This window comes from Mesoplodon mirus, assembly GCF_964341445.2.
Source record: "Mesoplodon mirus genome assembly, chromosome: 5".
Taxonomy (NCBI): Eukaryota; Metazoa; Chordata; class Mammalia; order Artiodactyla; family Ziphiidae; genus Mesoplodon; species Mesoplodon mirus.
The window spans coordinates 175,673,875-175,817,722 of record NC_138980.1 but is presented as its reverse complement, the minus strand read 5'-3'; the positions used below and the strand labels follow the sequence as shown (position 1 = coordinate 175,817,722).

The window sequence follows — 143,848 nt, the reverse complement described above, 5'->3', positions numbered from 1 at the left end:
TCTAATAAGACCGGTGCCCTTACGAAAAGGGGAAATCTAGACACAGACACACACATGGGGAGAATGTCATGTGAACGTGAAGACAGATATTGGGGCGAAGTGTCTACAAGCCAAGGAACACCAAAATGGCCAGCAAACCTCCAGAAGCCAGGAGAGAGACATGGACCAGATTCTCCCTCACAGCCTCAGAAGGCACCAGCCCTGCCCACTGCTGGATCTTGGACTTCTGTCTCCAGACCTGGAAGATGATACATTTCTGTTGTTCAAGTCATCCGATCTCTGGTGTTTTGTTACAGCAGCACGAGTTAACTAACACACCCCACAAGGAAACAGGTCTTGATAACTAAGATGTCACAAGGAGTTTTCTAAGTCTGAGATATGTTTGCTCATTTCTTCACCTTCATCGAAGAACAGTCATTGGGCCCTTTGTGCAAGTCGGGCACCTTGCTGAGACCTTGAGGAAACTGATCACGGCTTCCCTGCCCCCAGAAGTCCTTATTCTTGGGGAGAGAAAGAGCCCCCAGACCCGATGTGCCCTTAAGGCTGCTCCATGCTGATTGTTGGGTGATTGGAGAAGTGTGTGTGTGTGTGTGTGTGTGTGTGTCTATGCGTATACATGTGCAAGTGTGTATGGGGGAGCAGATGAGTATATGCAGGTGTATAAGTGTGTCCGTTTGTATGTGTGTGTGCACATATGTGTGACTGTGTGTGAGCAGTGGGAATGGTGTGTGAGTGTGTGAATATGTGTGTTAGCATGCGTGTGTGTGAGAGCATGAGAGTGTCACGTGTGCGAATACGTGTGCCCGTGGGAATGTGTATGTGTGTGTGTGGGGGAATGTGTGCCAGTGAGTCGAGTGGCGGCTCTCACACGGAATCTGTCGCAGGTTTTGACCCTGTCACTCCAGAAATAGAGGCTGAATTCACCATTGAAGAAAAAGAAACTCGCCGAAGGGTCTCTGGGCTACGCTCAGCCGGGGCTGGGGTCTTGTTCTCTCTGGAGAAGGTCTGGGTCTGCAGAGGCGTGGAGTGTTTCTGAGGCCTCTGCAGCCTGACCCCAGGGGCCTGCCGACGAGGGTGGTCCTTGGGGACAGACCCCCCAGGACTTGCACCGTGAAGGAAGGAGAGAGGCTGGTTAATGCATTTCTGTAAGAAAAACATCGAAAATGACCTCATTGTTCCACAATTGGGGATAATTTAATTAACTGCTGTATGTCCATATAACGGAATATTATGCAGCAACCGGAAGTTCCATTCTGAAGAATTTTTTTTTCTTTTTTTTTTTGCGGTACGTGGACCTCTCACTGTTGTGGCCTCTCCCGTTGCGGAGCACAGGCTCCGGACACGCAGGCTCAGCAGCCATGGCTCACGGGCCCGGCCGCTCCACGGCATGTGGGATCTTCCCGGACCGGGGCACGAACCCGCGTCCCCTGCATCAGCAGGCGGACTCTCAACCACTGCGCCACCAGGGAAGCCCATTCTGAGGAATTTTTAATGCCTGGGGAAGCTGCCTGTGACGGGTGGGAGACACCAGGGTGCAAAAAGTGGCTGTGGTGTCGTGAGGCTTGGCCGCCTTCTTGGGGTTAAATTCAGGCTCGCTATTTGCTGGCTGTACGACCTTTGCAGGCACCTCGGTTTCTTCCTCTGTAACATGGGAACAGCAGATCACCAACCCCACCGGCAGTGGCGTGAGGTTAAGGGGCTCTTGATACAAGGAGCCCTGATCTGTGGCATGTGCTGATTCCCGTGGAGGTAAATACTTCTGTGATGACCAATTTCAAGCTCCCGTCAGTTTAATAACTGACACAAAATTCCTGAGAACTTAACGATCACCCTCACGAGCCAGTTGGTGTGACAGGGTGCTGGTCGAACATACCATGGCCGGGGTTACCATGGGGATTACATGAATATGTGCACGAAACACTTGGAGCAATGCCCAACACAAAAGACAAACGTTAGCAATCATTGTCATGCTGTTATATTTTGAGACACATGGCAAAAATAAAGTAGCAAAACCAATGCATGATGATGATGTGTGATGAACCAAGGGTGATGATTAACTCAGATCTGTACATTCAAGGCCCCCAAAATAATCTTTTTATTTTTAATTTTTATATTTTATTGAAGTATAGTTGATTTATAATGTCCTGTTAATTTCTGTTGTACAGCAAAGTGATTCAGTTATACATATATATATTTTTTAATTTATTTATTTTATTTATTTATTTTTGGCTGCATTGGGTCTTCATTGCTGCGTACAGGCTTTCTCTAGCTGTGGCGAGCGGGGGTTACTCTTTCTTGTGGTGCACGGGCTTCTCATTGCAGTGGCTTCTCTTGTTGTGGAGCATGGGCTCTAGGTGCACAGGCTTCAGTAGTTGTGGCTCACGGGCTCAGTAGTTGCGGCGCACGGGCTCAGTAGCTGTGGAGCGCGGGCTCTAGAGCACAGGCTCTGTCCATAGTTGTGGCGCACGGGCTTAGTTGCTCCACGGCATGTGGGATCTTCCCAAACCAGGGCTCGAACCCATGTGCCCTGCATTGGCAGGCAGATTCCCAACCACTGCACTGCCAGGGAAGCCCCCATATATATATTCTTTTTCGTGTTCTTTTCCATTATGGCTCATCCCAGGATACTGAATATAGTTCCCTGTGCTCTACAGTAGGACCCTGTCATTTATCCATTCTATGTATACGAGTTTGCATCTGCCAATCCCAAACTCCCACTCCTTCCCTCCCCTCCCCCCCTTGGCAGCCACAAGTCTGTCTTCTATGTCTGTGAGTCTGTTTCTGTTTTGTAGATAGGTTCATTTCCGTCGTACCAAAAAATAATTTAAAAATATGTATGTGGCTAAAATGGAGCTCACCAAAATGCTGAGTGGTGGCTGTGTGTGGAGGTTTGAGAATTTCTGCAAGCTTTGCCCAATGAGCACATAGAATGATGTAATCATTTCACTTAATTTAAAGGTGGGAGGAGTTCTGAAGATGCGGATGCCATCTCTTGGGAGGGGGGACAGGGAATAGAGCCCTGAGGGTGTTGGGGAGGCCCAGTCAGAGGAGGGAGGGCTGCCCAAGGTGAGGGACCTTGGCGGCTGGAGCGTCCGGCCCCTGACACTGGCCTTAGGCGGCTCAGCTTTCGTGACACCTCCATCTCCTCGGATCTCAAGGGGAGACTTTCTCTGGGCACATCCTGCCTCTGGGACACATCCTGAAAAAGGAAAACAGCCACCTTTCTGTCTGGGGCTGTGGGTGTTCTGTTAGGTGTATGGAGTTGAATAATGTCCTCCCTACCCGAATTCATGTCCACTTGGAACCTCAGAATGTTACCTTATTTGGAAATAGAGTCTTTGCAGATGTAATTAGGTTGAGATAGTAGGAGGTCATGCTGAATTAGGGAGGGCCCCTCACCCAATATGACCAGTGTCTTTGTAAGAAGATGGCCATGTGAAGACAGAGCCACACAGAAGAGAAGTCCATGTGATGATGGAGGCCGAGATCGGGGTGATGCAGCTGCAAGCCCGGGAACCCCAAGGATTGCCGGCAGCCACCAGAGGCCAGGAAAGAGTCAGGGAACAGGCTCTCCCTCAGAGCCTCCGAAGGGAATCAGCCCTGCCGACATCTTCATCTTGGGCTTCTGGCCTCCAGAACTATGAGAATTCACTTCTGTTCTTTTAAGCCACCCGGTTTGTGGCACTTTGTTACAGCGCTCGGGAAACGAATACACTGGGCCAAGGCCGAGGAAGCTCCCATGTGGGTGCTGGTCCTGGCCTGGCCACCAGGGTGGCGCTAGAGAGCAGCGGCCCTACTGAAGCAGCCCTGTGAGTGCACCCGAGGCCTGGGCAGGGGTGGACCACAGCTTTCTGAGAACACTGTCACTTTCTTCAGAAGCCTTCTGATTTGCATGGAAAATGAATCCTTCGTGACCAACGCGCGATGCCCTGCCTGCTTGATCCTAGGTGATCTGCCAGCGATGCAGAAGAGAGAAAGATGCCTCAGGAAGGAAAGAAAGGAAGGAAAGATGCCTCAGCGTGAGGACCACGATGCTGACTCAGCAGGTCTTTCCCTGGCACAGTGAGGGGCTGGGGCGCAGGGTATGCTGGAGCCCGGGCTGGTGGCTGGCCCAGGTCACCCCCTTCGGCTGCGCCTTTCCGGCTCCCATGGGCTCCTCAGAGGCTGGGTGGCTCCTCCCTAAGCCCCGCCCATACCCCACGCCTTCCCTTCCTCCCCCTGCTCATCAGGGATGATCGTCCTAGCACAGCAGCTTCATAGTCACTTCAGAACTAGACCGGTGGAAGATTAAGGGTTGCTAAGTTGGAACCAGGGACTGATGTTCTATAAAAAGCAGAGGCTTTGGGATCTGTTTAGTTTTTTTAAAGTAAGCCATTTTAGAAACTCTTCCTACACAAAAATGATGAAGTCAGTGGAATTTGTCCCTTTCCACACCCGCTTCTTCTTCTGTGCACCCGCCTCTTTCCAGCTTCTCCAACCCCTTTACATCCCCCCTAGGCCCCTGCCCTCCACACACACCCAGGGCCCTCCAAACAGGGTCAGCGCCTTTAAAGAGATGTGCCACATCCTTCCAGGAGTCTAGGGTCAGAGAGGAAGAGATGGGAGGAGGGAACCCCCGACCGTGCTGGGGTAGGGGGACAGTTGACAGAGGGGATGACTGTCCCAAGGGCGGTGTGACTCATGAAGGCCCTGCCAGGAGTGGCTGCATTTCAGAAAAGTGCTGCAGGGAGAGGAACCCTGGGGAAAGAGTTGCTCCTGTTGAGCCCAGATGAACCGTGCGGGGAAGGGGCGGCCTTCCCTGACCCCCTGGATTAGATGTAGGTCCTGGGAAATCGCCCTGAGTACTCAGGGCTGGCACGAGTCATATCTGTCTCCATCCTGATGCCGGGGTGAGCGGGGACAGGGATCCATCACAGCCTCTCGTCTCTCTGCCTGCCACCCGAATCTAAAGACGAGGCGGCTCTGTGTTGCAAAAATGAAGAATGTTGAGGCTAGCTAGGAAAAGGAACTTGACTTACTTTTTTATCTCTATGCATTAGAGAGCAACTGGGCAAGCAAAGTAACTGCAAAGCAGCTGTGTGAACACACACACACACCCTGAACAGAAAATTTCTGGTTTTCTCAGCTCCACAGTGAGCAAGTTATATAGAATCTGGGAGTCTTGAGTGAACCAATTTCAGCTCCACTCTAGGGGCAGAAAATATGTAGTTCTTTTTTTTTTTTTTGGCTGCGCTGTGTGACATACAGGATCTTAGTGGATCTTAGTTCCCCAGAGAAGGATCGACCCCACGCCCCGTGCAGTGGAAGCTCGGAGTCTTAACCACTGGACTACCAGGGAAGACCGGCTTTCTTTTTCTTTTCTTTTTTTTTTTTTTGCGGTACGCAGGCCTCTCACTGTTGTGGCCTCTCCCGTTGAGGAGCACAGGATCCGGACGCGCAGGCTCAGCAGCCATGGCTCACGGGCCCAGCCGCTCCGCGGCATGTGGGATCTTCCCGGACCGGGGCACGAACCCGTGTCCCCTGCATCGGCAGGCGGACTCTCAACCACTGCGCCTCCAGGGAGGCCCCGGCTTTTTATTTTTGAGATTCACCCCCAGCTTGTTTTTCTGCCCCATCATAAGCCTTTTAATGCATCAGCCAAGCCGGTCCTCCCTGGAAAGCTCACTCACTGCCAGGAGGCCTCCACTTTCTCCGTGGTAAATTCCAGGACTTTCGTTTGGGGGCATACCATCTGCTGTGTAGCTGCTGAGTAAAATTATGATGTTATGAAAAGCCCCTAGGGCAGGAGGAAACAGTGACAGGGCGAGGGAGGCGGAGGCACAGAATCGCCCACAGGTCTGGCAATGATGAGCCGACCACATCGTAATTAGGAGCTGGGACCCCTGGGCTGGGGGAGCGTCTTTGCCTGAAGATCTCCTTGTGGAGGAAACGCAGCCTCGGGACAGCCCTGCCCCTGCTCAGCGGAGACTTGAGGCCGCTCTGTCCTCTCAGACACAGGCCGGGGAGGGTCCCCAGCCAGGGGAGAACAGGAGGGGACGGAACCAGATGGACACCTTGGCCAGGGAGACACTGGAGGGTATGGTTTTATTCCAACTGGGGGGCGGGTCAAGTTGTCCAGAGGCAAGTCCAGGGCTAACGCAGATCGTGTGGGTGGGTAGACGGGCAGCCGCTCCACCTTGAGCGACCCTCCCTCCGCTTCTGATGTTTTCTTTTTCTAAGGCAGTTCGTTGAAGTGTAAAGCCATTTCTCCTTTACAGAATATAATTTATAGAATTATATAATATTATAATTGTTTTGTCTATGCTGTCATAATTATCTAGTATAATTTATAAATACATAATACATATCTATATATAGTACTTTACAGAGTAAAATGTAATTTATAATATTAGGTCATTTATACAACATACTGGTCAATGATTTTTGACGAACGTGTAAAATTATGTGATGACCGTCACAGTTAAGATACAGCACAGACCCCTCACTCCCTGCATAATGATGCCCCTTTGGAGGGTGGCCTTCCCTGACCCTCAGGACCTCACAACCCCCATCTGTCTTCTTCCCCACCCTGACGTCCTCCCAAGCCTGGCTTCCCTCGGAGCCATTGTTGCAGGCACTGAGTCACTGGAAGTCCGTGTGCAGGTTTCTCAGGGATCCTATCACCCCCCTCCACTGTTGGTTTTTGAAGCTTAAATATATTATTTATACCCAAACCAGACTTTATTTTAATTTTGCTTTCCAGACTTTAAGGGAAGCAAATGCAGCCATAATATTTGAAAATATACTTCTTAACTTATCTCGTTTTCGTCTGGGAGAATTGCCATGTTTGAAACCCAGTCAAGACCTAGTGATGATCTTGAATCGTTTTTAGTTCACTTCAGCTTTCTGAAATGTGCTTTGCCGGACCTCGCTGTGGCTGGCATGGTTAAAAGCAAACACAAAATAAATGAATAAATACAACATAAAACAAAACAAAACAAAAATATCCACGTCCACTTCCAAATTTAGACCCGATCACCCTAAGCAAAATTCCTGCAGTGTCTATTGTCTTTTCATCCTACAGCTGGCCTGGAACCAGCACTATTACTGAATGGCTCACCTCCCCGGAGAAGGGCCCGCGGGCCCCTCAGCCACATGGCCGATGCTCGGAGTCTGAAAGGAATGAGGCTCTCATTACTGCTAATTAAAGATTTCACATGTTCCACCGAACTGTAGCCGGAAAGCCTGGCGCATCCATCCCTGCCGGTGCCTCTCTCCTTGACTTTTTTAAGCAAACGCTTACATAACACAGCGCTGGCTCTGTGCCCGCTCTGCGCACACACAGCCCCCATCAGAGGAGCCGGGTGACGGCTCCCTGGGGCTCCATGAGTGACAGAGGAAGGCAAACATCTCTGGAAGGATGCCTGGCCACCAGCCACTGCGGTCCCCTACAACGGTCCCAGCAGGAAGTTCTCCTTTTAGTCCAGTGGAATTCTCCTCCTGGGCACCCCGCTTCCCGCTGCCCCCAGGCCTGGGGGAGTTAACAGTTTTAGGGTGAAGCCAAGTCTCTCCCCTTAAGGAGACCCCAGCCCGGGCTATATTTGCAGGGGTGCTGGAGCCAGCAGGGTGCAGAGGGGTTCCTGGGGGACCCCGGTCTCCGGCTCTGTGCTGCTGCTCTAGGTGAGGACAGCCGCCTCCTGGGGACTGTCCCTGAGCCCCTCCCACAGCGCCACCCCCATCCCTCCTAGAGGTCCTACTGTCCTTCCCAGTGAAACACGTGCAAAGCTGGGCTCAGCTTCCTCTGCCGCCTCGGCGCCCGCCCTGGGCGGTGTGGTCTGGGCTCAGAGGAGGGTGGGCTTTGGGGCAGCCAAGCCTAGAAGGAGAAAAGTCAAGGTGAGAGGAAGGACACACACCGGGGCGGGAAGAAGAGAGACACGAGGCGTTCAGATGCTTGTGACTCAGGAAGCTTGGCTGCCGCAGCATCAGCATCGTGAGAAGGAAGTGGGGGCGAGGGAGTGAGGGGAGAGGTGGGGAGAGGAGGGAGGGAGGGGGAGGGGAGGGGAGGGGAGAGAGGGGAGGGGTGAATGGGGAGGGGAGGGGAGAGAGGGGAGGGGTGGGAGGGGAGAGGTGGGAGGGAGGGGGAGGGGAGGGGTGAATGGGGAGGGGGAGGGGGAGGGGCGGCAGGCCTGGTAGCTGGGCCAGGTTAGAGGAGGTCTGAGGCCCAGCTGAGGCGCTGGTGGGGGTGACCCCGTGTGTCCCCGCCTCCCGTCCCTTCCTTGCAACCTGGCCGCCTGAGGACTAGATGAAGATTTCAGGAGGGGGAGGGGGAGGGGTGGAGGGAGTACGGACTCGCAGCCCCGCCCGCGAGGAAGCGCTGGTTCTAAGACGGGCATAAAGTACTTTCTCGAAGAACGCGCTGTGCGAGTGGAAAGGAGCAAACCGGCGCTCCCACGCGGCCGCCCGCGCCCCGGGGCTGCTGGCAGCGAAAGGGGCTGAGGCCGCGCCGGGGCCGAGCCCAAGCCCGGCTGGGGAAGGCGGTCCCGCACGGCCCTGCATGCTCTTCATCAATGTGGCTGCTTATTACTGTTTGCGTCGTGCTGGTTCCAAGGAGTCTCTGTAAACATTAGCTTCAGGATTGCTTGTGTGCCCCGCCCCCCCCTTAACACACACAAACATGCCAAGCGGCTCCTTTAAAAACAGACTGAGAAAATCCGGTCTGGAGGAGCACGAGGCTGACAGCTTAGGTGGATTGTATAAAAGCAGGTTCTGGTGAAATAGGTTGAACCCAGGCTAACTCTGCACGGGGAGGGTGAGGGGGCATGGTGCCCAGAGTGGAGGCGTTCGTGGGCAGGGCCTCCTCCTGGACCGCCGTGCTGGTTGCCCCTGACCCTTCCAACTTCTATGGATGAGTCTGAAACCTTCCTGGTTTCAGCTGCAAATTAGGCCAGGCTGTTTCCAGGTCTTTGGATGACGTGTAAGCCCGGCCGCTGGGCAGCCCCCAGCGCTGTCTTGGGGAACTTGCCCACCTCCCAAGCCCTGCTGGCCGCCTTCTGGGCCTCAGCTGAGTTGGCCAAGGATGAGTGGGCAAGAGGAATCCCTACGGTAGCCTGCAAAAGGGGAGCCCTGGGCCCATCAGCTTCCTGGTTTCTGGAATCCATCGGGCAGGAGCTAAAGGTCAAGCTGAAGGCATCATGGGCTGGTGGAGCAGGGGCCACGGTGGTCCCAGGCCCATCAGAGTGCTGTGAGTGGGGCGATGGGATGAGCAGAGAAGGATGTGGGTGCAGGGTAAGGAAGCCAGCACTGCGGACAGCGATGGGGAGACGGGGCAGAGGTGGCCTGACCTGTGGCAGACAGCCCCCAAGTCCAGTTCCAGTGAAGCCAAGGCCCAGCCCAGCACAGGTCCTGGCCTTGGACTTTCAGAAGATCCTATTGACATAGAACCTCTATGACAATAAACTCCAACCCCTGACATGAGGAGCCTGAGAGAGCCTCCACCCCTTGGGGAAAGAAAATAAGTAAAACCCATGTACCTAAATCAGCCTCTTCCAAGTAGGTTGTTTAAATGCAGAATGGAACGGGGTCAGTCAAGATCAGAGCCCCGGCACCTGGCCACTCCCGTGCGAGCGTATTCACCGGCCAAGCCGATCTCAGCTCCTGCAGCTCTTACCCTCACATGCCTACCAGCACCCCCTGAGTGGTTTTTCTTAACTCTCAGTGAAACGCAATTCTATTCCAAGCCTTGGAAGATTCATCAAGCGCCTACTGTGTGCAGGGCCCTGGGCGGGGCCTGTGGGGGCTGCACGGGTGATGGAGCTCTGGTGCTAACCTTGCATCGGGAGAAGCGCAGGAAGGAGGCTGCAGGGGACGCAGGCAGCCGGGGGTTCCTGAAGGCTGTGTTCGCGATCACGGCACGTTATCGCTGACAGTCCTCTATCTCTGGAAGCAGAACCTCTGAATAAGAACCCTGTGGTGCAGAGTGGAAAGGGGGATGGGGAAGAGTAACATTGCAGCAGAAAAACTTGACAGAGGCTTCCTTGGCCAAACAAACAACCAAGGTCCACATCAACAGGGATAAATCATGTTGAGAGTGTGGACCTTTGGATGTAATGAAAATGGAATTTACCTCTACGGCCTTCTTCCACAAACCCATCCTCCCTGTCTAATCATGAGGAAAACATCAGGCAAATGCTGATAGGAGAGCATCCTCCAGTGTGCCTGATGAATTCCTCAAAACTGTCAAGGTCAACAAGGTCAACAACAAGGAAAGTCTGAGAAACTGTCAGACCCAAGAGGAGCCTGAGGAGACGTGACAACTCAATGCAATGTGGGATCCTGGATGGGATTTTTCATTTTTTTTTCAGGTAGTTTTTATTTTTAAATTTTATTTATTTTTTGGCTGCATTGGGTCTTCCTTGCTGTGCGCGGGCTTTCTCTAGTTGCAGCAAGCCGGAGCTACTCTTTGTTGCGGTGGGCGGGCTTCTCATCGTGATGGCTTCTCTTGTGGAGCACGGGCTCTAGTCGCACGGGCTTCAGCAGTTGCAACACGTGGACTCAGTAGTTGTGGCGCATGGGCTTAGTTGCTCCACGGCATGTGGGACCTTCCTGGACCAGGGATCGAACCCGTGTCCCCTACATTGGCAGGTGGATTCTTAATCACTGTGCCAACAGAAAGTGAATATTAGGTAAAAACTTCAGAAATCTGAATAATCTACAGTCATCAGTTAATAATAAGGTATCAATATCGGTTCATTATTTGTAACAAATGTACCACATTAATGTTAGATTTTATTAATAGGGGAAATGGTGCAGGGCTTATTGGAACTCTATACTTTCTGCTCAGCATTTCTATAGATATAAAACTGTTCTAAAAAATAAAGTCTAGGGCTTCCCTGGTGGCGCAGTGGTTGAGAGTCCGCCTGCCGATGCAGGGGACTTGGGTTCGTGCCCCGGTCCAGGAAGATCCCACATGCCGCGGAGTGGCTGGGCCCATGAGCCGTGGCCACTGAGCCTGCGCGTCTGGATCCTGTGCTCCGCAATGGGAGGGGCCACAACAGTGAGAGGCCCGCGTACCGCAAAAAAAAAAAAAAAAAAAAAGAAAGAAAAAAAGAAAAAGAAATAAAGTCTATTAAAAAGAACCCTGCAGGAATGAGGTTTGGGATGGCCAGTTTGTGAACCAGGATCTCTGCTGTCCAGGCATTTTGGTGAGCTATTCAGTATCTTTTAATAAAGCCCTTTTCTGCTTAAACTAGCTGCAGTGGGAGTTTGGTTGTTTGCAACCAACAGCCTAGAATAATACACATGTTTACCTACTTATGGCATTTAAGAAAAGAGCTGCAGGAGATTTGGTGTCATTTTCCATTTTGAGTTTGACAGTCATTTTACAAAGGCAGGTTAATGTGCATAAAGTGTCTGGGGATAGAATCGGGACTGAGATCATATTTGCAAGATGCTTTGAGCTCCCTGGAGCTACTGAAAGGCAAGGTACAGGCATTATCATCATGAGAAAAAAACAAGCTTTGAGAACTTTGGCAGGGAGGCGGCTATAAGTGGAAATCAGTTCAATTACTCTCTCCTTTTAAAATAGACAAGTTTTATAAAAGTTAAAGATAAGTGATTTTTTTTTTTTTTTGTAAATCAAATTCCTCCTGACTTCTTCAGTCAAACACTGCTGCCTGTTCTCTGATCTTTCAATTATCTTTGGTTCTGGGCTCCCTCTGACAATATATGCAAGCAGCTTGAGTTTCTCTGCTTCTAGATTCTCTAGCAGAATATTTTCAAACTTCAAAACCTAGCTCTGTTTTGAGGGGAAAAAATCATATGCTTTCCTTTAATGTTATTGGAAATTTCAAGACAAATAACATGCTAAAAAAAAACCAACCAATACCAATGGTAATAGTAGAAGAAAATGATATATTTTTTAAAAATTTATTTTTATTTGTTTATTTTTGGCTGCATTGGGTCTTTGTTGCTGTGCGTAGGGTTTCTCTAGTTGTGGCGAGTGGTGGCTTCTCTTGTTGCAGAGCACGGGCTGTAGGCACGTGGGCTTCAGTAATTGTGGCACGCAGGCTCATTAGTTGTGGCGAGTGGGCTCTAGAGCGCAGGCTCAGTAGTTGTGGCGCACGGGCTTAGTTGCTCCGTGGCATGTGGGATCTTCCCAGACCAGGGCTCGAACCCGTGTCCCCTGCATTGGCAGGCAGATTCTTAACCACTGCGTCCCCAGGGAAGCCGAAAATGATATTTTTGTCTCTAAAGATACATTTTAAAAATTGTCGGCTCTTATAAACATTGCAGTTTTTGTGCCTCGTACAAAGGAGGAGCCCAGGGCTCAGCATGGCCCTTTCGACATCAGGTCTGTTCTGTTGTTTTGTTTTTAAAGTCCATAGTAAGAAAAAAAATCAGATACATGTGGGTAAAAAATGAGATCTCAATAGGAATGTTTTCTCCCTTTTTTTTTTTTTTTCAGTACGCGGGCCTCTCCCTGTTGTGGCCTCTCCCGTTGCGGAGCACAGGCTCCAGACACGCAGGCTCAGTGGCCATGGCTCACGGGCCCAGCCGCTCCGCAGCATGTGGTATCCTTTCAGACCGGGGCACTAACCCGTGTCCCCTGCATCGGCAGGCGGACTCTCAACCACTGCACCATGAGGGAAGCCCTCTCCCTTTTTTTAAGGAGAGGTATTTTACCTCCAAATGTTCAAAGTCATCATGTCAGTGAAGACTGTCATGATTAACAGGGATTACTGGCTCTCATTCCTCCTCCGCCGCCTTCAACCCAAGCTGTGTTTCTTGTTTTTGTTTTTCCTTTTAAAACCTTACAGGAGGCTACGAAGATTGGCCAACACATTCCAGAACATTCCCTACCAAGTTCCCTGATACTATCTTGGTGGACACGTGGCCTGTTTCCCAAGATGTAAATGAAGACAGTTTAACCATTTTGCAAACATGTAGCAAGAGCTGCTAGTTTCAAAACTGGGCAAGAGACCGCTGCACCCTTCTCCAGGCAGGTTTGGTGTCTTAGGGTTTCTTGATTTGCCACGCCTGCCTCCTGGCACGAGATTCAGATTTAGCAAAGATTCCTTATGTGACAAGTAATTAGAAATCCAACTCAAGCGACAAAGGGGATGCTGTGGCTCCCATACTGGAAGTCCGGAGGTGGACAGATTTCCCTGAAGGTTGATGTGGTGACTCAGATATGTGATGTGGGAACCCCAGCTGTCTTCCTCTCGTAGAGACAGTTTTATGCTGAGGCCTGTCCCCCTTGTGGACCTGTAGAAGTCAAAGCCAGCTACTTTCTCCTTCATGTCCAGTAGGAGACAGGGTGGGTCTGTCTGCAAACCCCCAAGAAGTCAGAGGGTCACGTGATCGGACAGTTTCCATTATGTGATCATTGATGGACCCATGATGTGACCAGGATGCTGTGCTGTGCTGATGGGCAGAAGTCCACCACAGCCCAAGCCCTGGAACTAGAAATGGTACCCACACCCCACTCCCCAACACTGGGTTTCCCCAGGGCAGAGGGCGTGCACCCGAATGAAATCTGTTGCCCTTAGAAAGGAGGAAAGGTCAACGGCTGCTCTCAGCAGGCCCCCTGCAAGGACCTCTGTTGTGATTTTTCTGGAAATTACCTTTGGCAAAAGCCGGAACTTCAAAATTTCTTCTTGGAGATGTTGTCCAGCACAGATGGTATATTAGGGGAAAAGGGAGTTTCTTGATAAGCTCTGAAATGAGATTTTTCAGCCATGACATCTAGAAAGCAGATCCTGAATTCCGCATACATACTAGATACACATTTAGTTTTTTCATGGAATACTTTTCAATAACCTTGTCTTTGAAAGTTTTAGGTTGAAAAAGTATAAAAAGACAGTTTTAGCAATGATTCTCAACATCCATGACTTGGTTTGGGCGCTAAGTGTTTTCGTAAGGGGAAGTTTATATTCAAACGTTCAAGTATAATTGTCAAATAGGACAAGATTTGCTGAAAGATAATCATTTTAAGAAGTTTACAGCTATATGTTTTTACCCTAGTATTCCACAAATACGACACCTCCCCCTCCAGCACGTAAAAGTGTTTATTTCCCTTTGCCAATCATCAAACCCCAGTGGAGAACTTTCTGACTGACATTCAGATCTTCATACAGAGCAAAGTGAATCATCTGAGGCAACCCTCAGATGCATAGCTTTTCATGTAGTTGATTACCGTTGGTTGAGGTTTTCTTATCAATTCCTGGGCAGAATTTTGAAAGGTGACACTGATGATGCATGATACAGCACATTCCAGAAATGAGTGTTTTCCTTTGATTTTTGCTTGGTATCTGCAAATCCCAGCATTTCAGGAGCACCACCGGGGCAGAACACCATTAATGTTTTTGTTCTATTTGACTAATTTACTTTGAAGAGTTTTCACATGGCTTCAAAACTGTCAGCAGCTTTCATGACTACCTGTAAGACCTGAGAAAACCACATTTCTTTTCCAACAGTATCTTGAGCCATTGTGCCTCATGAAATTATCAAGCTCAATTTCCTCTATTGGTTTATTAAGCACACATAGGGAAAATAGGGCATTCAATCAGTCTTTTGCAAAACTTGAAGTTTGATGTCCTAAGCTGCTTCAGTTAATGATTACTTGATTGAAAAATTGGACTGGCTTGAACGGCAATCTGAATTTTTTTCTTAGATTCTTCTCCGAAGGAACCTTGAGCAGCTGTCAGGATGCACATTTTCACGTGAGTTTCTCCACTATGAAAGGCTGGCGTTTGTGGTTATTGTTGCTTTAATCTTAGTAATGGAAAAAGCGGAACCATACAAAACCTTCTGCACTTTGTTGATGCCTGATATTATGTTCTAGTTCCATCCAATCCTATGTGCAGCCGAAAATTCTCCTTCTCAGGAAAAGCAAATGTATAAACATAAATGTCCTCTTAAAATGTTTTGGCTGAAATACCATTTAAATCAATAATTTCTGTCAGGGACTTTCCTGGTGGCACAGTGGTTAAGAATCTGCCTGCCAATGCAGGGGACACGGGTTCGAGCCCTGGTCTGAGAAGATTCCACATGCCGCGGAACAACTAAATCTGTGCGCCACAACTACTGAGCCTGTGCCCTAGAGCCCGTGAGCCACAACTACTGAAGCCCACGTGCCTAGAGCCCGTGCTCTGCAACAATAGAAGCCACAGCAATAAGCCCGCGCACCGCAACGAAGAGTAGCCTCCGCTCGCCACAACTAGAGAAAGCCCACGTGCAGCAACGAAGACCCAATGCAGCCAAAAATAAATAAATTAAATAAATAAAATTTAAAAAATATTAAATGTGTTGGCATCTCTTTAAAAAAAAAAGGAATTTCTGTCATAGTTACACAACAATTCTGGAACTCCAACATACTGGAAAAAAAGTACTCCATCCTGCGTGAATCCATATATGACAATAAACATTGCCACAAATTGTTGATGCCATCTTCAGCCACCCAAAGAAAAAAGAAGAGTAAGCAAAAATGAAAGGTTTGATGGAAATATCTGGTCCCATACTTGTAGAATGATGAGGGGTGTCCAGTGGTGGCCAGTCCAGACACCCAGGCATGTCTGAAGTTTGGAATGCCGAGACCACTTTCAGGTTCCAAGACTGTGTCCTTGGTCTAAGCCCGCCACATTTAATGGTTCCATGGCAAGATTTAAGTAATCTTTCTGGACAGTCGTCTAACTTTGCCAACTCAAGTTCACAGATAAGCGCTAACTTATACAAACAAAAGACAGTCCCAGAATCTACTTTTATACTTTATTACAGTATCTATAAAATCCAATGTTATTTTAAACATATATGCATACTTATATTTAAACAGCAAGCTCACATACTGTGCAGTAGGAAACAGCAGAAAAAATTGGATTTTATAATCCAGGTGAATAGGACACATTGTGTTAACACGTGAGCTTTCTCTAAAGCCTTTCTTGCTTTATTTTCTGCCTATATGCACCATTCAGGGGACTTATTTGTTCTCTGTAGTTTGTATTATAAAATAAATATATATTTTTAATTTTCCAAGTATAACATTAAAATGCTTAATATGTTTCCCCAAATTTCCCATACCTGCCAGCCATATTCTGCCGGACCCCACTCCTACTAAATACTTCCAAAGAAAGAGTGCTTGGGAATTCCCCGGCCATCCAGTGGTTAGGACTCTGTGCCTCCATTGCCAGGGGCCGGGTTCGATCCCTAGTCGGGGAGCTAAGATCCCATGAGCCTTATGGCGAAGCTGAAAAAAAGAGTGCTTAACATGGAATGACGCAACAATGAATCCCAGAGAAGCAAGAGTTATTTTGTGAGTCTCAACTACTCTGATTTTTTTATATGGACATAAAACCAAATTTTAAAGTAGGCAGCCCTCAGGTTAGGAACAGAGATGTGTATTAAAATGCTATTTGTCAGGCTTTTTTTTTGGCATGGAGAATTATGTCTCCATTAAACAAAATGTTATAAAGGGTGCCTCACCAGTCCTATATCCATGTGAAATGAATTATAATAATCAAGGACTTAGGACATATATGGACTCAGGTGGATTGAAAGCGGGCCCTCCACAGGTTTGGATGCTGAGAGCAAGGAGATTTAATGAGGTGTAGGAAAACATCGTCTACCAAGAGTACAACTTTCCAGGTTGTCTGATTCTAGTCTTTCATTGTCTTTGAGCTGTTTTCTGTCTCAGTAAGTCATAGGTACCTGTGTTAGTTTCTTAGGGCTATCGTAACAAAGTGCCGCCAGCTAAGTGGTTTAAAACAGAAATGGATTGTTTCACAGCTCTGGAGCCTAAAGTCTGAAGTCAAGGTGTCAGCAGGTCCATTCTCTCTCTGAAGGCTCTGGGGGATCCCTCCCCACCTCTTCCAACTTCTCATTCCCACCGCTAGCCACGCTTGGGCTTCTTGGTTCATAGACGCATCACTACAATCTCCACTCTTGTCTTCATATGATGTTCTCCCCGTGCGTGTGTCTGTGTCCAAACTTCCACCTTCTTCTAAGGACATCAGTCGTATTGGATTTGGGGCTCACCCTCATCCAGGATGACCTCATCTTAACTTGATTACATTGCAAAGACCGTATTTCCAAACAAGGTCCCATTCACAGGTTCTCGGATGGATGTGAATTTTCGGTGGGCGTTATTCAACCAGGTACGGTAACTAATAGCAATGCAAAGGATTCATGTTTACAGACATGCACAGTCTGTCCTGTTCAGGAGAGGGGTAATTGCCTTCTCTCTCTCCCGGCACCTGGAACAACCAGTGTTTCCTTCATCTGCTCGTTCATTTAAATATTCCTGATCTGTAAGTGGGTCTGCTGCTTGGAGTCTCTTTTAAACAGACTGGCATGTGTGCCTGGTTCCTTCATTTGTTGAATAAAATCTTTAACAAGCATTTATTTTTATATGTATGTGAGAGTCATGATTTTACCTTTTTTAAAAAACTACTTTTTTTTTTTTGGTACGTGGGCCTCTCACTGCTGTGGCCTCTCCCGTCGCGGAGCACAGGCTCCGGACGCACAGGCTCAGTGGCCATGGCTCACGGGCCCAGCCGCTCCGTGGCACGTGGGATCCTCCCGGACCGGGGCATGAACCCGTGTCCGCTGCATCGGCAGGTGGACTCTCAACCACTGCGCCACCAGGGAAGCCCTAAAAAACTACTTTTTAACAGTGAAAAGAGGAGGAAAAAGAAAGCACAAGGGAATTCCCTTCCCCTTCCATGGACCCTACTCTAGCCCTGAGCCAAACGCTGAAGTAGGTCAAGGCTGCCTTGAACCCCCTCTATCTTCCACTCAGCACCTGCTCCAGCCTCCCAGAGACGTCTCCTCAAGTTCTCTGTCCTGCATCCCAAGTGGGTGGAGCCCTCACCTGGAGCCCTGAGCGCCTGATACCAATGCTTCCTCCTGAATCCAACCCACCTTGCCCCATTCAAAGGCCCTGTCCTCAGCGGTTCCCTTGTGAATTGCAACTGGGAGAAGCTGACCCCCTTTCCCCACTGAACTCCCACCTTTTAAAAAGACAGTGCTTGTTGACCCATTTTCACCAATATTCAGCCTGATTTCAAAGAATGTAATTGAGATTCTGATCCTACTTTTCCCAGTTTCTTCTTCTTTTGCCTCTGAATTCACAAAACGTCTAAATCTGCTGCTTTTTAAAATTTTCAATTGCGTCCTATGGCATAGCAATGAGTAGATAGCTAGCAAATTGGCTGTTATAAATTGAGGAAGTTTTCAGATACGTTTATTTTTATTTTTAAATTGTTATTTTGGGGGAAACGGGCAGTTTGTTTAGAATTGTTTTTAGTTATACATTTTTCTGTTTACCTCTTTGGGAGGTGATTTGGTCTAAATATATTTATGGTTGGAGCCAGAGAGATGGATTTGGGGTCTGGAAGGTTACAAAGATGTAAATACTCACTAGAGACTGGGGAATATCTGTGGTTGTACCTTGGGTGGCTTTTCCATCTTCAGGGTTGAGGAGCAGCCCCTCTGGTGGGAAAGATGAGGTCTGCCCCAGGAAGGGATTGGCGGGGGTGTGGAGGAAGGTTCTAGGAGACCAACGTGCCCCACTAAAAGCCAAGAGTAAGAATTCAGTGGGCCTTCTGGGTTTCACGGTTGAAGGGAGCTGGTAACTCCGGATCAGGCCTGCGGTTGCAGAAGTCTGTCAGGTTCTGGAAGCTTCTCCACGTTATTTCTGTGCTCCTGCCCTGGGCCACAAGGAGAGACGGCAGGCAGACTGGAGGTGACTGTGTCCCACTGCACAGCTGTGGAAGGGCAGCTAGGGTCGTGTTAAAGAGGGAACTGCTTGAAGAAGGTGACGCTGCTGCCACCGGTGCTCGGATGCTGGGTGGTGGCCACGGGCTCCCTGGAGATGTAAGAGGGAAGAACCTTTGGATTTGGGGGTTTTCTTGGCTGCTCCACGCAGCTTGTGGGATCTTAGTTCCCCAACCGAGGATTGAACCCATGCCTTCGGCAGTGAAAGCACAGAGTCCTAACCGCTGGACCACCGGGGAATTCCTGGGAAGAACCTTTGTATTCTATTACAAGGTAATCACTACAGGGATATTACCTGTAAGCTTAAGTTATACATAACGGCCTATCTCTGGGAACCCTGCCTCCCAGGTAATGAGTGTTAAGCTAAAATACCTTTGTTTAGCTCACAGGAAACCACATGACCAGGCCCACCTGTGAATGACTGCAGGAAGGAAGAAATGAACACATCCCCGCTGGAGGCTGACCAGAACCAGGAAATGTTTGACTTTGTTCCCTCCCCTTTTAGTATAAAAGAAGCCTGAACTCTTTTATACTAACTCAGGGAAGATGGTTCTTTAGGACATAAGTCCACCATCTTCTTGGTTTCCTAGCTTTCCTAATAAAGTCACTATGCCTTGCCCCAATGACTGGTTTACTGGCCTGTTGTGCAGCAAGCAGTACAAGCTTGGACTCAGTAACAGAGATGGCCCAAGGTGGGTCCACCTCGATTTTGTGGCCCCTGATGGCACTGGAGGCTTGGAGAGTATGACAATGACATCCCTGCCTAATCTGTTTACCATCTTTCACTGCTTCCATTTTCAATCTCCCCTAATTATACCTGGGTCTCAGGTGGCTGGTACCCTCGGTGAGCTCCACTCTGCTTCTCCAATTCCTTCTTCTGGAATCTGGTATAACTGGAGGTATTTGGAGCAGAGGAAGACCCCAGCTCTCCCTTCAGGACCGTTAAACTGGACGAACCATGTGCTTGTGTTCTAAAGAACAACAACAGTGATCCGAGTCCTAACATATGTAAAGCTTATTATGTGCCAGGTACTGTTTTAAGCATTTTACATACATTAGCTCATTTACTCCTCATCAACAAAACTAGGAGGAGGGTGCTGTTACTATTCCCATCTTTACAGACAGAGAAACTGAAGCATAAAGAGGTTAAACAGTAGCTGAAAGACTATCCTAGTTGCCAAGGGAAGCTCATTGCCGCCTTAGGTCAGGTGTTAATAATATCCCCCTAACAAGGCTGATCTTGAAGAACAGTGTTTGTTTCTAGTGGGCTTGTTGGGGATTGGTACCTACTGGGCACATTCTTCATCCTCAGTGTTAGTTTGGGGTTAAAACGAGCAGCAGTAGGTCCAAGGGACACACAGAGTGAGCGTCCCCTCATCGCTGATCTGGCCGTGGGGAGTTGGGGGTAAACAATGATATGAGTAATGGTTAAGCTTCCAAGCCAAAGAGAAATGCCTGAACCATGAGTAGTACTAGAAACAGTCCTAAATTCCAGATCCCCAGAAGATCTGGAGCTGGGAGAGCCCCTCCTCACACCACAGAGTGGGGTGGAAGCCGGAATTCCATTCTCAGCGGGGGGCTAGAGGAGGGTGGGCTCTACCCCAGAGGGTTCCTAGGAGGCCTTCTGTAGGGACACAGCCTCCAGCTACAGGGATAAAAGGATTTTCTGGGGTGGGGAGAGGGCTGGGGCTCTGGGTTTATCCTTCTTTTCACAAACCTTTACTGAGTGCTAATAATAAGAATATTAGCTAATATTAATGCAGTGCTCATTCAATTGAACTTTCCATGTTAAACCTTTCCCATGTATTGCTTTTCTCAACCTCCTCTTACAACTTTGTAAGGGAGGTGTTACTACCTGTACGTAGGGATATTTAGCCCTACAGCGTTTAAATAACTTGCCCAAGCCAAAAAGAGCTGAGCTTTTAGAAAATTTATTGAGGTATAGCACTTAGGAAAAACCCTAAGTGTATAGATTGATGAATTATCTCAAAGTGAACCCATCTGTTCAGCCACCTCTCAGGATCACAAATAAGACATGACATTCCAAGGGCCCCAAACACCTCTCTGTACCTTTCCCAGCCACTACCCCTCCTCCTCCCCAAAGGTAAACACTATCCACATTTCATACAACAGAGATTAGTTTTGCCTGATTTTAAGCTTTCTATAAATGGAATCATATGGCATGTGCTCTTTTTTTGTGTTTGCCTTCTTTTGGCCAACATCATGTCGGTGATATTCACCCACGTTGCTGAGAGCAGCAGAGTTCATCCATGTTCACTGCAGTATAGTGTTCCATTGTATGAATACACCACAACAAGTGTATCCAGTCTCCTGGTGGTGAACATTTGTTTTCTTCTAATTCTTCTTGTTCTGTTTCTTGCCTCCTTCTCCTCCTTCCTCCTCTTTCCCATGATGAAGGAAGCTACCTTGAAGAGCCCAGTCCTTGTCTTATTGGAAATATGTACACATTTGTGCTGGGTACGTAACCAGGAGTGGAATTACTGAGTCACAGGGTTGATGCTAAGTAGGATTTTGAACACTGATGTGCCAAATCTCAAAGTAACAACCATGCCATATGCCCGCATGTGCAATGGACAGTACCAGGCTGGGGATATGGACCTAAAACCCCAGACAGGCGTCCTGAGGAGACATCTGATGTGGCAGGGGACACAGAGAGAGGGGTGGGGAGCACAAGCAACGCTAGGAGAGGTCTGGAAGTCAGGAGGAGGATTGAGGCTCTGGCTTGGGTTTCTGGGCAGGTGGTGGTGTCATTAAACATAAGAATGTCAGAAGGAGAGCCAATTTGTGGGAGAAGTGTGAGTTCAGTCTGGCCCAGGAAGAGCCCTAAGGCACCTAAGGGACCTCCAGGAGGTGGTACCCAGAGTACATCAGGCTCTGTGTGTTCATAAAGCCTACCTCAGGAGCCCTGTGTATGGGGGAAAGCCAGGGAGAAGGTGCGATTGTCCGGGGAAGATGGGCATGGAGTGAAGAGCTTTGTGGACCACTGATGCTGGAGAGTCAGGGTGCCTGGTAAGACCAAGCCGGGGAGAAAGTGGTGAGTGTCTAGAGTGGCAAGAACCAAGAATGCACACAGAACTGTTGAGGGGCTCGAAGACTGGCCCCCACTCAGTGTGCAGACCACACCCACGTTGTCAGGACCCCTGATGGGTGCGGTACTCAACAGCCTCGGTGATGTTCCAGCAGGGGGGTGGTAGGCATGACCCCAGGGAAGGGGTTCTCTTGTTGTGGGTGGTGGAAGGTCAAGGGTAAGTTCTGGAGGCAGAGTCTGATAGGAGAAGAATTGAGGTGAGACCTTGTAGAATTAACCTGCAACAGGGAAAGAAGAAAGAGCAGGAATGAGGGTGTGGTGCTGAGTGATCGAAGAAGTGGTTGGAGGGTTCTGGGATGTGGCAAGGCCTAGCAACAAGGTCAAGTGAGGCACCAAGAGTGGGGTTAGGGGCGGGGTGGGAAGTGAGGCTGCCAGAGGGTCCACAGCTAGAACAAAACAGAGGCAGTCTCTCCCAGATTCGCAGAAAATGAATTCCGCTCAATGTGTAGAGTTCTACCATCTCATTGTCAAGGGTCTTTTACACAACATTTTAACTCTGCTCTCCAGTGTCTGCTTCTGCTGAGGGGCAAGTGTTCACAGATGACCCCACGGCAGAACCCGTGGAAGTAAATGTTACTAGAAGTGTTTGCAAGGGGGCGATCCCGCTTCATCTGAGAGCTCTGAGACCCGAGCACACGTTGGCTGCAGCGAGGGACACGTTCTGATTTTCTGTTGTGTGGGTACAGCCCGATTTCCTGCTGCCAAGAGGGATCCCAGGTCATGTGCTGGGATTCAGTGGATGCTTCATCAACAGTGTCCCAGTGAGCACACCTGAAGTCTGGAGAGTCAGAGACATAAAGACAGGAGGTAGGGCAGGGGCACCGAGAGGATGCCCAGAGCAAAGAGCCCGAGGGGGGCTGGTGTGGGGCAAACAGAAACAAAGTTCAGTTTGAGAAATTTGGGAGAGTTTAGGGAAAACATTTTTTTTTTTCGGTACGCGGGCCTCTCCCGTTGCGGAGAACAGGCTCCGGACGCGCAGGCTCAGCGGCCATGGCTCACGGGCCCAGCCGCTCCGCGTCATGTGGGATCTTCCCAGACCGGGGCATGAACCCGTGTCCCCTGCATCGGCAGGCGGACTTTCAACCACTGCGCCACCAGGGAAGCCCCAGGGAAAACATTTTTAAAAATAGACTGGGTACTTCCCTGGTGATCCTGTGGTTAGGACTCCGCGCTTTCACTGCAGGGGGCATGGGTTCAATCTCTGGTTGGGGAACTAAGATCCCACAAGCTGCACGGTGCAGCCAAAACTAAAACTAAAAATAAATTAAAAAATAGACTGATATAGTTCAGACATCTTCAAAGGCTAGAATATCTGAGATTCTCCAGATGGAGAGCAATTTGGTTTCATTCCTCTGACAATCTAGTGAAGGGCAATCTGGGTCCAAGAACTGGGGCTCAAAGAGAGAGCGGAGATTGACATGTTGAGCGGTGACAAATCATCCACAACAGAGAGCAAGAGAAGCATGAAGTCAAAACCGCTGTGATCTGTCCTTTACGGTGCGTGTGTTACCGCCAGTTCAGCGCCAAAGCTCTTCTGGTTGAGACTGGAGGGTTTGGGGCAGGGAGTGCGGGGACAACCGGAGCCCGTCAGCCTACAAGACAAAAAGGAGCCAGGTTCCCTTTAGCGCACACAGCACCCAGACACACACACACTAAGGCTCTACTGAGGTTGAAGTGAGATGACGTATTGACTTTTTTACATTATTCCGGGTCTAATGCCTGCACATTCAACCAACTGGCAAGGCAGCCACTGTCTGTCTACTCTGCCTCTGGTTGGGGTCACAAAGACTCTGGTCGGGCTGCTCCCCTCAAGACAAGCATCCACTGGGCTCCACTATCAGAATCCAAGATGGTCTGCGGGAGATTTGCCATGGTGTCCTTCTTCAGTAGTGCTTGGAGCATCTGGCCCTCCTCCCCAACCCCAGCCGTCCCCTCAGAGCCAGATCTCCACCACCTGCTCCCCGGGCCCTCAGAGCCCCCAGGCCTTGCTGCCACCTCCAGGACACCTGCACCCCCCCGGCAAAGCCAGCAGGACTCCGGGCAGCCATCAACCTCCAGATCAACCTGGAGCTCTGTGCCTCGACCTATCTGTGCCTTGACGACCTTGACCCGATGATGTTGCTTTGAAGAACTTTGCAAAGTCTTTTTTTCACTGATCTCGTGAGGAGAGTGTGAAACTGATGAAGTTGCAGAACCAACGAGGTGGCTGAATCTTCCTTGAGGAGATCAAGTAACCGGACTGTGACACCTGGGAGAACAGGCTGAATCTGCCAGAGTGTGCATTTTACTTGGAAAAAAACATGAATCTGTTATTACCAGAACTGCACAAACTGGCCACTGACAAAATGACCCCCATTTGGGTGACTTCATTGAGACTCATGACCTGAATGAGCAGGTGAAATCCCTCAAAGAACTGGGCGACCACATAACCAACTTGTGCAAGATGGGAGTCCCAACTCTGGCCGGCAGACTGCCACTTTGACAAGCGCATCCTGGGAGACAGTGACGACAAGAGCTAAGCCTCAGGCTGGCTTCTATAGCCACGGGGGTGATGTCCTGGTCACCAAGGAAGTGCATGCATGTTGGGGTTACCTTTACCTTTTCTAGAAGTTGCACCAAAACAATCTTCTTAAGTTCCTTTCTTATACCATTCCTTCAAATAAAGTACTTTGGTACCTCCCCCTGCCAAAAAAATAAAAATAAATTCGAGAACTTTATTAAGGTCCTGCTCTCTTCGTGACATTGTTCAGCCCTTCCAATCTAAGTCATCTACAGCCCCAGCGGTTGGTAGCTGTCAGGGGACCCTAGCTGCATATGTCGTGAGCACACGGGCAGGTACAGACATCTCACTGTCCGGAGCAATTACAAGCTTGCAGAGCAGGACCGTGCTGAGATGTTTTCTGTTCCACCCATTCCATCAATGCTAACTTAAGAAATTCTGTCAAGGAGAATGTTTGTGAGGGGTGGGAGGGGAAGAGAGAGGTCTGTGCTAACAGAGAAGAAACCAGAAACCAGGTCTCAAAGGGGAGCTGATCCCTAAAGCATCCTTGCAGTCTGGTAAGGGGGACTCAGAAGCCAACTGCTCCTGCTGGGAATGTGGGCGTGAGTCACCAGCAGGGAGGATTCTGTGGAGGAATCTGTGGTCCAATGTGCAAATTGAGATGTGGATTGTGCATCTGCTTCCTCCAGGAAACCAGGTGACTGAATAACTGCAGATTAGGAGAGGGAAGAACAGAATTTGGGGATTTTTATCATCGTAAACTGGGGATATTTCTGGTCCAAGAATAAAATGCCAAAATGTTCTGGTGAATTCTTGAGACAATCTATACCATGGGACCAGAGGCAATCGTAGTCAAGTGTAAAAATGTGCCAAAAAAAAAGTCATAACTGTCGGCTCCACCACAGTTAATGTTGTAAGGGGTGGGTGTAGCTCTCACAATCTTTGTACCCGGGTTGTTTGTCTTTGGAATTGATGAGCTAATGTCTTCCGGGTTGGGTAGGATACTGCAGGTTGGGCAGGGTGAGTGAGTTGCTCTAGGTTTAGGATCTCGAGAAAGCTGGGATTGCTCAGCCATCTCTTTTATTTATTCAGTCAGGAACGTTTCCTGAGCATTGTCTGGGCCACGTGCTGCTTTAGGATACAGCTGGACTGGTCTCTGTCCTTGAAATTCACAATCTGGTTCACACCCCTTGAGCCTTGCCCCTCTGCAGTCCCACATGGGCAAAACTCCCACCTCCTTCCCATTCCTGGAGCCTCAGGAAGGACAGGGGTTTTGGAATATGGTGCAGGGGAGGCTTCTCACTTTCCAGCTTTGGACTGGAGAGCTGGGTGACTACCGTGCGAGCAGCCAGAGTGCGTCCAAGCGACGGCGTCTGTGTCTGCTGTAGATGGTCACTGTTCAGGCAGAGTATGGGGCTCGTGCTGATGTCAGATTTGGGTGAGGCTGGGAATGTCCATTGAATTTAAAAGAAAAGAAGCCCTTGCAGGACCCTTGGAAAAGGAGAGGAGGGGGAGAAGCACATGACAGTGATTCAAATAGTAACAGAGACGGGAGACATTGTCTTCACTTTATACACCCAGAGTGTTGGGTCTGGAGGCGTGGAGTGTTTCCAGAAAGCACATACTACTTTTGCAATTTGCAAAGAAACATATATATATATATATATATTAATGAGTAAATAAAAGATGGAAAGTGGAGCTTGTTGAAGGAGATCTTTCTTGCAGAAGATTTGGCTGGGACGGTGAGGCAGGTGAGACTGAGGGGGGTGGAGAAGGGTTGGGGGAAGAAGCAGAGTCTGGTTTAAGATGCAGAGCTGAGCGGGGTTGTGGATTGCAGAGGACAGTTGCCACAGGATGACATGAGGACCGTCGGGGGTGGGTGGTGGTAGTATCCAGAATCCCCAGGGAGGAAGGCTCCAGGTTTAGCCGTAGGGGAGAGGTCTTTTCCACTGGAAACTGAGAAGTGACCAAGGTCAGGGATGCAGATAAATCTCAGCTGGGAGAGGGGGGGTCTGGGGCGCTCCGTCTGGAAGAGATTGCTCCCGTTTCTCTGTAGAGCAGGAGGTGAAAGATTTGGAGGAGGGTCGTGGCTTAGGCTTGGGGGAAGTCGGGGAAGATCTGAGGCCACCGTGGGGACTGAAGGAAGGATAGGATGGCGGGTCCAGCACCCTGGGGAGCCCGAATTGCTGGAGCCAGGATTCGGGCGGGGAGAGGACGAGGCTCGAAGCCCCTGGAGCAGGTAGGACAGGGATTACAGGGCCCTCCCCGAGGAGAAGGACATGCAGACAGGAGACAGGGATGCATGGGGACCCCACCACCTGCATGGCTCACTCCCCCACTTCCTTTAAGTCTTAGTTCCAAAGCCCCTTCCTCAGCGGGACCTTCTCTAGCCCCCTCAACTAAAACTCTAACCTCAGGATCCTTCCCATTCTCTTTCCCTGCTTTATCTTTGTTTCTTGGCATGTAATACTATTTCACATGCAGTGCATTTCATGTTATTTGTATCCCCAATAGAATGGAAGCCCTCCAAGAGCAGGGGTTATGGATTGAAATGTGTACCCCTAAAATTCATATGTTGAAGTCCTAATCCCCCAGAACCTCAGAATGTGACCTTACTTAAAAATATTGTTGTGGCAGATGTAATTAGTTAAGATGAGGTCATTAGGGTGGGCCCTAATCCAGTATGACTGCTGTCCTAAAAAAAAGAGGAGATTTGGATACAGAGACACACACAGATGGAGGTAGAGATGGGGTGATGCTTCTACAAGCCAAAGAAAGCCAAAGATGTCCAGCAACTCAACAGAAGACAGGGGACCAGAATCTTTCTCACAGCCCCAAAAGAAACTAACCCTGCTGACACCTTGATCTCAGACCTGTAGCCTCCTGAATTGTGAGAGTACACATTCCTAGTGTTTAAGCCACCCACTTTGTGATGTTTTGTTACAACAGTACTAGTAAACTAATATGGCAGGGAATTAATTTTTACTTCATTTTTAAAATATTTGCCCAGTGATTCTCTCCTCATGCATGGCATGTTCAGCCCAAATTCTCTCTGCCCTTAGCTTTGACCCCCTGAGAACATTTTGGCATGAAATCCAGCCAAGAGAATTAGGCCAAGAATAGGTGTAAGCCAAACTGAATGATTCATCATAGTAATTTTAAAATTCTGATTTAGACTTTGCTTTGATTACTGAATTTATGCTCAGTTAGGGAGAGTGAGGGGGCCTGAAGGCCTGCCCTAAGGACACGTGGGTCCAGGCTCAGAGCCGTGTGTGTCGCCCCATCCGTCCTGTTTCACAAGATGCCCCTCTAGAAGCAGGACCACCAGCACGGGGTGAGACTCGAGTCTTCTTAGTGTGTGCCCCCAGCTGTCTGATTGGTGGTTACACATGGCAAGATATTAATCCGGCTTTATAGGGAACCGTTGATGGTCAGAAGCTGGTACAGAATGCAGACATCCCCAGGGTCCTACGTCTTCCTACCTTTGATAATGTGGGTTTTTTTTTCTTTTCTTTTGTTTGTTTTTAATTCCTGAAGATCCAAAGACTTAGACGTGCAAGTGGCTAAAGAAAATTCAGTTTCCTGATCTGTGCTTGATCTTGTCAAAACTCAGAAGGTCCTGACAGACAGCTGGGGCCTGGTTTAGGATGCCATATCTTCTCTTTCATTTAATAGGGATCTACTGAGCATCAATCAAAATGGTGAGACACCCTCTTAGATGCTGGAGATTAAATAAACTAATAATAAAGAACAAGGTCCTACTGTATAGCACAGGGAGCTATATTCAATATCCTGTGATAAATCATAATGGAAAATAATATGAAAAATAATGTATATATATATATGTATAACTGAATCACTTTGTAGTACAGTAGAAATTAACACGACACTGCAAATCAACTATATCTCAATTAAAAAAAAAAAAAACCAAAACCCAATAAGACCTGGTCCTTGAATTTAGTGAATTCTCAGTTTATGAGAAGGAAAATAGTTTTGCAAAAATTTGTTGGAAAACAGGGTAATAGGAACTATTATAGGTGCATGAACAAAGGGGCGGTGATGGGGAAAAAGAGTGTTTGCCCTGTACCAGGGTGGGAGGCCAGGGTGGGTTGTGGAGAAGCCTTCTGTTCAGTAGGTCCTTTAATAGCTTTTCACATCACATATGACTTCCTAAATTGACCTTAAAAATCCAACCACTTTTATTCAGATGAGGATCCAAGGCCTTTTGTCCTTGGAGTAAACATGGCTTCCCTAGTGATACTCTTTTATCGCTAGTTCCCATCAAGAGCAGGAAAAAGGCAGAAGAACTGGCAGTTAGGTGCACACATGCATATACTTCTTCCAAATATTTAACCACAAAGGCAGAAATCCTCCCTAAAAGAAAATGAAGTTCTTAAATGGTTACTCCAATCCAGATTACAATGGAAGGGATCTCGTAGCTGTCCACTGAATCGAGTTAGCACCAAAGGGCAGCTAATCTCTTTAACAAGGAGACCCAGAAATACACAGGAGAATTTTTCTTGTATTTCTAAGTAGGTCAGAAGGGTAATCTGGCCCAGCCATTCTGCAGATGGACTTCAGGACGCTCTTAATTTACTTCTCTTTTCTACAAAAAACTCAAGGAAATTTGCAAAAATTCCCAACCAAAAAAGTTTGGTTTGCTTAAATTGTTTTTTTAAAAAAGAGTGACTAAGAAAAGTCCCATCCCCCAGGCACTTCTACTTCTCACGTGGGCAGGGGGAGAGCTGGAGGAGCCTGCTGCCAACTTCAGGAGGTGATGAGCTTCTCTGAAGTCCATCCTTGAAGATGATTTATGAGAGGAAGGTGAGAGCAAGAAAGTAGAGTGTCTCAGCCTTCAAGCTTAGGGTCTCACCAAGACCCCATCTTCTTCCTTGACACCAACCCCAGGCACTGAGCTAGTTTTCTTTGCTTTTAACTGCAGCCGTCACTCAGTCCAGACCCCAAGCCTGCCTGGGGTGCCCTCGTCCACAGCCACTGAAACCGAGCAGGACCCTGTGGGGTTCCTGCGTACGGAAGTCTTTCTGTCCCGTTTCTCGTTTATAGGAAACGGACCCCAACCTCCGTGACCTTCCGTGAGTTCCAAAGGGCAGACTCAACAGGTGCTAATCAAGGGAAGAGCAGCCAAGAAACCCACTGAGGCTACATTAAAAGAACCAGAGAAGCTCATCAAGAAGATTACCTGAGACCAGGTAATTAGAGGAGTGCAGGCCCTGCACACACCTTAACCTTATCAGCAACCCCACCCTTGAACCTTTGCTATAAAACTCCTCATCAAATCCTTCTGGGTTGGGACACATAGCTTTTTCGGGGCAGGAGCCTGCTGTGTCCTCCTTTGCCCGGCAAAGCTATTCTTTTCTACTTCACCCAAAATTCTGTCTCTGAGATTTGATTCGGCACCGCTGCACAGAGGCCCAGCTTTCAGCATCACCACCCAAAGCAAGAAACAGCCTTTTTCATTTTGGCAAGCTATATTGCCACTCACCAGAGGACAACGGGGTTAACAGAATGGATAGATATGCCCAGTGCTTTCTTCTTGATTTGCAGGCAATCTCCCTATAGTCCAGCCATCAACCACTTGTAACAGGTGGCACAATGAATGTTTTTCCTACAGTTAATTTTTTGCCCCATTTGGCGTGTTTTGTTGTTTTATTTTTATTTTTTTAAATTGAAGTACAGTTGATTTACAGTATTGTGTTCGTTTCAGGTGTACAGCAAAGTGATTCAGTTATACATACATATATATCTATTCTTTTTCAGATTCTTTTCCCTCATAGGTTATTACAAAATATTGAGCAGAGTTCCCTGTGCTATACAGTAGGTCCTTGTTGGTTATCTACTTTATATATAGTAGTGTGTATATGTCAGTCCCAAACTCCTCGTTTATCTCTCGCCCCTGTTTTTGTTTCTAAATAGGCTTTATTAATTTATTTTTGCAGAATTAAAGTGCTTTTAGTTGTTGTTATGGAAACCAGCTCTGGAAGCTTAAACAACAACAAAGGAAATTATTAGATGTGTATTATCTCATGAGATCTGCTTTAATTTTGTTGTGTCTGAACCACCCCCAGCCCATGAATTTCCACTGGAATTTGGTCATTTCTAGAACAGTAGGAGACAAGCAGGTCCTGAAACCAAGCAGGACCCTGTGAGGCTCCCAGGCACAAATCCTTTTCTGTGTCCCCCATTTCTTGTTTGTAGGAAATAGGCTTCATTCAGCCTCCCTGACCTTCCCTGAGTCCCAAAGGGCGGGTTCGGACAGTTGCTAATTAGGGAAGGGAGGGGATGCAGAGACAAGGGGGAGCCGTCAAGAAACAACAGTGCAGCTTTGGAGCAGGGTCCTAGGAACTCCTCAAGGAATGTATGTAACAACACCTCTGAGTTCTTCTGCAGAACAAGGCCCTCACCCAGGCGCAGGATGGCAACTTCAGACTGAGCGCAAGATTCCTGGATAACTGCTCTGTTAGCTCATCACCAGCTGATCAGAGAAAGTCACATACCCTTCAGCCCTCACCCCAAGTTTTGCCTATAAAAACTTTTCCTCCAAAACCATCAGGCAGTTCAGGTTTTTGGAGCACGTGCCACCCATTCTCCTTGCTTGGCCCTGCCATAAACCTCTCTCTGCTCCAAAGTCTGACATTTCGGTGTACTTGGCCCCACTCTGTGCTGGGCACACGAACTTTGTTCAGTAACAATTTTCTTTTCATTCAAGATTTCCCATCTAAGATCATGGTATGGCTCTCCCTTGAGTCATGTCTCTTTCCTTGAGAACAGTTTTTATACATTTCTTGAATTTTTTCCCCAGTAGTCTAGACTTTGGGTTACCATTTTGAAAACAGCAGTTAAGAAAATATTGAAGTTTAAGATGTTCAAGCCACCTGATGTGGGAGGTTCTCTCAAGAAAATACCAGGTAAGGATGCATTTGGATGTGTTGACTGAAATAAAAACACACAACATAAAAGTTGCAAGTGAAGTTTTATTCGGGGACCTTACTGAGGACTACAGTCTGGGAAACAGCCTCTTAGATAGCTCCAAGGTACTGCTTTGAAAGAGGTAAGGGGGGAGCCTGAATATATACGAATTTTTCGCTGGAAAAAGAAATGGAGTTGAACATCAAAAGATCACTGCTAATCACAAAGAACGCCTCCTAAAATTAATGATTTTAGTGCTTTTCCCTGTATGGGAAGGTGCAAGAATCTGGGATCATTGAAAAATTTCCTTAGATGTGTATTTTAACTATCTAGGGGCAGGTATCCAAAGCACAGAATGCTTCCTCTTTTTTTCCCCCCCATCCTGAATTTCCCTGTCAGTGGGTGACTGCAGTGGCTTATGACTTGATTTTTGTAGAACTGGAATGGCAAGCAACATTTTTTTTTCTTTACAGATACAGTAAGAAAATGCTGGGAACGTCCTAAATATCAAGACTAGGAGATTGGTCAAATACACACTGGTATACCCAGTAATAGTCAAAATTTAGAACTATTATGGTTGCAACTCAGCAGTGGAGGAGACGGAATTGGAAGACAGTTCTGTCTGATATCACAATCTGCTCTTTATCCCCAGCTACACTGCCTTCCAAAAGAAAAAATAAAAAGCATTACTCATTCACCTCACGTGAGCTACTTCTCTGGCAAACAGGGCAACACATTTGGAGAAGCAGCTCCTGCAGAGCAGTTTATATGATAAGTCGGATGGATACTTTAAATTTAATAATAATGAAAATTAACAGTCATTTTTGTGCTAAATTCCAGACAATGTGAAGTGTTTAAAATCACTCTGCCATTGGATCTGGGGGTGGGGTGTTATTTGGTGAGCAGTGGGGAGGGTTTGAGTTTGCTCCACCGTTAGGTCCCCCATCCTGCCCCCCAGCACTTTGCCTTCTAAACATAGTTGCGGGAGGAGGCCATTACAGGTGCATTTGGTTTTCAAGCTTTAAATACACTGCTTGTAATTTTGAAAGATCTTCCTGGTGTTACAGGTGTTACAGTTAGGTGGCCTCTTTGAGAACGATAACTAAAGTAGTGAATCTTTTTTTTAATGGCTCAAAGACAAATTATTCAACTAAATTAATAAGTTGCTTAATTGCCATACATATACAACACTTAAAAATCATAAATTAAAATAGTTCATTGAAATTGAACAGGTCTGGATAAAATACCGTTTTGCACAATGTTACTCATTTAAGAGTTATTCCAAAAATAAAAAGTTATCCTGAGTGTGTTGGCAGTTTTGATAAGCTACTTTCACCTTCTTATATAGATTTTGTACATATAATATGCAACATTGACTTTACAAAAAAATCTAAATGCCTAATTTTATGTTCTTTTACAACACTGAGAATCTCTTGTCTTTGTGGTAAAAGGGGTGCATTTTTAAAAATTGTATTTATTTATTTATTTTTGGCTGCATTGTGTCTTCGTTGCTGCGCACGGGCTTTCTCTAGTTGCGGCGAGCGGGGGCTTCTCTTTGTTGTGGTGAGCGGGCTTCTCATTGCGGTGGCTTCTCATTGTGGCGCACACGCGGGCTTCAGTAGTTGTGGCTCACAGGTTCTAGAGTGCAGGCTCAGTAGCTGTGGCACAAGGGCTTAGTTGCTCCTCGGCTTGTGGGATCTTCCCGGACCAGGGATGAACCCGTGTCCTCTGCATTGGTAGGCGGATTCTCAACCACTGCGCCACCAGGGAAGCCCCAAGGGGTGCATTTTTGAAAGAGAAAATAATCAGTTTAGATTTGGAGTCCGATCACTCACAAATGACGAGTCCTTGTTTGGAGCAGGCTGTTTCAGAAGTTTACCTTTAAAGGCTAAACCATTTAGTGCTATTTGCACCCAAATTTCTGAGGAAGGAAAGGAGGAAGTGGTGAACTCTAAAGATAGAGCTTGAATTTTGTTGCTAAGTGACCAGGGATGAGGACCTAGGGGGTGCCCACTCCAGAAGAGGGTGCCCGGTCCTCCACTCCAGGACTGCAGCCAGGAAGGCCACTGCCTCAACTCCACCAGGACCCTGTCACAGGCCACTGGGGTTCCTTCTTTAATACCACATGGTACCCTGCACTGGCTGGGGGGAGAGGAGGGCCAGCAAACCCAACCCGCCTTGGGGGTGAGGGGGTGTTGGTCACTTCAATTTGTAAATCCCCTGACTTCATTTAACAGGCCTCTGGAAACACCAAAACAGCCATCAACTTTGAAAGGGGGAAATTCCGAGTGGGAATGTACGTAAATACGGCTAGTTACAGAAAAAGGTAAAAAGCAAACAACGATCTGGGGTATTTTGGGCTTCGGAGAGAAAGCCCCGGACTACAGAAGGAGGCCAGTGCACGCAAGTTCACTTCTGGCTCAGGGCTCGCTCAGGCGTCCAACTGTCTTCACCAGAAGTCGCTGTCCTCCGGCCGCGGCCCTCCCTGCCTCAGGAAGCCACGTTAGCCGGCCCCGAGGACACCGGAGGCCGGCGTGATCACCACCGCAGTTCTGGCCCAGCGCAGGGTAACACCAGGGGCTCAAGATCAAGCGGCCTTCGACGGGCAGTTCAAACCTCACTCTGGCCTCCACCGCCCATCCCGGGGATTTCTGACCGCGTTCCCCACTGTGGCCCTCAGCTTGCCCGCCCGGGGCCTGGGGTCTTCTAGTTTGTGCCCAGTGAGTGCCTGCGGCGGCCCGGTTTGGTTCACCTTTGCACCCCGAGGGCCTCTCACGCGCTGGCACCTGGCAGGCACGCTGTCAAGAGCGGTGAAAAGAAAAGAAGGAAGGGAGGGAGAGGGGACAGAGAGAAAGAGGTGGTGTTCGCCTTGTGGTCTCCGCATCCGCCCCTGGATCTGCGATGCTTTCTGTCAAAGATGCAACACCTTCAACCCAGGCTCGGCGCGCCCTTACACCGCGCCTCCACGCAAAGCCTTTTCCACAAGGATTTGGCCCACGGTGCATCCTCCTCCAGGAGGTCAGGGGCTCCGCGCAGCTAATCCTCAACCCCTGCACCGGGACCGACGGGGAGAGGCCAAGCGCCGGCCAGGGAGAGTCCGGGGATGGGATCACGGCCGTCGCCTGCGGGCCTGCTCTCTGGGTTTGGCGGCCAGCCGCGGAGTCAGCACCCCGTCTCGGCTTCACGCAGTTAATCCGTCTCGACTCCGCAGATCCAGGGCACGGTGACATTGGCCAGGGGTGAAGGAGGAGGGAACCCTTCTGGCCTGGAGCCGCCCTTTCGCACCCAGATGTTACCCCCTGAGGATCCTGGACACCTGCCCAGGGACGCTCTTTTAGGAGTAACCTGAAAGCCACAGCTGGTCCGGGTTCTGAGTGACCTGGGGACTCCGCGAATCCTCCCCCCGCGCCTCACGCCCCGCCCCGGGTTGGGACAACCCCGTGGCAGCACGGAGCTCCCAGTTCAGAGGGGCACCAGGGTGGACACCACCTCCCACGCATCCACTTGTCCTCCGTGCCCAGTGCGCCCCGGGGATGCCCGGGTCTGAAGCCGGGAGTGAAGTTGGCCCCGGAGCCCAGACTCCTGGGAAGATGCAAAAACGGGCTCCATGCCTCGGACGCTGAGAAACTTCCCCCACCCCAGCCCGGAGGCCTGACGCCCTGGGCGGCTCCGGGCCTCGGGGATCTGGGCGTTCCCGACGTCAGAGCAGGCTCAGCCCGCGGCGTCCTCCGACTCCTACCTTCGCCCTCATCCCCGGGGCCGCCGGAGTGGAGGGGCGGGGCCGCCCGCCACAAGGGCGTTCGGGTTCTGTAGTTATTGCTTCTGGTGCTCCCGCGCGTGCATTTCTCCGCTCCCCGTCAAAGCAGCCGGGTGCGCTGTCCCCGCGGGGCCGAGAAGCCGCTGCTTCGCTCTTAACTTTTGCCAGGATCGGGCCTGCGGGCGCGGGACACGGGGCGCGCGCCTCCCCCGCCGGGGCCGCCCCGCCCGCCCCCCGCCGGGTCCCCGCCCCTCCGCACCCCCCCGCCAGCCGGCCGCGCTCAGAAAGCCCCCGCGGCTCCGCCCACCCTCTAGGGGTTTTCTCCAGCCTCCAGCGACTGGAGTCCTGGAGCGCAGCCGCCGGGCGCGCGTTTCCGCCGAGCTGGGGCGCGCAGAGCCTTGCTTTTCTGGGGCCGCAAGAGACAAGAGGCGGTGACCTCGGTGCGCGCCCCGCGTCCCCGGCCCCCGGCCAGCTCCCCGGCCCCCGGCCCGCGCCCCGGCCGCCAGCATGGTGCTGCTGGCCGGGCCCGGGCCGGAGGGCGGTGGGGCGCGCCGCGTGTCCCCGCAGTCGCCGTCCCCACCCCGGGACGCGCAGGCCGGGGAGGACCCAGCTGACTTCGAGGAGTACGAGGACTTCTCGAGTCTGCCCGACACCCGCAGCATCGCCTCGGACGACTCCTTCTACCCTTTTGGAGGCGAGGAGGAGTACAGCTCCGTGAGCGCGGAGAGCGTCCCGGAGGCCGTCCCGGAGGCGGCGACCCTCCTGCGCGCCGCCTGCGCCAACGATGTGGGGCTGCTGAGGGCGCTGGTGCGGCGGGGGCCCAGCGCCGAGGAGGTGCAGGAGACCGACCGCAACGGCCGGGTAAGCGGGCGTCCCCGCAGGTTTCGGGTGCCCTCCGCGTTCCTCCTATTGGCCCTCGCCACCCGGATCCTGACTCTGTTCAGCGCCCGCGGTGAACCCTTTTCCTCGCTCTCTGGGCGTGGGGCACGTGTGGAGCCCTGGGTGGCCTGCCCATCCCGGGCTGGGGTGGGGCGGCACGATTGATCTGCCCGAGGTCACAGCGCCGCGGGGGCCGCCGCTAGTCCCGCGTGCTCGCCGCAGCCCCCTCGTTTCCCGCCCCCGGAGTCCTCTTACTCCCGCCTGGGTCCCGCGCCGGGATCCGGGTTGGAAGCCCCTCGCCGGTTCCCTTCACCCTCGGTCCCCTCTGACCGTCACCCTTGCTCGCCTGCCGGGGAGAGCTCTTCTGCCCAGAGCCCCACTTGCCTCCAGTCCTCGGCCCGCGCGCTGCCCCCTGCACTTTCCCTTCCACGCCCGAGCGCGGATCGGCTTGTTCCCGCCCCCCGGGTTCGGAGTTTCCTCTGGGACCCCCTGCTTACCCTCCCCCCTCCCCCCTCCCACGCCCGGCCGCTCCTGGTGACCTGCCAGCGTGATGTCCGACTTGGCTGTCTGCACGGTCACCGCGGAGAGCCAGGCCCCGGGGAGAGCCGCGGAGGGGCGCACGCCCAGCAGGTAAGGCAGGCGGGCGTGGAGGTCGGGAGAGGCACGGGGTACGCATCAGTCAGGGCGAGACCCAGAGACGATGAGAAACACTTAGAAAAAGTTGGCTTGAGAGGAACTGGCTCTCAGAACACAACCCACCAAAGCAGCTGGAGGGAAAAACCGCAGGGTGACCACGGTGACCAAGTACCCGTGGTCTGTGCTGTGTGCATAGTGGCAGAGATCTCACCTGATTGTCACATTCCCCGGTCCCCGGGGGTTCCGCAGCCTCAGCCTGGCACACAAATCGGGAGGGAAAGTGCTTTTGCTCGGGAGCCCACGCCTGATAAGAAAGAGGTGCATTTCCTTGGGAACTGGTGGGACCCTGTACCTTTGGTTTATCTCAGGGGGCCGGCTGGTTCGCCCCTGACTGTGGTCTGGGCCCGGCTTAGGCAGACAGGAGCCCGGGGGAGGGTCATTTTCTGCTGCTACACGTATGGCCTAACTTGACACAGCATTTGAACTTGGGGAAGGTTCTACACTTGGTGTAATGTGTCAGGTGGTGCCGGCCCTGAGGCCCCTAGGGCTGGGGGAGCTAACCTGGGGTCCTCGTGGGCAGATCACCCTGGTGGCGCTGGGACACCCGGCAATGACTGCATCTCAGCCCTCCCTCTGGTGGCCAGGCAATGGGTGCTGTTTCTGCAGGCTCTGCTTTCACTTTTACTAAGGTGACTTTGCACAAACAGATGCTTATGTGAGACCTCACTTTCCTGAAGCAGGTAGCCAGGGCTGCTTTAAAGGAAGCCCGATAAGCATCAGGAAAAACACAGGTAGGGTAGGTCTCTCCCGGGTTTCGGGCAGCCTGGGTTCTCCAGTGGGCAGGGGTGGGCCTGGCTCACCAGCCCCCACTCTGAGGCTCCACTGGGCTGGGCTTTGTTGTTTCCTTTGGGGCCAAAAAATAAAAATTGGAAAACAGCTTCATTGGAGACCACTGAGAACAGCGTAAACCGTCCCCAAGGGGCTTGGGTCTGACGGACTGAGTTTCTGGGCCATTTTCAAAGCCCCTCCCTCAGTGCAGAGTCAGAGGAGGCTGGCTCCATCCTCTGAGCACCCCTCTGCCCCAGTTTACCCGTTGTGATGTAGGGCTGACAGCAGCTCCAACCACCCGGGGTTGTGAGCATGAGACGCCCTAACACACAGCACTCTGACATGTCCGTGTTTACTGTCTTGTCCTGTTTTTCACTCACCTACCTTCTCCTTGCTCGGAAGAGCCGTCCTCCAGCTTTTTATCTTTTTTCCTTCGGCCAGGCAAAGCTCTTTTTCTCTTTGCTTTTGCCCTTGATTAAAGAGCCTCCCTTTGTTTTTCTGCTTTGAGTCTCCTCTCTGCTCCCCACCAAATCAGGATGGAGAAATGGCACTCGGCCTACCAACAGCAAGACCCCCGGTTCTTTTATCTTCTGATCAGAAGGAGAGCGTCCTGGGTTCTGGGCTTTGAAGGGGTGAGGCGAGAGCTTCTGTTCTTCCCAGTGTCTTCTTGATGCTATTATCAAACAGCCTCTGTCTATTCTGAAACACTTCGAAAGAATAAAGTGTCTCAAGGTCCAAAACATGACCCTGTAGCGAATGGGAAAATGAGTCACCGTTGAGTGGTTATTGCAGACCTACTGTGTACAAAGCACGGTTTGGCACTGCAGGAGACTCCAAGGTGAATCAAACAGTCTCTGCCTTTTAGTTGAGGAAGAACTCAGAGTAATAGTACCCAGTGCTTAGAGAGTAATAGTACTCAGTGCTTCTAGCCAAAGGCAGGATGTGAAAGGGGCCCTATAAAAATGCAGAGCAAATGTCTTGGAAGCAGGGAGCTGAGGACAATTCTGGAAGCCCAGCAAGGGGAGCCTTTTGGAGATGGTGGTGGGAAGACATTCTAGCCAGACAGATGGAACGAAGCGGGTGGTGGCAAGTGCCGTGTGGTTGGTCGCAGTGCGGGATGATGTGGGTGCTAAAGCCGGAGAGGCCTCCCAGGGCTAGCTGATGAGAGGCTGGCCTGGAGCAGCCGGCTAAGAAACAGGAAATCGGGAAACAATGTGGTTTCAGCGTGCCAGGGTCCGGCCTTAGGGCTGTGGTGTGCCTCCCCAGATGGCCATTCAACTCATTCACTCACTGCCTTCAGGTTCTGGTCTTAAGGGCATCTCCTCAGGGAGACCTTTCCTCCCATGCCTAGCTAAGCCAGTGGAGTGGCATTGGGAGCTGGGGAGGGCAATCCAGGTGTTCAGAGACTAAGGGCTGAAATTGTATATAGGTAGGGTGGTCATCTGAGAGGACATGTGACATTCAAGTAAAGATGTAGAGAAGATAACTCGGGAAGAGCACTCCAGACAGAGGGCACAGCATGTGCAAAGGCCCTGAGGCAGGAGCCCTTTGGGACTGGTCTATGATTAGTAGCAGTAAAAAAGCTTACAGAGAGCCCAAGAGCTTTTGCTGGAGGAGCGGGCTAATTGCATTAACTATAGAATTACAGGTGCTGCCTGCAGCAGCTTCGCAAAAGAAAAATGTCTCTAAAGGTTTTTTTTGGGGGGGTTGTTTTTGTTGAGCTGTTGATCTCTGGTCAGTTAAGAAGAGAGTTTTCCTGAGCTGACAGAGGTTTCATTTGGTTGGAGTAACTAAGGATCATGTTTGTTTTAAGGTATGTTCTTTCCTGGCTCCTGAGGTTCATAGAATTTCGGGTGTGGCTCAGCACAGTCTTCTAAAATAGTTATTGCTCTAAAAGGATGGTGTAATTGAATATGCAACCTATAAATATCTGTCAAACAATTATTCAGCAACATTCAAAGTGTGCTCTGCTGTCCCGTACACTTATGCGTGTTTTGTTCCCACTGACGCTGGGACAATGGAAGCTACCACACTTCTCCTTCTTAATTCTTCACTTCCCTCTCAAGGTTCAGCCTTACAGCCCTGAGAGCCCTGCAGACAGTACTGGAACCAAAGGAAGTGTTTGTGCTGTGTTCACTGTTACAGAGCGGCAGTTTGAATGTCAGACAGCTCTTGAACCAAATTAGGCCCAATTATGCTAAATTTAAAATATTGTACTCCTTTCTTTTACTTTTTATTTATTTTTATTTATTTGTTTTTGGCCATGCCCCGCAGCTTGCAGGATTTTAGTTTCCCCGACCAGGGATTGAACCTTGGCCCCCGGCAGTGGAAGCACGGAGTCCTAACCACTGGACCGCCAGGGAATTCCCACTCCTTTCTTGATATAATTCTTCTCATGCATGTTTAAATTCCAGGGCCTCTTGCTGAAGTTTTTCGAAGGCCTCTCCAGCCATTTGCTCTCATTTGCTCAGGAAGATCCACACTGCAGACCCAGTATGGGGGTGTCTCCCTTTGCTCCTGGGGGGCTTAAATGTTTCATAGATTTGTAACAGTGATTGGGACCTTTATCTTGACATATACATGAGAAATGTTTTGTTTCTGTTTTTGTTGGGTTTTTGAATACCATAGTAAGATTTATAAACTTTGGAATCACCTTTCTCTAAAATGAGAATCAAGTTTGAACTCACACCCCCTTCTGCATTTACCAGGCCTCAGTATTCATGGGCCTGCATGCGCTTAGAACTGGCTGGTTGGTACTGAAAGTGAATTCTGGCCTCAGGCCTCCACATGTCTGTCGAGGGTCATCCAGCAGAGCAGGAGCCTGGCTTTGCTGTTTGGGGATGTATCAATATGTTAGTGTGTTATGTGCACATTTTGAAGTGTGGGAAAGGGGGTGAGGAGGGAGAAGGAGCAGATTAGACTGGGAGCCCAGGGGGCCAGACCAGAGAAGCTGAAGTGAGCCTGGGAAAGCCTGGGCTTGGGACAGGCAGGCTGACAGGTGTTGGCCTCTTCCTTTCTCCACTGACCAAGATGGGGGCCGCTCTGGGCCCAGAAGCAGTTGAGAGGCTCATTTGTTTTGTTTTTTTCATTTTTTTTAAAAAAAGGACACAGTTTTTTAAAGAGCAGTTTTAGGTTCACAGCAAAATTGAGGGGAGGGCACAGAGGTTTCCCATATACCCCCTACCCAACCCCCCAGGCACATTCTGCCCCGTGCCCCCATTGTCAACATCCCCCATCAGAGTGGTACATTTGTTATAACTGATGAACCTACACTGACACATCCTAATCAGCCAAAGTCCACAGTTTACATTAGGGTTCACCTTTGGTGTTGGACATTCTGTGGGTTTGGACCAATGCGTAATGATGCTTATGCATCACTGTAGTATCATATATTGCCCCATTGTGTTCTTCATGTAAGTGTATCAGTTACCTATGGCCACAGCAATGCTGCATAACAAATAACTGTGAAACCTCATGGGTGTATACACCAGTCACATTTTGCTAAGGGTGGCCCAGCTCAGCCAGTCTCAGCTGGATTTGCTTTTAGCTGGGGTTGGCTGCAGATGGCAGGACTGGGAAGGTCTTGGCTGGGGTGGCTGGTCTCTGCTCCATGTGATTTCTTGTTCTCCAGCAGGCTGGCCCAGGCTTGTTCTTCATGGCAGGGCCAGGGCTCCCAGGAAGCAAGCAGAGCGAATAAGGTTCAGCTTCAGTTCTGCTGAAGGAAGTTAACAAAGCCAAGCCCAGATTTACCCTCTAAGTGTGAATTTGCTCTTGTTTGTAATGAATGCTAGTCACTAACCCTAAGCATTTCTGTTTATCTAAAATTTATTTTTATTGAAAGACATTTCAGATAGGTGCCCAAGAAGAGGGTATCAAGACCCTCCCATGTCCTAATCATTCAGCATCAACAAGTGTCAGCCCCTGAAGGCCAGTTTTAATTTTGATGGAAAGGATTATAGGATTTAATGCCACTTTTGGGGTGTTTGTGTGTGTAGGAAGATTTCAGAAACCTAGGAGGACCATTGTCAGGGGGTTTTGAAGCTGGAATGGATTTTAGAGGCTAGTGGTCCCCATCATTTTGTAGTAGAAGAAAGTGGGGCTCAGAGAAGAGGGCAGCTAGATGTATCAGGAGAGCTGGGTTCTAGAATGACCCGGAAGCTCTTCATGATCCTCCTTTTGACCCCCGCCATGGGCCTTTCCAAGGGGCTTCTGAACCTCCCCCCCTTTGCCTCCTGGCTGCCCATGAAGAATGGGCTACCTAGAAATTCTGTGGGGTGGTTTGGGTGACTTTGAACATTTGATTTCTTTTCCACCCTATGCTTGTAAAGGAAGACTAATGCAGGTATTATAAAAATCTAAAACAATAAGAGAGCTTAGGGACTCTTTTGGAATCTCATTTATTCATTTAACATTCATATCAATATAATATGTGAGCTGTTATTCAAAGCTATTTTGAATGACAACTTCTAGTAGATATGGCTACAGTATAGGAAAAGCTTTAAATGTTATTTAGTTCATTGTAACTTACTAAAATTCAATTCCTCCAATCAGACCTTTAGGTCAGTAACTAATGGTTATAGGATTGTTCAGATTTTCTCTTTCTTCCTGAATCCACTATGGTAACCTCTATTTTTCTAGGAAACTGTTCCATTTTTTTCCCCTAAGTTTTAAAGGTTAATAGTATGAAGTTTTTACAGAGTTCTCTTTTTAATCTCTGCTATAACATTATTATATCCTGTTTTTCTACATTTTTGAATTTATGCTGTTTCTCTTTTGTGACATATTATCAAAAATATTTTATTAGTCTTTTCAGAGAATCAACTTTTGTTCTGGATCTGTTTCCTCCCTCACTATTTCATCAATTTCTGCTTTTCTTTTTATTCCTTCCTTCAGGTTTCTTCTGCATTATAACTTTCAAAGTGTCACTTTTGTTTTTTTCCCCACAAGTTTTGATATGTAATATTTTATTATTGTTGTGTTCTCATTTATGTTATGATTTCCTCTTTTTCTGACCTAGAAGTTATTTAGAATGGTGTTTAAAGTTTTTAAATACATATTGTTAAGCTTTATTAAAATATTTATTTACTTTGGCTGTGTTGGGTCTTTGTTGCTGCGCACGAGCTTTCTTTAGTTGTGGCAAGCGGGAGCTACTCTTTGTTGTGGTGCGCGGGCTTCTCATCGTGGTGGCTTCTCTTGTTGTGGAGCACGGGCTCTAGGCATGCTGGCTTCAGTAGTTGTGGCACACAAGCTCAGTAGTTGTGGCTCACAGGCTCTAGAGCGCAGGTTCAGTAGCTGTGGCGCACGGGCTTAGTTGCTCCGTGGCATGTGGGATCTTCCTGGACCAGGGATCGAACCCGTGTCGCCTGCAATGGCAGACAGATTCTTAACCACTGCGCCACCAGGGAGGTCCCTAAAATAATTTTAAAAACCTGATTCAGAGACTATGGTCTGCATGATATTTTGAAATTTCTTGAGACTGGCTTTACAGCCTATTGGGCCAGTAATTCTAAATCATAACCATGTGACATTTTATGATTTCTCCAAATTAACTCAAAACAGTTCCATATGTAAAACAATATGTAATTCCCTTTAATTAAAGGAAATAAGAAGGATGTAGAGAAGTTGTTAAAATATGTGAACAAAGGAAATATGCTTCATTCCAGATGGTTGGGAAGTAATTCTTTTAGACAGCTGGTCGAATGAAGGTGTATATATGGCTCTGTGTGTGTGTGTGTGTGTGTGTGTGTGTGTGTGTGTTCTTATGAGGTCAGATTTTATGATGAAGTAGGAAGTTAAGAATCCTTGCTGTCACTCAGTGTCTGTGTACAAAAAGAATAGAGACTGTTTTCAATGGTGTTCCTGAATTTGAAAGACAGTTGAAGGTGGCATTTACTTATTTATTTCTTCTAAGTCAGAGACACAGAAATTCAGGTAGACGTGAAATCCCGAGTGACAGTTGGCTTGGTGGCAAAATTGGATTGGAGTGGTGGGATTTGAGAGCAATTTCAAAGTAACGGAAAAGCAACGTATGCTTACAAAGGCACATCTACGTCAGCTCCCAGGAAGTTCACATCCAAAGTAGGCATGTGATACGGCGGAGAGCCAAGCATTTCCCTCTGGCTTCTGTTTCTGAAATTTAACTGACTCTTGGGTTAGAGGCCACCCCTGGTGAGGGACATCCAGCGGAGCGGGGTGTGGAGATGAGGCTGCCGAAGAGGCACGAGCCCTGCTCAGGGGCAGTGCCTGCCCAGTAAAGGGTGTTAAATTCACAGTAGCACATTTTCCGGAATAAGGGAAGACACATGAAGTCAGTTTAAAAGTAAAGGAAGATGGAGAAATTAGGCTGAGTGAAAAAAAGTCCATCTCTAAGGATTATATGCTGTAGGGTTCCATTTATGTAACCTTCGCAACGTAATGCAGTTGGAGGAATGGAGAACGGATGAGAGGTTGCTGAGGTAAAGCTTTGGGGAGAGGAGTGGGTGCTACTCTAACTGGGACAGGCCTGCTTCTAGATTGTGTTGGTGGTGGTTATGGGGAGCTTCACGAGGGTTAAAATGGCAGAGAACCGCCCCCCCAACACACACACACGTGACTGGGGACACCTGAACAAGCTCTGTGGATTGCAGCCACGGCCATTTCATGATGTTCTTGTACTGCAGTTATGCAAGATGTAGGTATTGGGGAAGAATGCCCAAGGGGGCAACTTCCTGCCTGTCTATCACTATTTCAAAATCAAAAGTTTAGTAAAAATGAAGGAGGGCATGCATTACCTTTAATCTGCAGTCCTATCGTATGAATAGACTGGATTTTGGAAACTAAAGTAGGATCAGAGCTGGTTAGTACAGAGGAAGTAGGACCGACTGGGAATATTGGGTGTTTGAACCACTGCTACTCGAGTGTGGTAAAATAAGTTAGCAGCATGGCTTCCTCTGGGCGTTTTTCCCAAATGCAGGATCCCAGGCCCTCCCTAGACTTACAGAACCAGAATCGACACTCACTTTAAGCTGGTCTTGGTGATGGGTATGTACGCTTGTTGGAAGAGCTCTAGAACTTTATTCTGAGAGTAGAAAACAAGTGTGGTGGCCAAAGATAGCAGGCTTAGGTTGGTCACATGATCCTGGACAAGTCACATGATCTTTCTATCCTCAGTTTCCTCTAGATCCCCATCTAGAAAACGGGGATGCTTTTTATGAGGCTGACAACACCTCACAGAGGTTCTAGGGCCTAAAAAAGTGACTTACACGTACAGTGGGTACCACATCATAGGCGCCTAGTGAGTGCGGCTGTTGTTTCTATGGGTGAGTTAACCTCAAGATGGGTTTCCAGTCCTGCTGTTTCAATTTCAGCCAAGGGAAGAGATGGGAGCAAATTAAACGTCTAACCAAAGAGGAGTGGTCGAGAAAATGGTGTGTCCGCTGGGTAAGGACCCTTTTGTAAATGTAGGCATTAGTTAAGAGGGTCGATCTCCTGTTACGTGTTCATACCGCAAGGAAAGTGGCAGTTGGAGCCATGGGTGCAGGTGAAGAGGGTGGTGGGAGGAGGAGGGGCAGGGCAGGGGCTGGGGCCACATCTGGGCACATCTGGGGAGCACCTTTGATTACGGGTGGGTGGAGGCAGAGGCTTGGAGGAGAATGAGCGGGCTCCAGACTGATGACCAATGAGGAAGGAGAACACCCCAAGGACGGCAGAGATAACCATTGTGCCAGGGACGGTCACGAGCCCTTTTCCTTTCTTCAGCATTTCCCGTGAGTTCAAGTTAGGGCAGAGCCCCTGATGGGAGCCCTTGTGCATCCCGGGACTTGCAGGGCCTGATTCCGTCGTGATGTCCTGCCGTGAGCAAGCAGCTGCTGTGGGTCCCCAAAGTGTCCTTCCATTTCTGCTTCTCCTCCACTTTGTCAAGCCAGGCATCCCCAAGGGGCTGGCCCTGCCCACTCCGATCAGGAGGCCCAGGCTGCATCGCTGCCTTCTAGACCTTCCAGCTCTTGTATTTGGAAACACAGTAGTCGTGCGCTAAAAATAGCAGTGGTGACACAGCTGCCGGGAAGGTTTTGCGGAGCTGTGAGTCAGGCCTTCTTTCCTTGGTCATAGGAAATGGGTGGGTTTCTAGGAAATGAATTCCATGTACAGTGGCGCCGGAATGGCCCGATGGCCAGCTGGGGGTGAGGAGTCCTTGTGTCACCTGGCGACGCTTCTCCCTGCTGACCGTCATGCTTCAGATGCTCCAGTTCTTTGGGGATCCAGTTCATCCGCAGTGAAAAGGGACACAGGAGACACTGCGAAGCAGGGGAGAGAGTGACTCAGGTGTGTCTTGTCACCTACAGGACCTCCTCTTTTGAGGCCCGCAGGCTCACCCTCCATGTGCTGTGGCTGGTGGGAGGCATCCACTGGCCCTACAGAGGGATCAACTTGCTCTGATCAACTTGCCCAGGATTTTCTCATGTTGGCACAGAAAGTCCCACATCCTGGGAAACCCCTGTGCCCCTGGCTAGCTGGGGTGGTTGGTCACCCTACCTAGGAAAGCCACTCCCGTGTTGGGGCCACACACAGTGTCACCTCAGAGAAGCTGAAAGGCCCACCGACTGCAGAATTCCTCCTTTAGCGGAATCTGCAAACCCTACTTTGGAGGAAAGCTGCTGCATTAAGTTATGGTATCTGGGGCACGCCCACTGGGAGGGAAGCTTTTGCCTAAATGCAGTCGCTTAGACTGGGTTCTTTGATCACAGGCCAGAGCTGTCTCCCAACGGGGACATTATCTTGGGAGGCTTTTGGGAGACAGCACAACCCTTGATCGGGGGGGCCCATGGCGGGGGCGGCCCATGGCGGGGGGGGCCATGGCGGGGGGGCCCATGGCGGGAGGGCCCATGGTGGGGGGGCCCATGGCGGGAGGGCCCATGGCGGGGGGGCCCATGGCGGGGGGGCCCATGACGGGAGGGCCTGGAGCGGGGTTAAGTCTCCACTGCCATACATGAAAAGTAGAATAAATACATTTTCCTAAGAAATTCAGCTACTTAAAATGCACCAGGGAATCTCTGGTGAATTTGTTTTTAATAGAAATAATTATTTTAAAATGTTTGGTGTAGGGCTTCCCTGGTGGCGCAGTGGTTGAGAGTCCGCCTGCCGATGCAGGGGACACGGGTTCGTGCCCCAGTCCGGGAATATCCCACATGCCGTGGAGCGGCTGGGCCTGTGAGCCATGGCCACTGAGCCTGTGCGTCCGGAGCCTGTGCTCCGCAACGGGAGAGGCCACAACGGTGAGAGGCCCGCGTACCGCAAAAAAAAAAAAAAATAAAAAATAAATAAAAAGTTTGGTGTAAGTAAATCTAAATCCTTTGGGTTTGTTTAGAATGAGGTACAAGTGTATGGAGTTAACTCATTTCATTTGTGAAAGGCAGTGACTTACAGTGATTCTGCTAATAATACCATTGGGTCCAAGAATACTTAAGATACTGTTACATTGTTTTTTTTAAATAACCTAAGGTTAATTTGGTTGAGGGGCCCTTGAAAATAACTGAAAACTCATCAACATTCTGTTTGCATCTGGCAAGTTCCATCTATCAATCTGCAAATGGCTTGATTTCAGCATAATGCGTGGAGCAAATGCGTGGAGTCTGTCTTTCCTTATCAATAGCATGCATACTTTAGAAAAAAGTCAAAGTAAGAAGAAAAAAGACTTGTTTTTGAAAAAAGACTTGTTTTTCAAAGAAGTGGATATTCCTGAATGTTGAGTATTAAAACAGGTTTTAGTCCATTTGGGCTGCTGTGACAGAATACCACAGACAAGGGGGCTTATGAAAATCAGACATTTATTTCTCACAGTTCTGGAGGCCGAAGTCAAAGATCAGGGCCCTGCGGATTCAGTGTCTGGTGAGGGCCCGATTCCTGGTTCGTAGATGGCCATCTTCTCTCTGTGTCCTCACCGGACAGAGCAGGGGAAGGAGGTCTGTGGGGTCTCTGGAGGGACAGTCATCCACCCTCATGACCTAATCACCTCCCAAAGGCCCCATCTCCTAGGACCATCACACCTGGGGGTTAGGATTTCAGCATATGAATTTTGGGGGGACACAAACATTCAGTCGATAGCAAAACACATCAAATACTGAAGGAATCAGTAAAAAAAAAAAAAGCATTTATAGTGTCTTTCCACTTGCAGAAGAGGTACATAATTTTTCAAAATTTGCTATGTGTATGACTTTTGTTCAGAAAATTCCAGACTCTCTATGTGGAAAATTGGATGGCTTTACATATAGAGAATCTCCATATCTAAAAATAGGGAATCCTGCTATTCTGTGATTTAAAACAAGAGTTCAGATGAATAAAATGAAATCATTGAAAATTAAGTAGTCACAAGATGCTTAGAAATAGAAAAAAAAATTCTCAAAGAAGACAGAGCCTTTGAAATTCTAAGTGATGGGAAATCCCCAAAATGCAAAATAAAAGGAAGTAATCTAAAAAGGAAAGTGAAGAAAATGGATTGTTTTTTAAAAAAGCAGTATTGATATATAATTCACATACTATACAATTCACCCATTTAAAACCGTACAATTCAGTGATTTTTTTAGTATATTCACAGATACGGGCAGGTATCACTGCAGTCCATTTTAGGACATTTTCATCACTTCAAAAAGAAACCTTGTACCCTTCGGCAGTCACTCCTCTATTCCAAATTCCCTGCAGCCCTAAGCAACCACTAGCTCCTTTCTTTGTTTACATTACTTATAAAAGGGTTTTTATGAAAGATGAACTATATGCCAACGTATCTTGACAGTTTTCTCAGCAAAGGAATACAACGCACTTCACCACAAGAGGTGCCTGCCAGACAGGGTGATGTGTGTGGGTTCTGCTTTCAGGGTCTTAACTGTAAGTTTCCTATAAATTACAGTGTATGATAAAAAATTACGTTTTTTACAAAGTATGCAAAGCCGCAAACTTGAACCATTTCACGGTGAGCCTTGGGCCGAGCTGTCCTTTTGTTCACCTCTACTTGGGCTTGCTGACCTGTCGCTGAGGTCCTCAGTGTGGCCTCCGTTCAGTAGTGTCGGTAGCAGCTGGGGCCTCGTGACTCAGGAACTGGGGTGGCGTCAGCACTCTGTTCAGCAACCTCCCAGGGGATTCTGATGTGCACTTTGGGTACCACTGGTCGACTGCGTTACCATCTTCTGTTTAATGTGTCTGCCAGCGCTGCCTAGGAGGCTCTCTCTCCACCTGGGCACGGCCTGGCTGTCTATCTAGTTTGAGGAGAGGATGGAGGGCCAGCCTGGCTTTGCCCTTGATGGGGTTTCCGGGGCAGGGGACTTGGGAAGTGCCCAGTGAAGGCCGTGGATGGACTGTCACCGCCATCCCTGCCCCTCTGTGTCCAAACCCCTCCCCCAGTGGGCTTGGTCCCCACTTGCCCCTGATCCGGCCACTGTTCACCGCCGCCTCTCATGGCCTCTTCCATCTCTTTCCCTTCTTACATCTTCGGATCTCTTGTGTCATAAAAAAGAACACACACGCACAAACTCCACATCAAACAAGCCCAAGCCTCACTTGCCTGCAGGCTCCTGAAGTCCTGTGCTTCCCAAGGCCAAGGGTGTGCGGGGCTGGCGGGTGCCTGCCCGGTGCCCAGCCTGGACCCGGGGGCTGGGGGGGCTCTCCTGCCCCAGCTTGCTCTGTTCCGACACCTCCTCTGGCAGCCCCTGCAGCTCAGTCTTCAGCTTCATTGTTGGGTGTTGTGCAAGCGTCCCTTCCTGGGTCCCAGCCTCACCCTCTTGAGCTCTGATTTCTTCCCTCCCAACCCACCCCCTGGAACTGCTCATGGCCATGGCAGGGCTGCCTGCCTCCTCTGCCCCCCAGCATTTTGGGCACTGTTGTCTGCATGATCTTGACCGTGGCCTGACTGGGGGTGAAAGCATCCGTTCCCCGCAGCTGGGATCACGCCTCCAGAAGCCACTTGCTGGGACTCCTTAGGTCTTCCACACATTGCCCACTTCCGGTTTCCCCTGGGCCTTCTGGTTGCCACTTCTTTGCCCTGAGGCTCTCTTAACCCGCTTCTCTCTTTACTCCCTGTGGTGGTTATTTTTAAGTGTCAGCTTGGTTAAGCTATAACACCTAGTTATTCAACCAGACTAGTGCCATGAAAGTATTCTGTGCATGTGGTTAACAGCCATGATCAGTTGACTTGAACTTAAGATGACCACAGACAGTCTGGGTGGGCCTCATCCAATCAGTTGAAGGCCTTAAGAGCAAAAGCAGGTTTCTTGGGAAGAAGGAATTCTGCCTCCAGACAGCGGCGTCAGCTCCTGCCTGAGTTTCCAGCCTGCCAACCCCACCATCGTGTGAGCCAGTTCCTTAAGTGTCTGTATCCGCTGTTGGCTCTGTGTCTGCAGAACGCTGACTTGCATATTCCTTGGGAATCTCACCTGCTTGGCAGAGCCCCCCGGGCTTGTACAGCTGATGCCAGCTCTCAGCCCTCGACTGCTCTCCCAAGAGCCACACTTGCATTCAAGATCAACTGCAGGGTTTCTCCCGCCAACCTCCCAGCATCTTGTACTTTTCTGTGAACTCATCCCAACGCCCCAGCCCCAACTTATAGGCACCATTTCTGTTGCCAAGACTTTGTGGGGATGTAACCTGTGCAGCTCCAGCGCTCTGTGTTTGAGAGGGCCTGTGTTTGGTGTGCTGATCTGCTGTTGCTGTCTTGAAATTCTTCATGATTTTGAACCTGGGGTCCCTTGTTTTCACTTTGCACTGGGGCTACAAATTACGTAGCTGACTCTGCCCCATGCTGCTGGCTGCTCCTATTTGCAACCCTGGAGGTGACCCAGCCTTGCCCTGCTCCCATTTCCAGTCGTGTTCTAAGCACTGCACAGTTTCCAGTGATGGTCCCCACTTTTCACTGGAGTCTCACCACCTCTCTAACTTGAGGCTTTGAGACATCTCACTTTAACAAATGTGGGACTTCCTCTCCAGTCTCCCCACTGCATCTCACCACTTTCTGGTCTGTTCTGCGACTACTGGTTTTACTTTCATTTGTATGGCTCGTGGTACAACAGCATCCTCTTCAGAAGCCCTTCCTTGAAGGCCCCTGACAATAGTGTTTCAAATGCCTGCCTGATTTTCCACGGTTTCCTTTTGTGTCACAGAAGCGGGTGACTTTCTGTCCCCACAGCCATGGTAGATCCTTATTCTCCCTGGGACACACATCGTTCCCTTCTCTCTACTGCAAGGCAGTGTCACCTTCCCCGTGAACTCCCGTGCCCCTTGCTGGATGGTTTCTCTCTGACTTTGGAATCTCATCACAATTTGCAATTTGTTTATGAAACTCCTTTCTTTCTGCTTTGTTTTATAACTGTTTGTTGATAATTGCTGTCTCTGAGCTTGATGAACTCCATGAGGGAAAGTCCTCAGCATCATTCATTCAGCTTGTGTTCTCTTCAGTCAAACAGAGTTTGTTGCACATAGTAGGTGATTTGTATCTGCTTATTGGATAAAATTGGGCTACTGTGTCTTGCTGCCAGTTATATAACCTTGATTTGAAAATACTTAAAAAGATAGTTTCAGGTCTTACATTTAAGCCATTAATCATTTTGAGTCGATTTTTTTGGTTGGTGTAAGATAAGGGTCCAATTTCATTCTTTTGCAAATGGATACAGTTTTTCCAACACCATTTACTGAAGAGATTATCCTTTTTCCATTGTGTGTTCTTGGTGCCTTTGTCTAAAATTAGTTGACCATACATGGTTGGGTTTATTTCTGGGCTCTGTCTTCTGTTCCATTCATCTATGTGTCTGTTTTTGTGCCAATACTATACTGTTTTGATTACTATAGCTTTGTAATATAATTTGAAATCAGGAAGTGTGATGCTTTCAACTTTGTTCTTCTTTCTCAAGATTGCTTTGGCTAGTTGGGGTCTTTTGTGGTTCCATATGGATTTTAGGATTCTTTTTCCTATTTCTGTGAAAAATGCCATTAGAATTTTGATGGGGATTGTGTTGAATCTGTATACCTCTTTGGATAGCATGGACATTTTAATAATATTAATTCTTCTATATCTTTCCATTTATTTGTGTCTTCTTCAATTTCTTTCACCAATGTTTTATAGTTTTCAGTGTAAAGATCTTCACCCCCTTGGTTAAATTTATTCCTAGGTATTCTTTTTGATGCCATTGTAAATGGGGTTGTTTTCTTGATGTCCTTTTTTGGATAGATCTTGGTTGGTGTAAAGAAATGCAATTGATTTTTGCGTGTAGATTTTGTATCCTGCAACTTTACTGGACTTGTTTATTCTAACAGTTTTTTTTTGGTGGTGTCTTTAGGGTTTTCTCTATATAGCATCATACCATTTGCAAACAGGTAATTTAACTTCTTCCTTTCTTATTTGGATGCCTTTTATTTCTTTTTCTTGTCTGATAGCTCTGGCTAGTACTTCCAGTACTGTGTTGAATAGATGTGAGAGTGGTCATCCTTGCCTTGTATCAGAAGTTAGAGGAAAGACTTTCAGTTTTACCCCATTGATTATGATGTTAGCGGTGGGCTTGCTATAACTGGCCTTTATTGTGTTGAGACTTCTCAACCTTGGCACTGCTGACATTTGGGGCTGAATAATTCTTTGTTGTGGGAGCTGTCCCATGCATTGTAGGATGTTGAGCAGCTGCCCTGGCCTCCACCCACTACATGCCAGTAGCACACCTGCCCTGCCCCAGTGTGACAACCAAAAATGTCCCCAGACATTGCCAAATGTCCCTGAGTGGGTGGGGGGAGCAAAACCACTCCCTGCTTGAAAATTACTGAAATAGAGAATAAAGGCAGCAAAACTGTTTGAGTTGTGGACAAGAGTGCCTTTTACATGGAGAAATTCCCGAGTTTGTAGAAGGATCTAGAGTATTTGTCAAGCCTGGTTGCTCTCTCCTCCCTCTTCTCAGTGAAAGTTTGGTCAGGTGTTGTTTAAAGTGAAAGAATTTACATGGCTTTAGCAGAAGAATTATATCCACCAGCTCCTCCGAGTCCACAAAATGAGAGAAACCTATGATTAGAATTACCAGCACTTGTAAACACTCCTCAGTTTCTTATTTGGAGTATTTCTGGTTAGAATCTTAACATTTGACCGTTTTTTCCTTTTGAAAAATACTCATAATTGGACAAGTTGTGCTTTTAAAAATGTAATACGAGGAGATTAGCCCCAGGAGGCATGACACATCCACTCCAAATTTCATTGAGTCCGCCTTTCACGATGATCACTCCATCTTTATCCAGACCCAGGAGGACCTTGGAGGCGGCCACCACATGCTCAGTGGACATTTAATTGATAATGAAGCTTATGAGGAGCCAGAGATGACCATTTCATGCCTAGCAAGATGGTGTGCGGTGCATTCTACCAGGAAAACTATCAAACACTGTGCAGCAGTTCCTCCTTTAAAAAGAAATATCACAAAAAAGTGTGTACCCTGCACCAGGTACTGTTCTAGGGAAGAGAGCTCTGAGCAAAGGGGGAAATTCCCATTCAAATGGGACTCACATGCTTTTGGGGAGGAGGAGAGGTAGACCAGGCAGGGCACGGGTTATGCAGTGTTGGGTGGATGCTGAAATTCTCCCTGAGGAGAGAACCTTCGAGTAAAGACACTGTGGAGGGGAGAGTCTCCCTGCATGGTTGTAGAGGAAGATTGGTCCAGGCAGATGGAGCAGCAAGAACAAAGGTTGTGAGGTGGAATGTTCTGGAGCAGCCAGGAGGCCAGAGGGACTAGTGTAGAATGAAGTGGGGGAGCCGGCAGGAGCAGTGGTCTAGTGATACCACTCAGAGGCAGACTTGGGCAACTAGTTAGAGCAGAAGAAAAAAGACCACTTCCACTCAGACGTGAACGTTTTAGTAATGTCTCACTGAGATTTGGTGCTCTTTCAGGAGGACAGAGTGTTCCAGGCCAGAGGTTTTTTAGGACTGTGTGGTGAGCTTGCCTGTTGCCTCATAGCTAACTGGACTGATGCCTTTTCAATATTCATGTAATTAGATCATCAACTATTTCACGGATGCACATGGCATTTGAAACTGAGCTCCCCAAACACTGTCCTTAGATGGACAGATCTGTTTTTGGGCTTGTCATCCGGTGTCCTTAAGCTTTGCTCTTTATTATTTGTTTGTTTGTTTATTTACTTATATTTTTTGGCCGTGCTGCGCAGCATGCAGGATCTTAGTTCCCAGAACAGAGATTGAACCTGTGTTCCTTACAGTGGAAGTGCAGTGTCTTAACCACTGGACTGCCAGCAAAGTCCCAAGCTTTGGCTTTTTAGATCTGACTTCAAGTCTGGGGGATCATTTCTTTCTTTCTTTTTTTTTTTTTTCGGTATGCTGGACCTCTCACTGTTGTGGCCTCTCCCGTTGCGTAGACTGGGGCACGAACCCGTGTCCCCTGCATCGGCAGGCGGACTCTCAACCACTGCGCCACCAGGGAAGCCCTGGGGGATCATTTCTTGAACAGGAAATGTAAGAATGTGATTATGTGAGTCTGTGGAGCACGAGGCTTCCCTCTTACGAAAGGAAACCCTGAGAAAAACCCCTAAAACTAAAAAACACTTCCTGGGGGCTTGTGGCTTCCCCTGTTGGTCTCTGGCCTGGCTTCCCAGAGGCCTGTCTGTCTGAGAGGTGTGCTGGGTGCCCAGTCGGAAGAGGAGGTGTTGGGCCGTGAGGTTTGTCGGGTTTCCACCCCGGTTTGAGAACACCACATGGGGCATGCATCAAACAGAGAGATGCGAGGTTCTGGGGTCAGAGATTCAGGACGGCACCTCTGAATGATCACACCACCCTCTGACCCTTGCTCCTTTACTCTGATATTTAACAGTAATATTTATTAGATATTTCTTTCTGCTTCCAATAGAAATATTTAGGTGTGGAAAATGGAAAAAAAAAAAGTACAAAGGAGAAAATAAAAACAAGTGACCAGTACCTGGAAATAATGCAGTTAACATTTGATATGATCTGCTCATCTGCTAGGCCCCTCCCACCTCCTTCCTCACCTGCATGGAGGCACCCATCCATCCTCCACCCTTTCCAGGTCTTCCCTGATGCCTTCTCAGTGCCCAGGGATGATGCCTTCTGCATGCCAGGCCCTGGGCAGGAGCCTGGAGGCCCAGAGAGCTACAAGTCCTGGGGCCCCGTCCGCAAGGAGCCGACAAACGGCAACATGGTCTTGAGAGTTTCTCCATGAGCTCAGTGCCACGCTGAGTAGTACAGCTGACCGTTGAACAATGGGGGATTAGCGGCTCCACCCTCCTGTGCAGTGGAAAACCCACACAACTGCCATCTCTGCCTGAAAAACAAAGGAATTGATAAGTGACTCACCCAGGGGCAGGAAGTGGAAACAGTTTGGGCAGTCTGGACTCAAACCCTAGTTGTTTTGCTTTCATATGTTGTGATCTCTAATCGGACAGAAACTTTCCCTCACACTTAGTTGATTTCAAGATCTGTAAAATGAAAATACATACTATATTTATTGAAAAAAGTACATGTGTAAGTGGACCTGTACAGTTCAGACCCATCGTGTTAGAGGGTCGGCTGTATTTCTTTTTTCCATTATGTGATAATAGGAAATCATGCAACTCTACAGGAAGGAGAAAGAGCCAGAGGGTCTTTACCTGGGTGGAAGCCATTGTTTGAATCTGATACACTGTGAAAACACCATGTATATGGGTTCCTGTAATTCACTGTGTTTGTGTGTGTGTGTGTTTACATAGGTGTATAATGTTTTCTTATCTCTATTTTCCATCTAGTGCATTACAACATTAGACCAACAGAATGGTTCTTGTCTGGTCTTTTCATGCTTAATTTTTTGGTGTGCTCTCTTTTGTGTGCGTGTGTGTCTGTGCTCTCTTAATGCGTAATTGAGGAAATCACTGTTGGTCTCCTGTAGTCAGAGCTGATTCAAACGGAAAAAGATTTTTCAAGTGCAAATGTGAGCCTTTTCCACTACATTTACATTTCTCTGGTCATTATCATGTGTTTTCTGGCTCTCAACAGCAGTATGTGCTTGGCTAAGAGGTTGGGAGACTCTTTTGCTTGCTGAATTTCAAGGGGCAATGAAGTTGGGGTACATGAAGGTTTCATTGGGCAGACATTTCTGATGTTAGTGATTTGTGAAACTCTTCTGGTTAGAGCTTGATTTTTTGCTGTGAATGAATGATCACACCACCCTCTGATCCTTGCTCCTTTACTCTGACATTTAACAATAATATTTATTAGATATTTCTGCTTCCAATAGAAATATTTAGGTATGGAAAATGGAAAAAAAAAAAGTACAAAGGAGACAATAAAAACAAGTGACCAGTACCTGGAGGTAATGAAGTTAACATTTGATATGATCTGTTCATCTCTTTATCTGTCTCTAAAGTTTATCTTATAAATATAATTTTGGATCCTGCTTTTTTCACTTATAAGCATACTCTGAGCTCATTTCTATATTAAAAGTGCTTTAGAATCTTGATTTTTTCAAAACCCATTTCTGTACACATCATAGTTTAGTTAATCATTTTTGGGCATTTTGGTTGCTTCTGAGATTTTGCTCTGTGAATAATGCTCTGATGAATGGCTGTCTTAGTATATCTTTTGCTGGCACTTGGAGCATTCCTTTTCAGATCAATTCTTAGAACGTATATTATTAGCTTTACGAGTATGAGCCTTTTAAAGGCCATTTTACTTTCTAGGAAGATTGTACTAATTTCTCCTTCCACCAGCAGGCAATAAAACTGCCTGTTTTGCTGTATCCTCATCATGTAGCACATTAATTATTAAAAATGTTGAAATGGCTTATTGGTCTTTGCAACATTAAAGTTCATACGTGCTTATTTTAAATATTCAGATAACATAGATAGGTAAAATGCCAAATATGAAAATCACTGATCTAGAGATAATTAAATTTTTTCGATAAAAGTTGAGTCATTTCTTATGCTACATGTGATCTACTTTTTTTCTTAGCAACTTATTGAGGCAATGTTTCCATTTCTGCACATACACATCATTATTTTTAATTACTGCAATACATTCTGCATTTTGGATATTTTCATTTTTTAAACTTTTGACTTCCTGATGGACACTGAGGTTATTTCGAGTTTGTCATTTATGAGCACTACAGCAATTTGCATATACCTTTGCACATTGATCTAATTATTTTTAAGGAATTGTTGGGTCTTGAGTGTGGATCCATGTGGTGGGTCCTATTATTTTCACAAAGACTTCTGCCTCTCCCTGGAGCAGTAGACTTCTCTCTCTGTAGCGTCATGTTTGGCTGGGCCTCTTGCTCTGGCAGATTCAGTATGAGAAGTGACTTGAGTAACTTTGCTTATGATTTTTAAGACCCAGCATATGATCTGCCATACCCTCTTTTCCCTCAGTGATGAAACTCGTGATATTCCAGGTAGAGGGAAAATAGCATGGGAAAGAGCTGCAGCCCACTTATAGTGGACATGTCATGTGGGAAAGTAGACTTTTGTCATAAGCCATTGAAATTTGGGGGTTGCTTGTTACTGCCACATGACCTGCTTATCCTGACTGACTATAATACATGGTAACAAATTGCCCTTTAGAAAGAGTGAACCTGCTTGTGCTCACCACCAGCAAGATAAGAGAGTGCCTTTCCTTCCACTTTGCCAAAGCTAATTATTTTAACTCTTTTTAATCTTTTCTAACTCATGGTCAAAAAATGATAACTCACTTTAACATGTGTGTCTTTGATGACTAGTGAGGTTAAAACATGTTTCCTATAACATGTTTACTAGCCGTTTAGCTTTCTTCTTTCTTTGATTTACTTCTTCATATCCCTTGCTCTCTTTATATGGGGGGGTTAATCTGTCTTCCTGAGTTCTAAGAACTTAAAAAAATATGCTTAAGATATTATTCTTTGTCTAGCACATATTCCACATTGTTTTTCCAGTTGGCATGTATTTTTTAAATCTTATTTGGGGTTTGGAGAATTTCTTGAATTTTTGGCTTGATATCTTTTGTCAGTTTGGGAAGATTCTTTGCTATAATGTTGTCAAATATTGTTTTGTCTCATTCTTTCCGCCCCCCCCCCATTCTATGACACCACATTCCCATACATTAGACCTTTCTAACCATGCTCCATGTATCTCTTACAGGTTTTTTTTCCCCCTGTCTTTTCCATCCTTTTTTTCCCTGTCTGGGCATTTTTGGTTAACTCATCTTTCAGTTTACTAATTCTCTCTTTAGTTTAATCTGCTTCTTAATTCCTTTTAAAATTCTTAGTTTTAGTTATTATATACTTTATTTCTAAAACTTTTATTTGATTCTTCTTTAGATTTCAGTTCTCTGCTAAAATTCTCCTTTTGTCATTACATGTGAATTATAGTCTCATACCTTCAGTATCTGTGTCTCTTGGAGATGTTTTCTATTGTCTGTCTGTTTTTCTCTTGGTCTTTTCTCCTGATATCTCTGATAATTTGTTTTTCTTTTTAATGATAGACACTGTATATGAAAAATTGAAGTAGTTCTAGATAGTATTATCTTTCGCCAGAGAAGATTTAATTTGCTTTTGGCAGCCAGAGTGGGGCAGATGATAGTAGATAGACTACATAGGTCTTTGTAAGGTCTGTCCTGTCTCTGGCTTGCCTTACTTGTGGGCCTAGCCCTTTGGGCTTCCCACAGAAAACGTGGGGTGTTCAACAGGCCTGTCATCCTTGGCAGGGCATGAACTCCCATGCTGTCTCCTTAACCCTTGAGACTGTGATAGACTCTGCCTGAGGCCTCTGATCATTGCTGCTGCTCTCTGCTTGGTTTCTCAGTCTCAGCCTTTATGAATCAGCAAATACCATGATGGGAAAAGAGATGAGAGTGGAAGCTTATCTCAGGGCGTTCACCTTCTTTCTTGGACATTGGGCCCTCAAGTTCTGGTTGTCTGGGAAGTCTGATGCCTCCAAATAGTTTTAAAAACAAATGGTTCAGTCTTACTCACTGTTCTCAGTGGGAGAATGGATCAATCAAAGCTGGTTTTTCATGGCTGAACGTGGAAGTTCCTATCATTTCCCATTTTACTCTCTTTATACTATTTTGCTGAGAAGGAATAGATTTTTGTTTAGTCAGATTTATCTGTCTTTTTCTTTATGGTTTCTGGCTTTGCCATCATGCTTCGAAATGCTTTTTTAAAGCAAATTTAATAGTTATTTAAATTTTCTTGCAGCATTTTTATGGTTGTATGTTATTTAATTATTCATTTTGGCATAACACGTGAGGTAAAGATCCAACCTTATTGTTTCCCAAATGGCTAGAGCATTTGTCCAACACCGTTAACTGAGTAATCCATCTTCTGTGAATATCTGAAATACAATCTTTTTTGTTAAGTATGTGGTGTCTCATTACTATTTTAATTTGTTTACTAGTGATTTTTCTGTTATTTATCCATTTAAAATATTGTACTTTTAGTATATTTATGCTGATATTTAATATATTTCTGTGATTACTTAAATGATCCTGTATATGTCATTAATTTTGGTTGCTGCTTTTAAATTTCCTTTTAATTTTTCTTATGATTTTTTATATAAATGGAAATTATGTTTTCATGTACAGTGAAATTTTTATTTGTTATTTTATTCATTGTTATTACACTATTGAAACCCTTCCTTGTCTCATGATCAGTTAACTGTTTTAGGATGTAAATATGTATGTATATATTTATTTTTGCTCTTAATTTTCTTTGATCTGTATTTTGATACATGGAATGTGTGTGTGTGTGTATTTTTCCTGCATAATTGTCAACTTTTCAACAAGGTTGGTTAAGTAACCCATCCGTTTTCCAGATTCTTCCTTAAACACACCTTGACCTTTAATGACAAGGGTCTTATTTTGGGCCATTTGCTTAATTTTTTCCCATTTAATATACTTTTTTATCCTTCTTAGTATTTTGCTCTCCTCTTCCCATTTTTAAAAAACTGAGGTATAATTGACATATTTTATTAGTTTCAGGTGTACAAGATAATGATTAAATATTTGTATATACAGTCACCCTTCTGTATCCACGGGTTCAGCACCTGCAGATCTGCATCCATAGATCAAAAATATTTGGAAAAAAAAATTCCGGAAAGTTCCCAAAGCAAAACTTGAACTTGTTGCCAGCTGGCAACTATTTCCATAGCATTTACACTGTATTTATAGCTATTTCCATAGCATTTACATTGTATTTATAGCTATTAACATAGCATTTATGTTGTATTAGATATTATAAGGAATCTAGAGATGATTTAAAGTATATAGGACAACGTGTGTGGGCTATGTGCAAATACCATGCCATTTTATATAAGGGACTTGAGAGTCTGCTGATTTTAGTATCCGTGGGTGTCTTGGAACCGATTCCCTGGGGATACCAAGGGCCGACTGTCTTGTGAAATGACCACCACAACAAGTCCAGTTAACATCCATCACCACACATTAGCACATTTTTTTCCTTCCGATGATAATGTTTAAGATCTTCTCTCTTAGCAACTTTCAAATATAAAATACAGTATTGTTAACTATAGTAACCGTGCTGTACATTACATCCTCGCAGCTCATTTATTTCATAACCGGACGTTTGTACCTTTGAACATCTTCCTCCTTTTCAGTTAAAGTCACGCACATACATGGTAGAAAAGAGGCTCTTACAGATGGGCTCGTATGAACAGCCGCAGCTACTCACCCCAGACCGTTCCCTCTCCTGTGTGCTTCCCAGAACTGATAACCATCCCCACTTCCATTTCTTTTGGCAGCCACTCCCTGCTGATGTACAGCTTGCTCATAATGGGCATATTGACTTATCCATTTGGGAGAATACCACTGACTCCCTGCAGTGACAGATGGAGTTTTTGCTGAACTGCACTCCTACCTCCCCCTCTCTCTAATCAGACACACCCACCCAGAATTCTTCATATTTATGGTTCTAATGCCTTGTTGTTTTGTGTGTTCTCAGCCTATTGACAGTGTTGCTGTAGGCTAGGCCCGCCTGGGGCACTCGCCTGGGCCCACTCTACCTGTGGCATCCTCCACAGACATTTCCCCACCAGAGCTAGGGTCATGCCTGGACCAGCCCTTGTGGTTCTTAATAGGACTGCAAGACACACACGTCAGCCACAACCAGCAGCAAACTTGGAAAGAACAAGTTTTATTACTTCCAGGACCTATAGGGCACATGGCATGCTTGGGACCACACAGTAGAGGGGGTGAGGGTCTTCCGGGGGGCAGAGAGAGAGAGAGGGAAAACGAACACCTGGGGTTCTGCCTGGTGAGGGCCTAGGGTTCACTCTTTATGGGTGAATTTAAAACAAAAGAGTGGGAGTTAAAGGGCAGGAAGGGAAGCTGTCTGTCCACAGCTATCTAGATCACCTGGAGGTTTCTAAAAAGAGGAACATTATGTGCGGGGCCACCTGCCTCTTTGTAGTCTAATAGCTGGCGATGTGTTTGTTCGAGATGGGTGTCTTTTTTTTTTTTTTAAGAGGTAGATTGGAGTCGCCTTTATTTTATTTATTATTTTTTTACAACTTTATTGGAGTATAATTGCTTCACAATGGTGTGTTAGTTTCTGCTTTATGACAAAGTGAATCAGTTATACATATACATCTGTTCCCATATCCCTTCCCTCTTGCGTCTCCCTCCCTCCAACTCTCCCTATCCCACCCCTCTAGGTGGTCACAAAGCACCGATCTGATCTCCCTGTGCTATGTGGCTGCTTCCCGCTGTGATAAAGCGAGAGAGAGGCATGGACGTATGTACACTACCAAACGTAAGGTAGATAGCTAGTGGAGATGGGTGCCTGTGAAGTGGATGCCTCAGCAATCAAAAGCTTAATGTCAGGCACTTACATTACACATCACAAAAGCTAATCGGCAGGCACCTACACATGTATTTTATTTCACCCTTGATTTCCTTTCCATCAGCTCTAGTCAGTATTTCTGGATTTCTCCTTTAGGGAAGGACATTCCTGGCCTTTCCCTACCTCCTCTGTTCCCATCACCTCTTGTTGTGCCCTCCTTATCTTTCTACTGACGAGATTAATAACATTTTTTTCCTTTAATCTGTAATTAAGCTATGTACACCTCGATTTTATCTGTTGATTGATTCTAACAGTTGGAAACAAGTAACTTTTATATTACTATTATAACAATGAAACTCGTGTTAATTGAAGAATTGAGTGTGCTCAGACCACCTTTCCTTGTCTATGCAATCACCCATTTTAAACTACGGCATGTATTTACTCTATATTTCTTTTTCATTTATTTTTTTGTAAAGCTTTAGTGTTAACCTGTTACGCTCTTAGAAAAATAATAATAATATAAATAAAAGGCCAGTCTTAGCTTTTATAGCTGCACTGTTGAAATTTGAATGTAGCATAGGACTTCCTTTGCTCGGAACATCATTTCAGGTATCAAAACTTTATAGTCAGGGAGGGCTTCCCTGGTGGCGCAGTGGTTGAGAGTCTGCCTGCCAATGCAGGGGACACGGGTTCGAGCCCTGGTCTGGGAGGATCCCACATGCCTTGGCGCAGCTGGGCCCGTGAGCCACAACTACTGAGCCTGCACACCTAAAGCCCATGCTCTGCAGCAGGAGAAGCTACCGCAACAGAAGGCCCACGCACCACAATGAAGAGTAGCCCCTGCTCTCTGCAACTGGAGGGAGCTCGCGTGCAGCAGTGAAGACCCAATGCATTTAAGAATGAATAATAAAATAAATAAATTTATTAAAAAAACCAACCAAACAAAAAACAAACATTATAGACAGGGAAATCTTTGCACCTTCCGTCCGGTTTTGCTGTGAACCTAAAACTGCTCTATTTTTATTTCTTTGGCCGTGCGGCATGGCCTGTGGGATTTTAGTTCCCTGACCAGAGATGGAACCCGGTCCCTTGGCAGTGAGATCATGGAGTCCTAACCATTTGACCGCCAGGGAATTCCCTAAAACTGCTCTAAAAAATAAAAACTCTGTTGCAACAACAGCGACAAAATGTTGAGGGTGTGTGTTTGGAGCATTTGATCAACTTACATGCTGATTTTGGAAGGACCCAAGGCACATGTCACTCTAAGTAGGAGACCGGAAACCAGAATGAATTAGAGGCGGTAGGGGAGCATCAGTGTTAGCTGTTCATTAGTCTGTGACTTACAGGTGTGTTCCATGCCAGGGCACCATCTTCCCGTGGGTAAATAATTCTTGTGAATGTAAAATTCTCCTTACTTGGGAATTAGGAACTTGGTGTAGTAAGTGGGCTGAAAGCTGACGGGCTCTGCTCACAACTCGTGTTCCAGAGAACCGTAAGCTCAGGCGAGGCCTGGGGTCTCCCTGCTGTCGATGTGGGATGATGCGCTTTGATGGTGCCAGTGGCCCAGGTGATTTGTCTTCTTTGCATTCAGCCACTTTGAAGGAACAGCATTCATATCACAGGGCTCTATTTACAGAGTATTCGTTCGTTCATTTCCCTAATCAGCCATATTTTTCCGTTTATTAAAAGTTGAGGTTACCAGTGGCTGGAGGAATAAAAAAACTGAGCAAATTATCAGGCATTTTGAGTATTTTACTGCACAGCATGGTTGGATCTTATTTTTTGCAAATGCACCAAACAATACTTGCCTCTACCACAAAGGTGTCTCCCACATTCATGGTGCCCGTTCAGGCTGGGCACAGGGGCAGGGGCCAACCTGGGCTTTTCTTCCTGAGGGTAACCAGGGATTTGCAGGAATTGACTTTTTTTTTTTTTTGCGGTACGCAGGCCTCTCACTGCTGTAGCCTCTCCCGTTGCGGAGCACAGGCTCCGGACGCGCAGGCTCAGCGGCCATGGCTCACAGGCCCAGCCACTCCGCGGCATGTGGGATCTTCCCGGACCGGGGCACGAACCCGTGTCCCCTGCATTGGCAAGCGGACTCTCAACCACTGCGCCACCAGGGAAGCCCAGGAATTGACTTTTTTGAGCTGGGAGAACACAGGATTGTAGAGGGTGGAGGAGAGTGAGGCAGGTGGTCTGATGGGGGCTTCTTGCTGCCATTGCAGGTGGGTGAGGCTGGACCCACGGGTGTCATCCTGAGCGGGAGAGGAGGGGGAAGATCAGGTGGAAGAGATGCTCCGAGGATGCAGGGTGATTGTGGTGCTGGAGCATCGAGGTGTCCGTTTCCTAGGGCTGTCGTAACAACTTACCACAAATTGGGTGCTTTAAACAACAGAAATTCATCCTCTCCCAGATCCGAAGCCTAGAAATCCGGAATCAAGGTGCCAGCAGGTCTGTGCTCCCTCCGAAGGCTCCAGGGGAGGATCCTTCCTCACCTCTTCCAGCCTCTGATGGCCCCAGGCATTCTTGGCCTGTAGCTGCATCACTCCTATCTCTGGCCATCTTCACATGGCCTCTCTCTTCTGTGTGTCTGTGTCTCAAATCTCCAGAATGATCTCATCTCAAGATTCTTAATCTAATTCCATCTGCAAAGACTCTATTTCCAAATGAGGTCACATTCACAGGTCCCAGGGGATATACTTGGGACCTGTGATATACTTGGTATATCTTGGGTATATTTGGGTATATCTTTTCCGGGGGGACACAATTCAACCCAGGGCAGGCGGTTAGTGAGTAGGTGAGGGAGAGAGGTCATGGCTCAGACGCCTGAGGGGAGGGAGGTGTCTCAGAAGAGGGCTCTGGGAGGCAGGATGCACCAAGGTGGGGGGCATCCTGACGGGCCCCTCTGCAGGTGAAAGGGATCCTCAGAGCTTCATCATTGCCTGCGATGCCGCCCTTCTGGGCTCATCCCTGTACCCCCAGTGGATATTTTGTCCCAGTTTTTCGAGCTGCCACCATCCGGATGATTAGGACGCTGGAAATCTGCCCATTGTTCATTTTTTCCCCTTCTTACTGGACGCGCAGGTATGAGGTATGGAACAAGGACGGAGGCGGTGGAGGATGCCAGGGCAGGGACGAGGGTCCCGAGATCTGTTCCTTGGTATAGAAGAAACTGTGTTCACTGACTCATGGGAGAGTTTGCGGTGATCCTATTTCGCATGTACCTGGGGAACACATTGTTTTTGGCACAAGTCAGGCCACTTGTTCCTGGGCAGAGAAAAACAAATTGAAACACGCCAACAAAACGACTTCATAGGCACCAGTACCCTTGGAAATTATACTTTCTACTAGGAACCTTTGATTCAAGTTCAATGTATCTTGTGTGTCCCTGTGATGCTTCTTTTAGTTGGCTGCAGATTTCTGGGCCTTCATTTGTTTACCAAGAGTCCTGGATTTTCTTGCTGTGTTTCTTTTCTTGGCAGATGACTGACCTTTTCTTAGGGCCCCAAGTCAGAAGCCATTCCCCTGTCCTTTCGTCCCCTCCCACATCCACGCGTCTGTTCTGCCTCATGAGTTCGGGGTTGGCTTCCCTCTCAGCCTCCCGAGGCCCTCACCTTACTCAGTGGAGCCATGTCTACCTGGGGGACTGAGAGGATGTTTGTAATTGGTTTCCCACCTCTGGCCCTGCTTTTCCTTTGCCACACCCTTCCCAGTGCTACCAATGCCTTATTGCTTTTTAACCATATTTTGTGGTCATAGCTGTTTAGTGACGTACAATTTGCATACAGTAAAGCGCATAATAGATTCTAAATGGACCCCTGGATGATTTTTGACACATTCATGCACTTGTGCAATCATCCCCCAGCTCAAGATAAAAAGCATCTGTATCACCATGGTTACATTTCCTCTTAGTCCTTTCTCCCCAGGCCCCACCCTTCAGATTTCTATCACCATGAACTAGTTTAATGTGTAAAGTATACAACGTAAAATCCCTGTTTTAACCATTGTAACCCGCTTACTATTCAGTGGCATGAATTATATCCATGATCTTGTGAAATCGTCACTGCTATCTATTTCTAAAGCTTGGTCATCACCCCAAGCAGAAACTCTATAACCATTAAGCAGGAACTCCCCATGCCCTCCTCCCCCTAGTTTTGGTAGCCTCTAATCTACTTTCTGTCTTTATGAATTTGCCTAATCTAGATATTTCACACAAATGGACTTATACAATATTCGTCCTTTCATATCTGGCTTCTTTCGCTTAGCATAATGTCTTCAAGGTTCATCTGTGTTGTAGCATGTTTCAGAATTTCATTACTTAATTTAAAGGAATAATAGTCCATTATATGGATGTGCCACATGTTGTTTATCCATTCATCTGTTAGTGGACACTTGGGTTGTTTCTGACTTTTGGCTATTGTGAATAATGTTGCCATGAACACAGGTGTACAAATATCTGTTTGAGCCCCTGCTTTAAATTCCTTTGGGTGTACACCTCGGAGTGGAATTGCTGGATCATATGATAAGTCTATGTTTAGCTCTCTGAGTATTGACCAAACTGTTTTCCACAGTGACTGCACTGTTTTACATTCCTATCAGCAGTGCCCAAGGGTTCCAATTTCTCCACGGCTTTCCCTGTGGAGAAATAACACTTGTTATTTTCTGTTTGTTGTTGTTTTATTTTTAACTGTAGCCATCCTAGTAGGCTTCTAGGATGTAAAGTGGTATCTCATGGTGGTTTTGGCCATTTGTATATCTTTGGCTAAGTAGTGTTTTATGAGGTACAGTTTACACATGGAGAAATGCATAACTCTTAAGGGTACGGCTCAATGAATTTTGACAGGTGAATATAAACATATAAATATCACCCAGATCAATATATATGATGTTTCCATTACCCTAGAAATTTCTCACCTATAGTAATCCCCCTCACTGTTTTTTTTTTATTGCCATAGATCAATTTTGTCTGTCATTGGATTTCATTAAATGGAATCAAATAGCATATACTTTTTTGTGTCTGGCTTATTTTGTTCCATGTAATGAGTTTGAGATCTGTTTGTATTGTTGCCTGTATCAGGATTTTGTTCTTTTTGGTTGCTGAGTGGTATTTCTAAGTTTGAATATAGCAGAGTTTGCTTATCCGGTCTCTTGATGACAAATATTTGGGTTGTTTGCAATTTAAAGCTTCCCTAAACATTCTTGTACACACCTTTATGTGGATATAGACTTTTTCTGTCTTGGGAATATACCTGTGATGAGTGGAATTGCTGGATCGTAAGGTAGGCGTGTGGTACGTTTTATTAGAAACAGCCAGTTTTCCAATATGGTTGTTCCATTTTACACTCCCACCTGCGGGAAGCCCTGAACCATCACCAGCATTGGGTATTGTCAGTCTTTTTAATTTTAGTCATTTTGGTGGGTGTATCTCAGTGTGGGTTTAACTTGCATCTCCCTGATGACTAATGATATCAAGAACCTTCACATTTGGAAAGGTTATAAGTTAAATTTTTACATTAAAAAGAAAATCAAGTTGCAAGACATTAAGGAACACCTGGAGCACAGACATCCCTAAGCCCAGAATGTTCCGTTGAAGCTGTCCGCCCTGACAGCCATGAGTCAGACAGACAGATGTCAGTTTCAATTACACCTTAAATCACAAAGGAGTTGCCAAATCAGTTTAAAAAGGCGAGTGGGGGGGGCACATATTTAATGACTCTTTTGGAAATAGAAAGAAGAAAATGGGGAGGCTCCCCCTTCCACCTCTCCTCTCACCTGAGAAGCAGGATTTTAGAAGGAAAGTCTGCTCATGACACATCTTGCTTAAGACCTTGAGTGGTTCTCCATTAGCTTCAGGTGCAATTCAGACTCCTTAGCCCATGTCAACCCTTAGGACTTCGTGAGCTACCTTTCCCTCCTGTGTGGGCAGCCAGGTGAATCTACTTGTAACTTCCCCAATTCCCCACGAGCTGTCAGCTCCCAGCCTTTGCTTGTCTGACACTTGGACCACCGTCGCTGTCCTCCCTGGCACCCTGGGATTCCTGCCTTTGTTTGGCTAACCAGGCCCAGCTGGTTGGGTGCCTTCCCCCAGCCTGGAACTGTTTCCAGTTCTCTGTCCTCTGTCCCCTGGGGCAAAGCTTGTCATCACTGTTGACTTTCCTGTCTCCTCAAGCTGAATTTCCTAAGGGGTAGGACTGTCTGATTCCAAAGTTCATCTTTGTCTTCTCAACACCCAGCCCAGGTACCTGTAGACCATCAGTACTAGCTTGTTGGATGGGGACCAAATGCTCCTGGTTGGGGGAGAGGGAGTTCCGGAAGCAGTGCCACCCCTCTCCCCTGGGAACCTGCTTTCCATTGCGTTCGTTCTATTACATACATTGTAGGGCTAAGAGTCAATCTATAAGGCAAGTTACAAACCACAAAATCTTGCTCTCTCACATTCTCTCTGTGACTTCTCCATCCCAGCCCAGACAAGAGTATGCGATTCGCCCTGGTGAGACCAGGTATGACTTAGGGTGAGGGATCAGGGAGCAGGTGGCAGACAGGACCACTCAGGGGGCATCTGAGAGGGTACTGTTGGCACCTGGGCCAGGACCAGGTGAGCATTTGATACATGTATGACAGCGACTGGGCATGACAAAAAGTGGACACACCTCCCCATGAAAAGCAAAACCAATCAAAATTAAAATTAACAGGAAAAGCAAGCTGAGCTCTGTTTCTGAGATCCCGGAAGATGTGACCGAGAAGTCTGTACCCTAGGCTCCCCGGTGTAGTGATAGCAACCATCACTGTCCATCTGAGAGCCCCAGCCTGTGCCCCAGGGGCCCTCCTACTTTATGTCCTATAGACCAGCCATGGGCTTGTGGAAATGTAGGCTCTGATTCACTAGGTCTGGGCTGGGGCCCAAGGGTCTGCATTCCTAACAAGCTCCCAGGCGATGCTGCTACTGCTGGTCCAGCGACCCCCACTATGAGTGGCCAGGGTCGACCCTGAACCAGTCAGAACACAGTAGGTAGATTGTTTGGGGGAATAATTACCCAGGTTGTTTATCTTCCATCGATTGGATTGGATTGTACTAAGTGATGCCACCTTCTATGTGACCCAACCCAGTATCTGTGCATTGCAGACCTAATATTTGAGGAAGAAATGGCCTTGAAAAACAGTTGTAGAGTTTTATTATCATGAGTAGAACGTACCGTTGTCTGAGAAGCACTTGGAGTAAGTTAAACATCAACAAGGGTTTCAATTCTTTGAGGCCAACGTAATAGACAACTTGGATTTCTTTCTTGAAACTTTATGGAGGGTTTTTGTAAGAAATTCATAAAGCGGATCATAACCTACAGATCCTGAAAGGTCCAATTTGTTTTTCATTTATTGCATAACCTACAGATCCTGAAAGGTCCAATTTGTTTTTCATTTATTGACTGCTTGCTGGACAGTCAATTTATTTAAACCCTCCCTGGTTCTTTCCGGAAGAGATTAAGCAGCAGCTTTCTCTTGTTTGTACTGTTTCCTCCCAGCCTATGAACTTGCCATTTACTGCAAGCAGGAGATTGGGAAGCTTTATCAGAACTTTCCTTCCTTAAAACTTTAAAATTTTGTGATTATTAAACAGAAGTAAGTTCATGATAGGAAAAATGGGACTTTTTACTACAGAAAAGTATAAAGAAAAAGATGTCACCTATATGTCATCAGCCAGAATCAATCACTACTGAAATCTTGGTGCATTTCTTACTAGGTTTTTTTTTTTCATGCATTGTTGATGCAGAATTTTGCAGCCTAGTTTATTTAAGTATATATATTTTTCATTTTTTAAGTTAAGCCTTTCCTCATGACTGAAATTCTTTATATACCTCATTTTTACTAATGTTTGATAACATATAAGATTATATAATAAAAACATGTTCTTTAACTGTTTTAAATTTCAAAAGGAGAACATTTTTGAAAGAAGGAAAAAATAGCATTGTTCTCATGTCTTCTGAGAATGTAATGAGTCTTGATTTAAGCCCAAAAGGAAAATTTTCTTGGCTGGTTTGTAGCACTAATTATATCTCTCTTGTAACTAGCATAATATCTAGTAGTAGCTCTTCAATGGCTGATTATTAATGAAATACTAGTACATTTTATTTAATTATGTATTTCTTTATATAAGCATATATTCAACCTGAATCCAAGGATCCAGTTCTCAGGATGAATTTATTAACATAAATTGTCGCAGACCTACTAGAGAATGGACTTGAGGATATGGGGAGGGGGAAGGGTAAGCTGGGACAAAGTGAGGGAGTGGCATGGACATGTATACACTACCAAACGTAAAATAGATAGCTAGTGGGAAGCAGCCACATAGCACAGGGAGATCAGCTCGGTGCTTTGTGACCACCTAGAGGGGTGGGATAGGGAGGGTGGGAGGGAGATGCAAGAGGGAGGAGATATGGGGATATATGTATATGTATAACTGATTCACTTTGTTATAAAGCAGAAACTAACACACCATTGTAAAGCAAGTATACTCCAATAAAGGTGTTAAATAAATAAATAAATAAATTGTCTTAGAACCTGTGGGCTTCAGAAGACTGTGATTGGATTTTGGATAGTCTATCCTTAGGACTTGCTGGTGTTTGTATTAACTTATCTAATGCAGCATGGCATCACCCCAAAATATAGTGGCTTAAAAGAACAGTTAGCATTTATTTTCACTCACAGTTCCCGAGGCTCAGGAATTCAGGGGCCGCTTGGTTGGGCAGTTTTGACCCAAGGTCTCTATGTGAGGTTGCTGTCAGATGTTGGCTGGGGCTGTATGTGCTGAAGGCTTGACTAGGGTTGGAAGACCAGGCCCCTGGTGTGTGGATAGGTGCTAGGGCAGCACACCCCGTGGGAGCTCGTTCTCATTGGGGAGGGCGGTTTCTGCTCCATCTGGTTTTCTATATTTTGCTCTTCCAACTGTTCTCTCTCTTTAAAGGTCTCTGTTGAGCTTTGTGTATCCATTGTAAAAATTCCAAGGCTAACTTCAAAAAGATTAAGTAAATAAATGGTGAGAGGAACATGTTATTATTGATGACAATTGACCTGCCTTCAGGTCAGCTGTTAGTCAACAGGTATGGTTTTCCAGCACTGAATACTTGTAAGGGGACTATCTGAAACTCACAGTCATTATTGGGAAAATTAGACAATCTTCTGAGATATATACCCTTTGCATTAGGAGTATATAAATGAATTATAATTAGAAGTATTTGGAGATATGTGTGTGTGTGTGTGTGTATAAAAAACTGGATTTGAAAAGAGACTATAGTTGAACAAAGTAGTTTCCTAAAATCACTAACAATCTAAGATTATAAATCCAGTGATAGTAAAATTCGCATTTTATGAAAAATTTAATCCATAGGGAAATTATTTTGAATTATGACAACCTTGAATTTATCCACTTCTAATCTAAAGGCAAGCCCTGCTTCTGAAAGAATTCTGCTGATATAATTGTATATGTTTTATCTTTAGTAACGTTTGTTATTTCTTTACTTAAAACAGTTTATTAGGCATCTCTTTATTTAAAGCAGGAAAGCATGAATAAAAACTAAATATCCCTTGTAACCTCACTGCCAATATTACTTTATTTATATAATGAAAAAAAGTGAGTGCCTCGAAAGGACATTGAAACAGATCCCAAATACATAATACAGCTTTGAAGGCTCCTGTCTCACAGTTTGTGGATTGAAGGTGGCCAGTTATATTTCTTATATCCTCTTTCAGAAAAATAAAAGATCTTTTATGAACAGTGCCATTGCAGGAGCCATGCACACATTTTAGAAGTTCACACAAAAAGAGGTCATATCATACACAGTTGTCCCTTGGTATCCGAGGGGTATTGGTTCCAGGGCTGCCCCGCCATACCAAAATCCATGGATGCTCAAGTCCCTTATATGAAATCATGTAGTATTTGCATAGAACCTACACAATCCTCCTATATACTTTATTATTTTTTTTAATTAATTAATTAATTAATTTACTTATGGCTGCGTCGGGTCATCGTTGCTGAGCGCGGGCTTTCTCTAGTTGCGGCAGGCAGGGGCTACTCTTCATTGCGGTGCGCGGGCTTCTCATTGTGGTGGCTTCTCTTGTGGAGCACGGGCTCTAGGCACGTGGGCTTCAGTAGTTATGGTATGTGGGCTCTGTAGTTGTGGCTTGCGGGCTCTAGAGCACAGGCTCAGTAATTGTGGTGCACGGGCTTAGTTGCTCCATGGCATGTGGGATCTTCCTGGACCAGGGCTCGAACCTGTGTCCCCTGCATTGGCAGGCGGATTCTTAACCACTGTCCCACCAGGGAAGTCCTCCTCCTATATACTTTAAATCATCTCTAGATTATGTATAATATCTAATTCAACATAAATGCTATGTAAATAGTTGCCAGAACACAGCAATTCAAGTTTTCCTTTTGGAACTTTCTGGAATTTTTTTCCCAAATATTTTCCATCTGCAGTTGGTTGAATCCAAGGATGTGGAACCCGTGGATATGAAGGGCTGAATGTACACTGTTCTGACCTGTGGTTATTATTATTTTTACTTAATGCTACCCTGTGAAGATCTTTCCACATCAGCTCATTCATTTTAGCCTCATTTCTATTGGGGGTGACATAGTGCCACATAGAGTGTGTGTTTCATTAGCCCGTCATCTCCATGTATAATATATTTGGGTTGTTTTCAGGCTTTTGCAGGTACAGATCCCTTGACGTACTTTTGATGTCCCTACAATGAATCCTTCCAACCGCTTTCGTTTTCTTTGAATGTGGCTGTTGTTTTCATGCCTATATTATTCAGTCCCGAATCAAAAGCACCAGCTTAGAGCGATACTTACCACACTAAAGGCAAGTGTCTTCTTTGAGGTTTTCTTGGGACCTCAGATCATTTCCTTACTTGAAGGTGGAAGTAAGATAAAAAGCCCGGAGCTCATGTCATCGTGTGTCAGCACCTCAGTTCAGAGTAAGTTGAATACTTGCTCGAGGTGGGAGGTTCTGACACACCTCAGGGGCATTTCATTCATTCAGTAAATGCTTATTGAGTGTCTTGCAGACATGGGGCGCTGGGGAAAAGTTAAAAGGATGTGGTCTTTCTCCACGTGGAGCTTACCTCCCAGTGAGGAGTGGAATGTGCATGGCAGCCCAATGAGAGCATCAGAAGATGGGTAGAAAAGGGCTGAACCAAGATGTGGAGGAGAATCGGACGTGCAACAGGCAGGCTGGGGGATGGGGGCTGGAGGGTGGGAGGAAGGGCACCCCAGGCAGAGGTGCCTGCACGACCTGCAGAGGCTCGGAGGCAAGGAAACTGAGGTAGGGGTAGGGACAAGGGATGTCTCTGGGGAGAACCCAACCATGGGGACTTAGTTCAGAAGCCCCGGGTGGCACCACGCTCAGGCACTAAACGGTACCCACGGAACAGTGGTTCCCCGGTTGGTTGACTGGCCTCATGTAAGATGTTTTTGGAATATGTGGCATGACATGGTTACCAAATTTTTATTTTTCAAGCTAACAAAGAAGTTAAAAAGATAACCCTAAACTTCCTATCCCTGTCATTTTTATAAAGGAAAGTAAGTTTTATGCCCAATCAAGTAGCAAAGACATAATCTTAAAGAACAGTTCTTTCCAAGGAAAAAATAAAGAGTAACTATTGACGCATTTATAAAATACACTACTATGCATATGATATAATAAGTTATGTTTGGATAGGGTATGTTTACTGTGATAACATACAGCCCCAAATCTCTGGCGTTTAAAATAACCAAGTCCTGCTTCTTGTTCATTCACGCTCTTGCGGGTTGGCTGGAGGTGATGGTGGGGCTCTGGGCTCCATGCCTGCACACACCCAGGCTCAGAGAGAGACATTCCGGCTCTCAGCTTCAGGGAGAGTCAAGGCAGAAAAAGAAAAGGGAATGTGGCAGGTCCTGCACTGTCCCTTAAAACTTCTGCCTGGAACTGACACATGCCATTTTGCTTGCATTTCACCAGCCAATCAGAGAGTCCAGTCGGAGGTCAAAAATGAGTGATAAACGCAATTCTACCACGTGGCGGGAGGAGTAGATAACGTGGGAACAGTTAGCGATGACCACAACCAATTGTCCTTGTGTTTTTGTTGTGTATCTAGTTTTTGTTGTGTGCCTTCACCAGCTCCTTCCTGGCCCAGCACATACTTGGGTGAGTATGCACCCTCTACATGCCAACGATAGCATAAGTGAAAGAGAATGGAGAATGTCCATAATGACATTTTGGAAGAATCCTAAGGCTTACTCAGGACAGCAAAACACACTAGGTGGTGAGCTTCCAACTATTTATTTTTCTGCTAGACTCTGAGTTCATTTATTATTTATAGCTTGACATTATTGAGGCCACAACTCTCCACAGCAGTTCCCTTTGCCCCTTTCTAGGCGACAAAAGCCTATTCCTGGCAATTTAAGCACGTCTTAGGGCATCTTCTTAGGACCTATTGTTTCATTAATGTCTCATGAAAAATTTTAATGTCGATTACATGTTAAAATCATAATATTTTGGCCATGTTGGGTTAAATAAAATATTACATTATTAAAATAAATTTCACCCATTTCTTTTTGCTTTCCTTAACATGGCCACCAGAAAATTTTAAATATGTGGCTTACATTTGTGGCTCCCGTTATATTTCTGTTGGATAGTGCTGACTGCAAACATATAAAGAACTCAGGCTCATCAATAAGGAAAAGAAGCCAATAGGAACTGGGCAGAGGACATAAATTATTCACTGAAGAGGAAGTGAGGATGGCCAATACACATATTGATTAGATCTGCAATCTGACTGCCAGTCAGGAGAATACAAGTTAAAAACACAATAACAGGGCTTCCCTGGTGGTGCAGTGGTTGAGAGTCCGCCTGCTGATGCAGGGGACACGGGTTCGTGCCCTGGTCCAGGAGGATCCCACATGCCGCGGAGCGGCTGGGCCCATGAGCTGTGGCCACCGAGCCTGCGCGTCCGGAGCCTGTGCTCCGTGACGGGAGAGGCCACAGCAGTGAGAGGCCCGCGTACCGTAAAGAATTCTAATGGTACTGAAATGGAGTGAAAAGTGAAATTAGTTCTCTGAAGTGTTCCTTCCCCAACTACCCTGTATTAATCAAGGTTCTCTAGAGAGCTAGAGCCAGTAGAGAGTGTGTGTGTGGTGTGTGTGTATCTATAGACATATAGAGAGATACATGGTTAGATAGATACATATATACATATATTGATTTTTAGAGAGACACAGCTATATAGTTAGATTTATCCATGGCTGTCCATTTATATCTGTATCTCTGTATATGGGGGGGATAGAGACATTTATTTTAAGGAATTGGTTCACACAATTGTGGAAGCTTGGGTGAGTCCAAAATTGGCAGGGTGGCTGGCAGGCTGGAGACCCTTGAGTCCAAGGGCAGTCTGCCAGGAGAATTCCTTCCTGCTTGTGGGGGCGGGGGGGTCATTCTTTTTCAGTTCAGACCTTCAACTGAGTGGATGAGGCCCACCCACGTCATGGAGGGTAATCTGCTTTAGTCAGCATTGACTGATTTAAATGTTAATATCATCCAAAAAATAGTGTCACAGAAACACCTAGAGTAACGTTTGACCAAATATCTGGGTACACATAAAACTAACATACCTCTATTCCCCTTTCTTCTACAGAGGATGCTAATTCAGTATTTTGGTGCAATCCTTCCAGATGTTTTCTGTGCATTTGCTAGTGTGTGTGTCTGTGTGAGTGTGTATTGAGAGGTTTAACACACTTAGAGGATGATCTTCTTTCTTCTCCCTCCCCTTTAATCTGTTAATGTAATAAATGATGTTGTTAGAATCCTATTGTTATATCATCCTTTCTTCCTACAAGGAATGGGGTTTCGGTTTGTTTATCTTTGGTTTTTCATGTACAAATGCTTACAATTTTTAAGCAGAAACATCTCAACTTTATTCTGTTATCATTGCTCTGACTTTTCCACTGTATGTAGGCTTTGAAAATTAAGGCTGTATTTCGAGGGCTTAGAGTTTCTAGCTGACCTCTAAATGGGGGCTTCCTCTTGTAGGTAGCTTACTTTTTTCCCCCTTAATAATAATATTTTATTCTCATGAATGCTTTGTTTGTAATTTAAAAAATAAGCTGTCTGTGGCTTCAGGGAACCACGTGCCAGTGGCCTTCTGACGATTCGGCGGTGGACAGTACTTTCCTTTGTGACAGGTCCTTTGTTGAATGGTCTTGGGAGGCCATGGTCAGGGGTTGCTAAAGATTGTAGCTCCCCTCCCAGCTTCCTGTCGGGGGCACCAAGATGACCCAGCAAAACAGAGTTTAAGTTATAGCTAAACACTAGTTTTAAAAATGGAAATGTCAGCCGTTTAGAACAGATTCCCAGAAAATAGGTGATAAAGGTAATGATTTTTAGTAGTAATGGAAGTCTCTGTGGAGACTAGAGCTACTCCTTCTGTGTTCACTACCATTTTATCCTGAGCCCTTAAATTGCATTATCTATTTTTTTTCCTGATAATCTTCATTTCTGACCTAAGGTTATGCTAAGATTTCCAAGGCCACCATCAGAAGGGGCTTACTTCACATTTAGGGAAGGCTTACCTTCGGGACTGGAAGGGGCTGTGGTTCTAGAACAGACTCCCTTTTGATTGGGGTAGGAAGAAGTGGAGGAGAAGCTGATTCCAAAAGAACCAGGAACTTCAGGAGCCCTGGAGAGCATCCCTTTATTTATTACCTGCCAAAGGGAAGTCTTCCTTTCAACCAGAATCCTTTTTTTTTTTTTTTTTTTGGCTACACCACGTAGCTTGCAGAACCTTAGTTCTCTGACCAGGCATTGAACCTGGGCCCTCAGCAGTGAAAGTGCAGAGTCCTAACCACTGGACTGCCAGAGAATTCCCTGGAATCCGTAACTAATGGCTGGGTTGGCAGGATTGGTGAAAGTAGATGTCCTTTGAGATGTTTCTTTATTTTTTACATCTTTATTGGAGTATAATTGCTTTACAATGATGTGTTAGTTTCTGCTTTATAAGGAAGTGAATCAGTTATACATATACATATGTTCCCATATCTCTTCCCTCTTGCGTCTCCCTCCCTCCCACCCTCCCTATCCCACCCCTCCAGGTGGTCACAAAGCACGGAGCTGATCTCCCTGTGCTATGCGGCTGCTTCCCACTATCTATCTACCTTACGTTTGGTACTGTATATATGTCCATGCCTCTCTCTCGCTTTGTCACAGCTTACCCTTCCCCCTCCCCATATCCTCAAGTCCATTCTCTAGTAGGCCTGTGTCTTTATTCCTCTCTTACCCCTAGGTTCTTCATGACATTTTTTTCTTAAATTCCATATATATGTGTTAGCATACGGTATTTGTCTTTCTCTTTCTGACTTACTTCACTCTGTATGACAGACTCTAAGTCTATCCACCTCATTACAAATAGCTCAATTTCGTTTCTTTTTATGGCTGAGTAATATTCCATCGTATATATGTGCCACATCTTCTTTATCCATTCATCCGATGATGGACACTTAGGTTGTTTCCATCTCCGGGCTATTGTAAATAGAGCTGCAATGAACATTTTGGTACATGACTCTTTTTGAATTATGGTTTTCCTTTGAGACGTTTCTGAAGGGCGGGTTTGAAATATGTGTTAAAAAACTTTCAGAATAACTCTTTCCTTTAATCCTGAAATACAGCTTCTAAGAATGTCCTCTGAGAAAATAAGAAATGATATGCACACAGCCTCAGCTCTAGGAATTTTCATTGCAGGTTTGACTCATAATAGAGAAAAACAGGAAAAAAATCTCAGAGTCCAAGAATACGGATCCATTAAATAACTAAGCTTCTGCAATATGTATGATACCCCCCAGCCGCTGGAAATGTTGACACAGAATTACTTTTATTGGTAGATGTTGCTGTATATTCCTGACAAACATATAGGAAATAAAACTGTGTTTTGGTTTAAAAATTTTTTTTAAAGTGTGAGCGTGTGTGTGTGTGTGTGTGTGTGATTGTGTGTCTGGACTGAAAAATTTTTTTCTAATCTATGTTTCTGGAGTTTTTTTCTGTAGTAAATATGAGCTCCTTGTGGAATTATATAAAAAGGAAGTGGCTATATTTTGTACAACATGCCTCGTTTATAAGTCAGGAGATGATTGTAGAATATTTGAGAAATACTGTCATCCAAAGAAACTCAAAGTGAGTTTGCAGCATTTACGATGTGGGGAATCCCAAGTTTTCTGGACCATTTATGCAGCAGTGAGCTGACAAGTTAGCTGGGAGGATGCAGGTGTCGGTGGCAGTGACCTCTGGTTACCAGAGACACTGAAAGCTTAGAAGTAGAGCCTGCCTGGGCTGACTCCATGCTTGTTTCTCCTTAAAATTAAATTATTGTGAAACATTTCATTCTGTAGATAGAATGACCTATTTCAAAGAATGCACAAGCAGGAAGGTATTAGATAGCCTTTACTATAGTCACAGAATTATAGAGTTCATTTTGCTGAAGTATGCATGTCAGTGTTAAAAAATGAATGGTATTCTCTAAAACTTTAAAAATTCTAATATTTGACATTTAATATATAGGGCGGGCAACTAGGAGCCTTACTGAGATAAACGCGAGGGGTTGCCCGTGCCCTCTCCTCATTCCATGAACAATTACATTCTTATTAAAAATCTGGTAAAAATAGAGCTGGGCCACTGTGGGATTGCCCTAAACTTAAGGTTTGCGTCCCCAAGCGCTGTTGGGTGCAGCTGGCAGGGCTCAGAGTCACTTGATTAACTCTGGATCTTGAATTCTTACTCTGGGTTGAATTTTAGGATCTCACTGAATCCTTTGTTACAAGGTGACTTAATCAGCTTGGGATGCTATAAGAAAATACCGTAAAATGGGTAGCTTAACAATAGAAATTTATTTCTCACAGTTCTGGAGGCTAGAAATCTGTGGTCAGGGTGCCAGCACGTCGGGTTCTCATCCTGCTTCCTGGTGCATGATGACCACTGTCATCACCTGTCCAGCATCTGCAGAAAAAAACACCCTGTGGTGTTTTTTTTTCCTGATGTCAAGCGTTGGGGTTTTCTCTGACACCAAATCCATGTCATTTTTCCACACCAGTTCTCCAGTTCTCCGACACCAGCAGGGTGTCTAACAATTCAGTTCAATTCTGACACTATCTAGAGTCAGCAAGGACCCCATGGGTTAAGGGCTCAGTCCCCCAAGACTGCCACCAGCTCAGATGCCAGTCGCAGGACCCACGGGCCACCTTCTGCCTGACTGGCTATAAATTTGGGGTTTCCCACAGCCCCTCCTCGGGTTCAGTAATTTGCTAGAACGACTCACAGAACTTGGGAAAGTGCTTTACATCCTGCTGCTGCTTTATTATAAAGTCTGTAACTCAGGAACAGCCAGATGGAAGAGAGGCACGGGACCAGGCATGGGGGAGGGGTGCGGGGCTTCCACGCTCTCTACCGGCACCTCTATGTGTTCACCAACCCAGCAGCTTTCTGAACCCCGTTGTTTAGGATGTTATGGGGTTTCGTTAAGTAGGCATGATGTGCTCAGCTATTAAATCATTGGCCATTAGTCCTTGGACTCAGTTTTTCACCCTCTCCTCCCCACCCTAGAGGTAGGAGTAGGGGTGGGAGGGGCAGTGGAGCTGAAAGATCTAACCTTCTAATAAGCTCTCCTAGAGACCAGCCCCCATCCTGAAGCCACCTAGCACCCGCCCTCACCAAGAGTCATCTCGTGAGCACCCAAAAAGCAAACTCTGAGGGTTTTAGGGGCTGTCTGCCAGGAAAGAGGGTCACCACAGCCCCACCTGGTCTCCCTGCTCCCACTCTTAGAGTCTGTTTTCCACGCAGCAGCCAGAGTTGATGCAGACTGTTGACAGCGGACCGCCCCACATGTTCCCCATCTCGCTCAGAGCAAACTCCAGTCCTGCCCTGGCCATTGAGGCCGCCTGTGGTCACCAGCCTCCAGGCTGGTCCCTGGGCAGCGAGCCATGGCCTTCTGCCCGCCCCTCCCCCTCCAGGTCCCCTTGGCGTCTTCCCCCAGCTCCTCGGTCTGTGCCCAGCGCCCCATCTCAGTGAGCCTGCCCCAGCACCTGTTCCAGACTGAGCCGTGTGGCCGCGGGGCTCACAACTGCCCTGACCCAGTCTACTTTATAACACATTTACATCTTAGGTCTGTAGTTGATGCCTCTTCCCCCCCTTAGAGTGGAATGCGAACACCCCGAGGGCGGGGTCTTTGTCCCTGAAGTTTCCAAGCACAGCACCTCTCGCCCTGCTCAGCGCTCAGCACACACCTGCGAATGGACCATGGCCAGCTGCTCTAACCTGGTGCTGAGAACCGGCACTGGGTCCTCACCTCCCTCCTGCCCGTCGTGCCCAGCAGGGCAGGGGACGCACGCTGGTGTGGGGTGGTGCTGCTCGCTCTTGCCCTCTGACCTGCTTCCCTCTTCATTTCTAGACCGGCCTCATTGTCGCCTGCTACCACGGCTTTGTGGATACTGTGGTGGTCCTAGCAGACTGCCCCCACGTGGACGTCAACTGGCAGGACAGCGAAGGCAACACGGCCCTCATCACGGCTGCACAGGCGGGTAAGACCCAGCTTCCCTCCCCTCCCAGGCAGTGGTGCTGGGGGCTGCACTTGACCTCGCTCCCGAGATTGACGGCAGATGGATGTCGTTGATCAGAGGTTGTGCTTTACTGCTAAGAGGGACAAGGAAAGGGCTGAAGGTGGGTGACATTCTCTTTGTGTGTTTGGGACAGTGTGTTGCTGAGTCCAAGCTCATACTGCCCTCTGCATGACAGGCCGGTCAACCCAGAGGTGAGGTGTTAGGGTGAGGAACAGTGACTTTATTCAGAAAACCAGCAAACCAAGAGGATGGTGGAGGTGGACTCCCGTCCCAAAGAACCGCGCGTAAGAATTCAGGCTTCTTTTATACTAAAAGGGGAGGGAGTGTGGCTGGTTGTTGGAAACTTCTTCCTGCCAGAATCCTTTGTTCTTGCAGCTGTCTGAGCAGGTCTGGTCACAGTGTTCCTATAAACCTCCAACAACACAGTTGTTGTTTTCTGTTTTGCAACGTTTTATCTCTATGTGGATGGAAAGGTGTTACACCTGTAAAGGTCAGGGTCTGGAGAATGAGCTCTCCTGTATATTTCAGGCTGTAGGCAACCTTCTTTGACAAAAGGTGCCGAGCCAGCATGACTCAGCACAGGCGACAGAGCACAAAGGTGAGAACTAAAGGAACAGACCTAGCAGGGCGTCAGGTCTGCTGTCTGTTCCAAGTGCAGTTTACGCGTTAGTGCAGGACTCAGTGTGGCGCAGAGCTAGCTCTGAAACTGCCCGAAGTCTTTCAACAGGAAGCTGCACCAGAAAGCCAGCTCCACGTCCCCTACCCCAGAGCACTGCACCCCACCCTGTGCTCCCGGGATCCGGGAGATGCTGGTGAACTCATGAGTGGAAGAGGCACTGGTGACAGTGAATGTATAAAAGTGGACATGTTTATGAGGTAACCTTGCACTCGGCCTGGGGATGTAAAGGAAACCAGGGGCTTCTGGCGGAGAGTGTATCAGTGTAACGAGGTGAGGCTGGTGGTGAGAGCGCCTTGTAAAGGGTAAGTGAACTTCGTCCTGGGATGTTCATCTCCAGAGGTGGTCCTTACGCCAGCATTGACAAATGCCCTGTGCACAGCTCACCCCTTCTGGAATTGTACTCGGACATTTTGGGGACAAACATGAAACTGTGCTTCTCCCTTCAGAACTGCACTTCCTTTGTAACCGTGGTACTAACTGGGTTTGTAATAGACCACTTTCAAAATTCTTGGCCATCAAGATTACGTCTATTGCATCACTCAGGTTCTCAGTTTCCAGCAGAGAAGCTACTTCTGGCTGAGTTAGGAAGAAAAGGCGTTTGTTTATTAAAGAATGTGGGTCACCGTTGCTGAGAGTTGTTGAGAACTGGACTCAGGTCTGGGGCGCTGCAGAAAATGCCCCAGACCACACAGCACGTTGATTCTGGAAGGGGAATTTCTGCCGCTACCACCCAAGGGGGACTTCCCTGTCCTGTCTTGCATCACAGGCCCCTGTGTCTGATCCAGCGTGGGTGACTGATTGCGGAGCCCAGGGGAAGCAGAGACTCAGCATCTTGCAGTTTTGTCCCCATAACGGGAAGTAGTCTGTGCTCACCTGCTTTTCAATCAAGAAGCCTAAGGCAGAAAACCCCCTAAACTTAGCCAGGTGTCAGGGCTGTGCTCACACACGTCCACCTCATCAGGTGTCAGGGCGTGAAGCTTTCCCTCCACAGAGGCTCTCCAGACTTTGAAAGCCCAGGTACACAACGTCCTGAACAGCAAAAGAGTAAAAGGATATTGTGAGAGGCGGTCAGTGACCATGACCTTATCACTCATTACCCCCACTGGCCAAGAACCTGGGCAGGGACCAGGGGTGGTGAAGTGAAGGGCACTTCTGCCCTTGAGTAATTGTCCAGCTAAATAGCCATCTGATGGGGCTCTGATGAACGGGTGAGCTGAGAGCCTTGGCGTGAGAACACCCTGTCTAGCCTGGTGGTTTGGGACAGGGGTTGTGGAGGGGGTGGGCATTGAGCTGGGCATTGCAGAGGTCAGAGGGAGGCCATGCCAGCCAATGCACCACAGAGCCTCAGGACCAATAGGGAGCCAGGCATGTCTTAGGAATAGCCAAGGACCATGTGCGTCTAGGATGGGGGAGGGGTGGCCCCATGAGGAGGCAGGGGACCAGGTCATCTAGGGTCTAGATACAATGCAAGGGAATGCATTTGAGTGGCGTGAGGCTGGGTGTGTGGTGACGGGGCAAGATGATCCTGGTGGGCACAGAGGCTGTTTCAGAGAGCAGAGAAGGAGCACAGCCGAGTGGCAGAAGGCTCAGGCCCTGGTGGTTGTGATGGTGGGCCATAGGGGAGAGGTGGGTCTGGGCTGGCTTTCAGCCTTCGGAACGCCAACTCAGAGGGGTGTACATGAAAGGAGTGGTGGTCGGAGAAACGTTGCCTCCACTCGGTCCCCAGGCCTTTGAAATGCTGAGCCATCTAAGTAAGAGGTCTTCATGACAGGAGGAAAGTGTGGAGTGCCAGACTCCAGTCCCTGCTGGAACACAGAAGGGTGGCCAGGCATTCCTGAGCAGTAGGGCCAAGGCATGGACGAGAGCACGAGTCTCATCCCAGAGTATGAGAAAGTACAGGAAGGCAAGGTTACTTATTGATTTGCGAGAGCTCTTTATGTGTGTAGGGATATTAGTGGTGGTTTAATACCCATGAGGCACTTTCTGAATTCTTGCCTATTTGAAAATGTTTTATTTTGTTTTCACTCAGAAAATAACAACTTGTCTTTTGCTTTAAAAAAAAATTTTTTTGTGTTGCAGAGGAATAGTCTGAATCCAGCCTGATTTTTGTCTTTGTTGATACCCTGTTTCTCAGCCTATAAAGATCTCCTGCCCCCCATCCTTGAGAAGAACCCAACCAACCACCACCCACAAAAAAAACCCCAACTGTCACTATCGTATATTTCCATTCCTGCTCTCTGTGTTTGACTTATATTAGGCATATTTTTACTTTAGGCAACACTTTTCTGTTATCTCTTTGAACACTGCATCTACCTTGCTTTGTTTTTGCTTTCTGGGGTTCCCTCTTAGGTGTAAGTTAGGTCCTCACGTCACAGCTTTCTCTCATCATTGTTTTTTTCTTTTCTATCTTTTACTCCAGGATCTGTGGAAATGCTTCATATTTCTTCATTAGTTTGTTTTTATGCTATTCATTGGGTTAAATTTATTTTTTTCTTCATGAGCATACTAACGTCTTAGCCCGTTTGGGCTGCTATTACCAAAATACCATAAATTGGGAGCTTAAACAACAGAAATTTATTTCTTACAGTTTTGGAGGCTGGAAGTGCAAGGTCAAGGTGCTGGGCCATTTGGTTCCTGGCATGCATGTGGCATCTTCCTGCTGTGTCCTTGTACGGTGGAGAGAGCAAGATCCTGGTCTCTCGTGTCTCCTCTTATAAGGACACCAGTCCTGTTGGATCAGGCACCACTCTTCTGACCTCATTTAACCTTAAGTTACCCGCACAAAGGCTCCATCTCCAAGTACAGTCACGTTGGGGGCTCGGGGCTTCAACATAGGAATTTGGAGGAATACAATGGTTAGTCCATAATGCTTATCTTTAAGCAGAGCCTGTGCTTCCCTGAACTGGTTTATTTAAGTCAAGGATGACACAGGTCCTTTCAAGGTTAGAGAGAGGCCCAGCAAAGGGAGAAGGAAAGGGCTCCATGTGCTTTCCACGCTCCGGGTCTGAGGCCTCGGGTGCAGAGGGAGAAATCCAGGCGGGGCTGAGGGCAGTCACAGCAGCGGCTCCCATCCCTGGGCTGCAGGCGTGCGGTGGGGCAGCGGTCTGTGCCGGCCAAGTTGAGCACCACACACCCCTACCTGGTGTCGTTTCTGCTGGCCGCAGGAGCTGGGTGTGGGAGCACCTCAGGTCTCCTGCTTGGCTCGTGTGCCTGGGCGTTGGAAATGGCATCAGTGGGTCGCCGTGCATCCCCGCAGCTCCCCTTTTTCCCTGGGGCACCGCTGGAGTTGCCCCAGGTCTACTCAAACACATGTAATGCACAGACTCATAGACTTAGAGAACGAATTTACAGCTACCAGGGGGGAAGGGTGGGGAGAAGGGATAGTTAGGGAGTTTGGGATTGACACGTACACACTGCTATATTTAAGATGGATAACCAACAAGGACCTACTGTACAACACAGGGAGCTCTGCTCAATGCTATGTGGTAGCTTGGGTGGGAGGGGAGTTTGGGAGAGAATGGATACATGTATATGTATGGCTGAGTCACCTGAAACTCTCACAACATTGTTAATTGGCTATACCCTAATATAAAATTAAGATTTAAAAACAAAAACAAAACTCTGTAATGCCCCATCCTTCCCTACAGCTGGCTCCTGTCTCCACTGCCTCCGACAGAAATTCCTTTCTGGAATTCTGGCCAGTGGATGGTGTCCTTCTGTGGTTTCTAGTACCGATAAGGCTTCTCCCTATTGCTTTGGTCATGGGCAGGAAACTGGGACAGGGGACAAGACTCCTGTGTTCATGGCCCTCCTGCTGTGACCTCAAGAGCACTGGTGGTCCCCGGTGGAGCCTCCCCTCCAGACAGAGTTAGACTGGAGGGCAGTTGGCAGGACTCACGTGGCTGGGGTGTGTTTAAGTATATGGGTACCAGCGGTGAGGGTGTGGCAGGGGGGCGGGGAGGTGACCCAGACCGGGTCGTGCAGGAGGCTGGCAATGTGGTGGCCGTCCTGGGTGCTTTCTCCACTCAGCCTTGCTGATGTTCTTATAAGCTGATTGTAAAAAACGATACACAATGTTTGGAGAAAAACAACACATAAGCAATTAAACACATAAAGCAATTAAACGTAAGGGTGAAGATCTCTTAGCTCCATGCTCTTAGTTCTTTCCCATTTTACTTTCTAGAGGTAGTAACCATTGTTAACGACTGGATGCGTAGATAAGTTCTTTTCCATCTTCTTTTATAGAAACAAAATATTGTAACGTATTTTCTCTTTTTCCTGGCTTCCATGATCCTTGGCCTATTGACTGATTCGTCCAAGTTCTGTCTGTAGTGTCTGTTTCTTAACCACTCTCACCTCTGCGTGGCCTCCGCTCCCCCCACGGGGCCTCTGAGCCCTGGGACACCCACCCAGGCCTTTGGTGGTGGGGGAGGCTTCCTGGTTCTGCCCACCAAAGCTTTAGGATTGAATTGTTTAGGGGGAGGGGAAGGAGGGAGAGTATGGTTCTTGTGCTACTTTAAAAGAAGTCCAATTAAAAAGCATTTCCTTCTTTCTCTTAATTGCTTCCATGTAAGGAAGCGATTTTTCCCTAATTTATTGCCGCAGGTGGAGGTCATGACCGCACGGGGCTGCTTCCCTCTCTGAGAGCACCATGACCTTAGAGCACAGCCTGGTCCTCAGCCTTGAGCTTGTTACTGAACCAAACATGGGTCCACTCGCCCGCAGGCAGTAAAGCCAGTGTCCTGACACCAGGTGTGGTGGAGGAGCGGGCAGCGTTTATTGCAGGCACCAAGCAAGAAGTCCGGGCAGCTAGTGTTTAAAAAGCCCAAACTCCCCAGAGGCCTTCAGGGAGAGGTTTTTAAAGGCAGGGTGAGGGAAGGGGCTGTGGGGTGTGTGATCAGCTCATGGACGCTCTTCTGATTGGCTGGTGGGAAGTAACTGGGAGTGAGCATCATCAACCTTCTGGTTCCGACCCGTCTGGGGGTCTACATGCCTGTGGGTAGCATACAGTTAACTTCTCCCACCTGGTGGGGGACTTCGGTATCTGCAAAACAGCTTAAAGGACATGGCTCAGATTCTATCATCTATAGCCCTTGAGGAGGAACTCAAGGGCCTTGAGTTTGTTTAATGGCTAAACCATTATTAATTTGTCTTGCTTGCCTGTTTGCTTTGTTTCTGCATTTTCTCACTTCTCTGATTAAATTTGTTCTTTGGAACTTGGGGGAAGCCTACGAGGCTAAAGTTTTTCTACCAACAAGAGGCAGGCAGAGGACACGGGGGGTGGTGGTCCTGTCCTGTGAAGGCCTCATAGGGTCCTGCTCGGTTACAAGCGGGATCGCTATCACCCACAAGTGGATAATCTATGTTTCAACCCAGATCTGGTTAAAACACAGATTTCTGGGCCCCACTTCTGGAGTTCTGGATTGTGTAGGTCTGGGGTGGGGCTCGAGACTGTGCCTTTCGAGTTCCCCGGTGATGCTGATGCCGCTGGTCTGGGGACCTCACTCTGAGAACTGGGGCTTTAAATGTTCCTATACCAAATGGTGACCCAGGGTGCCTGTCAGTGGGTATAAGAGCCAGGGGTGGGGTGGGGTGGGGTAGTTCATGGACCCGGGTGAGATGTCGGAGGGACACAGAGCTGTCACTAAATCAAAGGGAGAATAAAGGAAGGCAACTGAGCATCTGCTCATGACTTTCATGTACTGTTTGACCAAAGAGAGGCTGTTTGGGCTTTCAGCTGATAGAATCAAATGATGTCCCGTTTTAATCCAATTCCATAACCAGCTTTATTTATTTGATGATGTCTTAATTCCAAAAGATGTCTAGTAATACATGCTTACAGTGAAAAATCACCACAGAAGTATTATATAAAAAAAAGAAGTCCGTTTTCACTCTCCCCAATTCTCTCATTGACTGACCACGTTCCAGCTGGTTACATTTCCAGAACTCACTCTCTCTCCCTTTAAACACAAAGGGTGTGCACGCACCTTTTATTCACGTGAATGGGGTAATTCTGTAGAGACTGTGATTTTAATTTTTTTCACTCAGTCTATCTAGGAGATCTTTCCGTGTAGACTTGTGCACACGAGATTTCCCTGCCTCTTACAGCAGCACACCCGAGTGATGGTGTGTTCGGGGCCGTGTCCCCCGAGTCCAGTAACTGAGACAGTTCAGTAAGCCATGGGTCATCCATTCTATACAAGATCCTCTTTTAAAACAAATATTTATTCAGAAGTCACTTCATGTCCAAGGGCTGTGCTAAGTGCTGGGTCTACAGGGCGGGCAAGGGCACACGTAACCCCATCTCCCAAATTTAAAGTCTAGTGTGCACGGGTTTCTGAATGAGGCTGTTTCAGACCACGCTGGAGTGGAGCCCTTTGTGTTGACGGGGTGGGGAGGAGGGGCGCATCTCTGAGGAGGGCGTACCTGTCAGCATCCCGGCCGGAAACAGGTGGAGCGGCAGGTGTGCTCAGAGTCTAAGCTGAGGAATGGGTAAGGGAACTGTGAGTAGAGGTGGCGGCAGAGCTCAGGGGCAGGCCCTGGAGACAGAGAGAGCCCGGGCGGGCTGCCCCCAGGAGCTGGGACCTGGGACACCTGAGCCCCTCGAGGAGGGAGGCGGGCAGGGGACAGGGGCTCATACCCGCCCTCCTTCCACCGGGCCCCTGCTTAGTCACTGAGACTTCAGGGTTAAGAAACCCGGCAGTTGTGGTCTGTGGCGGTCAGAGCAGGGCAGAGAAGGAAAGAGAAGAAATGCACGGATAGATTCTTAGAACCCAACCTCTTCATCAAAGGACGCACACCTTTTAAATGTGCACATTTATGTTGCCCCTGCCGAGTGGCCTTTAGGAAAAGCTGTACCAATTTATATTTCCCACCACGTTCCCAAGGATCGAGAGTTTGTCAACTCAAAATGGACTTCGCTTGCTGTTTGTGTTTCCTTGATTCCTATTGGAGCCTAGGATCTGCTATGGTGCTTTTGGGTGCAATCTACTGAATACCCAACAAAACAAACTTCAACGATGAGGAAACAGTCTTCTCTTGCAACATGATGTGTTTGAAGTCAACAGTTGGGGGTTTGCTTCATTGCATGGCTTCCTGATATCAGGACCTTCTCAGAAATGCTCTTGACCTTTTGTCTCATGGTCCCAAGATGGCCTGGCAGCTCCAAGCAGCGTGGCTTCACGTTACAACACAGGAGGCTTCAGGAAGGAGAACCCTGTCCATGTTCTGTTCTCTAAGACAGGAAAACATCTCCAGAAGCCACCAGCACAGCTTCAGTTACATCTGCCAGGGTTGCATCACACACCCTGCCCCAGGCAGAACAAATCGCTGGCCAGGGCGGTGGAGTGACCTCAGTCAACTTTGGCCCCTGCAGAATCTGTGTGGTTAAGGAAAACTGTAAAGCGACCACATGTTTCTATTATTTGATATCGCAGCTGTGTAGCTCGTCTGAGAGTCGGGAGTGTAAATGAGGGTGCGAATGCCTGGGTCTGCCTGGCCGTGTTCTCTGTGAAGTCTCGCCTCCTCAGGTCCTTATGCAGAATAAAGATACAGCTGAATCTAAATTAGGCCTTTACCTAATATATATATGAAAATAAAGCCTCAAATAATCCCTAAATCTCATTCAGCCAGTAATTTCAACTTCTACCTTACTTCCCCTAACAAAAGTATAAAGTAGGATATAACCAAAGAAATGAATTACACGCCGGGGGGATGGCGTTAGGTGTTTACTTTCTCCCTTTCTTATTCCCCTTGAACAGAAGAGCAGGAGTAAGATGAAGTGAGAAAACTGCAGGGGTCCTTCTGAACTGGTGATATCAAGCTGGTTCAGTACAAGTAACCTCTGGTGCATCCTTAGAACTTGTTATGCCTTGAACTTATCTTTAAGATTTTGGAGGAAAGGCACTGAGAGCCAGCCTGGCATTATTCATGTCACTTGTTTGCTGAGGACAGGCTGGCAGGCTCAGGCTGCCTATGTGTGTTCTGACTTGTGAACTGGATTTGGGGAGTGTCCCACTTCAGAGGAGAATGTATGACTTGGCCTGAGGCAGGCCAACGCCTCTTCATTGTATTTATCTTATTATCACTACAGCCGATCACGATGTCTAGTCTGACTTCATTGTGATTTTTATGGATTTTTGAAATGTTTTCCTTTTACTCGGTTTCTACTGTTTTAAGTACATTAGAACTTGGCACGTCTCTGAGGTTTCCTAGCATCGCCTCGCCTTTTCCCATAAACTCCATTTTTTGGAGCCTTTCTGATTGAGCACAGCAACGCCACCTCCTTCGCAGCAGCTGGCCCTGCTCCTCAGTCAGACAAGAGGAAAGCCTGTCTGTGCTGCCCGCCCCCCTGCTCCCCTTGTGCATTTTCCCCTCCTCTGGATGGGGACGAGAAATCTGTTCTCTTCCTCAGTGCTGCTGGGACCTGATATTTCCAATCAACAGTTCCCTCTACTGGCCTGGTTTGGAAAAGTATATTTTGAGTACCTGGTGTCAGACCAATCAATATTTAGACAACCCTGATTCCATTTTTAGGTCTGCACAGGTTTACTGTCTGTTTCCTTTCCTTGAATAAAGGAATAAACAAGACGTTTAGCCCATCACTGGTACCCAATTACATGTTGAATTAATAATTGTGATGGCCATGTAATCTTAGTTAATGTGGGTTATGGCTTGAAAATTAGCAACCTTTTTGATAAGTGAATTTTTTCAAGGGAGAAGTAGGAATCCTTCTGCCTTTTTACGTACTAAGTATTGATTGAGCTTGCAGTCAGTTGGAAGTTTTGAACTTACGAGCAAGAGCGGTGGCTGTGGGAATCCACGGCCACATGGAGATGTGGACCATGAGGCATCATGGTTCAGGTGCCTAATCCAGGCTTGGGGGACCAGGGCAGAGCTTCCAGTGGAAGGGAAGGCTCATCAGGTAATTGGATAAAAAGCAAAGAAAGAGTATACCGGGGGGGAACTAGCCTGGTGCAAAGGCCACCAGATTAGAGAAAGAGTGGTACACAGCTGAATTAAAAAGATTAGAGAAAGTGTGGTACACGGCTGAATTAAAAAGAGAGTTATGATTAAAGTGTCGAGGAGAAGGGCATTGGTGCAAGAGCTGAGGATGAAGAGGGGATAGGGGAGGAAAAATAACCTTCTCTCTACCCTTCTGGGTTCCCACCTGAGACCCCTGTAATAAAAGACTAACAAGAGAGGACCAGACATCTAAAAACACGCATGTATAAATGGGGGACACCCAGGGAAAAATGAATGACTCAAGGAAGTGGCTTAGAACTCTGGCTTATATGTCATCTTCCATAAAGAGCAATACATTTGTGGAGAAATGACGGGACAAGGGAAAGCAGTTTTTGAAGAGTTCTCATCACAAAGAAGAAAAACCATCCCCCCTTTTTGGTACCTATATGAGATGATGGATGTTAACTAAACTTACTATGGTAATGTTTCACAATATATGTAAATCAAATCATTATGCTGTACACCTTAATTTAACACAGTGATATATGTTAATTATATCTCAGTAAAACTGGGGAAACATAAAGGAATAAAATAAGAAAAGTTATGTCCTGCTTTTAGGCAAATGGGGGAGGGCAGGGAACTTTTCTTGTAATTGCTTCTTCTCTGTTGCCTCCAGCTCAAAATAAATGTCAAAGTTGCATGTTTTGAGGTGGCATATTCTGCTACCCTTCAGAGAGCAGGGTCAGATAAAAAAGGAGCTAGCTGGTTAAAGAGTTGAGATTTCATCTAAAGAGTAGAAACCATGAAGGGTTTTAAGTAGTAGTTGTGTTGGTCAGAAGAGTTTCTTGCTGATAGTGTGGAGAATGGGGCAGAAATCGGACCAGGAAGTCCAGGTAGGAGAGGCGTGGACCCCAGGAAGGATGTGGTGGCCCTCATCCAGGTTAGAAGTGCGGATGGAGAAACACGGACAGGTTTGGAAGATGTTTAAGAGGTGGCATTGGCAGAATTCCATGATACTTGGATGGGGAAGGGGTAGGGGAGGGTTGAAGAGAAAGCCCAGATTTCTGTCTTGGGCACCTCTGCCAGTTACTGGTGGTATTCATCATTGAATAAGGAATGTGGGTGGGAGGAGCAGGTTTGGAAGGAACATGTTTTGGGTTTGATGTGTTGAGTTTGCTTTGTTGGTGGGATGCCCAAGATGAAATATCCAGTAGACAGATATTTAGGTAAGAAACTCAGAAAGAAAGATTAGCTAGCAATAAGTGATCCAGAAGTTTTAGGATGATGACTTGATCCATGAGAGGGGATAGGATCACCAAGGGAGAGTGTAGGGGATGAGAAGAGGGCTTAGTCATGCATCTGAGGAACAGTGGCATTTCAGAAAGCAGAGAGCAGAAGAATTAACAAAGAAAATTGAGTGGCTGGAGAGACAGGAAGAAAAGCAGAAGGGTGAGCTATCAGGACATTTGCAGAAAGTGTTTCAAAAGGATGGAACAAGCAAGTAGTAAATGCTACAGAGATGCCTAGTAAGATGGGAACTGACTGGTAACCATTGGATATTGCTACAAGACAGTCATTGGGGAATGATGGAAGACGGTTTCAGGAGAATTGGTGGGGGGTATAAGTAGCAAGAGTGAGAGTAGAGGTCTCTGGAAGTTAGACTGAAAAGGAGTTAGATGATTGGTGGTGGGTGGCGGGAATACAAAGGCAGGTCCATGGGGATTATTGTTGGTCACGGCAATGAACTGGATGTTTATGTCTTCCCTCCAAATTAATATGTTGAATCCTAATCCCCAAGTGATGGCAATAGGAGGTGGGGCTTTGGGGAGGTAATTAGGTCCTGAGGGTGGAGCCCTCATGAACAGAGTTAGTGCTTTAATACAAGAGACTCCAGAGAGCTCCCTCACCCCTTCTGCCATGTGAGGGCACAGCGAGAAGACACCCTATGAACCAGGAAGTGGGCTCTCACCAGACACTGCATCTGCTGGCATCTTGACCTTGAACTTCCCAGCCTCCAGAACTGCGAGAAATAAATGTTTGTTGTTTAAGCCACTCAGCCAATGGCAGTTTCTTACAGCAGCTTGAATGGACTAAGACAGTCATATATATTTTAAGATAGGAGATCCTTGAGCATGTATACCAGCTTACTGCTGCATGACAACCCCCAGACTCTAGTTTAAAATATGTTTAGAGTTGATGCATCTGCGGATGGGCTGGGGATCAGCTGATCTAGACTGCCTTTGCTGTGTGTCTGTGGGTGAGCTGGACCATTCAGCCGGGTCCACTCTGCTCCGTGCATTTCTCATCCTCTACCTGGGACCATTGTATCAGCCTGGCACGTTCTTCTTAGGGAGATAGCTGAGGCACAAGTGTAGAAGGAGTCCCATCAGTGAGTGTGTGTCAAGCTTCTGTGGGCATCATGCCTGTAGATGTCCTGTGAGCCAACGTTCTTCTTGACAGAAGAACTTTGAAGCCACGTGGCAGAAGGCAAGGTGAGGAATTTAGGCCGTTAATACAATCTGGTGGGAATGAATTTGCAAGGCGGGAGGGGTTGAAGAGAAAGAGGAAGTAGTTTGTAGCACAAATATATTCCCCAGAAGTAGATGGGGAATCTTTAAAGCACTGCAAGGGGAGGAGAGATTGGCATCTTTAAATAGGAGAAGAAACACCCTCCTTTCCACTAAGAGGGATGTGGGGAAGTTCTGGGGGTGGTGGGGGAAAGTTGAGGGGGTTCCCTTGTGGTTTCTGTTCCCTCTATGAAGTAGGTGTGTCATCTCCTGGGAGAGGGGTTTTCTGTGAGGTAGGTGACTTAAGAGTGGGAAAGTTTAAAATTCCCCCTTTGGGGTTTGGGGGATTGTTGCTCAGTGGAAATCAAAAGTGGATATGACGCTTCTAAGAACACGTAAATATTAACCTTTTTTCTTTAAAACCATGACAATGAACCGAAGGGAGCTTTCCTTTTCTTTGGTAACATACATAGCTTGAAAGATAGTCCAGCTTGGCTACCATGGACTTCTATCCCCCGTACACTTTCAGAGAAAATGCCATTGGCCATCCAAAGCGAAGCCAGAACCCTGGGGCTGGGGTGGTACCAGGAATCATCTTTGACTTTTCTCTTTCTGTTACTTGGCTCAGCCCAATAATCACCAAGACCTGTCCATTCACTTCACTCTGAGTCAACAACTCCTCTCTACCCTCCGGCTCTCCCCGGGGGCTGGCCACCATCTCCTCTGTCCATTGCACACCCACTCGGTGATCACCCCACCTCCCCCACCACTGGTGACGCTTGTGGACGGTGTGGACGGGATCCACACCTGGCAGCCAGTCAAGAACCATCGTCCCTACCTTGCAGTCTTACCGAGTGGCCCTAGCCTAGATCTCCCTTTCATAAGATGAACTTTTGATTTTAGAATAGTTCAGACTTACAGAAAAACTGTAAAGATTGTGCAGAGAATTCCCGTATACCCCACATCTGGTTTCCCCTGTCGTTAGGCTCTTACACTAGGATGATACCTTGCACAAAGCAAATAAGCCCATATCGATGCATTTTTTTGAATTTTATTTTATTTTTTTATACAGCAGGTTCTAATTAGTTATCTGTTTTATACATATTAGCGTATACATGTCAATCCCAATCTCCCAATTCATCACACCACCATCCCCACCCCTGCTTCCCCCCTTGGTGTCCATACATTTGTTCTCTACATCTGTGTCTCTATTTCTGCCTTGCAAACCAGTTCATCTGTACCTTTTTTCTAGATTCCACATATATGTGTTAATATACGATATTTGTTTTTCTCTTTCTGACTTCATTCTGTATGACAGTCTCTAGGTCCATCCACGTCTCTACAAATGACCCAATTTCGTTCCATTTTATGGCTGAGTAATATTCCATTGTATATATGTACCACATCTTCTTTGCCCATTCGTCTGTTGATGGGCATTAAGGTGGCTTCCATGACCTGGCTATTGTAAATAGTGCTGCAACAAACATTGGGGTGCATGTGTCATCTGGAATTATGGTTTTCTCTGGGTCTATGCCTAGTAGTGGGATTGCTGAGTCATATGGTAGTTCTGTTTTTAGATTTTTAAGGAACCTCCATACTGTTCTGCATAGTGGCTGTACCAATTTACATTCCCACCAACAGTGCAAGAGGGTTCCCTTTTCTCCACACCCTCTCCAGCGTCTGTTGTTTGTAGATTTTCTGGTGATGCCCATTCTAACTGGTGTGAGGTGATACCTCATTGTAGTTTTGATTTGCATTTTTCTAATAATTAGTGATGTTGAGCAGCTTTTCATGTGCCTCTTGGCCATCTGTAGGTCTTCTTTGGAGAAATGTCTATGTAGGTCTTCTGCCCATTTTTGGATTGGGTTGTTTGTTTTTTTAATATTGAGCTGCATGAGCTGTTTATATTTTTTGGAGATTAATCCTTTGTCCGTTGATTGGTTTGCAAATATTTTCTCCCATTCTGAAGGTTGTCTTTTCATCTTGTTTATAGTTTCCTTTGCTGTGCAAAAGCTTTTAAGTTTCATTAGGTCCCATTTGTTTGTTTTTGCTTTTATTTCCATTATTCTAGGAGGTGGATTGAAAAAGATCTTGCTGTGATTTATGTCAAAGAGTGTTCCTCCTATGTTTTCCTCTAAGAGTTTTATAGTGTCCGGTCTTAAATTTAGGTCTCTAATCCATTTTGAGGTTTTTTTTTTTTTGTATGGTGTTAGGGAGTGTTCTAATTTCATTCTTTTACATGTAGCTCTCCAGTTTTCCCAGCACCACTTATTGAAGAGGCTGTCTTTTCTCCATTGTATATTCTTTCCTCCTCTGTCAGATTAGTTGACCATAGGTGTGTGGGTTTACCTCTGGGCTTTCTATCCTGTTCCATTGATCTATATTTCTGTTTTTGTGCCAGTACCATACTGTCTTGATTTACTGTAGCTTTGTAGTATAGTCTAAAGTCAGGGAGCCTGATTCCTCCAGCTCTGTTTTTCTTTCTCAAGATTGCTTTGGCTATTCGGGGTCTTTTGTGTTTCTACACAAATTGTAAAATTTTTTGTTCTAGTTCTGTGAAAAATGCCATTGGTAATTTGATAGTGATTGCATTGAATCTGTAGATTGCTTTGGGTAGTATAGTCATTTTCACAATATTGATTATTCCAATCCAAGAATGTGATATATCTCTCCATCTGTTTGTGTCATCTTTGATTTCTTTCATCATTATCTTATAGTTTTCTGAGAGCAGGTCTTTTACCTCCTTAGGTAGGTTTATTCCTAGGTATTTTATTCTTTTTGTTGCAATGGTGAATGGGATTCTTTCCCTAATTTCTCTTTCTGATCTTTTGTTGTTAGTGTATAGGAATGCAAGAGATTTCTGTGCATTAATTTTGTATCCTGCAACTTTACCAAATTCATTGATTAGCTCTCGTAGCTTTCTGGTGGCATCTTTAGGATTCTCTATGTATAGTACCATGTCAAACAGTAACAGCTTTAATTCTTCTTTTCCAATTTGTATTCCTTTTATTTCGTTTTCTTCTCTGATTGCCATGGCTAGGACTTCCAAAACTATGTTGAATAATAGTGGTGATAGTGGACATCCTTGTCTTGTTCCTGGTCTTAGAGGAAATGCTTTCAGTTTTTCACCCTTGAGAATGATGTTTGCTGTGGGTTTGTCATATATAGCCTTTATTATGCTGAGTTAGGTTCCCTCTATGCCCACTTTCTGGAGAGTTTTGATCATAAATGGGTGTTGAATTTTGTCAAAAGCTTTTTCTCCATTTACTGAGATGATCATATGGTTTTTCTTCTTCAATTTGTTAATATGGTGTATCACATTGATTGATTTGCATTTATTGAAGAATCCTTGTATCCCTGGGATAAATCCCACTTGATCATAGTGTATGATCCTTTTAATGTGTTGTTGGATTCTGCTTGCTAGTATTTTGTTGAGGATTTTTGTGTCTATATTCATCAGTGATATTGGTCTGTAATTTTCTTCTTTTGTAGTATCTTTGTCTGGTTTTGGTATCAGGGTGATGGTGGCCTTGTAGAATGAGTTTGGGAGTGTTCCTTCCTCTGAAATTTTTTGGAAGAGTTTGAGAAGGATGGGTGTTAGCTCTTCTCTAAATGTTTCATAGAATTCACCTGCGAAGCCATCTGGTCCTGGACTTTTGTTTGCTGGAAGGTTTTTAACCACAGGTTCAATCTTATTACTTGTGATTGGTCTGTTCATGTTTTCTATTTCATCCTGGTTCAGTCTTGGCAGGTTATAGCTTTCTAAGAATTTGTCCATTTCTTCCAGGTTGTCCACTTTATTGGCATAGAGTTGCTTTTAGTAGTCTCTTAGGATGCTTTGTATTTGTGCGGTGTCTGTTGTAACTTCTCCTGTTTCATTTCTAATTTTATTGATTTGAGTCTTCTCCCTCTTTTTCTTGATGAGTGTGGCTAATGGTTTATCAATTTTGTTTATCTTCTCAAGGAACCAGGTTTTAGTTTTATTGATCTTTGCTATTTTCTTTGTTTCTATTTCATTTACTTCTGCTCTGATCTTTATGATCTCTTTCCTTCTACTAACTTTGGGTTTTGTTTGTTCTACCTTCTCTAGTTCCATTAGGTGTAAGGTTAGATTGTTTATTTGAAATTTTTCTTGTTTCTTGAGATAGGATTGTATTGCTATAAACTTCCTTCTTAGAACGGCTTTTGCTGCATCCCATAGGTTTTGGATTGTCGTGTTTTCATTGTCATTTGTCTCTAGGTATTTTTTGATTTCCTCTTTGATTTCTTCAGTGATCTCTTGGTTATTTAGGAATGTGTTGTTTAGCCTCCATGTGTTCGTGGTTTTTTTAACTTTTTTTCCCCCTGTAATTGATTTCTAATCTCATAGCGTTGTGGTTGGAAAAGATGCTTGATATGATTTCAATTTTCTTAAATTTACTGAGGCTTGATTTGTGACCCAAGATGTGATCTGTTCTGGAGAATGTTCCATGTGCCCTTGAGAAGAAAATGTAATCTGTTGTTTTTGGATGGAATGTCCTATAAATATCAATTAAATCTGTCTGGTCTATTGTGTCATTTAAAGCCTGTGTTTCCTTATTAATTTTCTGTCTGGATGATCTGTGCATTGGTGCAAGTGAGGTATTAAAGTTCCCCACTATTGTGTTACTGTCCATGTCCTCCTTCATAGCTGTTAGCATTTGCCTTATGTACTGAGGTGCTCCTATGTTGGGTGCATATGTATTTATTACTGTTATGTCTTCTTCTTGGACTGATCCCTTGATCATTACATAATGTCCTTCCTTGTCTCGTAACATTCTTTATTTTAATGTCTATTTTATCTGATATGCGAATTGCTACTCCAGCTTTCTTTTGATTTCCATTTGCATGGAATATGTTTTTCCATCCCCTCACTTTCAGTCTGTATGTGTCCCTAGGTTTGAAGTGAGTGTCTTGTAGACAGCATATATATGGGTCTTGTTTTTGTATCCATTCAGCAAGCCTGTGCCTTTTGGTTGAAGCATTTAATCTGTTCACGTTTAAGGTAATTATCGATATGTATGTTCCTATTACCATTTTCATAATTATTTTGGGTTTGTTTTTGTAGGTCTTTTTCTTTTCTTGTGTTTCCTGCCTAGAGAAGTTCCTTTAGCATTTGTTGTAGAGCTGGTTTTGTGGTGCTGAATTCTCTTAGCTTTTGCTTGTCTGTAAAGCTTTTGATTTCTCTGTCAAATCTGAATGAGATCCTTGCTGGGTAGACTGATCTTGGTTGTAGGTTCTTCCCTTTCATTACTTTAAATATATTGTGCCAGTCCCTTCTGGCTTGTAGAGTTTCTGTTGAGAAATCAATCAGCTGTTAACCTTATGGGAGTTCCCTTGCATGTTATTTGTTGTTTTTCCCTTGTTGCTTTTAATAATTTTTCTTTGTCTTTAATTTTTGTCAATTTTGCTACTATGTGTCTTGGCATGTTTCTCCTTGGGTTTATCCTGCCTGGGACTCTGTGCTTCCTGTACTTGAGTGGCTATTTCTTTTCCCATGCTAGGGAAATTTTCGACTATAATCTCTAAATATTTTCTTGGGGCCTTTCTCTCTTCCCCTTCTGGGACCCCTATAATGCAAATGTCGCTGTGTTTAATGTTATCCTAGAGGTCTCTTAGGCTGTCTTCATTTCTTTTCTTTCTTTTTTCTTTATTCTGTTCTGTGGCAGTGAATTCCACCATTCTGTCTTCCAGGTCACTTATCCGTTCTTCTGCCTCAGTTATTCTGCTATTGATTCCTTCTAGTGTATTTTTGATTTCAGTTACTGTATTGTTCATCTGTGTTTGTTTGTCCTTTAATTCTTCTAGGTGTTTGTTCTATCTCTAGGTGTTTGTTGCCTATCTCCACTTCATTTAGCTGTTTTTCTGGGGTTTTATCTTGTTCCTTCATCTGGTACATAGCCCTCTGCCTTTTCATTTTGTCTGTCTTTCTGTGAATGTGGTTTTCATTCCACAGGCTGCAGGATTGTAGTTCTTCTTGCTTCTGCTGTCTGCCCTCTGGTGGATGAGGCTATCTAAGAGGCTTGTGCAAGCTTCCTGATGAGAGGGACTGGTAGTGCGTAGAGCTGAGTGTTGCTCTGGTGGGCAGGGCTCAGTAAAACTTTAATCTGCTTGTCTGCTGATTCGTGGGGCTGAGTTCCCTCCCTGTTGGTTGTTTGGCCTGAGGTGACCCAGCACTGGAGCCTACCCGGCTCTTTGATGGGGCTAATCATGGACTCTGGGAGGGCTCACACCAAGGAGTAATTCCCAGAACTTCTGCTGCCAGTGTCCTTGTCCCCATGGTGAGCCACAGCCGCCCCTTGCCTCTGCAGGAGACCCTCCAACACTAGCAGGTAGGTCTAGTTCAGTCTCCTATGGGGTCACTCTCCTTCCCCTACATCCTGATGGGCACACTACTTTGTGTGTGCCCTCCAAGAGTGCAGTCTCTTTCCCCCAGTCCTGTCGAAGTCCTGCAATCAAATCCCACGAGCCTTCAAAGTCTGATGCTCTGGGAGTTCCTCCTCCCGTTGCCAGACCCCAAGGTTGGGAAGCCTGATGTGGGGCTCAGAACCTTCACTCCAGTGGGTGGGCTTCTGTGGTATAAGTGTTCTCCAGTCTGTGAGTCACCCACCCAGTGGTTACGGGATTTGATTTTACTGTCATTGTGCCCTTCCTACCTTCTCATTGTGGCTTCTCCTTTGTCTTTGGATGTGAGGTATCTTTTTTGGTGAGTTCCAGTGTCTCCCTGTCGATGATTGTTGAGCAGCTGTGATTCCGGTGCTCTCGCAAGAGGGAGTGAGTGCATGTCCTTGTACTCTACCATCTTGAACCAATCTCCTCAATGCATTTTTGTTATTAACTCAAGTCCATTTTTTTATTCAGACTTCCTCAGTTTCCCCCTAATGTCCTTTTTCTGTTCCAAGATCCCAGCTAGGATCCCATGTGACATTTTGTTGTCATGTCCCCTCATGCTCCTCTTGGTTGTGACAGTTTCTCAGACTTTATGACTTTGACAGTCTGGGGAGTGCTTGTCAGGTACTTCTCAGGTAGAGTGTCCCTCAGTTTGTATGTGTCTGGTGTTTTGTTTGTTTGTTTGTTTTGCGGTACACGGGCCTCTCACTGTTGTGGCCTCTCCCGTTGCGGAGCACAGGCTCCAGATGCGCAGGCTCAGCGGCCACAGCTCACGGGCCTAGCTGCTCCGCAGCATGTGGGATCCTCCCGGACCGGGGCACGAACCCGTGTCCCCTGCCTTGGCAGGCGGACTCTCAACCACTGTGCCACCAGGGAAGCCCCAAGTGTCTGGTGTTTTCTGCGTGATTAGAGTGGAGTTGCGGGTTTTTCAAAGGAGGACTACAGAGGAAAGTGCCATTTGCATGACATCATATGAAGGGGTTTGTTAAAGAAAAAGAAATGTTCAATGACACCTGTTAGAGATGGTCAGGCAGACTTTATTGAAAAATCATCTCGATAGGTACGAGGACCATCACAATGGCATTTTGCACCAGGGGAGAGGGTAGGCTCAACTCCGATTGCAGCATGGATATGTGGGTGTTTATAGCCAAGGAGCAGGGGTCGGGGTCTGGGGACGGGAAATGACTAAAAGGAAACATCAGGGAGATTCCGGCCAAACCTACCTAACAAGATTCTTGCTGAAGACAGGCCAGGGTGATCACCTGGGGGCTGGTGGAGGATGAGGAATGACCAGATAGCACGGTGGGGATGAGGGTGGTTCTCGTTAAACTGACTTATTAGCAGGGTTATTGCTAAAATGAGATTTTACAAGGAAGGGCTCAGATGGGCCTGGGGAGAAGTTTCAGGGGCCTGAGTGAAGTTTGATCAGGCAAAGAATCTTTGTCGGCAAAGGCTCTGGACATGACCGTTGACCCTGATCACCGGGCTGAGGTCATGTTGGCCACACTTCTCTCTTGTGAGATTACCGCTCCACTGCCATCCCCAACATAGTCTACTCTTTGGAGGGGAGTCTCTGTGCACAGCCCACAAGAAAACGAGTGGGTGCTTATGTATCACCTCCTTGGGAGTGGAGCAAATGCATAAGTTTTTTGGAGTTTTTCTGCCCAGAAATTTGTCTGTTAGGCCCTTCTTATACAACACCTTATCTCCTGTCATTTTCACAATTGTGAGGTTGATATTATCTCCCATTTTCCAGATGTGGAAACAGAGACTCAGCGAAGTTGACCTACCTCCTCAGGCTCACCCAGATTTTAAGTGGCAGGCTGGGAGCTTGAATTGGAATGTTCTCAGAGCCAGCTCTCTTAAGTACTCCGTTCTCTGTCTGCATGGCCATTTAGTTACTCCACTGAAGCTATGTCATCAAGAATTAACTTATTCCCTGGGCCGCTTAAGCCCTTCTCTTAGGCAGGGTAAGGCTCATGGGGTCAGTGGAGGATGTTCTTTAGCTCTGTGTGGTCAGCCCACTCGTTAAGTCCACTCTGAGGACGTCAGGAACCAAATCCTATTCCATACGGTCAAAGTTGGACTAGGCTCAAACTAGATTTCCATATGGGGCACATTCTGTTATGCAAGGAAGGCTGTGTTCTTCCTATCATCTATCTATCTATCATCTATCTATCTGTCTTACTGAAGACAAAGAAAAAAGCTCCTTTTGGTTAATTGTCATGATTTAAAGAAGAAAGGTTAATATCTATTCAGGTTAATATCTATTCATTCTTAGCAGCACTGGGTCCATCCTTGATTTCAGTTGAGCGAGGTTGTCTCGTGATAACAGGTATTGTTCTGGCATCCTGGGAAAGCCAGTGGGGAGCTGAGAGTGATTTCACTGACAGCTCGAGCCTGTAGTCAGTAGTCAGAACGAGTGGACTGCACGTTGGTTTTTCTGATCTCTACATAACATGCAGAACAGACCTGTATAATGGGTCGTTTGTTTTGTGGATTGTCAGTTTTTTCTCTCCCCACCTGTTCAGAGCGTTTAGGATATATCGGTGAAAAGGACATCGTGCTGAAAATACGGTGGCCACGCTCTTTCACGTTTTTAAAGAAACGTTTCCAAACGAATTGCAATTCGTTTCGCTATGACCCTGGCTAAATCTAACTGACAGGTGCTGCAAAGTGTTTAGCTGGACGACAAACCCAACTGAGATCAAAGGACTCCCCTCCCCCGCCCCTGCTCCAACAGTTGAGAGCAGTTAAGTTGCTTTGGGCACCTGACAGCCAGCATCGTCCCCTGGCGGGGGTGTGCTCTGTGAAGGAGAGCAGAAAGCAAAGTGGTGTGAATGACTCAAAAAGTGTCAGCTGCTGGTTGGAACCTGTGAATCACAGAGCGGGAAGGTCCCACCCATTTGCTTCTGGCTTGTTAACCCCCTGACGCGATCATATTAGTCAGTGCTTATCTCGGAAAGTCAGAAAGCTACATGATTTTTGCGATGAGTTCAGGAGGTGGGCTGAGGTCCATGGTGAGGGGACAACACTGCTTCTGGAGGAGCCCACACTCTAGTTTCTGTTGCTTGTTTCGTTTTTAACTTGGAAGTTGAGGAGAAGGATGTACTGTTGCTTGGCCAGCAGCCTGCAGTGTCTGGGTGCCATTCAAGGAGGGTAACTGGGTCCCCGCCTGCACTCTGTCTGTCTCAGTCGGCGTGCGATGGATGGGGTGACGGAGCTCCCGCCGTGGGAGGAGTTACTGGTGGGCGTGCACAGCACTGGCAGGACCCGGATGGAGGCCCAGGAGAGACAGGAGACAGTCGCTGTGGCAGGCGAGGGGTGGGGTCTCCACGCTGCTGTGCTGGGGGCCTCCTCCGCTCCCTCGGCCTCCCAGTCTGCAGGGCAAGGGGGGCTGCATCTCAGGAGCACCTTGTGTCCCATGGCTGCCCGCCCTCCGGAGGAGGCCTCACCTCCTCTGCCATGTGTCCAGTCTCACCCATTGCGCTTCCTGAGAGCAGCCCGCGGCGGAGCCTCAGGGGTCCTGGCTTCTCCGTGGTGCAGAGGCCTCCCTGCGAGGAGCTAGTGGTGCCCAGTTAACAGCAGAAGTCGCAGTGCAGTGTCCACCAGGCGTCACACCTGCAGCCCCGACAGTGGGGCTTCCGGGGGGCATGTGTGGGGTGGGGGTGATGGCGGGATTTCTGAGCCAGTCCTCGGCGTGTAAGGATGGAGGCTGGGTCCCCAGGCCCTCCATCCAGGCTCAGGTGAGAGCTTCTGCAGACTGCCCACCCTCCCGAGGTGTGTTAGCCATCACGATTAGGGCCAGGATGGAAATGGCAACCAAGGGGCAGGCTGGCGGGTCAGGGGTCAGGGAGAAGGTGAACAGGAGAGGAAGCCATCTCCCACCTTCGTCCTGAAATCTGAGCCTCTAGGACAGTGGCCCTCAACAGGGGTGATTTTGCCCCCATAGGGGATATCTGACAACGTCTGGACACATTTTTGGTTGTCCTACCTGGGAGGGAGGAGGGGTATGGTAGCTACTGGCGTCTAGTGGGTGGAGCCCAGGGATGCTGTTACCCATCCCACACTGCACAGAACAGCCTTACAACAAAGAATAATCCGGCCCCAGGGGTCAATAGTGCCAAGGTTGACACCCTGCTCTAAGGGACTAAAGAGTCTTCCGGGGGGAGGGTGGCGTGTCATTTCACTCGAGGACTTAATAAATGTGGTCAGTGGGCTTCGGGCAGCATGGGCATTTGACTCCAGAGCCTCTTTATGTGGCACAAGAGTCGTTTGAGGATCTTTCTCTGGGTGAGCCAGGAGCATCCTGGGAACACTGCTTGTTACGTGATGTTCTCCTTATTCACCGCTATCCAAGAGTGCGTGGGCTTTTTGAAAACCCTCTGGGAGTGAGCAGAAAATCAGGCCCTTTTTTGGAAGTGCGAGACGATAAAGGGGAGAAATCTATATTCTGAAATGAATATTTTTACCTGCTTGGGTTTATGGATAAGGGTCTGGTTAGCAATACTCCCTGGGTTCCCTGCCTCTGTGTGTGTATGTGAGAGAGAGTGTGTGTGTGTGTGTGTGTGAGAGAGAGAGAGACAGCCCTCTGAGCGGTGATAGGGTGGCAGTGTGCACTGGCATATCCTGTTGTTCTGATGATGAGATGAAGACTTTCTCCTCCCTGAGGCTCTGGAGTTCTGGGAAATGGCTCCGAGGTTCATCTTCTGTTTTACCTCGGCGTCTCCTGCCGAGCGCCGACAGCGTGCAGGGCCTCCCCGCTGACCAGCCGGCGTCTGCGTCAGGCCAGTTCGGGTTTGCCCACGCCACCCCCGCAGTGTCCCTGCTCCCCACATTCCCTCCTCAACAGGTTGATGGGACAGCTGGGCTTCCAAGTGGCGTGGCAGGAGGGCGTAATGAACCAGAGCAGCAACGGCATGGCCAGGGCAGGGCCCGCTGTCTTCTCGTTTCCTGGACTCCTGAGAATTATTTTTTGCGGCCTGAGAAGCAAACACACACACACACACACACACACACACACACACACACACACACACCCCACAGAGCGGTGGACCATGCCACGTTTCCCTCTGTCTGTGTAGGAAGGCCGCTGGAATGCCCGCTCTTTGTGGATTGTGGTCCATACATGTGTGCATTTCTCTTTGCAGGACACGTCACCATCACCAACTACTTGTTGAACTATTTCCCCGGTCTTGACCTTGAAAGGAGGAACGTGTTTGGGTTCACGGCCCTGATGAAAGCCGCCATGCAGGGCCGAACGGAGTGCATCCGAGCCCTGATGCTAGCAGGTACGTCCCCACCTGTGCCCACGCAGTCCCAGGGTCCCGGGAAATGCTGAGTTGGCTCCTTTAAAGAATATGTGTTGAAGGGATGAATTCCCCCCCCCCCCATAGAAACCAAGCCTAGTGGATGCAGCAAAGTAACGTTTCTTTGTTGAGATGTATGGCTGTCATCATCCGAGTTGAAACAAAAACAAAAGCTCCGGCCCGCTCCGCGGCGCGCATGCTCCGTGCGGCGCTGCTCCAGCTACACGGGATATGAGCGCGGGGCGGGGGGGCTGGGCGAGCCGCGCTGGCTGGGGCCCAGGGCTTGGCGGCGGCCCGGGGCCGCTGTGCGCGGCTGCTGAAGGGGCGGCGGCGGCGGCGGCGGCGGCCAGCACTGTGCACGCCAGTGTGGCTCTCTCGCCCGACGCGCGCTCCCGGCCTGTCTCCAGGCCCTCTGGAGGTGACTCGGGTGGGCCGGGCAGGGCGGCGTTGCCGGTTGGGAGGGCGGAGATGAGGCGATGAGGAGACAAGCCGCCGCCGCCGCCGCCGCCGCCGCCGCTCCCTTCCTGCCCCGGCCGTAGCGGGAGTCCGAGCAGGGGAGAGGCCAGCTGTACCCCCGCCGGGTTGCGAACCCACACAGAGGAGGAGGAGCCGCCCGAGAAGCAGGCCAGCGCCGCGGGGAAAGGAGGCCGCCGCTTCGGTCGCAGCCGGGGGCCATCCGGGTTCACGGGCCGCCGCGCTTCCTCTGCGGACGCTGCACTAGGCGAGGCCGCGGGGCCGAGGAAGCCGCCCCCGGAGCCCCCGCCCGCCGGCGCCGCCTCCGAGCCGCCTCGGCCGTAGCCGCGGCCCGGGCAGGAGGCGGCGGCGGCCGGCGAGGCGAGGCGGCCCGCGCCCTGCCAGGCCACTGGCCCGGCCCTTTTCGGCCCGCGGGCCGCCCCCGATGCGGAGGCGCTGCCGCCGGGGCCATGCCGCAGGCGCCGCAGCCCTACGAGTTCGTCAGCGAAGAGAACAGTCCGAAATGGCGGGGACTGTTGGTCTCGGCTGTGCAGAAGGTTCAGGAGCAAGTACATCCCAATCTCTCAGCCAATGAAGAGTCTATTATGCTGAAGAGCTGATTTTTCAGCTGCTCAATAAATTATGCATGGCCCAACCAAGGACTGTTCAAGATGTGGAGGAACGAGTTCAAAAGACCTTTCCTCATCCAATGGATAAATGGGCTGTTGCTGATGCACAGTCTGCCGTAGAGAAACGAAAACGAAGAAATCCTCTCTTACTGCCTGTGGACAAAATCCATCCTTCATTGAAGGAAGTTTTAGGGTACAAAGTGGACTACCATGTGTCCCTATATATTGTGGCTGTACTAGAGTATATCTCAGATGATATTTTGAAATTGGCTGGTAATTATGTATTTAATATCCGACATTATGAAATATCCCAACAGGACATTAAAGTGTCAATGTATGCAGATAAGGTTTTTTTTTTTTTTTTTTTTTTTTGCGGTACACGGGCCTCTCACTGTTGTGGCCTCTCCCGTTGCGGAGCACAGGCTCCGGATGCGCAGGCTCAGCGGCCATGGCTCACGGGCCCAGCCGCTCCGCGGCATGTGGGATCTTCCCGGACTGGGGCACGAACCCGTGTCCCCTGCATCGGCAGGCGGACTCTCAACCACTGCGCCACCAGGGAAGCCCTGCAGATAAGGTTTTGATGGACATGTTTGATCAGGATGCTATAGGCTTGGTTTCTCTTTGTGAAGATGAACCTAGTTCTTCAGGTGAATTAAACTACTATGACCTTGTCAGAACTGAAATTGCAGAAGAAAGACGGTATCTACAGGAACTAAATATGATCATAAAAGTGTTTTGAGAAGCTTTTCTTTCTGACAGAAAGCTGTTTAAACCTTCTGATATTGAAAAGATTTTCAGTAACGTTTTAGATGTACATGAATTGACCGTGAAACTTCTAGGTTTAATTGAAGACACAGTTGAAATGACTGATGAAAGCAGCCCTCATCCGTTAGCTGGAAGCTGTTTTGAAGATTTGGCAGAGGAACAAGCATTTGATCCTTATGAAACATTATCACAGGATATTCTTTCACCAAAATTTAATGAACGTTTCAGTAAGTTGATGGCCAGACCTGCAGTGGCTCTACACTTTCAGTCCATTGCTGATGGTTTTAAAGAGGCAGTTCGTTATGTCCTTCGTTATGCTGGTGCCAGTATATCATTGTTGGCACTAATTTGAATTATTAAAGCAATTGAAAGCATGTAGTGAAGAGCATGAAGACAGAGAATGTTTGAACCAAGCTATTACTGCTCTCATGAATCTCCAAGGTAGTGTGGACTGAATTTACAAGCAGTATTCACCTAGATGCTGACCTGGCGATCCTGTTTGCCCATTTTATAATCGTCAATTAAGAAGCAAGCACCTGGCTATTAAAAAAAATGAATGAAATTCAGAAAAACATAGATGAATGGGAAGGCAAAAATATTGGAGAGTGTTGTAATGAATTTATTATGGAAGGCCCATTGACAAGAATTGGTGCTAAACACGAATGGCATATTTTTCTCTTTGATGGCTTAGTGATTAGCTGCAAACCCAATCATAGCCAGTCACACCTTCCAGGATACAGTAGTACAGAATACAGATTAAAAGAAAAATTTGTCATGAGGAAAATACAAATCTGTGATAAAGAAGATACTTGTGAGTGCAAACATGCTTTTGAATTAGTATCCAAAGATAAAAACAGCATAATATTTGCTGCTAAGTCTGATGAAGAGAAAAAGAATTGGATGGCAGCACTTATTTCTCTTCATTATCACAGTACTCTAGATCGAATGCTAGATTCAGTATTATTGAAGGAAGAAAATGAGCAACCACTTAGATTACCAAGTCCTGAAGTGTATCGTTTTGTGGTAAAAGACTCTGAGGAAAACATTGTTTTTGAAGACAACTTGCAAAGTAGAAGTGGAATCCCCATTATTAAAGGAGGAGCTGTGGTGAAATTAATTGAAAGGTTAACATGTCACATGTATGCAGATCCCAGTTTTGTTCACACTTTCTTACTACATATCATTCATTTTGTAAACCACAAGAATTGCTAAGCTTACTGATTGAACGATTTGAAATTCCAGAGCCAGAACCTACTGAAGCAGATAAATTGGCAGTAGAGAAAGGCAAGCAGCCAATTAGTGCAGACCTTAAAATGTTTCGCAAGGAATACGTCTAGCCAGTACAATTTAGGATCTTAAATGTGTTTCGGCACTGGGTTGAACACCATTTTTATGACTTTGAAAGAGACTTGGAGTTGCTTGAAAGACTAGAATCCTTCATTTCTAGTGTAAGAGGGAAAGCTATGAAGAAATGGGTAGAGTCAATTGCTAAGATAATCAAGAGGAAGAAACAAGCTCAGGCAAATGGAATAAGCCATAATATTACCTTTGAAAGTCCACCTCCACCAATTGAATGGCATGTCAGCAGACCAGGACAGTTTGAAACGTTTGATCTCATGACACTTCATCCAATAGAAACTGCACATCAGCTGACACTTTTGGAATCTGATCTCTACAGGAAAGTTCAACCTTCTGAACTTGTAGGGAGTGTATGGACCAAAGAAGATAAAGAAATAAATTCTCCAAATTTATTAAAAATGATTCGCCACACCACAAATCTCACTCTCTGGTTTGAAAAGTGCATTGTGGAAGCAGAAAATTTTGAGGAACGGGTGGCAGTACTAAGTAGAATTATAGAAATTCTGCAAGTTTTTCAAGATTTGATTAATTTCAGTGGTGTATTAGAGATCATCAGTGCAGTAAATTCAGTATCAGTCTATAGACTAGATCATACCGTTGAGGAAAGAAAAAGGAAAATTTTGGATGAAGCTACGGAATTAAGTCAAGATCATTAAAAAAATATCTAGTGAAACTTAATCAGTCCACCTTGTGTGCCTTTTTTTGGAATATATTTAACAAATATTCTGAAGACTGAAGAAGGGAGTAATTTTTTAAAAAAGAAAGGGAAAGATTTAATCAATTTCAGTAAGAGGAGGAAAATAGCTGAAGTTACTGGAGAAATTCAGCAATATCAGAATCAACCTTACTGTTTATGGATAGAACCGGAAATGAGGAGGTTCTTTGAAAACCTTAACCCCACGGGAAATGCTTCTGAAAAAGAGTTTACAGATTATTTGTTCAACAAGTCACTAGAAATTGAACCCTGAAACTGCAAACAGCCACCTCGATTTCCTAGGAAATCAACTTTCTCTTTAAATTCTCCTGGAATAAGGCCTAATACAGGCCGACATGGCTCTACCTCAGGTACTTTATGAGGTCATCCAACACCATTAGAAAGAGAACCATGTAAAATAAGCTTTAGTCAGATTGCTGAAACAGAGCTTGAATCAACAGTGTCAGCACCAACCTCTCCAAATACACCATCTACTCCACCAGTATCTGCTTCTTCAGACCTTAGTGTGTTTTTAGATGTGGATCTCAACGGTTCCTGTGGAAGCAATAGCATCTTTGCTCCAGTCTTCTTGCCTCATTCAAAGTCTTTGTTTAGTTCGTGTGGTAGTTTACATAAACTAAGTGAAGAGCCACTGATTCCTCCTCGAAAAAAATTTGATCATGATGCTTCAAATTCCAAGGGAACTATGAAATCTGATGATGACCCCCTGCTATTCTGCCAAGACAGCCTCCCCCTCCAAAGGTAAAACCCAGAGTTCCTGCTCCTACTGGTGCATTTGACAGGCCTCTGCATAGTCCACCACCGCCGCCGCTGAGAGATCCTCTTCCCGATACCCCTCTACCAGTTCCCCTTTGGCCTCCAGAACACTTTATAAACTGTCCATTTATTCTTCAGCCACCTCCACTGGGACATCTTCACAGAGATCCAGACTGGTTCAGAGACGTTAGTAGATGTCCCAATTCTCCAAACACTCCTCCTAGCACACCATCTCCAAGGGTACCACGTCGATGCTACGTGCTCAATTCTAGTCAAAATAATCTTGCTCATCCTCAAGCTCCCCCTGTTCCACCAAGGCAGAATTCAAGCCCTCACCTACCAAAACTGCCACCAAACACTTACAAACGGGAGCTTTCGTACCCCCCATCGTAGAGACCTTTGCTAGAAAATGCAGAAACCCCTCAGTGACCCTAGCCATATGTAGTAGTCAGTGACACTGGAATGGTATTTGTACAGTTTTTTTAAATTTTATTCAAAAAAGTCATAGTATTTTAGTACTTTTTAAAAATAATGTTCTTACAAAAATGCTACTGATCAAATAAGCTTTTAAAAATTGGAAAAATAAAAATACAGAAGTCCTTTACCATTATCCTCAGGTGATCAGTAGCATTGCCTTGTCTTGGATCCTCAGTGCTGCCCAAAGGCCAGTATAAAGAATTTATATTGCACTGTAGACTCTGCTAAAATATGGTTTAAAGTGACATTGATTGCATTGAAAGTGGATAGTGCATTTGTGGAATTTTTCAAATTTGAGTAACATGACTTTTTTAAGGCAGTGAATTTATACACATTTAGGGGGTGTGTGGTGATACTGATTTTTAAGCCTCTTTGACCATCTTCTAGTTTTTACGTCTAGTTTTTACATTTAGGAAGATCGTGAATAACACCCACTGTTCTTAAACTCCTTAATGCCATGTCTTAAAAGCCAGAATTTGCTGCTGAATCAAAAGTGAAAAATAGAACGAAAATAATAAAATGCACTATGTTTATTGTTTTGTCGAAGTGTAAACAGACTACCTAACCCAATCATAGAGGAAAAAAGGGCATATATCTTATACAGATGTGCCTTTTTGTTTTTGCAGACTATGGTGTCTTTAGCTAATGAGTTGCCTATTGTTTTGGAAAACAAAGTTGATATGCCATACATGTACAGTTTTGTTTATAGTGTACATTTAAAGATAATGCTAATAACCTATATAAATTTATGTGACTCAAGGCCTGTAGTACAGTCTGCTACTTTACTAATTCATAAAGCCGGAGGATACGTTTCTTATGACATAGGAACCAACTGCATTGCCTTCAAAACCAAGTAACTTTCTCTATAAATCTCATGTTAACTAAAAATTTTTAAAGTATTTTTTTAGGTTGGTAATATTTAAACCAGCAGACACTTAAAGCTTTATTAAACTTTTTAATCAGAGATGTGATTAAAACATTTATTTGCCATTTGTATTCCTTCATTCTAAGTGATGAAAAAGCGTGTTTTCCTCTTAGTGCTGTAGAAGCAGTTGTAAAGTAGCCAAAAGCCACATTGTTTATTTACTGGTCTGTGGCCTTTTACTGTGCTTTGTATCAGAGTTCCTAACAAGATTAATAAATCACCCCAGTCTTAATTTTTAAAAGAAAGAAAAAAAAAAGCTCCTGCTTTCAGGGTGGGTGGGAGGTCACAGCACTGGTCACCCCGTAGGCCAGCCCTCCTGTTTCCTCACCCCCCAGCCTCCTCCTGCCTGCATTTTTCTTCACAAACGTGTGCTCTGGTCTTGACACCGGCAAGATGGTCCTATTGAAGGTGGGCAAAGGGATGGCAGGGTCTACCCAGGAGCCTTCCCGGGTGTCTGCTTGCTGGTGGGTGGAGTCACGTGGTCATATGATGTTGTAACTGAGCAAGGGCTTGTGTTCCTGCAGTGCAGAAAGCCATACTCTGACGGTGGGTGTTCACAGCAAAGTTAGGGTTTATTTGCAGGGCACCAAGCAAGGAGTACTGGCAGCTTATGCTCAGAAGACCTGAACCTCCTGATGGCTTTTAGGCAATGGTTTTTAAAGACAGTGTTAGGGGAGAGGGTTGTAGGTTGCCTGATCAGCTTGTTGACCTTCTGATCAGCTGGTGGTGAGGTAACAGGGTGACGCTTCAGGAGTCTCAATCATCAACCTTAGGGTTCCAGCCGGTCTGGGATCTAGTGCTTGTGGTCAGCATAGAGTCACCGTCCTCCGCTGGTAGGGGGTCTTAGTTTCTGCAGAACAACTCAAAGATATGCACCAGATTGTCACCTATATCCCTTCAGGAGGAACTAGGAGTCCTGTGACTCTGTTGTCCTGGTCATTAACTGCTTAAGTCTGCTCTTTGGAACTTGAGGAAGGCCTAGGAGACTAAAGCTTTTTTTCTACAAACAAGAAACGGGACATGGATGGGCTTTTGCACCCGGGAAGGCCTCACAGGGTCCTGCTCGGTTTCAATCCCCCCTTTTCTTTGATGTGCATCAATCCTGAGAAGAATAGGAGTGGGACAAGAAAGGGATTAAAGTTTTGGGTAGAGAGGTTCATCATACATTGCGGGAGTGGGAGTTGGTTTTAGGGGTCTTGGTCTCCGTGTGGGGCAGTTTCTTTCTACCTGGCATCACACTGGAATGTTCTCAGGCTGGGCCAGCACGGCAGGCCCGCCTTTGCCCTTTTGGCCTCATCATCTTGAGGGAAGCCCCTCCTCTGAGCCTCTGTGTCCTCATCTGTGAAATGGGAGTAATGACTTCTTCCCCACCTCCCTGAGGATGAAATACATCACTTTGTAAATTCTCTGGGGCTATACATATTTAAGGAACTACTGAGCTGAATTCCTTGTGACTAACCTCTAGTTGTTTTCCCCCTCACTCTAAAATGGAATTAATGATCATTGTTAGGGCACAACCTCATTGGGTTATTCTGACAATAAAATGAGAAAATGTATGTGAAGCACACACCCAGGGTCAGGCGCAGAGGGAGCATCTCAAACAGTGGGAGATGCTGTTGTCGCCGTTATTTAATTTCATTATCTTAGTTTATTTTGTTTTTGTTCTTGGCGCTGGGTTCAGCCGGTCTTGCTTGGCCCTACGAGCTCCCAGAGAGGTGGCATCCCCTCCAGTCTCAGTATCTTGAGGACCACGTTAAAATTCTTCCAAGCATCAGGCTGGGCGAGTGGCTCTGTTTAGACAACTTGCTTCTTTTTGTAAATAAACCTTCATTTGGGGATAATTTTAGGTGTATGGAAAAGCGACAGAGATAGTAGAGAGAGCACCCACAGAGCCTCGACTCAGCACCGCCCCCCCCCGACCATGTTAGCCTCTTGCCGAGAGGCAGAAACTGCACAATACAAGTCACTAAAGTCCAGACTTTATCCAGATGTCACCAGTTCTTCCACAGATGGGCCCTGTCTGTTCCAGCATCCCAGCCAGGCTCCCACACTGAGTTGTCACATGTCCCCAGTCTGTTCTGGTCCCCGGAAGTTGCTCAGTCGTCATGCCTTGTCCATGACTTGGTCTTGACACTGGCCAATGAACACTGGTCCCCCAACCTGAGCCCATATGTCTTTTTCCTTGTGATTAGATTGGGGTTACAGGATTTGTTACAAACCTACTTTGGATTGTTTTTTTCTCCTGCTTTGACTGAAGTGTTTTAGGGGATGCTGTAAGAAAAATAAATTCAGTAAGCAAAGACAGAGGCTTCGAAGATGAAAACCTTCTTGGAATTAAAAAATATCCTCCGGGCTTCCCTGGTGGCGCAGTGGTTGAGAGTCCGCCTGCCGATGCAGGGGACACGGGTTCGTGCCCCGGTCTGGGAGGATCCCATATGCCGCGGAGCGGCTGGGCCCGTGAGCCATGGCCGCTGAGCCTGCGCTTCCGGAGCCTGTGCTCCGCAGCGGGAGAGGCCACAACAGAGGCCCGCATACTGCAAAAAAAAAAAAAAAAAAAAAAAAAAATCCTCCTTAAGATTAATCTCATTGGTTGTGCTTTTGACTCAGTGACAGTTTCATTTTTTTAAAGTGAGATAGCCGTTTCCACAGGGTTTATCAATGACATCAGGAAGGGATGGTTCCTCCTAATTTAATGGTGATTAGGATACTTTTGTGTTTTGGGGGGAGCTTCATCTGCTTATACTGCTTCTGGATCTAGTTATAATTGAGTGTAAATTAGCAATTCACTTTTACAACTAAAAACTTTCGATGTCAATCCAGGCATTTTCCCCAATGAATTAATTTGAATTACAAACCCTCTCGTTTTCAAATTAATTGCCTTCTAATCAGTCTGGACCGTGCATGGAATTTGCTGTCATTTTTTCCCCTGAGTCTGGTAGAGGTTTCAGGCATTTACAGATCACAGAACCTTTCAGATCTCGTGAGAGATGGGCCTGCTTAAGGGCAGTGTGTTCAATGCTAATGTGTTTTTTTCTTTTCCCTTAGTTATTTGGATAATAAATTTGGCATTGAGTTTTATATACCCTACTTTTTCTGTTCCTGTCAACGTGAGCACAACCCCATCAAAGTCTAGAATAATCCACACGAGTGCAGACCTCTAGTGCCTCTGTTCCTGAACTGTACCTGGTCAGAGCAGAATGGCCAATAGAACCAACTTGGAAATCAGGACCCCTGGTTTCAAATTCCAGCCCCACTATTCAGCCCCTCTATACCCAGGGCCAGTCACCTCCTGCTATGGGCCTGTTTCGTCTATAAATTTCAGTGAATGTCAGTAGTTACTGCAGGAGGTCATGGTGTGGATTGAGTGAGTTCACACTTGACAGCTCTCAGGGGCTTGCCTGGCATGGAGGAAGCTGTCCGTTGTTGTTGGCTGTCATGGTTATTGGTGACTTTATGTGTTCACTATTATGTGTTAAATGAATGAAAAACTATGGTATATTTTTCCCTTTGAAAATATCCTTGTGATCAGACACTTAAACTTTCTTATGGAGGGTAACTCAGGTTTCTTAATCTTGGCACTGTTGATGTTTGAGGCCAGATAATTCTTCGTGGTCGGGCTGTCCTGTGGGTTGTAGGATGTTTAGCAGCATCCCTGGCCTGTGCCCACTAGGTGACTGTAGCACCCCCCAGTTTTTTTTTTTTTTTTTTTGCTGTACGCGGGCCTCTCACTGTTGTGGCCTCTCCCGCTGCGGAGCACAGGCTCCGGACGCGCAGGCTCAGCGTCCATGGCTCACGGGCCCAGCCGCTCCACGGCATGTGGGATCCTCCCAGACCGGGGCACGAACCCATGTCCCCTGCATCGGCAGGCAGACTCTCAACCACTGCGCCACCAGGGAAGCCCAGCACCCCCCAGTTTTGATGACCAAAAATATCTCTAGACACTGCCAAACGTCCCCTAGTGGGAAAGTGGCCTCTTGTTGAAAACCACTGATATAACTAATGTAAATGGGAAATGAAGGGAAAAGTGAATAGAAAATCTGACACCTTTTTCAGGGAGCTTTTGAGCTGCCCTCTAAGGCTTTTATTGTTTAACTTACAGAATATTTTCATTTTTTACTACTGCCACTAAGTTACCTTATACTTTTTCCCAGGAAAGTGGGTCACATTTTCTTCTTACAGATGAGTGTGTTTGTTTTAAAAGAAAAAACAATACGTGATTGAATGCCTTTCCTGGGTTTGGTACATAGCAATAGAATACTTGTTGAAATGTTTAAACACTTTGCAACAGTATTTTAAAGTCTTCTTATTTCCGTTTGAATTCATCAATACTAAGAAAAACTAAGGCTGTAAAGATCCTAAAATCTGGGTATTTCTTTTGGATTGATGTTTACAGAATCAGGTCATCCTGTGATCATTTTAAAAGCAAAAGGCCATGAGCTACATATTAATAGTTAGCATAAAACTGTGTATCTCATTCTCATTTTTTCAAGTGCCGTGTTCTTCTGAACCTGAGTGTCTTTCTGCACCTGGGTTGAATTTCCGAGTTGCAGTTTCATAATATTCAATAAGAACTATTTCCTTTTGGAAATAATGAATCATTGAATTGAATGCCCCCCTAGACTGTTTAGATTTTCCAATAGTTCATAAACTATAGGTGCATATCAGCTCTTATCTTACCTCGTTGGGCCGAACGAAATAGTGTCAGAATTACCAGAACTCAGGCTTTTGATAAAAATATAACCAAGTTCTCGGGCTTCCCTGGTGGCGCAGTGGTTAAGAATCCACCTGCCAATGCAGGGGACACGGGTTCGAGCCCTGGTCCTGGAGGATCCCACATGCCGCGGAGCAACTAAGCCTGTGGGCCACAACTACTGAGCCTGTGCTCTAGAGCCCGCGAGCCACAACTACTGAGCCTGCGTGCCACAACTACTGAAGCCTGCGCACCTAGAGCCCGTGCTCCGCAACAAGAGAAGCCACCGCAATGAGAAGCCCGTGCACCGCAACGAAGAGTAGCCTCCACTAGCTGCAACTAGAGAAAGCCCGCGCGCAGCAATGAAGACCCAACATAGCCAAGAATAAATAAATAAAATAAATAAATTAAAAAATATATATATAGCCAAGTTCTGAACAGCTGATATATTGGCTCTTTGGTTTTTGGCGTCCCAAGGAGTAACGTCAGCTCTGCTGCTGAGATCCCAGGGGTTGGGGATAGGGCTGCAGAGCCTTGTTAATTCAGTGGAACATTAATGCCCCCAAGAGACAGGTGTATTTAATAAATGGCTCTCAGAAGCCATATGAGGGAAGCCGTGATTATCTCTGAAGAGAAGCAGAAGCCGGTGGAGGTTGGCAGGTTCCAGACTGGCTTAAGAGAGCTGGCTTTCATACCTGAGGTGTTGGTGTCATTGCTGCGGCACTTGGGTAGCAAAAACAAGCAAACAGAAACCTTGAATCTCCCTGGGATTCCGGGCAGCAAAGCAGACGGAAAGGAAGGTGTAGGAGGCTTGTTTAATGAACAGAGAGCAGAGGCACTCCCGCTGTACCTCGTGTGCTCATCCTTGTCTTAGGCAAGACCTGACTATGTGTGTCTGGAAAGCCGAAGGATATGACATCACCAGAGAGGTTTCTTTCTGTTTATAGAGGAAAACATGCATTTTCTGTGACTAAGTTGGAATAGTGTCTAGTTCTTAGGCAGAGAAAGGGCTAAAAATCAGGCATTTCATGTCACCAAGGGCGCTGTCTTAGCCTGGGCACCCACGAGAGCCAACCGTGAGACAAGCGGGCAAGTGGTTGTTCTGGAAGCCGGTCAGGCTTAAGGAAGCCAGATTGGGAAGACTGGAAAACGTACCAGTGTGAGCTCGTTAGCTGGCTACCCTGCAGGCTGTGGGCTTGAGCCCTGCTGAGACCCTCTGAAAGACTGAAATGCCTGAGGGTAGGGTGGGATCACCCGCCCCACCCCCTTCAAGGGCTCTTCCCTGGGACCCTGCATCCTGAGTATACCCCAAGTGCCCAAGATACAGGCCACAGATAGCACAGGAGGAGGCCTGTAAGGACTGGTCCACAGTGGTCTTGTGTGGCTGTCACCGGCGGAAAATGGCGATTCCGTCGGTTCTCATCCTCTCGAAGAGAAAGAATTCAGTCCAGAGACATAGAGCAGTTTTAAGTAGCAAGAGTTTTTTATTAAGCAAAGCAAAAGTACACTCCGGAGAGAGAGAAGGGACGCGGGGTTGTTTGGAAACTGGAAGCAGCCCCGTGGTAGGGCTGGGGTTGGTTTTTCAGAGCGGTGGAAAGCCCCTCAGGTCCTGGATCATTTGACCGCTGAGCTGATTGACAGCTTTAGGTTATATAACTTCTTCCTTCTGCGCAGGTGCTTACCCACAGGCACCCGAGCAAAACCCACAGAAGGGTGACGGGTGCAGAAACGGCAATGCTAATTTATTACAAACACAGCGTAATGAACCCCGGGGTACTCTGAGTCACCTTTTAGGTCTTGGTATGCCTGCACCAACCTGTGCTGGCGGTTTTATCTTGTTTGGTCTTGATAAGGCTGGAGACTTAACGGTCCTTGACCACAAAAGGGAGGCTCTCTGGGCATGTTCTAATCACCGGTGTCCAGGTGGGGGAGGGAAAGATGACCCCGTCCAGGATGGGGCAGGGACCTGCTCACCTCTAACTATCTAACATGACCAGAAGGGTCTCTCGGCAGGAGGGGGACCAGATTGGGGCTCTGAAGGGTAGATAACATGGGGATGGGGGCTTATAGATAAGAAAACATGGGGATGGGGGCTTATAGATAAGAAAACATGGGGATGGGGGCTTATAGATAACATGGTGATGGGGGCTTATAGATAAATAGGAAAGGAAGTGACGCACCCTGGGCTCTGCCTGCCTCCTGCTGGTCCCATGTACCTGGCCTTGACTGTTGGGGGAAAGCATCCTAAGAATGAGCAACGGAAGGTAGATTGTTTTCTTTTAGTCCCTTTTACAATGCTTTCTGCTTCCAGTAACAGAAATCCTGACTTGACAGTGGCTTAAAGAAAGCAAGTGTCTGTCTGTCTCACCTACTGGAAGTCACCATGCAGAGCATGGCCCTGGACTTCGTGAGGGCATCACAGACCCAGTTTTCTTCCTCTTGTCCACTCAGCTCCACACGGCCCCCCAGCCACCTGCCAGTGTGTCGACTGGTCACCTCATGATTACACGATGGTCACCAGAGCTCCAGGCCTCAGATTCATCAGTCCCTTTGATCAGGGTGCAACAGCCTTCTCTTTGGGGCTCACTGACCAGCTGTAAGGGAGACTGGGAGAATGGGGAACAAGATGGCAGGTCATCGAGGTTAGAACTATAATCCTCAGTGGGGTGGGGATGTGAGTGATCCCCCAGGGGACATTTTTGGTTGTCACAACTGGTGGAGTGCTACTGGCATCTAGTGCACAGAGAACAGGGATGCTGTTAAAAGCCCTAGAGTCCCCAAAACAAATAGTCATCTGGCCCCAAATGTCAGTATTGCCAAATTTTGAAACTCAGAGATAGACCAGTCATGATGCATTGTCTAGAACTGAGTAGTTGCTGCCTTTAATAAAATAGAGGATTCTGTACAGACAGCTCACAGCACTCAACGTGGCAGCAAATGGACTCATTGGCAGGAGGCCAGCCTTTGCACGGCTGGAGCCCTGGGCGAAACAACATGGGGTGGGGGATGAGGATGCCGATTGCCTCTTGGACAGGCGATGGGTACTTTGGCCTTTCAGAGGTGCTCCGTATTCTCTGAAAGATATAACGTGCTAATCGTCAGTACTTGCCTTTCATGATTTAATGACTATGCCCAGGCCTTTAATATTACCCTTAATAGTACTTTCTTAAGGAAGTGAATCCCTCATTTATAGCATGACGCAGATTCTTGAGCTGCATTACAGTCAGAATGGCCTCTGTTCTTTACAGTGTTTGTATTTTCCAAGATGATTTTGAAAAGGAAGAGGTGCACTCAACTTTTGACAGCTGTTCCTTTCGTTTTCCATTAGCATTTGAAAAATGTCTCTTTCAAGCAGCGTTCATTAAGATTTTAATTTTTCAGTTTGCTCCTTTTTTAAGTAACGTGCAACGAATTAAGGTTTAATATGTCATCTGTTTTTTGCAATGACATTTTTACTGTCCCCTTTTCGAGTCCGTTTATAAATTGTACTGTAGCTAATGAGTTCCATCCTGATTTCCAGTTCCCAGTAATTACTACTCTTCTGATATGTTCTTTAACGTGTCACAGAATTAAGAGCATTACCGGGCGAGCTCAGGTGAGCTGGGTCTGCCTCAGCCATGGGGCCACTGAGGGCTACGGGGTGGGGAAGTCGCTGAGACCCCCTGCTGCTCTCGTTCGTATTCACCAGCCATCGCATGTCGGACACTCCGGTCTCTGTGGGATGTAAATGCAGAAGCTTCTGCCGGGCCTGGTCCCTGGGTAGACTAGATAATTGCCCTGTTCCCACATTGCTTTGCCAGTGGAAATATGACTAATGGGACTTGAAATCCTGAATGATTTTTAACTGTATGTTTGGCTGGGATTGGACCAAGATTAATTGAACAGCAATCCCTGATTAATTTCTATTTTACTACCAAGCTGAAACTCATGAGCATTTTATCAAGTTGAGCTGAAGTTTAACTTTGCAATATTGAGGGGGCAGTGGCTGGTATGGAGGAGACTTATTAAGGAAGTGACCAGTGTAAGGGAGACCGTGAGGATGTAGGAGATGCAGCCTCTGTCCTGCAGAAAGACAGAACCGATGGGAGATATATATTAAGAGATTTATTTTAGGGGATTGGCTCACGCGATCTGGGGGGTTGGTAAGCCTGGAATCTGTAGGACAGGCCAGCGGGCTGGAGACTTGGGCAGGAGTGGATGCTGCAGTCTTCAGGCTGAATTCTTTCTTCTCCAGGAAACTTCAGCTTTTGCTCCTAAGACCTTGGACGAGGCTCACCCACATTTTGGGTGGTAATCTGGACTTAAAGTCAACCAGTTGTGGATGCTAACCGCGCCTACAAAACACCTTCACAGCGCACCTAGATTAGTGTTGGATTAAGTCCCTGAGTACTAGACCCTGGCCCTGTTGACACAGAAAAGTGTCACAGAGGAAGAGCCCCCCAGCAGGGTGGTGGGAAGTGCAGGCAGCTGAGGGTCAGGACCCAGGTCTGAGCACTTCTCTCTTACCAGCTTCGAGGTCACCAGCAGTGCCCTCAGCCACTGGGACCACCATCCATTCTGTAAGAAACGTTTATTAAATGCATGCCTCCTACCAGCCAGAACTATATGTGTTAAGGAAGCAAAAATGACTACGCTTTTGCTTAAACTGCCTCTGTCCTAGAGAAGCCCACGACCCACAACCAACTAACCACCGGCACAAAAAGTGAAGGACCACACGTTTCCTGTAAGATAAGAACCATAATCGTCCCCACAAAAGATCTTGGAGGAAAAAGGGAGATGATAAATAAATAGGACACTGAATGCTTTGCCCGTGAGTTACTGTTAGTATTTTTAGAACATTCCAGTATCATCTGCCAAGTGTTACAAAGCACCTTTGTGGTCTGATTGTGTGTCCATTGCTGGAAAGCCATGAAATCTTATTTCTATAAAAAAATTCCACCATTTAGGTGCTGAGTTTAGGGGGTTTTATTTAGGAAAGATAAACCATTAAGTGGAGCACTTAAAGGTCGGTTGTGTTACAATAGTAAACGCAAGAGGTGACGGTCAGGTGTGGGTTCATCCCGGTGGCCCAGCTCCAGGGTAGAGTCTGTTAGAAGGTTTTGGAAGTTTCGCCTTTGATCCATTTCACTGTCTTTCCGTTTTCTGCCTGTGGAAGGGAGGTCTTATGGCATCCACCCATTCCTGTTTCTACTTTGCGGTTTTCAGGGGCAGATGTCCACGCCAGGGACCCTCACCGCGGGATGTCGTCTCAGGAGTGGGCTACTTACACGGGACGGTTTGAAGCGGTCCACGCCATCCAGAGGCTGCTGGAGCGACCCTGCCCAGAGCAGTTTGGGGAAAAGTACAAGCCAGAGCTGCCGCTGGCCTCCGAGGGGGGTCCGAAGACTGCGGGCTCCAAGAACTGCTTGCAGAGGCTCACCGAGTTTGTGCGGTCCATGCTGGCCTCCCGCTTGCGCCAAGGCCTGGAGGATGGGGGCGTCCTGGACCACATGGTCAGGATGACCACGAGCCTCTACAGCCCCGCCGTGGCCGTCGTCTGCCAGACCATGTGCCCCGAGAACCCCCCCTGTGTGGGGAAGAGGCGGCTAGCGGTGCAGGAAATCCTGGCGGCACGGGGGCACCCGGACACGCAAGCCCAAGAGAGGGACAAAGCGGAGGGCACCGAGCGGCGATTCTGGACCTGCCAGGCCGCGGGGGTCTCCAGAGAGGGGGCCCCCAGAGCCAGCTGCACGTCTTCTTCCCAGCTGCCAGCCGCCCCGCGGAAGGCCAGCCTCCTGTCCCTGCAGCTGCTGCGGCGGAGCAGCGTGCGGCCGGGCGTGGTCATCCCCAAGGTGCGCATCAGCAAGGCGCCCGCGCCCACCTTCCAGCCCGAGCGGGCGGCGAAGGGTAGCACCAAGGACAGCACCCACCTGCAGCTCCCCAAGTGGCGGTACAAGGAGGCCAAGGAGGAAAGAAGGAAGGCGGAAGAGGCGGAGAAGCAGCGGCTGGCTCGGGCGCGCAAGGAGAAGCGGGCGCCGTCCTGGAGGAAAAGGACGTGAGGGGGCGTGGCGGGGAGGCTGGGTGGGGGGGGCTCCTCCCTGGGAAGGAAGCGCCTCCGCCTGGCCCTTGCCTTTTACGCACCACACGTCCCCGTGCCCGCAGGCTCCTTGGCCCTAGAAAACGTTTGTGTTTGTTCAGGCTGCACCCAAGAGTGAACTGGGCATAGCACTAATCGATTTGCCTAAAACCAGTTCCCCTAGCAGTCAGTACACTTAGTGGGCGTTTTACCTAAAAGTTTATCTTTAGAACCTCAGTTAGGAAATTTTTAAGACCAATTTATCAGAAGGGCGTTTTCTGTATAATTCTGTCTTTTTAATCACAATCAAATGTGCAGCACTTTACCAGCCCCATACAAAGATGGGGCTCTTTGTAGTTAGAATGTTTTTAATACATTTGTCTGAAGACCCTTTGTTTAAAGTACCGTTTCTAGCAATGATTACTTGTGATATCTCTATGATTCCACACAGAATTTATGGCATTCTCCCCACTTTTGCTGTTTGTTTGGGTCTTTGCCTTTCCATCTCATGTGGGTGCCCATGAGCACTGCATGTTCTTAATTGGATTAAGTGATGCAGAATATTTCTTTCCATTTGATGGAGGCATTTACTTTACAGCAAAATGCTCAAGTAAGACAGAGGAATCAGATTTCCTTGTATCTTACTTTTTAAGCTCTCTTATCCATCCAGTGCTAAAAAATGATGAAAACCCAGTTGTCAAAGTATGAGACTGCGTAGAGAAGCACGTATTTATTGCTAGAACTAAACTCATTTTAAGCAAGGAATTTTAGATAAAATGTATACAAGGTCTTGAACATATTCAAAAATAGATATTGACCTAAGAAAAAAGTATTTAAGAAAATAGGGGCAAATCTAATAAATTATTTCTAGAAATACAAAAGTAAGTTACGTGCTCTTAGATACATTGAATTCAGTTCTCCTTAAAATGTAAAAAAGATGCAAAAAGCCTAAGGCACCCAGAGTTGTGCAGACTGCTGAAATGGGGGCAGGTGTAAATTTTTAGAGAAATAGGGATTACAATTGAATACTTAGGCAAACGTGTTTTAGGCAAATTTGCCTGGAGTGAGCTGGGTTGCTTCCTCCTCCTGACTCAATTCCAAGGAATCCCTGGTGTGGAATTACTTTCATTTTTTCTTTGATGACTGCGCCTGACCTTCAGTTTACCCTTATGCCGACTTTGTAGAATTTCCAAGACGTTGGGACTTTGGCAGAGCATGTATGTGATTTGCCCCGGGCCCTGAGCTCTCCGAGGGAGTTATCTCCAGAGCACTGAGAAATTCTAATGAATCTCTGGCCATCTGGGTTGCAGAGTCTCTGTCACATATGCACTACGAACGGCACTTTATTTAAATATTATTCTGCTCAGAAGCCGTAGATTTAAACTATTACAGACCAGTTTGGAGGCTCTTTATTATAACTAGATTCCCAGGGGAAATCGTGCTCCCTGGCTGTGCGGTAATGAGCACCTGTCTGTCTCATTATGTGCGTGGGGTAGCGCCAGCTCCCCCTCTTCTCCCCCATCCTTCAGAGTTGAGCATCTCTCACTCACCTTCCCCAAAATCTCAATAAACAGACCATCAGGCTGCACCCAGACTGGTGGGAGACAGGCGTGACGATAATCCAGCTCTTAAAGTCAGATTTTAGTGAGTTCCTCCCTCATCCCAGAAGGGCACAAGAAGAATGGCACAGAGGTCTGGACCCACTTTGAACATCACTGATATAGTTGGCTGTTGGGTCACTTTTGTACCTAAGAGCTGAGGTTGGCCAAGTCCCGTTGGATGAGATGGAGGCTGGTCCCCGACGTGGAGAGAAACACCCGTTTCCCTGACAGTCCAGTCCATATCCTTTGAGATCATTTTCGTGTTTACATATTTTCGTTGCTTTGAATGGTTGGCTGCATTTTTCTCACCAAGGGGTCAGCCCTCCTCCCTCCCCTCCAGTGTCGGTCAGGGATGGGGCACTGATGAGCAGTGTCCCCCCCCAGCTCTGTCACCACATACATTCCCTCCTGACCCCTTTGCCTCCTTTTTTCCTTATTTGCTTTTTCTTTGTTTTGCCTGTTTTCTGCTCCAGATTTAGCTAAATGCCTTGATCATCCCTGGCACCACTACTCTGAGATCTAAAAAGGGCAGAAAAGCAAGGCAATGCTGAGAGATCAACAGTGTCTCTGTGGAATTATCATGTCGTGCCCTCCAAACACCCAAGTGTGAATGAACGGCACATTCCGCCAGCTGCTTCTGTGCAGAATGTTGGCACAATTCTCCCACCTCCACCCTGCACCTTCCCCCTTTTTTTTTCTTTAAGGGGAGAGACTTGGTTTGCTCTCCTGGCAGGTGATAGCACCGCCCTGCCGTAGGTCCGCTGTCTGCTCGCACTCCTCATGTCTACTAACTGTAAATAGTGAATTTCAACTTGACAGGTACCCTCTCAGGGATTTATATATAAATACAGTTAGAGGAAAAGTTGAAGTATATTTTAATACTTTTTAATATTTGAGTGAGTTATGATTAAACTAGATAGAAGAAATATTCCTAAGACAATGTCAGTGCTGCTGTTTTCTGGGGAGATGCCTGGGAATCACCCCTCGTGTTGAGATTTCTTGATTATTAGAAACTCGGGACTCTGGCAGCTGAAATGGCTTTGGAGTGGATGTGAGGTCACTTCAGTGCCTCTCAGGTGCCTCTTGTGGATGTGAACCCTTGTATTAAAAAAAAAAAAATTCAGCCTTTATGTACGCAGAGATGGCTGTGACAACACAGATGGACCATTCATCGCTTTTACCTCTACAACTGTTTCCTCCCCATCTGATCCAGGGGTGTGTGGTGTGACAGTGACAGTGTTTTCTCTCTGCTTATGTGAATCGTGTTCTACAGTCAGCCGAGCGCCAGGCTCACCACTGGGAGTGGGGAGGGAAAAGCTGGAATGACCACGGCGTTCAGAGACTTTGCATGTCTTTGGCTACCTTTGAGAAATGCAACACGTGACATTATGGACCTTCGTGACTTTTTCTGCAGCACCTCCCCACGAGCTCCTGGTGGCACTAGATGCCTCAGAAATAGGATCGGAAATTGCATCTCAACTTCGGGCACCACTGCTACTCACTCATCCTTCACTGGAGGATAGAGTTCATGATGTCAGTTGGAAAGTGGGATTCGTGGATGCAGGGTGGCCAGTCCAGGCTGCCTCTGCCTGCTTCCTTCCGTGCTGTGGGCGACCAGGTCTCTGGAAGTCCACTGAGTGGAGATGAGGCTGGGAAACAATCCCGTGAGGTGGGCCACACCCCAGTCCTGAAGTGGATGCAAAGCCTGCTGTGTCCAGGGAAGAATCATGGGTACCGAGTTATTATGAAGAAAAGCACCCCTGAAGGGTCAATAAATGAGCTAAGGCTAAGAAGTAGGGACGATTTGGCTCTTGCAGCCTCTGGCAGGACCACTGTGTTCCCCCCTTATCCACGCTGCATTAAGGCGGAAGACTGTCTCTTCATCATTCACTTGAGCTTGCTCCGCGAAATGAGTTCTAGCCCTAACGGATGTCAGGTGCAGTGCTTACCCCCAGGTTCACTTGGAGACCTGTGCTCAGTCATTTCCCATCCTGATACAATGCAGGGATTCCCTGCAGTGCTAAGATTTATCAGGTACTATTGTAAGCTGCTAGTCACAATCCATCTTTTTTATAGGATGAAGTGCTGACACTTTTTATTTTTCACAGTATTTGGCGAAATCCTAACGCGCTACCCAAGTATTCCCTTGCGAGCCTTTTCGTTCCATGTGGGTAACTGTTTGGATTCTGCATTTGGCTGTGGCTGCCCGGCTCGCAGGATCCCTCAGGGCCTTGGTCTGTGTCTGGTCCTCGGTCTCCTTGGCAGCAGGCTCACGTGGGGTCCCTTTTAGCTGGGCCTGGTGGACAGTGGTCTTCTAGGGAAGGAATGGCAGAAGACCCATCACGACTGATCCTTATAAAACAAAGTCCCTTTTGCGACAACAACTGGCATTGGGTACATAATCACGGCAGCGGGAGGGAGGGCTGTTGCCATGGAGAACTTACAACAAAACAGCCCTTCCTGAAAACGCTGGTTGCTGTCCTCTCCATGCATTTAGACTTTGTTTCAAACGTCTGTGTAACTCTTGAATCAGCTACTCATGCTGTGCCCTTGAATTCACGTTACTTCATTAACATTTAAAATAAGCGGCTAAAACAATTCCTCTGGAAGTTTTTTTGTTTTCTTTTAAAGAAATAGAAAAAAACAAAAAACCACCGCTGCCTGGTTTGATTTAGCTCATTTTTTAGGGACTCAGTTGAATGCCAGGGCTGCGTGCAAAATCTCTCCTTAGCCCTGACCCAGCCTGAAATAAGGCTCATGTGAAAGGCACAGCCCTGCAGTGCTCTGATGGCCCTCAGCTGCAAGTGGAGGTGTGTGATGTGATGTGATGTGATGTGAGTGTGCGCACACACACACACACACACAGGAAGGGTCCGGGTTTTGTGCTCACAAAGGGGACTGCCCTTGTGGCTCCCAGGTAATGTCTGGTGTGACCTGATTTGATGGCATGTAGCGGAGGATGGGACAGCCCAAGACCCCCACTGGGAGCACTCCAGTGTGTCCACTGTGGCACAGAACACAGCCAGTGTGTCATAAAGCAGGTCTTCTTGTCGAAAGGTGGTGTTGGCCTGGGCGGCTCATATAGGAGCTCCTGGGCGAGGCTGTGTAGCTGGGCCTGGGCCGTCGCTCTGCTGTTGGCTGCATCCTTGGCATGGAAGGGCAGAATCCAGAGGGGATGCTTGGGGAGCTCCACCAGGCATTCACCCCATGGCACCAGGCTAACCACAGAATCAGCATCTTACCCTGCGGAGGCACTGAGATGTTCCCAAGTCTGCCCAAGCATCAGTGCTCTAATTAATCAACGCTAACATGGTTTGGTTTTTGAGAGAATCATTTCATCATAATGGAACACCTTTATATTGTTTTTGAAGAAAATGAAGACGAGAAACAAAATGAAGCCAGCGGTTGCAGGCACGGCAGTGGCCTGTGTAGATTTGATGCTTTGTGAAATGTTGGGAGGTCGCGTTGAAGCACTTTAACACCAGTTTTTGAGCAGAAGTTCTAGAAGCTGGTTTGGAACCTTACAGCTCTGTCAAACGGGATGAAAACCAGAAAAGGATGCTATAAACCTGGCCATGTAACCAGCAGCCCTGTGAGCCTCTCCGCCATCCTAAGGAATTTGCATAATAGACCCCATTCAGACAAACAGGCAAAGCTAATCTCATTGGAATTCTCTTCATTCAAATCCTTGTTCTGACTCACATGTATTGGGTGTCTGAGAATGTGTGTTTTTAACAAGGGTGACTTAAGAACTGTATGGACTCTGCACAGGTGCCAGGTTTTAGGTTATGTCATGTTGGTATAAGCTTTGTTTTCTGAATGTAAAACTATTTTCATTGTCATTTCTAAAAATCCCATAGATTTCCGGATATTGTAAAAATATTGAATAAGGATATAGTTGTGTAAATTTCATAGTGTTTTATTTTGAGGTGAGAGTTTTGTTACAGTTTATAAAAGATATTTTTCTATTTAGACCTCAGGGCTATTTGGGGACCTACAAATAAATGTGACCCCAGCAGTTTCAATTCTTGATATCCAAAAGGCTAATAATCATCTTTAAGTTGAATAGGATTTATTATTCAGCAGAAAGAATGTGTCTTTCCCTCTTAGCTTCTCTTTTAACAAACTCTGTATCTAAAGTTTAAAACATAGCAAAAAGGATGTGGGTCATTTAAAAATGTGGGGAAGTTGTGGCTACGGAATTTAAAATCACTTGTGCAATAAAGTCTTATGGTACAACGGTGTGATACTTGGATAAACCTAAGTGTGTGTAAATTAGAAAATGATACAATGATACCAGTGTTTTTAATGTTACTTATTTTGATCGAAATAGGTGTGCACTTCCTTCATCTGACACACTTTTATTTTTCACATTTCAGAAGTAAGACTTTTAAACTCATGAGCTATCTGTGAATACCTCTGCACGTGTTAAAATAATCTCTTTACATTTGGCCTCTTCTCAGAAGTACCCACTGGTAGGGAGGCATCCTTCAGCTGTGTTTTTGTGGATTTATTTACATGTGTACATAGAAACAAATTTAGTTTTGTTATTTATTTATTATTATTATATATATTATATAATATGTTATATAATATATAATGTTATATAATCTATAATATATACATTATATAATATAATTTTTTTGTTCATTTAGTTTATCTTTTATTAGTTGATTTACAATGTTGTATTAGTTTCAGGTGTACAGCAAAGTGATTCAGATATAGATATACTTTTTCAGTATAAAGTATATATATATATACATATACTTTTTCAGATTCTTTTCCCTTATAGGTTATTACAAGATAACTGAGTACAGTTCCCTGGGCTCTACAGTAGGTCCTGGTTGTTCATCTGTTTTATATGTAGCAGTTTGTATCCGTTAATCCCAAGCTCCTAACTTCTCCCTCTGCCTCCTTCCCCTTTAGTAACCATACGTTTGCCTTCCATGTCTGTGGGTCCATTTCTGTTCTGTAAATAAGTTCATTTGTATCACTTATTTTAGGCTCCATATATAAGTGATATCATGATATTTGTCTTTTCTCTGTTTGACATAGAAATATATTGTTAATGTTTTCTCCCTTTGTGTGATGAAATATATTGTTAATGTTTTCTCCTCTTCGTGTGAGGTACAGTGTGGTATATACAGTCTCACCCAGTGTTCTTGTTGATTGCTGTGTAGTGTTCCTCAGGAGAGCTGCACTGTGGTACATTTAACCATGACCTCATGACGGACTATGACAGTATTTTCAGTTCTCACCACTTGTACATAATGAAGAGCCTTCATTTGACTTACCTATTTGTATACACAAGTGAATGTTTCTCTAAGACAAGCGTGTAGAAGTGGGACTTGCCACTAGAAGGGAAGACGAATTTTATTTCAGTAGTCACTGCTGTGTTGCCCTTTTCAAAGCCTGCTGAATATTCACCTGTCGGCAATGGACAAAAGAGGCCCCTTTCCCCCTGCAGCAGCACTTGCTGTTTGCCAGTCTGATGGTTAAGAAATTGTATCTCGTTTTAATTGCCTGAGTTACTGGTGAAGTGACCATTTTTATTTCCTGTTTTAAAAATTTGCTATATATATCTGTTTCTCATTTTAAAAAATTACCCTTTGGTGTCATTTTTGCTGATTTACAGGAGTTTGCTATAAATTTTGAGTCAGTTCTTTGACACATACTGCATTTTTTTTCTCCCATTTTATCACTTATCTTTAAGGTATCGTGTGTAAAAGTCTTAAATTTTGATTTAGTCAAACTTGCCAAACTTTTTAGTTTATATTTGCATTTCTTATTTAAGAAGGCCTTTCCTACCCCAAATCAACGTTTTTCTTCTATAGTTTTATCTAATGATTTGTAGCTACTTTTTAAAAAGACATTCATACACAATTCATCTTTTCAGTAATTTTTGATGGGACTGAAGACAAACAGCTCCTATTTATTTGGGAAGTTTTGTTCAGCATTTGAAAAATCTGAAGTCTGACACGTTAAAAACCATAATTTTAGTCATTAAATTCTACTCATCTAGAATCATAATTATTAAGGACCTACATAGGATGTCAAATTTTAAATAAAGTTTTGTTCTAGGCCAAGATTGGAGATTATTTGTATTTATTGTTGTGAAAGACAAATGATGTGAAGGTAATATACAAGGAGCTGTCCTTATTAGAAAATCGGAGAACTAGGGACGTCCCTGTTGGTCCAGTGGTTAGGACTCCGTGCTTCCACAGCAGTAGGCCCAGGTTCGATCCCTGGTTGGGGAGCTAAGATCCTGCAGTCCAAGAGGCACGGCCAAAAAAAAAGAAAGAAAATCTGAGCATTGACATGAAAAGTGAGGGAGGTGGTCTTTATTCCCCTGACTGGACCTGCATGGAGAGCCCTGAGACTCTGAGGAGCGCAGATGGACGGATGCTCTTCCCGTCCGGCGGCCCAGCCCCAAGAGCAGTGCATCTGCACTGGGCAGTCGTGTGGTCAAGAGCGTTGCCCTTGAGGACCTCGAGGGCTTCTGCAAGCAGCCCTTCACGTGGTCACTGGCTCGCAACAGGTCACTCCGGCTGTCTCCCTTGATGATAACCTAGCTGGTTTCCAGCCAGGGACGTGAAAGGTGGTCCGAAAACCCCCAGTCTGCCGGCAAAACCAACTTTGATGTGCCGATCGCTCAGGTAAATTGTTAGCTCAACCGCAGCTCCCAGTGCCAGGGGCAGCCGATCACAAGTGTGGGGCAGCCCCCCCGCCCACTCGACGTCATCTGCCTGGTCATCCTGCCCAAGCTCATTACTGCTCTCTCTCAACCCCCAAACCTAACAAGATGTTAATACATTTTCCTGGATAAAAGAAATTGTAAGTATATAAATGAAACTCAAATCCACCTTGCTATTTCAAAAGCATGACACAAAATCAAGAAGTCAGGTAGCTGCAAGGGCATGACATCAATTTTTCATGAGCTCTTAGAAGCTTTATTAGGGCCAAGAGCTGAGTGGAGAAGCTGGACCAGGAAGGCCCCTCTCTGGGCCATCAGAGACAAGAGGGTTCGGGCACATGGGTTGTGATGGGGAAGCTGTCACCCTACAGTGAGAAAGGTTGCAGAATGTCCCCAGCAAAAGAGTCCCTTAGCCATCCCATGGCCCTTTCACGCCCTGCCCCTGGGGGTTGGGGCACCAGTTTTTACCTTCTAACCTGAGTGATCATTGAAAGGTGCAGACTCGATGTCCTTCCTGACCAAACTCCATTGGAATGGGCCTCCCCTGGTTGAAGTGCCTGATGCCCTCTGTAGGGTGAAAAGTCATAGGTTGGGGGTCGAAAAAGCCACCCCTGCCTGCCTTCCCTCCCACTGCTGTGCAGGCGCTGGGCCCGTCCTGAGCCCCAGCCTGTGGTTCTCTAACTCTATACATTCCTAGTCCTGGACTCTGGCCAGGTGACTCGAGAGAGATTTGGGCAACCCTCATGTCCTCCCTGAGCTGGCAGATGGCCCTCTGCAGTTGCATAAAGCAATGGTGCTTGAAGGGCCTGGGTTCCCGGGACAGGCAGAATCAGCAGCACTTGGAAAATTTTCAGAAATACACCTTCTCAGGCCGAACCTGTATTAGTTTCGTGTGACTGCTGTAACAAATTGCCTGGATGGCTTCAAGCAACTGACATGTATTCCCTCGCAGTTCCGGTGGCCAGACCTTTGAAATCGCTGTGTCAGCAGGGCCACGCCCCCTCCGAAGCCTCCAGGGGAGGGTGCTTCCTCACCTCTCCCAGCTCCTGGTGGTTGCCAGCAATCCTTGGCGTTCCTTGGCTTGTGGCAGCCTCCCTCTGTCTGCCTCTGTCACCACATGGCCGGCTTCCTTCTGTGTGTCTGTGTCCACACTTCCCACTTTTTATAAGGCCGCCAGTCATTGGATTAGCGCCCACCCGTCACTGGATCAGCACCCGCCCACCCTAACCGAGTCTGGCCTTGTTTTAACTTAATTACATCTGCAAAGACCCTGTTTTCAAATCAGGTCACATTCACAGGGACTTAGAGTAAAACCTTTTGGGGGACACAATTCCACCTACAACACCACGCCAAGCTACTGAGCCAGAGACGCTGCGAGTCTGGGAGTGCGCCCTCCCTAACTCTGCACGCCCGCCGGGCTCCCACCTTGCTGACCATGGGGGTCATGTCATTACCATCCCTCCCCCTCACCCAGGCCCCACCCTACCCCTGAAGGCCAGAAGCTGGTTCCATCCTGGGGACCCTTCTCTGCCTCCCTGCCTGGGCCATCTCTACAGCTCACGGCTTTAAATGCCAGCTAGAGGCTGCCGACCTTCAGCTGTGCCCTTGACCACCACCTCTAGACCAGGGGCCCACAGCCTACAGTTCAAATCCAGCCACTGCCTCTTTCTGTGAATGCAATTGTATTGAAACACAGCCCTGCTCACTCAATGACATATTGTCTATGGTGGTTTTCACTCTCCAGGGCACAGTGGAGTAGCTGTAACAGAGGCTGTATGCTCACAAAGCCTCAAGTACTGACTGTCTGAACCTTTACAGAGAAAGCTTGCTGACACCTGTCCAGACAGTCCCACAGGTGGTGGATGTTTCCATCTGGTGTGGAATAGGCACTGAAGACCTAATGTGCCCAGACAGCTCTTTTTTTCTTCTTCTTTTTTTTTTTTTTTCTTTTTGCGGTATGCGGGCCTCTCACTGTTGTGGCCTCTCCCGTTGCGGAGCACAGGCTCCGGATGCGGAGGCCCAGCGGCCACGGCTCACGGGCCCAGCCGCTCCGCGGCATATGGGATCCTCCCAGACCGGGGCACGAACCCGTATCCCCTGCATCGGCAGGCGGACTCTCAACCACTGCGCCACCAGGGAGGCCCTTTCTTCTTTTTTAATAATTGAGATATAATAGACATAAAACATTATATTGGTTTCAGGTGTACAACATAATGATTTGCTGTTTGTAGGTATTGCAAAACAATGTCCACAATGTCTAGTTCACATCCATCACTACACATAGTTATAATGTTTTCTCTTGTGATGAGAATTTTTAAGATCTACTCTCCTTAGCAACTTTCAAATACGCAGCACAGGATTATTAAGTCCCCATGCTGTCCATTACACCCCATGACTTATTATTTTGTAACGGGAAGTTTGTGGCTTTGGACCCCTTCCCCTGTTTCACAGCCCGCGCCACGTCTTGCCTCTGGTAACCACCAGGCTGTTCTCTGTACCTGTGAGCTGGGTTTTTTGCTCTTCATTGGTTTTCTTAGAGTCCTCATACAAGTGAGATGATACAGTATGGGTTTTTCTCTGACTAACTTCATGTAGCGTAATGGGTGGAATTCCCAAGTAGGCGAGTGGAGCTCTGAACACTGCCCCTTTCCCCGCCCCATCTCCGCGCCCACCCAGCTGCTTCCCGTCAGCTCTGAAATCTCCTTGACTTTACAGAGGCCACACTCATGACCTGCCAGACCTTTTCATCCTGAGACTGAAAGTGTGGTTACAGCTGGTTCCCGCACCAGCTGTGCTTAGTGTCCCCCAGACCGAAGCCCCTGCACCCCACGGAGGCAGGGCCGGAGAGGGAAGAGCCTCCCTTCACTCTCCGTTTCTGCCCGGAACAGCCTGGAGGGCTGAGGATGAGCCTCCATCCATGGGTCATCCAGGGTATCAAGGGCCTCCCCATTTGGGCTGTGCTGCCTGCTGAGCTGCTCTCTGTGTGTCTCTGGAGGTCATTCCCGGGCCCGAGCTCTGTTCCTGGGAGATGAGCAGGGGCTGGAGGAAGCTTGAGACACACCTGGGGCAGCCGTCCCGCCCTCACTTCATCTGCCGGGGAGTCACGGAACTGACCGGCCATCAGCTGCTTCCCACTGGCTGCGGGGGGCGATGGTGGCTGTTCTGCTACCAGATGCCTCTTGGGACATTGCTGCTTAGATCCTGTTGATGAGGGCACTGGTGTTTAACTAGGAGAACGTTAAATGACAGCGGAAACAAGCTAAATCGGCTCGGTAGAAGCAGCAATGTGGAAAATACTCTGCTTTATCAGGCTCAGCCTGTCTCTCCTCCCAGAAAAGCATACGGGGAAGAAGATGCTCGGCTTGCTTAATTAAACCAAATGACAGGAGGCATATTCAAAGCAGTGTGGGGAAGGGTCTCTGGAGACAGACAGACAAAGGTCTGGTCCTGGCTTTGCTACATGTTTTCTTTGCGATCCTGGCAGGGTAGTCATTTCCTTACAGAAGAATGGTTCTCTGTGTGAATGCTACACACCCTGCCTGGTGCCCGTCCTGGGCAGAGGAATTCTGGGGGCCATTCTGAGCACAGACTCCGTGCTCACGACCTTGATTGACAGTGCTCAAGGGTTCTCCATCTCTTCTCTGTCTCCATGCCCAGCAGGTGATCAGGAATGTCTCTCAAGAACCCCAGTGACTCCCTATGGAAGGTAGATCTGCATAATATGGCCTGCAGTGGGGATGAGGTGAGATGCCTGTTTGAAAGGCCTTCTGAGCGCTAGTATCCTCCCCAGGGAGAATCAGGCCAGAGCCCCTCAGCCCCAGGCCCTGTATGAGCCCCAGTCCTGCTGAGATGCCTCAGACCACACATGGTCTCCAAGCAGGTGGAGAGGTGATCTCAGCTCAGACTGCAATCGTGGTCTAGTGGACTCTATGGCTTGTGCTTGACTTAGTTGCTGTGGTGTCCTCAGTGCCCAGAACAGTGTCCCAGACTGTCTGGGTCAAGATCTTTCCAACCGCGGTGAGAAGGATGAAGGGTAGCCCCAAGGATATATAGTGGATTTCTCCCCAGAGCGTAAGTGAAGCCTGGCTAAGAGGTCCATCCTCAGCAGGAGAACTTAGAGCTGGATTTCCATGCAGTGAAAGTGAAAGCTAGTCTTGCAAGCTATTTACCCTTTCCTAATCTGGCCCAGTGAAGACCTTCAAGAGGAATGGGTTTCACATTTCTCCTAGGGTTACCCATCCTGAGAGCAACCCCTAGACATCTCTGAGGTGCCAATCAGGGTTTGACAACCAGAGCGCCTTACTGTTCCTCCAGCTCTGGGGGCCCTACAGTCACCTGGGGTGACATTTGCTGGTCGATGGGAACTGTGTAAGCAGAGGGACATCTGAACTCTTCTGTAAGGAGACAGGGGACACCAGAGATGGCCTGGTGGTCAGAGGGTGGCGATGGAAATCAGATGGGTGGGGGGTGGATTAAGTGTGGAAATGACAGTGGAGCATTCTGGTCTTTAAAGATTGGTGGTGGAAAGCATAGGAGTTGGTGTCAGATTGATCTTAGCTTTGCCATCTACTACTTATATAAATTATTTTTACCACACTAGGCCTTAGTTTCCTCATCTGTATAATAGCGATAATAACAATGTCTACTAAGTAGAGTTGCTATGAGTTCCTGGTACATAGTAAATGCTCAATAAGGTGAGAAGGATGGCAGTGGTGGTGATGATGATGATGGTGGTGATATGATGATGTTGGTGGTGATGACGATGGTGGTGGTGGGGGTAGTGAAGGTGATGAGGATGAGGATGATGGTGGTGGTGGTGGTGATGACGGTGGAGGTGGTGAAAGCGATGAGGATTATGATGATGACGGTGATGATGATGATGATGGTGATGGTGATGATGACGGTGGTCATGACGATGGTGGTGGTGGGGGTAGTGAAGGTGATGAGGATGAGGATGATGGTGGTGGTGGTGGTGATGACGGTGGAGGTGGTGAAAGCGATGAGGATTATGATGATGACGGTGATGATGATGATGATGGTGGTGATAGTGATGATGACGGTGACGATGATGATGATGATGGTGGTGATGGTGATGATGACGGTGGTCATGACGATGGTGGTGGTGGGGGTAGTGAAGGTGATGAGGATGAGGATGATGGTGATGGTGGTGGTGATGACGGTGGAGGTGGTGAAAGCGATGAGGATTATGATGATGACGGTGATGATGATGATGATGGTGATAGTGATGATGACGGTGGTCATGACGATGGTGGTGGTGGGGGTAGTGAAGGTGATGAGGATGAGGATGATGGTGATGGTGGTGGTGATGATGGTCATGACGATGGTGGTGGTGGGGGCAGTGAAGGTGATGAGGATGAGGATGATGGTGATGGTGGTGGTGATGACGATGGTGGTGGTGGGGGTAGTGAAGGTGATGACAATGAGGATGATGGTGATGGTGGTGGTGATGATGGTGATTTAGGCTCAGAATCTCTTCCTGTGGGTAATCTGTCTACTTGGACGCTTCTGTGATTCATGAAAATAGTCACTCTGGTTAAGTTTATATAGTTTAAACAAAGTGTTAATTAGTAAATGCCCATTTATCTGTCTTCTTATGTTCAGGTTATTTAATTGTCCTTGAAAGCTACTTGTTTATCAAACTAATGCCAGTTCTCATTCTTAGATGTGGGAGTTTTATGCCTGCAAATTAATAATCTTTGGTTTTGTTATTGTTTCATAGGAAAACATTTTTTGGGAGATCCTTTTGATATGTTAAGAGCCTTTATGAGGATAGTTAAATGACTTACCCTATTAAGTTGAAAAAAATTAGTATTAAGTCAGAAAAAGCTTTAGCTGTGAAACCCAAACAATAAATATATGAGGGACTTTATTACTTATTTTAACTGGCATGGTGGGCTAAGGGCTGTTAAGTACACATGATGTGACACTATATGTCATTTGAGGGGGTTTCCTTATTATGCTGTATGGAAACCTCATTATGGTTACCCCAAACACTGTTTCTTAGATTTTGTTTATGGTTTTGGAGGGTTTTTTTTGGTTATTGTTGTTTTTGTTCAGAGATCCTTTCTACTCTTAAAATCTCCCTTCTTAGGTCTAGTGTGTATTTGGCTGAGAGGTGGCACTTGTCAGGATGTGGGTTTCTCACACTGGTTCCATTAGGTGAGGATGGATGTTCACCCACAGCACTCTGGTTTCCAGTTTTCAGATAGACCGAGAAGGTCCGGGAACCACAAACACTTTAATAGCCTTTCTGGTTCTGAAATGATACATCTGATGCTTGTTAACTTTGGTGACCGGGATTGAGATGAGTCTTCCCCTAACTGACAGTACTGCTCATTTACACTAAATGACTTGGGTAGTTCCACACGGCTTCCCCCACTAGTAATGGCACCCTGACAAATCATGCTTTTGGGAAGTGACTGAACCTGACAGTTGCTAGCCAACTGACGTACAGAGGCGTCAGCATCCTTGGCACCCAAGGTAGAGAATTTTGTGACAAAGCATGTGACTTTTGCAAACTTTTGTTCCATGAAATTTGTTTTTTATATGCCTTGTGATGTAATCTAGTGGTACATGGTGCAGCTAAAAGTAGAACCAAGTCATTGAACATTTTCAGTACCGAGGGATGTCAGCCTCCCAGGTCTACAATCTAGATAGTGTGGAGTTATGGGTAAGTTCCAGGGGTAAGAAATGGTCACATTCCCAAGAGTTCACAGCTAGCCTCAGTCCTTCTGAGATAGAAACAAGGATTTGAGGAGGGGCAGCGGAGGGGTGGGAGTGGGAGCTATGCTAGGAGACAGGGATACAGGATGAGGACACAGACCCGGGCTGAAGGCAAGCTTCACCCACGCAAGGTTCCCCTCCTCCCAGTCAGGCTTAGCTGCTCGCTCTGCAGAGACTCATTTTCCTCTTCTGCTTCCTGCTCCACCACGCTTACTGATAGCTCTGAGGTTAATCAGCTTGAGACACACTCGGTCCATTTTGGAAAATAGGCTGCAATTGTTTGGAGTGGAGTTTCTATATAAATCTTCTCTGGAGAACATTAAAGTAGCTGAGCCAAAAGGCTGAGTGTCTGTCCCGCCTGTCCTGGGTGAGTGAAGCCACCCAGGGAAACTCATCTCTGCTCCTCTTTGTATCGGTGTCTGAGAAAACAATCATTATGCTGTAGAGCTGTTGCACGCTCTCCCTGGAGGAAAAGGCTTGCTTTATCTAGAATTTTCCATTGCATCCAGGAGCAAACCTGCATCATAGCAATTTGTTGTTTTCTGCTCCAGGGACTGAAAATCATACACAAGCTTGAGCTACTTTAGCTGCTTCCACGAAATGTGCCCTTGTCACTGACACACATGTAAAACTTTTTTCAAGATTCAAGGATGAGGGGAATTTGTGCTTAATTGTTTAATTGCATTACTATAAGAACAGGACCAATAGAGTTCCTCAACTTCGGTACTGCTGACGTTTTGGTCTGGACACTTCTTTGTTGCAGGGGCAACATGCACATGGTAGGATTTTTATGAGCATCCCTGGCCTCCACTCACTAGATGCTACCTGCTAGCATCCCCTTCCTCTCTAATCCCCAGTTGTGACAATCAAAGATGTCTTCAGACATCACCCAGTGTTCTCTGGGGCTAACATTGCCCACGCACCCCACCCTTCTGGTGGAAATCACTGCCCTCGAGATAATGAAGATTCTTACTATTACTACAAGCACATCATATGCTCTCAATGCATCTCTATTTAAAGAATGACACAAATGGGTTTCTGGTTAATTTGCACAGAAGCTGAGCCCTTGTGTTATAAAATGTTGAACTCTCTTTTTTAGGTGATCCTCAGCAGCACAGAATGACAAAGCTGAAATGTAATCAAAAAGCTCGTTCAAGGCTCCTGTGTAGAGTCCCAAATCCTCCAGATTATATGAGTTCATTATATTAGATCATGTTGGGTCTTTTCTAGTGGTCAAATTGGATTTTTTTTAAAGCATGGCAGTTGGACTTATAATAATATTTAGGATTAAAAGGGAGGATGAGGGAAAAATTATTTTCTCTTATCATGAATGCCCTTAATCGAATTTTAGAATGTCTGTTTGGAAGAGCAAGTTAAATGTTGCTCAGACAGAATGTAGTAAAGATGGGGATTTCCCCAGTGGTGCAGTGGTTAAGAACCCACCTGCCAATGCTGGGGACATGGGTTTGAGCCCTGGTCTGGGAAGATTCCACGTGCCGCAGAGCAACCAAGCCCGTGAGCCACAACTACTGAGCCTGCACTCTAGAGCCTGTGCGCCACAACTACTGAAGCCCGTGCACCTAGAGCCCGTGCTTCACAACAAGAGAAGCCACCACAATGAGAAGCCTGTGCACTGCAATGAAGAGTAGCCCCCGCTCACCACAACTAGAGAAAGCCCACTTGCAGCAACGAAGACCCAACACAGCCAAAAATTTAAAAAGATTAAAAAAAATTTAAAAAAGAGTGTAGTGAACATGTGCAGATGCTTCCACATGGTCAAAGTAAAAACAGATCCAAGATGCTCAAGGATCCCAAGAAAAATGAGCTACAGTGAACTCCTGTGATGGTTCATTTTATGTGTCAACTTGGCTGGGCCATGATGCCTAGATATTTGGTCAAACACTATTCTGGATGTTTCTGTGAGGGTGTTTTTGGTTGAGATTCACATTTAAATCAGTGAACTCTGAGTGAAGCAGTTTACCTTCCATAATGTAGGTGGGCCTCATCCAATCACTTGAAGGCCTGAAGAGAACACAAGACTGTCTTCCTCAGAGAAGAGTGAATGCTGCCAGCAGAATGTCTTTGGATTTGAGCTGCACTGGCTCTTCTCCCCGCTGGTCCACCCTGAAGATTTTGGACTTGTGAGCCTCCATAATCACATGAACCAATTCTTTAATCTCTTTATCTATCTATCCATCTATCTATTATCTACCTGTTTCTTTATATCTATTCTATCTATCCATCTATCATCTACCTGTTTCTTTATATCTATTCTATCTATCCATCTATCTATCATCTACCTAGTATTTTATATCTATCTATATCTATCATCTGTCCATCTATCCATCTATCATCTATCTATCTATATCTATCTATCATCTATCTATGTATCTATCTCTCATCTATCACCTATCTATCATCTATCTATCCATCTATCCATTTATCTATCCATCTATCTATTATCCATCTATCATCTATCCATCTATCTATCCATCTATCACCTATCTACCTATCATCTATCCATCTATCTATCTATCTACCTATCATCTATCCATCTGTCTATCCATCTATCCATCTATCTATCCATCTATCTATCTGTCCATCTATCATCTATCCATCTATCTATCCATCCTTCACCTATCTACCTATCATCTATCCATCTATCTATCCATCTATCTATCCATCTATCACCTATCTATCTACCTATCATCTATCCATCTATCTACCTATCATCTATCCATCTGTCTATCCATCTATCCATCCATCTATCCATCTATCCATCTATCTATCCATCTATCTATCTGTCCATCTATCATCTATCCATCTATCTATCCATCCCTCACCTATCTACCTATCATCTATCCATCCATCTATCCATCTATCATCTATCCATCTATCTACCTATCATCTATCCGTCTATCCATCTATCCATCCATCCATCTATCCATCTATCTATCTATCCATCCATCTATCCATCCTTCACCTATCTACCTATCATCTATCCATCTATCCATCTATCCATCCATCTATCACCCATCCCCTGTTGCTCTGTCTCTCTGGAGAACCCCGGCTAATACAACTGCTGAGGCTATTTCCAGTGCCCAGCATTTCCTGTTAACTGCCACCATCCCCTCACCTTCTCTCTGTTCTTCAGGAGCATAAGGCTGTAGACGCCTCCTGGGAGGGTTATGAAATGCTTGGTTTTTTGTTTTGTTTTTGTTTTTATACCACAGAGGCAGCAGGATGCCAAGTCTTGGGGAAGAAAAGTTTACTTTGGGGTTTGTAGAGGGAAGCATTTAACCAGCATGGCAGCTGTGAAGTTAGAAAAAGCTGCAGGACCACAGAAGAACCCCACAGACCGCAGAAGCAACAGGCAGTTTCAAAAGAATTCATTGATTAAAAACCCTCTGGGTCTGGCAGTATCTCCCCCCCAACCCCAGGCCCTCCCCACTGCCCTGCCCTTTCTCGGGGCGCCCAAGCCCTCTGCCCATTGGGGTTGGGCAGTCCCTCTACGTCACGTGGGCCTGTCACACCTGCAGCCTTGCTCCTGAGCACACACGGGCTCACTGCATCCACACCCGGCTTGTGGAAGAGCCAGGACCAGGTCCGGGAGCAGGCTTGTTTCGGCTGGCATGCACTGGTGCATGCTTGAGTCAGCATAACCTGTTGGTGTGTGCAAAACGCTCATCTCAGGGCCACGTTTCCTTTGCACCTGCCCCTCAGCCTCCTGGCATGTGCTTTAATCGGGTGGAGTCTCATGGTGTCTCTGGTCCTACATCATAAACGAACAACAACCACAATAATGATGGTAAGTTAACATCAACTGAATGCTCATGCAGCCCCATCAGGGAGGCTCTGGAGGGTTCCTCTTGCTGGTGATGAAGCTGAGTGCCGAGAAGACACCCAGCTGCCCAGGTCCTGCAGGTACCAAGTGGGGACGTGGGACATGGACTCTGAGGGCGCATGCTTGCTCCCAGGCTGTGCCGCCGGCTAGCGCAGCTCCATCAGGGGCTGACTCCAGTCTGAGGATGCAGCTGAGGGGTCCTCTGTAGCCAGCAGGCATCAATGCCACAGGCGTGGACCTGAAGACCAGCACATGTTCCTTCTCCCTGGACCCGGGGAGGAAATGCCCCAGGGCTTCTCAGGCCCCCAGCAGGGCACATGCCAAGAAGGGAGCAGTGGGCCTCACACACAGCCCACCGGGGGCTTGGCAAGGGGGTGTCTACTTCCCGGGTGACCGTGGGTGGGCACGGGGCTCTGGGTCCCAGGGGCGGCGGCCAGGTGAGGCGGTGGCACGGGGAAGACGACGTGCTCTGCTCAATAACTTCTCAAGGCTGGACTTGATCCGGTAATGCTTGTAAGCCGTGAGGGGACTTCTTGCTGAAACCATTCAAGGACTGAGCTTTGTACCAGGGTGACATGAGCCCAGATATGAGGGTCACAGCATGTAGGAACCGGGGCAAAAGCCAGCCTTGTCGACCTCTGGGTCACACGGGGTCCGCAGAGGGTCCTTTGGTCCTCAGGATGCCCGTCCCCACTCCACTGACCACTAACTGGGCCTCTGGCCTCCTCTGTGCTCCCTTGCTGCTGTTCCTGCACACAGTCTAGACTGGCACTGATCCAACCATCCCCTTCTGGAATCTTCTCTCTATGCTAACCCACAGTCTCTGCACCATCCCAGCATGTTGTCCATGTTGGAAGCCCTGTTCTACTGATACTGGTTTCCATGTCAACCAGGAGGTTAATGTCCCCAATTTTCTTTTCATGTTTACAAGACGCTGCATACAAAATGGCCCATTTAGACAGGCAGAGAACTGAGGTCCAGAGATGCTCACTGAGGAACTTCTCGCTCCAGCAGGGGCCAGGTGTGAACCAGGCAGGTGTGAGGCTGCCGCAGTGCAAAGCCCACCACCCCACACCCTTCCTCAAGCTCCCTCTCATCACTTTACAGTTACCGGTGCCTTCCTTACGGCTCGCATAAGGAGGTGTACGATTCCACGGGTCTAGCATATTCACAGATGTGCGCGAGCATCCTCTCAGCTGATTTTAGAACATTTCCATGACCTGGAAAAGAAACCCTGTTTCCTTTAGCTCTCACCCCCTGTATCCTCCCTGCCCCCTCACCAGGCCTGAGCAGCCGCTGTCTCTAGATATTTCCCTATTCTGGACATTTCACATAAATGGAATCACATAATACGTGGTCTTCTGCGGCTGGCTTCTTTCACCGAGCATAATGTTTTCAAGGTTCACTCGTATTGCACTGTATATCAGTACTGCATTCCTTTGTATGGCCAAATAATGGAATAATATTTTACAGTGGAATAATATTCCATTTGTGTGTGTGTGTGTGTGTGTGTGTGTGTATGTATATATATAGCATTTTGTTTATTCATTTCTCAGTTGATGGACCTATTTGGGTTGTTTCTACCTTTTGGCTGTTAAATATAATGCTGTCCTAAACATCTGTGTACAAGTTTCTGCGTAGACATTTGTTTTCATTTCTTTCAGGTATATACCTAGGAATAGATATTCTGGGTCACATGGTAACTCTATGTTTAATCGTTTGCAGAACTGCCAGACTGTTTTCACAAGGGCTGCACCATTTTACATTCTCTGTATGAGGCACGGTATGAGGGTTCTGATTTCTTCACACCTTCATCAACGCTTGTTACTCTTTGGATTTTTGATCCTAGCTCTCTTCGTGGGTGTGAAGTGGTATCTCACTGTGATTTAGATTTGCATCTCGCTGGTGACTCATGATATCGAGCATCTTTCAGGTATTTATTGGCCATCTGTGTATCTTCCCTGGACAAATGTTGGCTAACAATGACTCTGGACCCTGGGCACCGAGCTTCAGTCTTCCCATCTGTAAAATGGGACGACCAATGCCCATGCAGCACTCTTACAAAAGACAAGATGTAGGCTGTAGAAACACTGTGACTCTGATCTGAGGACACGTGCAGTTGAGAGCTGCAGTCTCAGGAGCTACTGAAACCGGGGTTAGACAGCCCCCCCGTAACCTGGGGGCACCCATCCCTTGGCACCTGTGCCCTGCTCTCCTCCCCTTACCCCTGCACACAGGCTTTGACTGCTCCGTGGCCACACTGTAACAAAATCTGTGGCGGGTGAAGCCTTCTCATAGTAAAGCTCATTCAGGAAAGCAATTTACCAAATGAACAGCTGTTCAAATGGTGTGAGCTGAGAGCTAGGTTTCTGGCTTTTCAGCATATGGTTGGCGTCCTGAGTTGAACAGTGTCTCTCCCAGAAGACATTTCGGGTCCTAATCCCCAGTGTCTGTGAATACGGCCTTATTTGGAAACAGGGTCCTTGCAGATCTAATTTGTTGAGATGAGGTCACACTGGATCAGGGTGGGCACTGGTCCAGCGACCACTGTCCTTAGAAGAGGAAGGAAATTTGGACACACATACACAAGAAGACGTCCATGTGACAACAGAAGCAGAGATTGGATTTATGCTGCGACAAGTCGATGATCGCCAAGCATCGCCAGCAGCTGCCAGAAGCGGAAACGGCCGAGATCTGGGGGAATATGGCCCCACCCACACCTTGATTGCAAACTTCTAGCATCCAGAGCTGTGAGGTAACACATTTCCATTGTTTTAAGCCACCCAGTGTGTGGTACCTTGTTATGGCGGCAATGGGGAACTAACACAGGTGACAATGGCGTTAGTAACAATGTGCAAAAGCCCTGGGGTGGAGGGGGGATTCTGCTCCACGGTGAGTGTGTGTTTGGAATTTCTATTCATATGTATGTACCGAGAACGACTCTGTACCCAGTGACACTAAATGCGTAAGACACTTTTATTCCATCCTCAAGTTACTGGATTGGCCAAAAAGTTCGTTCGGGTTCTCCTGTAAGATGTTATAGGAAAAAACCTGAACGAACTTCTTGGCCAACCCAACAGTAAGGGAGATGGACACGTGAATACAAACTGCAGGGCCCAGGGGTGACCCTAAGGGCTAAGGAGAGGTGAGGGTTGTTGGAAGATGCAGACTCTGGCCATACCTGCCATCCCCAGGCTCAGGGTGGCCAGGCTGCCCCCACCCCCAGGTCCTCATCAGGTGAAAAACACCTCAAAGTCTCTCCCAACTCAAATCTGTAGTCTAATTCTGGATCTTGAGGTTTAGTGATTGTGATTATTTTCTCATCCTGCTCATAAAGGTTCCAGAAGGCCTTTGGATAAATTAGCTTATTTATCAAAAGCTGCTCACAGCCATCCCCAGGCTTAGTACTAATCATTCCTTCTAAGTCTGTTCCCAAAGGGCCTTCCCAGCACTGGGCCAGCTGCTGAACCCGAGGAATGCGTTTTAATCAACTGCGTTAAGCTTTTCCATTTTATGACATTTTAAAGTAGATGATTAGACTCAAGGTGCCTGCTGTCCAATAGTTTGGCTTTGTGTCTGGGAAACAATTTGTGAAAATACCCCTCATTTTTGCATGTTCGTATTTCTATTGAAACCATCTTGCAACTCCAGTAAAATGAAAAGTCTCTGAGATGTAAGAAAAAACAAACCATGAGAAGAAATGCAGGAGCTTTATTGTAATCATTATTATTCTTGAGGTTAACCATTGATAAACTCACTCAGAAGAACATTTTGTTTTCAGTGATCTACAGATACATGCCAGATGTAGCTAAAAAGACAAGAAAAATGCACCTTGGGAAACAGCACGGCAGTCCTGGCTGCCACGCTAAAAAGTATCAAGGATGTGTCTGCATTTCTGCAGCGGAGGGTGCAGTGGTCCACAGACTGACCTAGTGCTTGCCTGCTCTCAGCATCCTTCTGAGATGCCGGCTCCAGGAGACGGCCGGAAGGAGGCTGCTCACCTGCATCTCTAAAAGCCAGCCTCAGTTTTTAGCAAAATCTCAGCGATTAAGAAATATGAGAGGTGACTACACGGTGCCTTGAGGGTGAGACCCCGGCTGCCGCAAGTCAATGAGATGGGAAACCAAATGTTGCCTTTAGGATGTGAAGCAGGGCTGGCTTTTTCCTTAGGGAAGGGTGAGAGCTGGGTCTGCTAGGTCTGTGTCACCTTTACCAGTCGTGGATGTGGAGCTGAAAAGGGCATCAGAAAGGCTGTGGTGTGCCCACTGCCAACCCCGTGGCAAACACCATGCTGGCAAGCGTGCCAGTTGGGCTGCACCCTCTCCCAAAGCATCTGCTCCGGGAGATTTGAACATCTGAGTAAACGAGCCCATTGGCTTTTCAGAAAAGCAGGGCACCCAATAGCCATCAGCCAGCGAGCAGTCTAAGGCAGCTCTGGGTAGGAAACCCGGGCAGAAAGCGTAGGATAATTTGAGAGGCCCAAGTGAACACGGGCCCAGGTACATGTGCC

General features: G+C 46.9%; 1 protein-coding gene and 1 pseudogene across 3 annotated transcripts; both read left to right on the top strand.

The window, feature by feature from the left end:
* The first annotated feature begins 35,426 nt into the window (after positions 1-35,426).
* Positions 35,427-126,557, top strand: ANKRD33B (ankyrin repeat domain 33B). 2 transcript variants are annotated; one of them, XM_082620500.1, is made up of 4 exons: positions 35,427-35,901; positions 79,596-79,725; positions 103,473-103,613; positions 119,606-126,557. In XM_082620500.1, exons 1-4 carry the CDS (start codon positions 35,548-35,550, stop codon positions 120,436-120,438), a joined length of 1,458 nt encoding a protein of 485 aa, XP_082476626.1. In that variant the 5' UTR covers positions 35,427-35,547; the 3' UTR covers positions 120,439-126,557. The 2 variants fall into 2 exon arrangements, with proteins under 2 accessions (XP_082476626.1, XP_082476627.1); XM_082620501.1 differs by lacking the exons at positions 35,427-35,901; positions 79,596-79,725 and adding an exon at positions 80,707-80,745.
* Positions 104,555-108,737, top strand: LOC309805064 (son of sevenless homolog 2-like; annotated as a pseudogene). Its single transcript has 2 exons — positions 104,555-105,047; positions 105,275-108,737. The product of its transcript is annotated as a son of sevenless homolog 2-like (transcript).
* Positions 126,558-143,848: the final 17,291 nt, after the last annotated feature.

Coding starts and splice junctions, on each gene's coding strand:
- ANKRD33B (XM_082620500.1), top strand. CDS start 35,548: ATGGTGCTGCTGGCCGGGCCCGGGCCGGAGGGCGGTGGGGCGCGCCGC. Junction 79,726..103,472: donor CATCACGGCTGCACAGGCGG/GTAAGACCCAGC, acceptor TTCTCTTTGCAG/GACACGTCACCATCACCAAC. Junction 103,614..119,605: donor CCGAGCCCTGATGCTAGCAG/GTACGTCCCCAC, acceptor TGCGGTTTTCAG/GGGCAGATGTCCACGCCAGG.